The sequence below is a fragment of the Trichosurus vulpecula genome (genome assembly GCF_011100635.1).
Source record: "Trichosurus vulpecula isolate mTriVul1 chromosome X unlocalized genomic scaffold, mTriVul1.pri SUPER_X_unloc_7, whole genome shotgun sequence".
Taxonomy (NCBI): domain Eukaryota; kingdom Metazoa; phylum Chordata; class Mammalia; order Diprotodontia; family Phalangeridae; genus Trichosurus; species Trichosurus vulpecula.
In genome coordinates, this window is record NW_023494383.1 from 207,921 (window position 1) to 352,099 (window position 144,179).

A 144,179-nucleotide genomic window follows, 5' to 3' on the forward strand; every position below is an offset into this window, starting at 1 on the left:
CATTGTTCATATGATAACAACTGATCATCATGGGGGAAATATACACCTTCCAGGCCTAGCTCTAAACCCTGAGGAGAGATGAAACCTCAAAAAGTAGGTAGTGCATGTAACAGGAGTTGGGAGAGAAGCTCTAAGCCTATGTTAAATGCATATTATTTTATCTGATTCTCAAAGATCCCTTAAAGACGTTACTATTCCTAATTTACAGGTGAAGAAACTGAGGGTCAGAAAGATTAAGTTACTTAGCTGTGGCGGGATTGTAAATTCCTTTGAGGGCAAGGACTATTTTTTTCTTATTTGTATTCCCAGTGCTTAACACAGCACCCGGTACATAGTAGATGCTTAATAAATGTCTACTGAATTGAATCAAATAGTCACACATCTATTAAGTGTCAGAGGCAGGATTTGAACCCATGTTTCCTCAGACTTCAAGCCCATACTTACCCCTCTTTCCATTATATCCTACAGCTGGTTTTATTTTCTTTTTTAAAGGTTTTACATCAGTCATTTTCTGATATTCCATACCCCACTCAACTGTCCCTTGTAACAGCAGAAAAAGGTAACCAAACTGACCCACAATGTGACCACGTCTGAATATGTATAGAATATTCTGCACCTCTAGTCCCCCACCTCTAAAAAGAGGAAGGAAGATCATTCTTCCTGTTGAAGAAACATTAGCTACTGTTACTATTCCCATGGGTAACACTTCTAACTATGTAATACCATCAACATCTCACAGGTGCTTGTAGGCATTAATGTGGCCAAACAAATTCTACCCTTGTTGGGAACCATACTAGCTGCACTTGGCTAGGCTGGTCAGAGCATCCTGGCACTAGAACTAGAAAGAACCTCACAGGCAGTGAAGTACAAGCCCCTCATTTGACAGAGGAAACTAAGACCTAGAGAGGGAAAATGACTGTTCTAAGGTCACACAGGTACTATACATCAGAGAGAGGATTTGAAACCACATCTTCAGACATCACTACCACCAGTGTTTTTTTTAATAAACAACTGTGCCTTCCAGGGGAGATTTTGCTCAGTCCTACCGTTCCTCAGGGCACATCAGTATGTGGCTTCTGTCTAGGTCTACGCAAAGAAAAGCTAAAGAACAATAAAGCAAATAATGAAGAGCCTTTATTTCACCTGATGGAAAATACAAGCCAAAGAGGACAAGGGTTTGGCTGTAGTACCTGGCATATTGTAGCCACTTCATAAATTCTTGTAGGATTGATTAAGCCCATAAAGATTCAAGAAACTCATCTTCCCTCTGCAGTGGTCCCTAGCTCCCCAGACCACCTAAGCGGGGGTTGTTGTTTGTCCATTTTTGAAAAGGACCAGTGACATCATTGGTGATGACTTGCCAGTGAATTTGATTTAAATGAGGCAGGGCTGTGCAAAGTCATCAGCCTCACTCTCTTTTCTTAAGTCATCCAAGTCCAGTGGCAGGACAAAAGTGAAGATAACTGGCAATGGCCCAGGATTCAGTGGATGGCCTTGGCATCTTCTTTTTTTTTATTTATTTTTAGTTTACCACACATGGTTCTACATAGTTTTGAGTTCAAGATTTTCTCCCCTCCCTTCCCCCTCCCTCCCCAAGACGGCCTGGAATCTCATACAACTACCATGTATAACTTCGCATTGAATTAATTTATACACTAGTCAAGTTGTGGAGAAGAATTATGACTAATGGAATGAATCATGAGAAAGAAGAAACAGAACCAAAAAAAAAAACAAACAAACAAAACCCCAAAAACAAAAACAAAAGAGAAGCAAAAAAAAGCGAGCATGTAGTGCGCCTCAATCTGTATTCAAATTTCATAGTTCTTTCTCTGGATGAAGATAGAATTCTCCATCGTGAGTCCCCTGGAGTTGTCCTTGCACCTTAGGTTGCTGAGAAGAGTGAAGTATGTCAGGGTTGGTCCGCACGGAATCCATATATCTGTGGTTGTGTACAATGTTCTCCTGGCTCTGCTCCGCTCACTCAGCATTATGTCGTGTAGGTTTTTCCAGGTTGTTACGAAGTCTGCATCATCCCCATTTCTTATGGCACAATAGTATTCCATCACCTTCATATACCACAGCTTGTTCATCCATTCCCCAATTGATGGGCATCCCTTTGATTTCCAATTCTTGGCTACCACAAAGAGAGCCGCTATAAATATTTTTGTACATATGGGTCCCTTTCCCTCTTGTGTGATTTGTTTGGGATATAACCCTAAAAGTGGTATTGCTGGGTCAAAGGGTATGAACATTCCTATGGCCCTTTGGGCGTAGTTCCAAATTACTCTCCAAAATGGCTGGATCATCTCACAACTCCACCAGCAATGCAACAATGTTCCAATTTTCCAATATTTTATAGTGCCTACAGTAACTCTGAATGGAATTTCTCTTTCTATCTCTTGCTGTTGGGCTTTGTCAGTAATGTATAGGAATGCTGAGGATTTATGTGGGTTTATTTTATATCCTGCAACTTTGCTAAAGTTGTTTATTATTTCAACTAGTTTTTTACTTGATTCTCTAGGATTCTCTAAATAAATCATCATATCATCTGCAAAAAGTGAGAATTTAGTTTCTTCTTTTCCCATTCTAATTCCTTCAATTTCTTTTTCTTCTCTTATTGCTACAGCTAATGTTTCTAGTACCAAATTGAATAATAGGGGTGATAATGGACACCCTTGTTTCACCCCTGATCTTATTGGGAATGCATCTAGTTTACCCCCATTACAAATAATGCTTGTCAATGGTTTTAGGTAGATGCTATTTATAATTTTAAGGAAGGTTCCACTTATTCCTATGCTTTCTAGTGTTTTTAATAGGAATGGGTGTTGTACTTTGTCAAAGGCTTTTCCTGCATCTATTGAGATGATCATATGGTTTCTGCTAGTTTTGTTGTTGATATGGTCAATTATGCTAATAGTTTTCCTAATATTGAACCATCCTTGCATTCCTGGAATAAATCCTACCTGGTCATAGTGTATTATTGTCGTGATGAGTTGCTGCAATCTTTTTGCTAATATTTTATTTAAAATTTTTGCATCAATATTCATTAGAGAAATTGGTCTATAATTTTCTTTCTCTGTTTTGACTCTACCTGGTTTGGGTATTAGTACCATATTTGTGTCATAAAAAGAATTTGGTAGGACTCCTTCTTCACCTATTTTCCCAAATAGTCTACAAAGTATTGGAATTAGTTGTTCTTTAAATGTTTGATAGAATTCACATGTGAAACCATCTGGCCCTGGAGACTTTTTCCTAGGGAGTTCATTGATGGCATGCTCAATTTCTTTTTCTGGTATGGGGTTATTAAGAAATTTCACTTCCTTCTCTGTTAGCCTGGGCAGTTTATGTTTTTGTAGATATTCATCCATATCTCTAAGGTTGTCAAATTTATGGGCATACAGTTGGGCAAAATAATTCCTAATTATTGTTTTGATTTCCTCTTCATTAGAGGCGACCTCACCCTTTTCATTTTTGATACTGGTAATTTGATTTTCTTCTTTCTTTTTTTAAATCAAATTGGCCAAAGGTTTATCAATTTTATTGGTTTTTTCATAAAACCAGCTCTTTGTTTTATTTGTTAATTCAATAGTTTTCTTGGTTTCAATTTTATTAATCTCTCCTTTGATTTTCAGTATTTCTCATTTGGTATTTAATTGGGGGTTTTCAATTTGCTCTTTTTCTAGCTTTTTCAGCTGTATGCCCAGATCATTGATCTCCTTTTTCCCTATTTTATTCATGTAGGTATTTAAGGATATGAAACTTCCCCTAAGAACTGCTTTTGCTGCATCCCATAAGTTTTGGTATGATGTTTCATTATTGTCATTCTCTTGAATGAAGTTATTAATTGTTTCCCTGATTTGTTCTTTGGCCCACTCATTCTTTAGAATTAAATTATTTAGTTTCCAATTAGTTTTTAGCTTATTTTTCCATGGCACTTTATTAAAAGTGATTCTTATTGCATCATGATCTGAAAAGGATGCATTGACTACTTCTGCTTTTCTGCACTGGATTGTGAGGTTTTTATGCCCTAGTACATGGTCAATTTTTGAGTATGTGCCATGTACTTTTGAGAAGAAAGTATATTCCTTTTTATCCCCATTCAGTTTTCTCCAGAGGTCTATCATATGTACCTTTTCTAAAATTCTATTTACCTCCTTAACTTTTTTCTTATTTATTTTGAGGTTAGATTTATCAAGTTCAGAAAGGGGGAGGTTGAGGTCTCCCAATATTATAGTTTTGCTGTCTATTTCTTCCTGTAACTCCCTTAATCTCTCCTCTAAGAATTTGTAAGCCTTACCAATTGGCGCATATATGTTAAGCAATGATATTGCTTCATTGTTTATGGTGCCTTTTAGCAGGATATAATGTCCTTCCTTATCTCTTTTAATTAAATCTATCTTTACTTTTGCTTTGTCTGAGATTAGGATTGCTACACCTGCTTTTTTTACTTTAGCTGAGGCACAATATATTTTACTCCAGCCTTTTACCTTTACCCTATGTGTATCCCCCTGTTTCAAATGCGTTTCTTGTAAACAGCATATTGTAGGATTTTATGGTTTTTAATCCATTCTGCTATCTGCTTCTGTTTTGTGAGAATGTTCATCCTCTGCATGTTCAGGGTTATGATTTCTATCTGTGTCTTTTTCTCCATCCTAATTCCCCCTGTTTATGCTTTTATTTCTCCCTTACCCCTTCTCCTCCTCAACAAAGTTTTGCTTTTGACATGGTTGGTGGCTTGTGAGTCTTGATTGCCTGGCCCCCAAATCTTCAGGGCTAAAACCCTGAAGGGAAATGCAACAAAAGCCCTCTGGGAACTTGAGCTGCCAGTGTGAGCATGTTTTAAGAGAGCAGCTCCAAGCCAACACATGCAGGATACCTCCCTGAGCAGTATTGCATGTAAGGTGGATTTTAGTGTGTGTAAGGCAGATTTTTGTTATTCTTTCTTAGAGTTTAGTTTTCCAGGATCCATGGCCATAACGATTTCTATTTCCCAGGCTCATGACTTATAAACATCTATACCACACTTGCGCAGCATTATATAATGACAACTAATATAAATATTTGAGCTCAAATTCTAAATATCCACTGCAACTGTGCAGTGAGACATAACAGTGAGCTGATGTAAACTTGTGAAGCTCTTGCTGGCAAGATGTCTTCTTTGTCCATTGCCCTATAAAGCAAGTGGGCACTGGTCAGTGAGTGGGGAACCCTTAGGGTTGAATGCACAAGCTGGAATGCTGTGTGTGCCTTGATTGTCCTCCATCAAGGCTTGTGGGGAATCTGTGTTTGCCTCAACTGGCCCCCATTGAGGCTTGATGGGATTTAGGGGAGTGCACAAGCTCTGCCTGTCTTGATTGACCCCATTGAGACATAGGGGTGGTTGTCCCCACTTCTCACCACCCCTGCGAGAAGGGTGATCAGGGAATGCCATAGGAGTTGGTGCTCCCATTATCAGCAACCCTCTTGAAAAGACTAAACTAGAATAAAGTAAGATTATTAATCCCTCCAAAGATGTCTTCCCTGTCCTTCCTATCTGACCAGATCAAGAGTGAAGCTGTGGTAGCAGCCCTCCTGTGTGCTAGTGTTATCCATCTTACAAGTATTATTATCCCTATTTTATATATGAAGAAGCAGGTTCAGAGAGGTTATTAGACTTAACAAGGTCACACAGCTAGTAAGTTTCAGAGTTATGATTAGAATTCATTACATTCAGTACCCCTGTGCTAGTAATGGATGCAGGACCAGATGCTGTTTGGCAACTCCATTAGCTATACCTACTTCTGGGTTACAATTGAAATGCAGAGAGGAGCACTTTCATTCAAGATGGAATAAAAACCCTGAGAGACAATATCACTAGTGGCTCCAAGGGATCAGAGACCTTGAAGAACAACATCTGTTCTGGTCCTAAGGGACGAGGGGTCAGGAGGAGCAGTACCAGTTGCAGTTCCAAGGGATCGGGGGCCCTTCCTGGGTAACGTCCAGAGTCCAGACCAAGAGATCAATGACCACACTTCTTCCCAGATCATGTCACCTTAGAAGCACCAAAAACTTCCAAATGCCCAGACTAGTTCTGAAAATAGAAAATCAGAAAAGCCTGCAGCTTGAGATGGTCCCCTTCCCCCACCCTAAGTAAGGAACAGAGCCAAACATTAACAAAAAGTTGCAGATCAAGAAATAGGGTGGAAAATAAGTAAACAACCAAAAAGAACCTCATCATAAAAAGGTATTATGGGAACAGGGAAGATCAAGACCCAAATTGAGAAGACAATGAAGTCAAAACATCAACAAGCAAAACCTCAAAGTAAAAAATGTGAAGTGGACACAAGCCCAATAATAATTCCTAGAAGAGCTAAAAAGTATTTTCAAAATCAAATAAGAATAGTAGAGGAAAAATTAGGTTAAGAAATGAAAACAAACTATGAAAATTCAATTAAGAGGCACAAAAAATCTTGAACAAAATAACACCTTAAAAAACAGAATTGACCAAATGAAAAAAAGGTACAAATGTTCATTGAAGAAAATAATTCCTTAAAAATTGGAATTTGGCAACTGGAAGCTAATTACTCCACGAGACATGGAGAAACAATAAAACAAAGTAAAAAATGAAAACGAAAATAGAAGAAAATGTGAAATATCTCATTGGAAAAACAAATGACCTGGAATATAGATTGAAGAGAGATACTTTAAGAATTATTGAACTACCTGAAAGCCATGATCAAAAAAGAGGCAAGATATCATCTTTCAAGAAATTATCAAGGAAAACTGCCCTGATATCCTAAAACCAGAGGGGAAAATAGAAATTTTAAAAATACACTCATCACTTCCTGAGCTTCCAAAATGAAAAATCCCTGCCATATTATAGCCAAATTTCAGAGCTCCCAAGTCAAAGAGAAAATAGCAGCCAGAAAAAAACAACACTCAAATACTGTGGAGCAACACTTAGGATCACACGTGAATTAGGAGCTGTCACATTAAAGGAGTTTGGAATATGATATTCTGGAAAGGAAAAATGCTGAAATTACAACAAAAAATAACCTACCCAGCAAAACTGAGTATAATCCTTCAAAGGAAAGCATGGGAATTTAGTGAAATAGAGGACTTTCAAGCATTCCTGATGAAAAGACCAAAGCTGAATAGAAAATCTGACTCTCAAATATAACACTCAAGAGAACTATAAAAAGTAAACATGAAAGAGAAATCATAAAAACACAATAAAGTTAAACTGACTACATCCCTATATGAGAAGATTATACATGTAATTCCTAAGAACTTTATCATTATTAGGGCACTTAGAAGCAGTTTACATAGACAGAGGGCACTGTTGTGAATAAATTATGTTGAGATGATCTCAAAAAATAATGAACGGGTGAGAAAGAGGGATGCACTGAGAGAAGGAGAAAGGGAGAGGAACAATAAGGAAAATTATCTCATGTAAAAAAAGGTATTCAAGAAAGACCTTTTACAGTGGAGGGGGAAATGAAAGGGGGGAGGTAAGTGGGCAATGCTTGAACCTTACTCAAACCTAAACTGGTTCAAAGAGGAATATTGAAAATAGAATGGAGGGAAATGCACACTTAGTAATCATAACTGTGAATGTGAAAAAGAAGTAGATAACAGAATGGATTAACCACCAGAATCCAACAATATGTTATTTACAAGAAACACATCTGAAACAGAGAGATACACACAGAGATAAACTGAGAGGCTGGAGTAGAATCTATTATGCTTCGGCTGAAGAAAAAAAGGAAGTCATAATAATCATGATCTCAAACAAAGCAAAAGCAAAACTAGATGTAATTAAAAGTGGTAAGCCGGAAAACTAAATCTTGATAAAAGAAACCATAGACAATGAAGTAATATCAATACTAAACATATATGCACCAAATGGAATAGCGTCCAATTTCTTAAAGGAAAAGTTAAATGAACTACAGGAGGAAATAGACAGTAAAACTATAGTAATGGGGGACCTTAATTTTCCCCTGTTAGGATTTAATAAATCTAACCACAAAATAAATCAGAGAGAAGTCAAAGAGATGAGTTAGATATAATAGATCTCTGGATAAGACTGAATGGCAATAGAAATGAGAATATCTTTTTATCAGCTGTACATGGTACCTTCACAAAAAGTGACCATATATTAGGACTTAAAACTTCACAAACAAAGGCAGAAAATCAGAAGTATTAAGTGCATCCTTTTCAAACCACAATGCAATAAAAATTACATTTAATAAAGGGCCGTGGAAGCATAGATTAAAATTTATTTGGAAACTAAAACTTAATTGGAAACTAAGTAATCTAATCCTAAAGGATGAGTGTGTCAAAGAATAAATGATAGAAACAATCAGTAATTTCACTGAAGAGAATAACAACAATAAGTCAACATTCCAAAATTTGTTAGATGCAGCCAAAAGAGGACTCAGAGTAAAATTTATATCTCTAAATGTATATACCAATATTGCAAAGACAATGAAATTAAAACAATTACTAGGAGCTATTTTGCGCAATTATATGCCAGTAAAACTAACAATCTAAGTGAAATAGATGAATATTTACAAAACTATAAACTGCCCAGATGAACAGAAGAGGAAATAAAATACTTAAATAACCAAATCTTAGAAAAACAAATTGAATAAGCAATCGATGCTCTTCCTAAGAAAAAAATCCTGCATTTATAAGTGAATTTTATAAAATATTTGAGGTACAATTAATCCCAATACTCTAAAAACTATTTGAAAAAAATAGGTAAAGGATTCCTACCAAATTAATGGTTTTAATACTTAAACTAGGAAAAGGAAAACAGAGAGAGAAAAGGATAGATCAATTTCCTTAATGAGTATTGATGCAAAAAATTTAAAATTATATCTACTGATAAGCCCCCCACCAAATGCTGTTAGGGGAGGGGAGATAATTTTTAGGTTGAAGCCTAGTTCCTGATCACTATACCTTAATGGAAGAGGAATGCCCCAAATGGCATATCGAAGGCTTGACTCCACACAAAATGCTAGTTTCAAAATCAACAGATATAGCAAATAAACCCATTTATCCAACCCAGAAGCAAACAGAGATCAGAGAAGGTATGCAGACGAGAATATACCATTCAATTTACAGTGAATGAGCTCTCCCACTGGAAGTGAGAAAATTGATCTCAATTAGGAGAGAGTGTTTCAGATCTAATGCATGGGGAAATTCCCCAAAGTTTCTAGTTTAGCAAGCTGAATATTTGTTCAGTCATTTTCAGTCATGTCCATGGCAGAAGTACTGAAGGAGTTTGCCATTTCATTCTCCAGCTCATTTTACAGATGAGAAAACTGAGGCAAGTAGGGCTAAGTGACTTGCCCAGGGTCACACAGCATGTAAGGGTCTGAAGGGGGAATCAAAATGAGGTCTTCCTCATTCCAGGCTGAGTGCTCTACCCACTGTGCCACCTAGCTGCCCCCGAGCTGCTTGTTAGTAGAAGTCAAATCTTTGAGAAGGAATTGCTTGGAGAGGAGGGGAGCTAGAGTAGATCTCAGTCTCCTTCCTCTCTGCCTCATGACTGAAGGAAGACCTTTTGAACTTTGGAAGACAAGAGGAGTTGGAGTTTTCATCGACATCCTAGCAGTGTCCTTATTTGAAAGCAGTGTTTGCATCAGGTGTCCAGGACAGATTGGAAACAAGGTGGAAAGGCAAATTCATGGCTCTCCAGGAAGCTCAGCAGAAAAGGCACCCCATAACTAAGGAGATCTTGAGGACTCCAGCAAAGGGCTTTCTAGGAACTGTTACCTCTCTGCCACATGTGCTATCAAAACTTAAGCCGACTTTGCCCTGGATTCTGTATGTGCTGGTCAGAGACTTGAGGAGGGGGAGGACTCTGCACCAACACTAATACCACACTAGACACCCATTTCTAAAAGTTAAGTTAGGGGAGCTAACTGAAATCAACTGATAATCCTGGGCAAAAGCATACTTGAGGGGGCTCACCCAGTCCCTCAAGGCTGCCTCTAGAACCTTTAAGGAAGATTACCTGACTTTCCAGGGTGAGTGAGAGAGAGGAGCTCCAGAGTCTGTGCTACAAGAATATCTCCTTTGATTTTCACAACTTCCTTGGGAAGTTATCTTTATTCTATACATGAGGAAATTGATGCTTAGGATGTTAGGTGACTTTCCTATGATTACACAGCCGGTGTCAGAGGTAGGAACTGAATCCATGCTTTGTCAGACTCCAAGTCCACATGCATTCATCTCTGCACTACCATACTGACTCTTTCCTTTTCCTTTGAGGTGAGAAATATTTTTTCCATTAGTCATTTACTGACACTCACCTTCCCAAAAGAATGGTCACTTTTAAAGAAGAATAAGAATAAAGAAAACTGACCCACAATGTGACTATATCTGCATGTGTACATAATACTCTGCACATGTATGAATGGGATGGATAATTGTGAAGACTTCACAGGGTATGTCTAATGGAGAGGTTTGGGATTTGGCCTTGTAATTTTGGGAAGGCATGCCCTTCCCCCTCTCTCTCTCAGATGTTAGAAGATAATGAACTTCCTGTGAGCTATTTGTTCTCTGCTCCAGGAAGGGTCTCTCCTTCCCCCACCCCATTTCTTCTCCTAGACTTTCAGACGCCACCCTGGCAGTTGAGTTCTGATAGGGAAAAACCTGAATGGACCGGATCAATCTTGGTCCTCTGTGTAGTTTTCGCGCCTAGACTGTAAGTGCACCTGCCAGCCAATGGTGAGAAGGGATAGAGGTGGGTGGGAATCTTTTTCATTAAGACTATAAATTAAGGCAGGTTCCCTTTTACCTCACCTCCTCCATTATGGAGGTGTGCCCAAATCTTGCAAGATTTGTAGAATAAATTTACTTTGTTTCTCCTAAGGATGTCTCTCCTATTATTTAAAAATTCTGTCCCATACTTGTAGTATCCTACTTTGATACAAAGAGCTATAAAGACCATACTGGCTCTGCAAGAAGTGTTAGGTAATGTTTTAATTCAAGAATCCACTGTGGCACCACCTGTAAACACTCAACTCCATTATACCTTATTGATGGGTTTAGGAGTTGATGTGATTAAAGAGATTCATCCCCAATTGGGCAATCTTCTAGCTGCACTCACCTACTTGTTTAGAGTATCATTGTTCTAGAGAAGAAAAGGATGTCTGAGGCTATTTAGTATAATTCTTTATTCTGCAAATAAGGAAACTGAGGGCCAGAAGGGTTAAGTGACTTTCCCAAGGTCACATAGATACTATCAAGAGGCAGGATTTGAACCTGATTCCAGAGCAGTAAGTGTTCTTTCCACTGTACAGTTATGACTCCCAGAGGGGCTTTTTCCCCCACCCCCAAACACAGTTTCCTCATTTCCCTATAGTACATTAGAATCTTGGCTTCTGTATAGGTTTCCATAAAGAAAGGATAATGGACCTTTAGTTCCTATGTAAGCAATCAGACTAACAATATGGCAAATGTAGGACAGATTTATTTTGACCTGATGGAAAATGCAAAGCAGAAAGGACTTGTGCTCAAACACACTACCTGGTATATAGTAGGCATTTAATATATGCTTGTTTGACTACTCATAAACAGTCAAGATAATGTTTTCCCTTCTCCAGAGGTTTCTTCCTCCCCAGGACTCCCACCTTGGGGTTGAGGTCCCTCATTCATCTAGGGGAAAAGCACTTGAGATAAACAGAATCTACCCCATCCCCTCTGGCGGATCTTCCCAGGGACCTACCTCCAACTGTTACTTTACCCCCACCTTCAAGACCCTTGCACTACCTTCTCCACAGGACTTTGAAAGCCTGAAAACCTAGAGAAATAAGAGCTATAACTAGGCTTATTATGCTCAAGGATCTGAATCAACTTGGTTGTTCTTGAAAGTGTATAACTGATGGAACTCGAGCCCCAGATTTTTTATTACAACTATTATTTTTTTTCTTTTCTATTTTCTCTTCTTTTTCATTTAGAGGAGTAAGATATGAAGAGGAAGAGGGAAGAGTTATAAACAGTACCATCAGAAGCAGAAGAAAACAAAGAAAAGAGGCTCATTGAAGGATTTTTTAAAAAAAAATTCAGAAAATAGAAGCGAAACAAGAGGGCAGCTTGAAAAATAATGTGGTATTCATTATGTAATTTTTTAAAGAGTAAGCTGTGGATAGCAGAGATTCTGGTTTCATGTTAAAAAATGCTGAAAGAGATTAATCCAGGAGAGAGAGAAAAAAGAACCGTTAGTCTTTATATGTCATGGGTGCCCTTAAAAGACAAAGTTTATTAAGGGTTTGCCATAATGGGTTGTCTTAAGAAATCCCACCCTTTGTGACGCCTGTTTCCACAAGTGGGCCAGATTCAACCTACTGAATTAGATTGAATCTGAGCACCTTCATGGAGGCAATATGGAGATTATATAGACAAAGATTGTGGGAGGGATTGAGAGGTGGTCTGGGGTGACTAGAGGAGGGCCTTGAGGAGGAACTTGAGGAGGAACTTGATGGAACTGCGATGAGGTCAGACTCCAGGGTGGGAAATAGCTGAAGGCTACATGGAGACATACAGACAATAGAGGAGATATTTTGATCAGGATTAAGTGTGGGGAAACAGCTGGACAATAGAAGGCTAGGTTAGGCAGAGACTTGGACCCAAAGATAATGCAAGGCCCATGGCCTTAGGGGAAGGCCAGATCTAGTTGGAAGACTCAAGGAGAGTTCAAGGGGGCTCCCAGAGACTGTACTCCAGGTTCAAGGAGGTTACTGGAGACTGTGCCCTCATCATTTCCCCCTCAAACAAATAGGACCCAAATTCTTTCGGGTCTGTGAGAGAAACATGGTTTTGGGGATCACTGGACTTCCCCAAATTTTGAGAAAATGCAGTTTTGGGGATCACTGGACTTCCTAGGCAGGGCCAAAGTCCTGAGGAAGAACCCTGTGATAATCCCTAGGGAAGGCTATACAGACCACAGGACTTCCAGAGGAAGACCAAGTGGTAGCCCCGCCCTCAATCTGTGGGGATCACAGGGCCCCCTAGGGGTCAGACCCTAAGGAGGACCCAAGTGATGGCCCTTTAGGACAGTTGTGGGGAAATCATAGGACCTCCTAGGGTTGGACCCCAGGAAAGAGCCACATTGTTGTACCAGAAGCAAGTGAGACACGCCACAGAGTATAAGTTTTAAATGGAGAATTTATTAGCCGGCGGCCATTAGGGATATGCTACCCAGATCAAATGGCCCCATATTGGGGTGAAGGTATGGCTTATATAGGAAATACGGGGTACAGCAGTGAATCGTCTCTTGGAGTTTTACAGTTTTACAGGCCAGGTCACAGGGTGGTGGGTGGTCCAGGGAACAGGAACAAAGGTCTTGGCAGATCAAAAGATTCTGACAGGTTATCGTTAAGTGGGATAATCTTATTGACATTCCTTTGTGGAGTCACGGAGCCCCAGGGATATCTACTAGACAGAAAGGGTCTGCCAGGTTATCCTTCAGTGGGATGGTCCTATCCATTGACATTCCTTGGAGGAGTCACAGGGCCCCAGGGATATCTGCTAAATGCTGAAGAGATCTGAGTCCATTCTTTCTGGGGGTGCTTGTCAGTAGCTAGGGGTTTCTCAGGGGTTCTTAACCCAAGTGATGGCACCTTAGAACGGCAGTAAGATCACAAGGCTCCCAAGATAGGGCCGGAAGTCCCAAGTGATGTCACCTTAAGAAGGCTGTGCAGATCACAGGGCTCCCCATGGAAATTCTGAGTGGTTGCCCTCTTAACATCACAGTGGGGATCACAGGACCCCCCAAGGCAGGAACAGGAAGTAAGCCCCAGACTAGCTTCCGCTGCTCATTGCTTTCCTCTCCTTAACCTTAGGAAAATCCATGTGATTTGCCCATTCTCACCCAAAGAACTCAGGACTAGAGTGGACAGAGGAAGGCATTTTATTACGCTCCTCAAGAGAGCAGGTGTAGTGCTCACTGGAACACTCACACCGATACAGCTGCAGGAGCAGGGGTAACCATTCCCTCCACTCCTGCTGGAGTTACGGTTAGTTTACAGTCTTTGTTTTTGACACAGTTTGCCTAGGTTATACAGTTTATATAGGTAGGATAATAAGGATACAGAAGCAAAAGTGAAGTTAATTAGATTTTCCTTGTCTTAGTTTAGGATTAAACTACATTCTTTTACTTCTCCTACTTTCCCTCTTTAACATATGCAAATTATGCAAATCAGTAGGCCTGGATTCTTGACCAAGACCAGACCCTAGATAAACTTGAACTGGTTCAAGCTGTTTGGCCTCTCTAATTCCCCTGACTGCCTTCTCAAAAAGTATGCGCATGCATACAAGCCTCTTACCTCTCACCTGACCGACCTTGAGGCCTGGTTTCTGCTAAAGCAGGGGTTTGGGGGGGGAGGGGAAGTACACCTTTAGTTCTGTGGAAACAAAACTCCTCCTCCCATTTCTTACAGGGTCCAAGGGGATTCCCACAGTCTAAACCCCATCACTCTGATCTTCAGTCCCACATCACCAATTGCCTATTGGATATTTCAAACTGGCTGTCCCCAAGACATCTCACACTTATCAGATCCAAAAGATGGAAAAATAGATTTTTATTCCCCCGCCAACCTTCCCCTCTTCGAACTTCACTGCTTATGCTAGTGGCATGAGACAAAAAATAATAGGAACTTACTTTGTTTTTTATGGTTGTGTTTCTGATTCTCTTCCTATCTATCTGACTGTTCCTTCTCAATTTCCTTTGCTAGGTCTTCATCCAAGTTATACTCACTAACTGTGGATGTCTCACAGGGCCCTCTTCTCCCTCTATATCTTTTCACTGGGATGATCTCATCAGCTCCCATAGATTCCATTATCATCTCTACCCAGAAACTTCCATTTAAGGAAGTAGTCCAGGCCAGACATCTCTTCATTTGCTTGTCCACTATATTTTTGTAGCAGGTACTCTCCCCACCCCACCCCCTTTCAGCTTAATTTTATGTGTTGTCTTCTCCCATTAGATTGTAACCTCCTTAAGGGCAAGGATTGTCTTTCTTTTTTCTGTTTCTGTACCGTGTTTAATACAACGCCTGGCACACAGTAGGTACTTAATGAAGATTTATGGACTGTCTATGCTTATGATTCTCATATCTACTTATACAACCCTAATCTCTCTGCTGACCTCCATCTCGAATCTCTTAACTGCTGATCTGACATCTCAAACTGTATGTCTTGTAGATGTATTAAACTCATCCTGTCCAAAAACTCATTATCTTTCCCCACAAACCCTTTCTAACTTCCTTCTTATTGTCCAGGGTACAACCATCCTCCCAGTCACCCAGATTCACAACCTAGAGTCTTCTGCAACTCCTCACTCTGTCTCACCCTTCTCCCCCCATATCAAGTCTGTTGCCTAGACCTGTCATTTACCTTTGTGATATCTTATATGCCTCCTTCTCTCCTCTGACAATGCCACCAGCTTATCACCTCACACCTGAACTACTGAAATAGCCTGCTGGTGGATGTCCCTGTCAGAATTCTCTCCCCACTCCAGTGCAGCTACTCAGCTGTGGAAATGATCTCCCTAAAATGCAGGTCTGGTCAGGTAACCTTCCACCCCTACTCAGTAGACTCAAGTGGTTCCCTGTCACCTCCAGGATCAAATATAACATCCTCTTTGACATTCAAGTCTTTCATGGCCTACCCTTTGCCTTCATTTCTAACCTTCTCACACACTTACTTACACACACTCCCCTCCCCATGTATTCTGGGATACAGGGAGACAGGGCTCCTTGAATAAGCCACTCCTATAGCAACTCTGGGCATTTTCACTTGTTGTCCCCCATAACTGGAATACACTCCCTCCCTGTCTCTGCCTCCTAGCTTCCTTCCAATCCCACCTAAAATCTGACTTTCTACAGGAAGCTTTTCCTGACCATATCCCTTTAATCCTAGTGCCTTCCCTCTGTTGATTATTTCCAACTTCTCCAGTACATATCTTGTTTATGGATGGTTGTCTTTCCTACTAGACTGGGAGCTCATTGAGAGCAGGGACTGTCTTTTACCTTTCTTTGTATCCCCAGCACTCAGCACAGTACTTGGCACATAGTAGACATTTAATAAATATTTATTGACTAATTTCCAGTCAAAATTCTAAAAGTTAAAGAGGAAAAGAAAGGCAAAATCACAGTCTCTGCCCTCAAGTAGCTCACATTCCAATGTGAGGGGAAGGGAGAAGTGACGGTATGCAAACAACTATGTACCTACAAGACATACATGGTGTAAATTGGAGGTAATTTCAGAGAGAGTGGCAAGTGGAAGTAGTTAAAGGAACTAAGAAGAAAAACTCTAAAACTAGGGGAAAGGTACCAAACTAGAGTTGAAAGGGAGCTAGTTGAGGAGCAGAGGAAGAAAGCCAGTGGGAATAGGTTTGCCTTTAAAAAGATTAAGCTAAAATGACTAAAGAAACATACTTCTGTGTTTATAGAGAGGAGGGGATATAATCCTAATTTGGACAGGTGGAAAAATATTAGTATAAAATGGAGGAAAATATAAACATAACCCTCATAACTTTGAATGTAAATGGCTTAAAACTGCAATAAAACAAAACAAGAGTGACAGATTGGATAGAAAACAAAAACCTACAATTTATTGTTTAAAAGAAATGTTTAAAAACCAAAACGTATGCAATAAAAATGAGAGGCTGGAAAAACAATTTTACTAGGCATCAAATAAATCCCAAAAAGCAGGAATGGCAATCATTCTACCAGATAAAGCAAAATAAGCATCCAAAATATAAAAAGCAATTATTTTGTGCTGAGAGAAATCATGGACAACAGAAAAATATCTAGAATAAACTTATGTGCTCCAAATGCCTTGTATCTAAACCATAATGGAAATATTAATGAACTATAAGAAGACATAGATAGTAATAAATCATGGCAAGAGATTTCAATATGCCCCTCTCAGCTTTGGATAAGTAGGACTGAAAGATAAACAAAAGAGAAAATATAAAACTGAACAAATTGCTAGAGAAACGAGACCTAAAATATTTATGGTGTCTTCTAAATAGGACTTCTGAAAATAAGCATATGTCTCAGCAAAACATAGATTATTTTTTACAAAAATTGGCAATGTATTAGGGCACAAAGATATTGCAAACAAATGTAAAAAAGGCAAAAATAGTAAATACATCTTGTAAATACAGTTTATAACTGTAATTCAATAAAAAAAATAGTTATTGGTTCTGGGGCCACAAATAAAAGTCACAGACCTAAATGGAGACTTAATAGTGAAGTCCAAAATACTAAATGGGTCAAAGAACAAATCATAGAATCTATTAATAATTAATGGGAATACATTAGTATCTTTCCTAATAAATAAAGGCATAAAGCAAGAATTCCCACTCTCCCCAATACTGTTTTATATAGTTTTGCAAATGTTAGCAATAACAGAAAAACCAAAGGCTAAAGAAGAAAGAAAATGATCCCTATTTGCTGATGACATGATAATTTACTTGGAAAATCCTAGGGAATGAGCAAAGATACTAATGAGACAAAAAATTCAGCAAAGTTGCAGGCTACAAAATAAACATATATCAACTATATTTCTATAGAATGACAATTAAATCCAAAAGGCAATAATAGAAAGTGAAATATCATTCCACATGACTACAAAATGCATAAAGTGTCTGGGAACCAAACTACCAAAGCACACAAAAGACTTGTATACATACAATTACAAAATGTTCCTTACATAAATAAAGAATAAGTTTAAATAGCTGGAGGAACATTTAATGCTCATGGTTGGGCCATGCCAATATAATAAAATTGACAATACAGCTTATATCCCAATTAGTGCAAAGAATCAATTCCATGAAGTGGTTACATTATTTGAATTTACACTGGATATTTTCATAGGAATGAAACCAGTTATGACATTTTACACAATTATACCTTCAAGTAACATGAATTCAAATACATCCATTCGCTTCAGGTGCTATTTGTTACTTGTACTGTTAGGGACCTAACTGTACTAACAAAGTTAATTGAAACTTTTAGTGTTACACCAATCAAATTACCAAAGGGACACTTTATGAAATTTGAGAAAATAATAATAAAATTTGTTTGGAAAAACAGAAGTTAATAAATTTCAAGGGAAATGATGAAAAGAGGTGGGATAAAGGAAAGTAGCAGTTTTAGACCTCAAACTCTATTATAAAGCAGCAGTCATCAAAAACCATCTGGTTTGGGTTAAAAAAAATCGAAAGGTAGAACAGACTAGACAAGGGAAGTAAGTAAATGGAACAGACTTGACAGGGGAGAATCAGAAACAATGGTACTCAATAAACTAGTGTTCAATAAACCAGGAAAAAGAAGGGTGATGTAGGAAAGAACTCCCCTTTCAATAAAAACGGCTGGGATAACTAGAAAGCATTCTGGAAGAAATGAGGCTTAGACCGACATCTTACACATATTCCTCTATACATTCTAGACAGAAATGTGGCCTTAATATTTAATATCATACTATCAAAAATTTAGAAGAGAAACAGATCATATGCCTCTCACAACAATGGACAAGAGATTGATTCTTAACTAAACAAGAGATGGAAGGAATTAGAAAAGATAAAATACATGACTCTGATTACATGAAACTGACAAGTTTCTACACAGACAAAATTAATGCGCCTTGGATGAGAACGGAAGCAGTTAAATAGGAAAAAAAATCTTTGCATCCACTTTCTCCAATTTTAGCTCTTTCTGGTTTTTAAGAATTTATGCATACCCAGGGGTGTGTTATTAGCACAACTCTCCCACATGCGGGACTTCCACATTAGAATAGCATCTGCTGGGAGGGCAGAGCCAAGATGGCGGCTGGAAAGCGGGGACTGGCGTGAGCTCCCCGCCAAGTCCCTCCAAAAACCTATAAAAATGGCTCTGAACCAATTCAGAAGCCACAAAACAGCAGAGGGAAGTAGGGCTCTAGCCCAGGACAGCCTAGATAGTCTCTGGGTAAGGTGTATCCCGAACGGAGTTGGGAGTGGAGGGGAGCAGAGCAGAGCCCAGAGTGGGTGGTGTGGACGAACCAGACCAGGAGCCTGACGGAGCATGCCCTAGTGCCCTGAATCAGTGACCTGCAGCAGTTACCAGACTTCTCAACCCACAAACACCAAAGACAACAGAGGTTAGTGGGAAAAGCTGCTGGGGACAGAGTGAAAAAAGGAGGTTGTGGTTCAGCCACTGCCCCGGGGGCAACGGAGGTGGGGCAGGTACAGAACTACAGCTGCAGTTGCTTCTGGCCCCAGGCCCACCTGGTGGGAGGAATTAAGTGGTGGATCAGAGCAGGAGTGAAGAGCCTGCTGAAGGTCTAAGTCCAGTCCAGGTTGGGGGTTCTTGGGGAAGGAGGAGTGCTGCTGTGGCAGAGCAGGCACATTCCCCCAAACTTGGAACATAGTTCTCTTAACTCTACAAGCAGTCATACCCCACTGAAAAACTGAAAGGTCAAGTAAGTTGGCTGGGAACATGGCCAGGCAGCGAAAACACACCCAGATTCAGTCTCAGACTTTGGAATCTTTCTTTGGTGACAAAGAAGACCAAAACATATAGCAGGAAGAAGTCAACAAAGTCAAAGAGCCTACAACAAAAGCCTCCAAAAAAACATGAACTGGTCTCAGGCCATGGAAGAGCTCAACAAGGAGTTGGAAAAGCAAGTTAGAGAAGTAGAGGAAAAATTGGGAAGAAAAATGAGAAGGATGTGAGAAAACCATGAAAAACAAGTCAATGACTTGCTAAAGGAGACCCAAAAAAATACTGAAAAATACACTGAAGAAAACAACACCTTAAAAAATAGACTAACTCAAATGGCAAAAGAGCTCCAAAAAGCTAATGAGGAGAAGAATGCCTTGAAAGGCAGAATTAGCCAAATGGAAAAGGAGGTCCAAAAGACCACTGAAGAAAATACTACCTTAAAAATTAGATTGGAGCAAGTGGAAGCTGGTGACTTTATGAGAAATCAAGATTTTATAAAACAGAACCAAAGGAATGAAAAAATGGAAGAAAAAGTAAAATATCTCATTGGAAAAACCACTGACCTGGAAAATAGACCCAGGAGAGATAATTTAAAAATTATTGGACTACCTGAAAGCCATGATCAAAAAAAGAGTCTAGATATCATCTTTCAAGAAACTATCAAGGAGAACTTCCCTGATATTCTAGAGCCACAGGGCAAAATAGAAATTTAAAAAATCCACCGATAGCCTCCTCAAATAGATCTCAAAAAGAAATCTCCTAGGAATATTGTCGCCAAATTCCAGAGCTTCCAGGTCAAGGAGAAAATTCTGCAAGCAGCCAAAAAGAAACAATGAGTATTGTGGAAACACAATCAGAATAATCCAAGATCTAACAGCTTCCACATTAAGAGATTGAAGGGCTTGGAATACGATATTCCAGAGGTCAATGGAGCTAGGATTAAAACCAAGAATCACCTGCCCAGCAAAACTGAGTATCATGCTCCAAGGCAAAATATGGATTTTCAATAAAATAGAGGACTTTCAAGCTTTCTCAGTGAAAAGACCAGAGCTGAATAGAAAATTTGACTTTCAAACACAAGAATCAAGAGAAGCATGAAAAGGTAATCAAGAAAAAGAACAAGAAAAAGAAATTGCAAGGGACTTACTAAAGTTGAACTGTTTTGTTTACAGTCGTACATGGAAAGATGATTTGTATGATTCATGAGACCTCAGTATTAGGGTAGCTGAAGGGAATATTCATATAGATATATATATATATTTATGTATATGTATGTGTAAGTGAATGTGTATGTATGTATATATGTATGTGTGTGTGTGTGTATATATATATATATATATATATATATATATATATATATACATACAGAGAGAGACAGAGAGAGAGAGAGAGAGAGAGAGAGAGAGAGAGAGCGAGCACAGGGTGAGTTGAAGATGAAGGGAAGATATCTAAAAGAAATAAAATCAAATTAAGGGATGAGAGAGGAATATATTGAGAGAGGGAGAAAGGGAGAGATAGAATGGGGTAAATTATCTCGCATAAAAGTGTCAAGAAAAAGCAGTTCTGTGGGAAGAGAAGAGAAGGCAGGTGAGGGGGAATGAGTGAATCATGCTCTCATCAGATTTGACCTGAGGAGGGAATACCATACATACTCAATTGGGTATCTTACCCCACAGGAAAGAAGGAGGAAGAAGATAAAAAAGGGGGGATGATAGAAGGGAGGGCAGATAGGGGTGGAGGTAATCAAAAACAAACACTTTCAAAAAGGGATAGGGTCAAGGGAGAAAATTCAATAAAGGGGGATAGGTTAGGAAGGAGCAAAATATAGTTAGTCTTTCACAACATGAGTATTGTGGAAGGGTTATACATAATGATACGAATGTGGGCTATGTTGAATTGCTTGACTTCTTAGGGAGGGTGGGTGGGAAGGGTAGAGGGGAGAGAATTTGGAACTCAAAGTTTTAGAAACAGATGTTCAAAAACAACAAAAAAAAAGTTTTTGCATGCAACTAGAAAATAAGATACACAGGCAATGGGGCGTAGAAATTTATCTTGCCCTACAAGAAAGGAAGGGAAAAGGGGATGGGAGGGGAGTGGGGTGACAGAAGGGAGGGCTGATTGGGGAACAGGGCAACCAGAATATATGCCATCTTGGAGTGGGGGGGAAGGTAGAAATGGGGAGAAAATTTGTAATTCAAACTCATGTGAAAATCAATGCTGAAAACTAAACATATTAAATAAAAAAACTGTGAAAATAAAAAAAGAATAGCATCTGCTCTCCTCCAATCTCTCTTTTGCTCTTTAGCACTTGCTGAAACAGAGTTGTGCCTCCTGCTGTTCTAAAAGGATGAAAGATTTCTACAAAATATCTATGGGCACAAGGGGCTCTCTCACTTTTTGCATTTAAAACAATCAAAGTCCAGAAGAGTTTATTAAGTGCTTACTCTGTGTCAGGTAAGAAAGGGAAAATAGTATAGAGAGCTGGCCTTAAGGCCAGAAGGACCTGGATTCAAGTCCTGTCTCTGATTCATAATAGCTTTGTGGCTCTGGACAAGACACTCAACCTTTCAATGCTTTAGGAACCTATAGAGGGTGTTCCAAAAGTCTTAGTAAAATTCAAAGATATTAAAGCTTAAAACTGCACAGCATCTTCCAGTATAAAAAGATAACCTACAGAGGTGTCAGCTTGCATTGGTAGAGAGAGTTCTGTCACGTGGGAGTACCCTATACAATGAAATCACAAGTACAGTCAATATCCATATTTCTAAGTGCTGAGGATACAAATACAATGAACACAACAATATCTTCTTGAAAGGTTATTATATTCGAAGGCATTTCTATCCCTAGCACCTCTCACAGTGCTTAGACTTCGCAGGTCATTAGTGAATGCCTGTGAACTGATTGACTGATTATCTAATAATATTAGCTGATATTTATATAGCATTTTATAGCACTTTACTATAAATCACTGTACACATCTGTAATCTTGGATGCACCCTCCCCACCCAAACCCCCAGTGCTTTGAAGTAAGGCATTTTACAGAAGAAGAATCTGAAGACTAGGGATGGAAAGTGACTTGGCCAAGGATACACATAGGATTGTAGCTCTAGAGCTGGAAAGGATCTCAGAGGCCACGTAGTTCAATGATCTCATTTTAAAGAAGAGGAAACCGATGCCCACGGAAGTTAAATGACCTCCTGGTCGCCACACAGACTGTGACAGAGGCAGTATTTGACCTCTGACTTCAAATCCAATTTGTGTTCCACAGTACCCACCCCATTGCCACATTCGCTTTGCCTTTTCTGAACCCCAGCAATCTACGTTCTTATATCGAGTATTATTTTTAAAAAGTTTTTTCTAATTTAGTGAAGTGGTCTACATGAACACAAAGGTGAGGGGAAATGGGAAGGAGAAGGAGAGAGCAAGTCTATCTAGTTCTAGGAGCTGAATTCAATTAACACTTGGCAGGGGAGTGGGCCTAGTGCTATTGTCCTAATCTCCACTTTTCCTCTGTCTCCTCGCTAACCCTCCACAGAGCCTAGACCTGTGCTGAACAGGTAGTAAATAGGTAATCAACAAATAATGTGATTGGTTTTTCCCCCCTAAAGTGAATCAACTTGAAATATAATAAATAAGAAACATCAAACTCAGGGTTTGTTCATCAGCTACTCAGCACTTTCTTAAATTTTTTGAGCCTAATAACATATATCCTTGTTGTCTCATCTCTTCCACATGTACCAATACATTTATGATTTTTCTTCTTATTGGATTCTCAAATGCATGAAAATGTTTGGGCCTTCAGTCCCTACAGCTACAGTGAAGATTTCATTGATCAGTGTCCCTCCATCAAGAAATCTTTGAACACAAAATTAACATTAGAGCTTAACACTTTTGGTGAAATTCACACCAGCTGTTTTCTAAATATAGCAGATTCACTGTCAATGGTTTTATGGGGTTTAGAGATAGGGAGACTGATAGCTAATGGCATTTTTTTTGTCGTTCTGTTCATGTAGCATAGCAGCAGTAAGAAAAATGAGGTTTGGTAGATTTTTTTCCCCTGGGAAATGATCACAATTTGGATTCAGGTTTTATAGACAATTTGTTCTTTTGCTCTTTTATTAAGCGACTTGGGACTCTGATGTCTATCTCTGTCTCTAGATTGGGGAGGGGGTAAGAAGGAAATGATATATTTATGTCAGACTCTAGCAGAAGGAATTTATTCCAAGAAGATCAGGGCAATATGCTACCATGTCACCTGAGTCTCCCTTTGAGACCTATATAAGTATTATTAAATCTAGATATTGTATCCATGAAAAGAAAGGAAACATCTGAAAGATGGTAACTGAATCAATGATAATCAAACTTTTGCTTGTTTAATATTCCATTCTATTCAGATTTTTTTAACTGGATACCATTGCTAACTGTCAAGAAGAATAAGCCCTCCCCCATTCTCAGTGTATTCCAAGATCATCTCCTAAGATAAGCTAGGACTTCTCATTCATAGGTTTGGCAGGGTATAAACACTGTTTATAACTTACTTATGTGACAACATACTAACAGAAGGTTTTGATAATCTTTTGTGAGGGATGTAGGGGATGATTTTATTTAACCTGTTGATATTGGTCATAGTCTAAGTCCTGTAAATACTTTCAAACCTCTCATTTTGGTAAAAGGCAAAGTTGGAGGTAAAGGAATTCACTCACTCAGGATAGACTATTATGTAATCAGCAGGAAGCCAAGGAGTTCAGATCAGGCTAACTAGCATCTACATGGAACTTTGTATTTAGGGAAATTATTTTTCTTTTAAAATTTGAAAAATAAATCGATTCTTTATACTTCTAATCTTAGAGCACCTAGAGAGATGAATATAACCAAATGAGATAAAGGATACGAGAGAGCATGATCTCATGTATAAACCCCTAACCTTTGAGTCGAGAAGACCTGGATTCAAATCCTACCTCAGACGTTTCCCAGGTTCATGATCTCAGGCAAGTCACTTCATCTCCCTTGGCCTCTGTCAAATGATGCAGTTGGACTAGATGGCCTCTAAAATACCTTCTAGAGCTAAGTCTGTGACTATGAGCTCATGGACCCATTTAGTCCCATGCAGGACCTTAAGGGATGACTGGTGGAGAGGAAAATGAGGCAGTAGGTATAGACTACACATGTGAGAAGCTTGGCAGTGAATGAAAGGAAATGGGGCCAGCTTTGTTCAGAATGGAGAGCCAATGACTATAGGAGTCCCCTCACTTACCTTTTGATACTGCAGGTTAATACACTGCAGGGATAATGTTTTTTATAATCCCTGGACACCTAGACAAATATTCATCCACATGCCTGATAAAACTTTTGATATTTGTTTTATAATTTTTCTTCAAAATTAAGAATTTTTATTAAAAAGTATCAGCTGTTTTCCTTGTATTTATTCTAAGATTTGATCTTACAGATGAGCAACAGATACATACATCATAGGCTGAAATCAGCTCAATGCTGTCTTCACTGCTATTGAATCTAATCCTGTGATCTGTGACTGTTTATCAGGTGAAGAATGTAATGGGCAATTTTAGTGGGGATGATTTAATATGAATTCGTGCTGACACTGAAGGAATTCCTAACTTACTTCACTTCATAAATCCATCATTTCTTTTGACTCCATTCTGCCTCCCTTCATACTGTTTTTATTTAAATATATATTTATTTAATATTCATTAACTGCTAATCACACTTATCCCATAATAGGCCATTAATATTACTTCCTTTTCCCTATGAAATTCTTGATACCGAGGCAATTAATGAACAAGCATTTATTAAGTACTTTCTATGTTCCAAGCTCTATGTTAAATTCTGCAAAGGTACAAAGAATAGCATACAGAGTACCTTTTCTTTTTTTAGAGGGTGGAGGGCCAGGAAATTGAGGTTAAGTGACTTGCCCAAATTCACACAGCTAGTACCTGTTAAGTGTCTGAGGAGGGATTTGAACTCAGGTCCTCCTGACTCCATGGCCTTTGCTCTATTCACTGTGCCACCTAGCTGCACCAACAGTCCTTTTTCTTATGGGACCTACATTCTAACTGAGGAGAAAATATGCAGATAAATATGGACATGGAAGAAATATATAGATTGCATAAAAGGTAACATTATAGGGGAATCTTTTAATGAGAATTCATAGAACCAAAGTAGTCCCTCTCATCAGGGATTGTAAATTCTAATGAAGTGATGCCATATACAGAAAAATGGACAGATAAATATTAGTTTTGTAGTAATAGGAACTAAACTTCAAGTATTCTTGTGATACTGTCTCTTTGACCTTTGGCAAGTCATATAACCTTTCCAGGTCCCACTTTTATCATCTGTGAAATGGGGAAGTTGAATTAGATTTTTAGAGTCCCTTCCAGTTTGAAATCTATGATGCTTCAGAAGAGTAGAGGGAATAACAGGGAAGATAGACTGTCCCTGATCTGAAATACCTTAAGATTTGGATCTATGATAGTTGGGTATATGTGTGTATATATCTCCAACAGTCAAAAATCCAAATGACTCTCTCTCTCTCTCTCTCTCAAAATTTTTATTTTGTTAATGCTTTCTTCTTCTTGTAGCTTAATGCAAGAATAAAAGAAAAGTGGTCTCACAATTTTTTTTAAATTTCTTTCTTTCTTTAGTTTTAGTTTTCAATATTCACTTTTATAAGATTTTGAGTTCTAAATTTTTCCCCCTCTCTGCACTCCCCCCACCCCAAGATGACATGCAATCTGATATAGGCTCTACTATATTATATGATCATATTAAACATATTTCCACATTAGTCATGTTGTGAAAGAAAAATCAGAACAAAAGGGAAAAAACAACAAAAAAGAGAAAATGTTATGCTTTGATCTGCTTTCAGACTCCATCATTCTTTCTCTGGATGCTTTTGCACTGGTTAAATGTGTGTTAGGTGAATCACATGGGTTAAAATTCAGGAAATCTAGGTTTTAAAATAAAGCAAAGTGTAATACCAATGTTTGGACACGCGATGGCAGACTGAAAGTGTAATATCTGACTTGGCCACAAGAAGATGCCATTATTATTAATCTTCCCTGTTGATCTGATCATGGACACAAGATGTCAACAAAAGACCGTGTTATATTTTTAAATGGCAATTAATTGTTGAAAAATTGTTTATTAAGCTCCTATTATTTGCCAGGCCCTATGTTGAGTGGTTGGGATACCAAGACAAACATGAAACAGCCCCTGCATTCAAGGAGCTCACATCCTCTTACTGAGATAATATTCACTTATACATCGATATATACAAAGACAATGAAAGTTAATTAAAAGAGGGGTGGGAAATACTCTGCCCCAAGGAGATAATGAAAGGCCTGATCTAGGAGGTTTCCTATGAGCTGAGCTTTGAAAGAAACTTGGAATTCTGATAAGCAGAAATGAGGATGGAATGCGTTCCAGGCGTTCCAGGCATCCCAGCAAAGGCCCAGAGGAACGGGGGAGCCAGCATCTAGAACTCAAAGGAGGCTCATCCTTGCTAGTGGCACTTCCCCCAGCATGGTGCAAAACGTAGAACAAACTCTTCTTTTCTGGTTTCCAATTCCCATTGTCCTCCAAAGTCAAATTCAGCAAACTGGTAGATTTTGTAGTAGTTTGGTCTGAGTCTCTCATCTCCATAGCAATGGTGTATGGAAGGGGGGTTATGCTTTTATTACGGCATCTCTTCCCAAATTCACGTTTAAGGGATGAACTAAATATTAAAAAAACCAGTAATTGCTTCAATTGTATTTTCTGATCCTCCACCTTTCAGACTAATTCTCTCTCCCAAATGAAAAAAAAATGAATGAACCCACAAACAGTCATTGTCCACAATCTAGAGACAAGTTAATAGTTATGTACAAAACCGACAAAGATTTGAAGGAAAGCAAACGTAGACAGGAACCTTTAAATGGATGGAGGAGTTTGGAGGGCGACCAGGAAAGGACTCCTGCAGAAGATGGCCTTTAAACTCGATCTCAAAAGAGGAAAGAGAAGCTAAGAGGAAGAGGTGAGGACGGAGAGAATTCGAGGAGGGAATATCCAGTAGAAGGCACTGAGCAGTGTCATGGGTAAGATACAACAAGTACTGTTGTCTGGTGTTACTGTATTATAGAATTTTCACAGAGAAGTAAAGTATGAGAAGACAGCAATGGGCCAGATTTTGAAGAACTTTAAATGCTAGATAGTGGATTTTATATGTAATCTTGGAGGCAATAGGGAACCACTGGAGTGTATTGGGTAGGGGGCTGATATAATCAGAGCCACCCTTCAGGAAAACCATTTTGGCAGCTGAGTAGAGAATGGATTTGGTGTAGGGAGAGATTAGAGATAGTATGACCATCTAGAAGGCATGAACTTGGTTTTCATGGTATTGAGATAGTAATTATGGTAGTACTATTGTTATATTGCTGATTGTTATGATACTAATATTCCATGTGGTATAGATGTGACAGTGCCGATGATGGCGAAGGTATGACAATGATAGCAGAGATGTGAAAGTGACAATGGTATGTATACGACAATTATATCATTTATTCTGTGACAATGATTATGGTGATGTGATCTCCATGTTGGGCATGAGCAAATCAAGGCATAGTGGATAGAGAGCTGCCCTTGAAATTAGGAAGACCTAGGTTCAAGTACCTCCACTGAGACCCACTGGGCAAATCCTTTAACCTTTCAAAGTTCTTGGTAATTCTTTAGGACTGAAAGTTGCAGAAGAGTTGCTGACCTTTATGGGTAGAGGGATTATCCTCCCTTGAGAGTTCCCTATACCAGCAAAGTCATAGGTCCCATCCCTATCCCTATTGCTATGTGTTAGTTACTAGGGATACAAATATATATATAATATATGCAATCTCTGTTTGCAAGTAGCTTAGATTCTTAAATATTTGTTTCCCACAGGTATGGGAAACCGGTGGCCTTGAGGCCCTCTTAGGTCCTTGGGTATGGCCTTTTGACTGAGTCTAAGTTTTACAGAACAAATCCAAATTGAGGGGATTTGTTCTGTGAAGTTTGGTTTCAGTCAAAGGGCTATACTTGAGGACCAAGAGCCTGAAGGCTCTCCATCCCTGCTAGCACCTACTATGGTACCTGGCATGCAGTTGGTACATATTAAATATTTGTTGATTATTTGTCTATTAATTAATGTTTATATAGTACATTATACCAATTTAACATCAATTATTTTATATCCATAATCTCATTTTATCTCCCTCCTGTGACATAAGCATTTTACAAATGAGGAAACTGATGCTAAATGGTTTGCTCTACTTTGGGGGGAGGGGACGCTCCACAGAAAGGTCCCCACATGAAAGGACTTTGGCTCCATGTAAAGAAGGAAGCTTGCAGCCATTGGGGCTATCCAAAAGCAGAAAGACTCACCCTCTGGAGAGAGTGGGGCTCCTTCACTGGGGAGTTTCAAGGAGAGGCTATAAGGCCATTTTCCCTGGCCACTGAAGAGGGTACTCTTGTTGAGTGACAGGTTGGACAACTTGTCCTTTGGGATTCTGGAACCTGGAGATTCTGGGAACCCAAGGTAATCAGTAGGCAGCAGGGCCCATGTCTTTGCAGTGATGGGGAGAACAGAGAGCCAGGGAAGCAGTGTGTTGGGTAGCTGAGAATATGTATATAGGTCTAGTCAAGAAGTGTGTGTTGTGTGTGATTACGGGAAATAACAGACATGTGGAACAGATGTCTATGTAAGACTATAGTGGGAAGAGAAATAAAGTACAGGTGTGTATTGGGGGGGCTGAAGGCAAGTACAGCAGTGCAGGGCAGATGGGCTCACAGCACAGATTCCTTTAAGGACAATATTTTTTGTGGCTGTTGTTCAGTCATTTCAGTCGTGTCCTATTCTTCATGACCCCATTTGGAGTTTTCTTGGCAAAGATAATGGATGGGTTAGCCATTTCCTCCTCTTGCTCATTTTACATATGAGGACACTGAGGCAAACAGGGTGAAGTGACTTGTCCAGGGTCACACAGCCAGTAAGTGTCTGATGATTTGCACTCAGGTCTTCCCGAGTCCAGGCCCCTGTGCCACCTAGCTGCCTCAAAGGGACAGTATTTGGTGAACATTAAAATATAAAAACATGAATTTTTGTTATTACAAATAGTAATCACAGCCGCTATCTCTAGGGGCAGCCCTGCCACTTTTCTAGGAAGCAGTTCTGGCCTGAGGGCTGGGCAAAGAGCAATGACTCAGTGTACAAGGAAGAACAACTTTGTAATAGGACAGTGGGTCCCACCATCAGCTCATATCTAGGTTCCTGAAACAGTGAGTCCCTGGCCTTGCTGCTGGTGACCACATCAATGGTCCCACTTTGCACCTGAGTAGGAGTTGCTGGAGCCCCATCTTCTCTTTCTCCTCTCCCTCAACCTGCCCCATGCCCAAGCTCCCTTGCCTAGTACAACCTCATCCCTCCACAAGGTTAGATACTGCTGGCTTACCTCCCTCTGTTTCCAGATAGGGTCCTGATAAATGGTCTAACAAGCCCCAACACTCAAGCCTCATGTTCCTTTGCACTCTATTCTGGCCACAGCTTGTGTTCTAATAATATTGAGGCCACAGCAGCAACTTCTCTCTCCTCAAGCCTTGTGAGGCTCCCTTCTGCTATGACACCCTTCCAGGATCTACAGATAGCTGATGGAGACAGTCTGTGAATGGACAGGGAGCCAGCAGACTAATTCTGGACCTCACAAAGCTTCCAGGGACCTCAGGAGAATCTGGAGGCTAGAGAAGGGCTCTGTGGACTTGGGCATAGCAGGTAAGATCCAAGGCTAAGGGGGATGAGGGAATGGGTCAAGAACAGAGGTACCAAATATAAGTCATTAGGGGGAAATGAGCTAGGAAAGAGGTCCATATCAGCCAGAAGAGAGAATGAACACGTTGGATGACAAGCGTCACAGCACAAAAACCTCTTAAACAATACTTTCCTGAATGAAATGAAGTTGAATAAGGCTAATGCTAGTCAGGTTTTGATTTGGGCTCTGAACCTCCTGCTGAGAAAGAACAGGGGATAAGGAAGCTGTGGCTAGCAGCAATTCATGTCCAGAATATCTGATTGTTTCAGTGGATGGCAAACCTGATAAGCATTGACAATGGAATGAGACAACCAAAACAGCTAATGGAGTCATCAGTGTAACAAAAAGAAGGAAAAGTGATCGGGGCTAGAGAGGGGGGAGTCCTACTTTTCTCTGTCTTGGGCAACATTTACAATGCTATGGTCCAGTGTGGGCACCATATTCTGGGAGGGACAATGGAGATCTAGAGGCCAGAGGAGGGCAACTAGGATTATGAAGGGATGCTAGACTATGTCAAATGAGGATCTTCTGTGGGAATTTTAGGTGGTTAGGCTGGAGAAGAGAAGGCTTAGAAGATAACTGAAACAGCTGACTTGGAAAATCTGAAGGCCTGCCATGTGGGAGCAGAGTGAGATTTGTCCTTCTTGGCACCCTGAGGGCAGATCTTGGAGCAAGGAGGGAAAGTTGCAAAGGGATAGACTTTGGCTTCATGCAAAGAAACTAGGCAGCCATTAGGGCTGTCTCCAAGTGGAATGTCTTCCCCACCCCAATACAAGGTTTCAAGGCAAGGCCACTTTCCAGGAACCTTGGACAAGGGACTCTTGGCCAGTGACTTCTTGGACTAGATTTCCTTTTTTCCTTGCCAGCTATGGGATTCTAAAGCTTCAGGGTGCTTCAGCGCTGCAGGGAAGATGTGTTTACAGATGCCGGAGAAGGCAGAGGCCAGAGCCACAGTGTATTGGGTAGCTAAGGCTAAGTACAAAGATGTGGTTAAGGTGTGGGGGGATAACTGACGTGTGGGTCAGATGTGTATTTGGGACGACAGTGGGGAGAGAACTGAGGCACAGGTATGTATTGGGGTACTGATGCTAAGTGTAGAGCTACAGGGCAGATATGGCTCACAACATTCATGCCTGTGTGGAAAGTCTTTAGTGAAGCTTAAAATCTAGAACTATGATTGTTACTGCTAATAGTAATCATAGCCACTACCTCTAGGGGGGCCCTGCTACTGTGCTAGGAAACAGTTCTGGCCTGAGGCCTGGGCAAAGAGTGAGAACTCAGTGTATGAGGAAGAACAAGTTTGAATCAGTCCAGTGGGTTCCACTGGGTTCCTGGGACAAGTTGTCCCTGGCATTTCTACTGGTGACCACCAAAATGGTCCCACCTCTTTGGTTCTCCCCCAACCTCCACTTTGTGCCTGTATTAGAATTGCTGGAGCTCTGTGTTCTTTCTCTCCTCCCTCTGCCCAGCCCCATGCCCAAGCTCCATTACCTGGTGAAGCCTTATCCATCCCCAAAGTTAAGGTCCTGCTGGCTTCCCTCCCTCTATTTCTTGATATTGTCTGACAACCCCTAACACTCAAGCCCCACATCCCTTTGGAAACTGTGACCCATGACCTGAGCTCTGATAAGAATGACTCCATTGTGCTAACTTCTCCTCCCTCCTCCAGCCTACTGTCTGCCTCACCATTTCCCATAAACACACACACACACACACACACACACACACACACACACACACACACACACACATACCTTGACTAGATCTTTGTCAACTACCTAAACACACTGCTGCCGCACCTGTGCTATGAAATCTTTCCAGGAGGTACAGACAGCTGATGAAGACAAAGGACCAGTTCCTGAACAGCCATGGTAGACAGTGGACTAATTCTGAACCTGACAGACCTTCTAGGGTCCTCAGATGAGTGTAGACATTGGAGAGGCATTATGGGTACTTGGGGCATAGCAGGTCAGCATGGATACCCAGGGTAGATGGAGCTGAGGGATTAGGACAAGAACAGAGTTACCAAAGAGATGTCTTTGGGGGACAGTGGACAAAGAAAGTGGTACAGAGCATCTATGTATTGAGATAGTGCAGAAGTTCCTTAAGTATAATTATCAGGATTGAGGGGCAGAATGGATGTGTAGGAGCGTATAGGGTTAATTATAAGGGTTCTGCCGGGTATGTTGGGGGGGGAACAGGTTAGCACAAGTTGCACAGTAGATGTATTTCAGGGGGAAGAGTAATTGCAAAAGTTCAAGGCTAATGGGTATTAGGTTGGGAAGTAAGTCTAGGGGTACAGGGCTTATGTGAATGGGGATTCAAAGCCAGAAGAGAGAGCTAACATAATGAATGACAGAGTTACAGTACAAACAACTTGGACAGAGCTTGCTTGAATGAAACTCAATTGAATTGGGTAATATTAGGTCAGATTCTAACTTGGGCACTGAACCTCCTGCTTAGAAGAGAAGGAGCAGCTATGGGTAGCAGGACTTCATCTCCAGAATGTCTGAGGGATTCAGTGGTTGGCAAGCCTGAGAAGTGTTAGCAATGTCATAAGGCAGTCAAAACAACTAATGGATCTTCAGTGCAATTGAAAGATGGAGGAGTAGCCAAGACTAGAGTGGGGAGGTTCCTGCGATGCTCTCTAAGGCTTGGGCAGCTTCTGCTTTGCTGTGGTCCATTCTGGGTAGCACATTCTGGGAAGGACAGTGAAGAGTGAGAGGTCACAGGAAGCCAACCAGGATGGGGAAGGGACTTCAGTTTATGCCACAGAAGGATCATCAGTGGGAATTAGGGGTATTTAGGCTGGAGAAAAGAAGACTTAGACTTGGGCTAAGATAGTTGGCTTTGAGAACCTGAAGGCCTGCCATGTCAAAGCCGGATCAGACATGTCCTCTTTGGCTCCCAAAGAGAGAACTAAGAGCAATCAGGGAAACTTAAAAAAATGGATGGACTTTGGCTTCATGTAAGGAAGAAATCATGGAGTTTTTTGGGGTAAAAAGCAGAAGTTGCTACATCAGGAGGAGGTAGCTGTTCCCACCCAATAGAGGGCTTCATAGAAAAGCTAGGAGGACCCTTTATCCAGCCATTTAAGAAGGGACTTTTGTTCAGTGACTCATGGGACTAGATGTCCTCTGTTATCTCCTCCCAACCTTGGAATTGTATAGCCTCTGGGTCTTAGAGAGCTACAAGGGAATGTGTTTGCAGGTGAGGTTGGAAAGAACAGAGGGCTATAGCACTGGGTGTGTCTATTGGGCCTCTGAGGTTAAGTACAAAGATATTGTCAAGATAGGTATGGTTGTGACGGTGTGATGGGGAAGAGAATCTACCTGGAATAGACATGTGGGAAGGATGTTTATTTGGGATGGTAATAATTAGAAACCTGAAGTGTAGACATGTGTTGGAAGGCTGAGAGAAATTACAGAATTGTAGGACAGAGCAGAATCCCAAAACAGGGTTCCTATTTTGAAAATGCTTTTATAATCCTAAAATGTTGCATATGCATGTGATTTGGGGCTGATGCTTATGGTAATAATTACCTCTCCTTCTAAGAGGTCTAGCTTGGTCACTGTTCTGTGGGCCCATCGTGGCCTGAGACTTGGAGGAAGATCCACTGAAAAGCAGCTTAGCATCAGGTCAGCTGGGCCCATAATATGCTCATATCCAGGTTCTAGGAACAAGTCAGCTTCTCCCACCTGCCACCTCTTCTTGTACCTAGATCTCTGTCGTGTTCACTCGTCTCCTGTCCCCAGACCACTCCTTGTTCATTACCCTCATTCCTCCCTGAGGATGAACCCATTTTCTTTGCACGTTGCCTTTTTCCTGGCACCAGATTCAAATTCCAAGGCTATCCCATTCTTGCCCCATCATGTCCTTAACCTGTGGAGACATCTATCTGTTGCTTCATTTCTGTCCAATCCCTGGGGGCTGTCACCCCCATTCAGAACCAACCTCAGGCTTGCCTGTAATTAATGCATTAAACCAATTTTTCCCTTCCAGGACTCCATAAGTCACCTACATCACATTTCCAGAACATCCAAGGAGCACAGCAAGAGAAGGAGAGTTTGGCAGAATTGATACCATGTTTAATTTGTGGGGGACAATTATTATCATTATTATTATTAGGATGATGATGGGGGTTGGTGGATTGTGCCACAGAAACAGAGTGTATGGAGAGACTTTCTGGACAAATGTCATCTCGCGATGAAGGTAAGACTAGAGGAACCCAATCGATGTGTATCGGGGCTGAGGTAAGTAAGGGGAAAGGAAGCAGAGAAGACTGATAGGACCATAAAGTGCATAGAGGCATGCCTGATGTACTAGGGACTGTAGCCAGTCCTGCAGGGCTAATCTAGATGGAAAGTAAGGGTAAAACCAGAAGTTTATGCGTAATGTTTTTAAGGAGATTGCGGGATTTGGGAGGCGGGCATGCAGTGCAGGGAGAGGTCATTAAAAAGACACAGAAGATACAAGGGTAAAGAGAGCTATGCAGGCAGATGTAGTTAGCGCTTAGGGTTAGCATAGAGGTAAAGCTCAGATATTGATTAGGACCAAGGGGGCAGATAACAAGGTGCAGGGCAGTTGGATAGAAAGTCCCAAGGTAAGTACGAGATTGAAAGCAGATGTTTATGTGGGGAAAGGGGCAAAGTCAGAGGAAGTACAGAATTGTAGGACAGATGTGTATTAGGTACCAGGATGAGTACAGAGTGGCAGGACAGATGCATATTATGGCCAAAAGTAAGGATGAAGCTGCAGAGACAATGAGAAAAAACCAAGATTACTTGCTCTAAAGTCAGGAGACTTGGGTTCGAGTCCTCATGCTGATGCTTCCTATCTGGGTGATTTTAGGGAAGTCATTTCCACTCCCTGGGCTTCAGTTTCCCCCTCTGTAAAATGAGGAAGGTTAGAGTTGCCAATGTGCCATGTGTGAGGTGCAGCCTCAAAGCTGCTTTTATTTGCATTTCTTTTATTTTTGGTGATTTAAAGTAATCTTTCAAATGGCTGTTATTCTTTTGAGAACCCATCCTTCATTTCCTTTGACAATTTACCCATTTTGGCTCTTTTTTATTAATGTATTTTCATTAGTGCTTTATACACCGAGGATATGAGACACATATACAATACAATATAATACAATATAATTGTCATATAATACAATATAATGCAATATAATATAATACTATACGATACGATACAATACAATGTAATATAATACAATGTAATATAATATAATGTAATATAATATAATATAATATAATATAATATAATATAATATAATATAATATAATATAATATAATATAATATAATATAATATAATATAATATATCATACAATATAATAAAATACTATATCATATCATATAATATAACATAATGTAATGTAATATAATATATGATATGATACAGTGTGATACAATAAGATACAGTATGATACAGCATGATACAGTATGATACAATACGATACGATACAATATAATACACTATAAAATAATATAATAACATAATGTAATATAATATAATGTATATAATTGTCATATAATATAGCATAATTGTCATATAATATATCATACAATACAATAAAACAATATACATACATAATATAATGTAATGTAGTGTAATATAATATAATATATATGATATGATATAACATATATGATACAATACAATGTGATGCAGTGTGATACAATATGATACAGTATGATACAATATGATACAATAACATGATATAATATAATACAATGTAATGTAATATAATGTAATGTAATGCAATATAATACAATAAAATACATTACAGTACAATATAATATAATACAATGTACAATTATAATATAATATACAATAATATATTAATAATATATAAAATACAATTATAATATAATATAATTGTCATATAATATAATATTGTACTATACTATATTATATTATATTATATATATAATATTATATATACTATATACTATTATACTATACTATATTAAATTATACATATAATATATCATACAATATAAAAATCATATCATATATAATATAACATAATGTAATATAATATAATACAATATGATACAATATAAAACAATACAATACAACACAACACAATACAATACAATATAATATGTAATAAAATATCATATCATATCGTATACAATACAATGTAATATAATGTAATGTAATATGCTATGATGTGATGTAATGTAATATAATATTAAATAATATAATCTAATGTAATATGATATAATATGGTATGATATGATATAATTCAATATAATATGGTATAGTATAATATAATATAATACAATGTAATGCAACATAATAGAATATAATACGATATAATATAATACAATATAATTGTCATATAATATAATACAATACAATTCAATACAATACAATATAACGTAACGTAACGTAATGTGACAAGATGTGATATGATGTGATACGATGTGATACAGTATGATACGATCTAATAAAACATAATACAATATAATGGTCATATACTACCATATAATACAATATAATTGTCATATAACACAACATAATACAATATGATATGATATGATATGATACGATATATAACATAATTCTAATAAAATAGTATATCATATAAAATGTAATGTAATGTAATGTAATATAATATGATATATATGAGACGATATGATACAATGTGATACAGTATGATACAGTATGATACAATATGATACAGTATGATATGATATGATATAATATAATATGATATGATATGATATGATGTGAATGTGATGTGATGTGATGTAATATAATATAATATAGTATAATATAATTGTCATATAATATAACATTATTGTCATATAATATAATATATCACACAACATAAAAAATATCATATCATATTATATATAACATAACATAATGTAATATAATATAATACAATGTGATACAGTATGATAAAATATGATAATATAATATAATACTATATAATACAATACAATATAATAAAATGTAATGTTATATTATAATGTTATAATATAACATAACTGTCATATAATACCATACAATACAATCTAATGTAATGTAATGTAGTGCAATATAATGTAATGTAATATAATATAATGTAATGTAATGCAATGTAATACATTATAATATCATATATAATATAACATAATGTAATGTAATGTAATATAATGTGATACAATGTGATACAGTGTGATACAATATCATACAATACGATACAATACAATGCAATGCAATACAATGCGATATGATATAATATAATGCAATATTTATGTATTTAATATAATATAATGTATTGTAATATAATGTAATACAATCTAATGTAATGTAATGCAATACAATATAATGTAATATAATATAATATAATATAATGTAATATAACATAACATAACACAACATAACATATAATATAATATGTCATACAATATAATAAAATATCATATATATAATATAACATAACGTGTACAATGTGATACAATATAAACAATATGATATGATATGATATGATATAATGTGATAAAATAAAATGTCATCATATCATATATAATATAACATAATATGATATATATGATATGATATATATGATACAATACAATATGATGCAGTGTGATAAGTATGATACTATATGATACAATATGATATAATATAATGTAATATACATAATATAAGATAATATTATGCAATATAATTGTCAAATAATTCAATATAGTACAGTATAACACAACATATATAATATAATATAATATAATATAATATAATATAATATAATATAATATAATATAATATAATATAATATAACATAACATAACATAATATAATATAATATAATATAATATAATACAATGTAATATCATATAATGTAATATGTTATAATATAATATAATTGTCGTATAATATAACATAATTGTCATATAATACATTATAATATGTCATACAATATATCATACCATATATAATGTAATGCAATGTCATGTAATATGATATAATATACTATAATATACTATACTATAATATAATATAATGCAATGTGATACAATGTGATACAATATGATATAATATAAACAATACAATATAATATGATATGATATGATATAATACAATATAATATAATGCAACATAATACAATGTTATTGTCATATACTTGTCATATAATACAATACAATATAATACAATATGATACAATATGATAAAATATGATATATATAATATATAATATAATATGATATAATATAATGTCATATAATACAATACAATATAATATTATAATATAATATAACATAACATAGAATAATATAATATAATGTAATATAATATAATTCATCAGGAACAGAGTTTTCTTTCTTTTGTTGTTCCTATAAAGCTCTATTTCAATTTTGTGTCTTTACATTAGATCAAGACTTTGATTTCGTGTCCAATTAATTTTCCTTTTCTATATTTTGGTAGATAAACCTCCATTTCTTTTAAATTATCAGCTGTGCTAGCACGTAATTGTGTTATGACAGTTCCTATTTCTCCTCTGCTATGATTTTTCCTTATTATTTTTATTTTAACAATCTGATTTCCCTTCCTCCTTTTTTTTAGTCAGATTATAGAAAACCTTATTTTTCCAATTACCTCCAACTTTTCAAATTTGGTTTTGTATTTTTTCTATTGCTCTTCTAATTTTCAAGATTTCCACTCATGCTTATTTTGAGTTCGTTTCTTTTTTATTTTCTTTTTGAAAATTGCCTTATCTGTTTGTTCATTAATCCTCTCCTTTTAATTGTATTAATGTATATTTTGAAAATATATATATATATAAAAATATATATATATAAATATATATATATAAATATATATATATATAAAGTGTTATTTTTTTTCCTCTGAGGACTGCTTTAGTAGTGTGGTAAAACTGAATCTTGTTCTTGTTCCCTGACCACTGCCGACCCCCCCATCCCCCACACTCCATTCACCACCCACCCCCACCAACCCCCACCTTCTAGTTTGTATAGTAACCAAGTTTATAAGTAGGCAGTTTAAACGTGCAATAGCAAGAAATAAGATTGTAAAGGAGAACCTAGAAATCACATACACATGGTCCCAAAGGTCAAAGGCGCATAATTTACAAACTGGATCATATATTAACTAAAGTTCACATCCTGGTAACATGTGCTAAATCTGTGTTCTTGTCCTTGTTGTTGTTGAGTCATTTTTTCAGTCATGTCTGACTCTTCATGACTCCATTCGCGGTTTTCTTGGCAAAGATGCTGAAATGGTTTGCCATTTTCTTCTCCAGCTCATTTTACAGATGAGGAAACTGAGATAAGCAAGATTAAATGACTTGTCCAGGGTCACATAGCTAGTAAGTATCTGTGGCTAGATTTGAGCTCAGGTCTTCCTGACTTTAGGCCGGGTGATCTGACCACTGAGTAGCTTGTCCTGTGGTATGTAAATTCCACACAAATTCCAGAACTCCTAGACCAGCAGAACATCATAAGGGTGTTGATAACTTTGGGATGGTGATTTTAAAATTTTCCCAATAACTTCGAGATGATTTGGATATTTTAATGACCTAACCCCAAAGTGGCACAGATAGGACTTGGTCTGTTTCCCCCCAAAACCCTGTAAAACTGAGACCTCAAACTCCTGCCCTCCCAGAACATTTCTCCTTCTCCATTTGGTCCATGCAGTGGAGGACTCCCAAATCTAATTCATGGTGACAAGAGTGATATTCTCTGCCTCTCCCCCTCCCCATTGTCTTCCCCACCTCCCTGCTTTCCTTCACCATCTCATTCCCTATCCCCACACCACTGTCTGTCTCTGCAGCTTTTTCACCACTTGTCTCTGTATTTTACTAAAATGTGATTGCTGCTCCATTTCCCACTGCCAATTATGGTCTTTCCCAGTGAGGAGCCAAAGAACCAGGTGTGCCTTCCCCCATTTCATAATTTCATAAATTAAACTATCAGTTCAAGTTGCCTCCCAGAAATCTGGGATTGTTTGCTCATTACAACCATCCTCTTTCAGATAATTTTTTTTCTCTTTGGTAAGTTTTGGAACCCACTCATTATGCATAATATTACTAATTCCACATTGAGTATGGATTATTTTACTTGCCTCCCTGTTGTAAAAGAACTTTTGGTTATGCTTGTCAATTCTATAGTCTATAGTTTGTTTTAGATTTTAGCTACTTGACTTCTGGTTTTCACAATTTCCTCTTAGGTTTATTTTAGGTTTATATCTTTATTGATTTTCTTGTTATTGAATTTGTTGGTTCAGTTCATTATTCTTCTATTTTATTAATGTATGTTTTCGGAGAAAGGATTTTTCTTCTGACCACTGCTTTAGCTTCATTCCAGAGATTTTGCCATGTCTTTTCACCATCACTCTCTTTCACATAATTAGCAATTTATTTGTGTTATTTGTACTTTGACCAACTCAATTTTCAGGCTGACATGAATCCTCCATTTGGGCCTATATCTTTTGCTCCTTATAACTCTTACACTTATGACCATTCTTTTCTTATGCTTTCAAGTGCAATATATGTATTTATTCTACTTTGTAGCATTCCTTTATAATTTCTCTGTGCCCTGGCAAATCTTCTATTTTTATAAATGTATAATCAGTTACTAAAAAAATGCATAATCTTTAATGCTGCTATTTGTAGAATACCAGAAACATTTCAGTTCTACTAACATCAAGTTTTTTTCAGTTCTATACTTTCTTTCCTGTTTATCTTTCTTTTAGTTTTATCTATCTTTGAGAGATGAACATTAAAGTGTCCTGCAGTTACTGAGTTTCTATCTGTTTTCTTATTAACTTATTAACTTTCCCCTTTCAAATTTAGACATTATGCTACTTTATTTATATTTACTACTGATATTCATTCATTGACTTTGGTTCCTTTACGTGGAAAGTAGTTTCTGTGTTTCTCTCTGGATACTATAAATCTTTTATTTTGTTTGATACCATGGTTGCAATTCCTGCATTTTCTTTTACTTTTTATCACCTATTTTTGTAGCCAGTTTTGATCTTGCCCATCCTCATTTTCATTCTGTATGAATATTTTAGATTTATTTGTATACATGTTGTTGTTAAGTTTCTGTTCTTGTCTGTTCTCTCATTTTGCTGTAGTATTCAATCCATTCATATTTAAATTTTTGATCATTAGACTTGGATTTTCCTCCACTGATTTTTTGTGGAGTTTTAACTACTTCTGCTAATAAGTCAGTACTTTGTACTTGAATATAGCTTTACCTGTAATGATTGGTTAGTCTACCTCAAGGGCTCTCATCTGATTTTGTGCTCTGATTTTTCCACCATATCTTAAGTTTTCTGAATTTACTTATATTTTTACACTATTTCTCCTCCATTTTTCTCCATTCTCTGTCTATGTCTGTAAAGTAAATAGTTCAGAGACTTTCCTGTCCTTTTTCTCAAATTCTCAAATTTTCATCATATTCTTTTACTATTCTCAGTTCAATTCAGTTCATTAAACATTTATTAAGCATCTACTATCTGCCAAGCACTGTGCTAAGCACTGGGGATACAAAGAGATGAAAGACAGTCCCTGCCCTCAAGGATCAGCTTTTACAATCTAAAAAAGGGAGGGAAGAACATGCAAATAATCATATACAAATCAAGCTATATGAAGGATAAATAGGAAATGATTAATGGAGGGAAAGCACTGGAATAAGAATGGTTGGTGAAGGCTTCCTGTAGGAAGTGGGATTTTAGCTGTGTGTGAGGCAAATAAAATGTGAAGACAGGTATAAAATGTGAAGATAGGTATAAATATATATCTGTATCTGTACTAAGAAATGTTTAAAAATCAAGAAATAGGGAAATAGGGAAGTAGAAAATTCCGAGGCCATGAGAGTCTGATGGCTCAGCCTCTGGGAAAGTTTAGCCTGAAACATTTTGTTCTTTCTTCTGGTTCTAGTTTAAAGATTTGCTCAGTAAGAATAGGGTCACCGTGACCTGCTTTCCTTTACTGTAAAAGTACTATAGAAGAATGGAGAGGGTCTCCCCCTCCCCTTATTCTATTCTCCTTCTTTACATTTATAGATGTCACCTCAGTTGTAAACATTAAATAAAGGAATGGGAACTGGAGTTTCTGTGCCTCAATTTCCTGGTTCTTTGTCTAGCTTTCATGCTCAGATTGTAAGCCCGCCTCCCAGCCAATGGTGAGAAGGGTCAGAGGTGGGCGGGAATTCTCTTGTGTTAGGTATAATTATTGGTGCTTTGCCCCTTGCACTTTGCCTCCTTTGCTGGTTCTGCTCTGTGCTAGCAGAGGAAGCCCTGTTCTCGAGAATGGAATAAAATTTATTTCTGTTCCCACCCTGAGATGGCTCCTTATTATAAATTAACTTTTAATTGGTGAGAGTCTTTGATCCCACAAAGCTGGGACTAAAAGGAAACTAGGGAGGTCCATAATGGGAGTGCAGTGTACTCTTAGTTTTCCTTCAGTTTTCCCCTTCATCACTGAACTTTTTCCAGTCCATTTTGAATTCTAAATTAATGATCACATTGACACCAAATTGGTGTAAGTTTTTCTCCTCCTTGCATATGTTTAGGTCTTTAATTTCTTTTGTCTCATTGCTAGCACTAGCATTTCCAGAACCATGTTAAAGAAGACTGGGAAATTGGGGTTGGGCAATGGAGAATGTATCTTTGCTTTATTCCTGTATGTATTAAGAATATTTCAACTCTTTTACTTTTTGATAGAATGCTACCTTTTGTGTATGTGTATGTGTGTATGTGTATATATATATATACGTATATATGTATACATCTATATATGTAATATATATATACACACACATACACACATACATATCATATTTCCCCATGTATAAGATGCACGTTAATTTGGGGGTCCAAAATTTGAAAAAAAAAATGTATTACATAAAGTCGTTGAACTCAAGTTTTATTCATCATAAAATTCATACAATAATATGATGAAATTCAAGGACCTTCTGCTCATAGGCTTTCAGGCATCTTTTGGGCACGTCTCGTGTGTGTACGCATGCTTAGTCCATTCCGTTTCATGAACCTGAAGCACCAATTGCCTGCTCCTTTGAAATCAGTAACTTCTTTTTCATCAGCAATTCTTCTTGCTTCATGCTGAACCATCTTTGTAGACACAAGAATCCCAATTGCCCTTTGCTCTTCAATCCCTATCTCCAATTCCATTTCTAAATCGGGCCATTTTGCTGATTTGCCTCTCATGGCCTTCTTCTGCCATGGTGTTTTCAGTAGGGTTTCTTCTTCCCATAGGCAGTCTCAGATCATTTTCTTAGTTGGAGGAGGACCAAGCACAATTTCCATTCACTTTCGCAAACTGGATCACTTTTAACTTGAATTCAACACTGTATGAAAATCTTTTCTGAGCCATTTCTGGGCAGAACGCAGCAAATGTAACCTAATATGCCAGTAACAAATGTGAAACAATGAGCGCAAAGACAACAAGTGCTAAAAAGCAGGAAATGCAAGTAAAGAAATCTGTAACAACAAGTGCAAAACAACCGTGAAAAAGTGGGAAATGCAGGTAAAAAAATCTACAACCACTGTATGTGATGCACCCAGTTTTTAGAGCCCAAATTTTTCAAAAAGAGGTGCATCTTATACATGGGGAAATATGGTATATATGTATATATTGTCTTTATCTTATTCAAAAAAATGAGCCTTCTATTCCAATGTTTTGTAGGGTTTTAAAGATAAATGAGTAGTATACTTTTTCAAAGACTTTTTTCTGTGTCTTGTCAAATAATCATGTGATTTAGAGTATTATTATTTTTATAATTAATTGTGTTAAATTATTTTTCTAATGTTCAGTCATCCTTACATCCAACTTATAAATCCAGTTTGGTCATAGTGAATAATTTATTGGGTGTATGATTGCACCTTTTTTCTCTGATATTATTTAAATTTTTATATCAACATTCTTTAGATATACAGTCTGTCATCTATAAATAGTCTGTCATAATATATTATCTAACAAGCTAGTAATATGATTACTCTTTTTTGTTTCTCCTTCTGCATATTTTAAATGCTATATTGATACTCTGTTCTTTTCAACATCTCTATCACTGCACACAATCTCCCTTCCCCTTACTTCCCAAACACTAGCCCATTTTTGTAAAACGTCTACTCAGACCAAACAAATCAACACCTTTTCAGAGTCTAAAAATTATAGCTCACCCTGCATGCCTAGTCCAACATGTCTTTTTTTATGTGCTCTGATAATACCCTGAAGAGAAAATATGCCCTCTTCCCATTGTTCCTTCCATCCCTTCTCCCCTCTATTATGGTTTCCTAACAGGATTGGGGAATAATAAATTCTCAAATATTGCCAAAAAGGAGGAAAAAAAGAAAAAAAAAATTCCAAGGACTCTAGGTTATAAGAACTACATTGAAGTCAGGTCCTTTCATAGACCTCTACTCTAAAGCAGGTAATGTTGGAGGATGGGAATCCAACAACAAAAAGTAGATGTAAACAAAAAGCTACTGAATACCTTCCACCAGAAATATTCCCAACTCAGGTATGCCTTTCTCAGCAGCTTATCTCAGTTCACTACCCTCTGCCTTAATCCCACCATTTTTAAACTTCCCTTAGTTTTTTTTTTATTTTTAGGGTTCTGTCTTATGAAAGGATTTTATAGACTTTTTTTGGTCACCTTTTTAGAATAATTTGTGTTATATATTTACTTGTTCTTTCAGTGACTGCTGGTATTTACCCATAATTCCATCTATAACAAGATTTTTTTGGTGATTCTTTTAAAGTTCATTTGGTTTCATTTTTGTACATAAGGTGGCCTAAGATCTTGTTTTGATGTTCCATTGATGCTATTTTCTATTTTTGTAGCTAAGCCTCTGTTTCTTTTGAATTCTTAGTTGTGCTTTCAGTTACTGCATTTCACCACATAATCATCACAGATTTTACGACATTTTTTGCAAAAAAAGTGGGGTACAACCATTATTTGAAGCTTTTAAAAAAACTGTGCCAGTATTACTTAAAAATCATTTATTACTAAACTGTCTTTGGTGCAAGATTAGGATGCATGGAATACTTGTGAATATATGTCAAAATTGGGAGGATACATGTCATACCATATCATGTGACTTACTCATAGCAGCTTCGCCTGCCTGCCTACTCCCCTTATGCCTATATCTCTTCATTTGGTTGAGTGACAGTACTGTTAGTACTGCAGTGCTCCAAACAAACCATGAAAGTGGGTGGGAATATACTGACAGTGCAGGAGGGCTGAGAATTCTAGGTTCACTCATAATGCATAAGAGATAAATGTGTATCCATATGCCACTGGTGAATACTTTGCTGTTCTGTTTTTCTCATCATAATGAAAAGAATTATACCATGCAACGATTTTACATGATGAAAGTTTATAAATCAATTTTTTGGACTGCAAAAACATACCAGGGCGTGACAATTATGCAGCAAAATATGGAAATTTTGTACGCTTTGTTATAACAATACTCTCTCACTGTTGTGCTTTTGCCTTTTTCACATTTCATTTTGACCATTTGATTTCCCTCCTTTGTCTTTAGGAGTAACTAAAAGAGTTTCAATTATTCACAATTTTCCAAAGATCCTTTTGCTTTGTTTGGGAATCCTACCATCTTTTTTCTTTTATAAATATAAGTATATCTAGAGTTATCCCTTCTATGTGGGGGACCAGGTAGGGGCACAGTGCCTACCCTGCACCCTGCCATCTGGAAAATCCATGTAAACTTTTTTGGCCCTCCCTTGATACCAGAGAAATCTGAATTATTATGATATTAAAAGATAAAATATGTTTGTATTATATAATACTCTACATATATTTTATGCATTTCTGAATTTTTCAAACTTTTTCTGTGTCTTCAGTTGGCCTTTGTGTGTCATTTGCAGCTTCCACAAAACTACCAAAAAGTCCTAATTTCATTTCTTATGTTGACCCATGATATATCAAACCGTGATGGCAAACTTTGCAATGTAGAAAGGATAACTATTTCTCTTCTGATATTCAAGATCTCCTTTTTGTCCTTATATAAGTTTGTTAATTTTCTTCTTAATGAATATCTTGTTCAGGTCATAATTACTCTATTTTTATTTTTATTAACACATATATATATATATTTCAGAGATGATTTTTTTCCCTGAGGATTGAATTAGCTATATCCTCAAATTTTTGAATTGTTTTCTCATTGTTCTCTTTCATACAATTATTTTTCTATGACTGTTCTTTAATGCATTTAATATTCATTGTCAATAATTTATCACTTAGGCCTGTTTAATTTTTATATATTTTGTCATATAATCATGCATTTTATTATTTTTAATAATATTTAATTTTTTCCCAATTGCGTGAAAACAGTTTTTAACATTCATTTTTTTTAAATTTTGAGTTCTAGATTCTTTCCCTCCCTTCATTCCCTCACTCCTTCTTGAGATGGTAAGTAATTTGATATAGGTTATACATGTGCAATCATGCAAAGCATATTTCCATATTAGTCATGTTGTAAAAGAAAGTACAGACCAAAAACAAGGGAAAAATAAACTAAAAATAGTATGTTTTGATCTGCATTCAGATTCCATCAGTTCTTTCAAGGTTGATAGCTTTTTCATTCAATCATGTATTTTAGAGATGAAGTTTTTTTATATGATGAATTATGCTAAATATTTTTTCTAATTTTAAAACGTCCTTGTATCTCTCATATAAATCCAACTTTGTTATAGTAAATAATTTTGTGAATCATTTTTGTATATAATTTATAATTATTATATACAATATAAGTTCTATAATTTCTTGGCGTAGACCAGACTTATCAAACAAATGTTTGATGTGTGCTCCACTATGCACTTTGAGCCAGATTAAATGTAATTGGAAATAGTTAACAAAATAAAAATACAACAGAACATAGTTGATGTGAATATGTGATTTTCCTAGTCAATTGGTGGACTACTGGGATCCTTATGTATGCTTTAGAGGCCCTGGTTCTATTTGAGTTTGACATTACTGGCATAAACTTGGGGGGGGGGGGCGCGGGAGTGTCTTATTAAAATTTTTTCCTCAATATTCATTAATCGTTAATCATATAGTGTATAGTTCTGTGCTTTGTGATTCCCTTTTTATCAGTAATATTTATCATGCAAAAGAGTTTTGGTAGGCTGTCTTCTATGTCACTTTAAAATAATGTGACTTTTAAAAATAATTTCTGCATTATGGTAAATTATTCTTTATGCATTTCATAGAATTCTCTCATAAATCCATCTGAAGCAGAGTTTTCTTTCTTTGGTAGTCCCTTTAAAGCTCAGTTTCATTTTCTGAAACTAGATTGTTTAAGATCATGATTCATGTCCTATTAATTTTATTGTTTTATATTTTGGTAGATAAGCTTCCATTTATTTTGAATTCTCAGTTGAGCTAGCCTTTAATTGTGTATACTAAGTCATGATAATTCTTTCTATCCCTCCTCTGCTATGATTTTGCCTTGGTATTTTTTATTTTAGCAGTTTGATTTTCTTACATCCTTTTTCTGCTCAGATTAAAGATTTTAATTATAACCACTTTTTTCAAACTACTGGTTATGTTTGTGAATTCTCCCATCTTTTTTTGGTATTTTATCTATTTCTTGTCTACTTTTGAAGATTTCCTCTCATGCTTATTTTGTTTGTTTCTTTGTTGATTATTTTATGTTTTTAAAATGGTATTAATATACATTTTCAGTGTGAAAATATTTCTAGGAGCCCTTTCTATGGTGGCAAAATATTGAAATTGAGGTGATGCCCATCAATTTGGGAATGGCTGAACAAGTTGTGGTATATAAATGTAATGGAATACTACTGTACAATAAGAAATAATGAGCAGACAGATTTCAGAAAAACCTGGAAAGACTTATATGAACTTATGCAAAATGAAATGAGCAGAAGCAGGAAAACATTGTACACTATATCAGCAACACTGTATGATGACCAACTATGAATGACTTAGCTCTTCTCAGTAACACAGCGATCGAAGTACAAAGGACTCATGAGGGAAAATGCTAATCCACATCCAGATGAAGAACTGATGGACTCTGAATGCATATCAAAGCATACTTTTTTCACTTATATTATTTTTTGTGTATTTTTCCCTTTTGAGCTGTTTCTTCTTTCAAAACTGTGACCAATATGGAAATATGTTTTACATGATAGCACTTATAAAAGCTATATCAAATTGCCTATCATCTTAGGAATAGTGGAAGGAGGGAGGAAATTTTGGAACCCAAAATCATGTAAAAATGAATGCTAAAACTTTTCTTGATGTATAATTGGGAAAAAATAAAATACTATTTAAAAAACAAAAAAGTACATTTCCAAAAAGATGATTTTTCCTCTGAATACTAATTTAGTTCCTCCCAGGAATTTGGGTTGTTTTTTAAATTATAATTATCCCCTTTCACATTAATCTACTCTCTTCAGTAAGTTTTTAAACCCACTCATACATTATGTCCTGATTAATTCTTCACTAAGTCTGGATCTTTTACTTGCCTTCTCTATATTAATGACCCTTTTCGTTGTATTTTCACCTGTGATGTATATGTTTACAATTTCTGCTTCATAACTTTTATTTATAACTTCTCTGTGGTTTAGCATGTCTCCTACTTCTGTAAACATTCCACCTGGTCCTGAAAAATATTTATAATCCTGTTGTTACCATTCAGAAGATGCCAGACATCTTTCAGCTGCAATATCAATGTTTTGTGGCATTCTATATTTTCTTTCTCTTTTATCTTTCTTTTGCATTTGTCCATCTTTGAGAGGCATCCTAACTCTGTAGAATTACTATTCTTTTTTTAAGCTTGTTAACATTTCCATTTCAATTTAATTATGAGTATTGATATTGGTCCACTGACTCTGTTTCCCTTAAGCATAAAGTAGTTTCTGTGTTTCTCTCTCTTGATATTTTCATCTTAATTTTTGCTTTTCCTGATTCCATGCTCGAAACTCCTGCTTTTCTCATATCACAGGTTGCATAGTCAGTTTTCACCCAGCCTGTCATTTTCATTCTGTACCAGTATTTTAGATGGGTTTCTTGGATATAGCAGCTTGTTTGGTTTGGGTTTCTGATCCATTCCTTTTCATTTTGTTGTGTAATTTAATCCACTAATAGCTGAATTTCCCTTCATTATATTTGTTTTCTCCATTTTTTTGTTTCTCCCCCTTCCTCTATCAAGTCACTCCTTTAAACCTGCAAATACTTTTGTTAATAATACCCTAATACTAGTCAACTCCACAGGCTGACTCCTGGTCACCTGCTCTGAGTTGTTCAGCCTATCCCAGTTTCTCTGAATTTGCATTATTTTCCATCTGTCTTTCCCCCATTTCTGTCCATTCTCTTTCCTAGTCCAGTGAAGTGAGTAGTTATAAATTCTCCCTGTTCCTGTCACCTCCAGCCTCTTAATTTTTCTCCCTTTGTCTCACTGCTCTCCAAATAATTTTCTGTGACTTTTTCTCCATTATTTATTTTTACTTCCACATTATTTTGAATCCTAAGCAAATTACTATTTTGTCAACACAAGGTATAGTTTTGTCTCTCCTTTACCCATGTTTGTGCCTTGAATTTCTTTATTTTGGATTATTGCTAGCACTAGCATTTCTAGAACTACTATGCCAAATAACACTGGGAAAAGGCAGCACCCTTGCTTGTTCTATATTTCTTAGGAATCCTTAGTGTTTTGCCATTGGAAATAATGCTACAATTTGATTTAAGATGTGTGTTTTTATCATATTAAAACCTAGCCCTTTTCTCCTTCCTCTGTTTTATAGGGGTTTCAGCATAAATGATTGTTGTACTTTATCAAAGCCTTTTTAATGTGTCTTGTCATACAATCATCTGAATTAGGGAGAGTATTTTTGTTTTCTAATCTAATTAATTATATTCAATGTTATGCCTAATGTTCAATTATTCTTGTATCCTTCCTATCAATTCATATTTGTCACAGTCATTTATTGGATATATATTGCTGTAGTCTTTTGTTAAGATCTTATTTAATTATTTTGCATTGGTATTCATTAGCAATATGTTCTATAGATCTCCTTTTTTTGTTTTAGTCTTCCAATTCTTTTTAATTGGGACTCTCATCATATAAGAGGATTTTGATACTTTTTCACAAGTTTTTTATAATCATTTCTAATGTATTTTTCTTCAAAAGTGTGGTAGCATTCACCAACAAATACAACTAAACCACGAGTTTCTTTTTTCTTTCTTTCGTAATTTCTTTAAAAGTTTAATTTCGTTTTCTGACACTAGGTTATTTAAGATTTTGATTTTATGTTCTGTTAATTTTGCTAATAGTTTGTAGATAAGCCCCATTTCTTTTAAATTTTCAGTTGTGCTACTATATACTAGGTTTTTAAAAATCTTTCTAGTTCTATTTTGTGATTTTGCTCTGTTCAGTTTTTTATTTGGGTAATTTGGTGTTTCTTCATTCCCTTTGAAGTCATTAACATTTTGAACAGAATACCTAAATGTTTATGAATTACATCCATCTTTTCAAAGAGCTTTTTTGCTATTATCTGTTAATTCCACATTCTTTTCTATTCATAATTTTTCATTTTCCCTCTCATTTTCCAGATTTCCTCTCGTGCTTATTTTGCATTTTTTCTTTAATAACTTGTGTGGTTTTTTTCATTTAATATATTGTTTCTCCCTTTTTCTATTTTGTCAAAGTATAGTTTCAGAGACATGATTTTTCTTCTCAAAATGAATGTGGCTTTACCCACATCCCAGAAAGTTTCATTTGGTTGCCCATCATTATCGTGCTCTTTCACATAATTAATGGTAAAGTCATTTGTTCTTTCAACCAACTCACAATTCAGGATATCATCATTAATTTTTAATTTGGACCTGTATCTTTTGTTGTGCTCCCTACATTAGTGACTATTTGTATGGGTTGTGTTCACTTTTCTACTTTGTAGTAGCCACCTGCTTTCAGAAATAAAGTTTGAACTGCTTGGCCTCATCAGGCTGGAGAGTAAGCCTCCAATCTCCAAAAATATATAAGTTATGAGTATAAAGCTATAACATTTCTTTTTAATCACAGACACCTAAATGACTCTCTCCATGTAAGTCTTGTCCTTCAAAGGAACCTGAGAAAACCATGCTCTTGACTTACATCCACACCTCTTATTTTGATATAAACAAGGATCCTAGAGTTTGACTGCTGACCATACTTGGCTGCAGATGACTGTTTGTGTGTTGGTTGGTTTGTTGAACTGACTTGTGATGGTTGTTTCTTAAAAAAATCATTCACACGGGATGAATGTTGACAAAGAATAAGATTTAATGAGAGGTGGTATTGCCTAGTAGGAAGAGAGCTAACCTAAAAGCCAGGAAGATGGATTCTAATTATGACTCTGAGAGTTCAACTCTGAGACCTTGGACCAGGAACTGAACCTCTCTGTGTCTCAGGCAGCTCTCTGACACTCTAAGTGGCAGAGAAGGTACTGACCAGTATGTGCAGTGACTCCCTTTTGCATCTAATGAGACATCATAAATGTCAACTCATAAATATCAGAGTTGGAAGGATGTAGAGCTCCATTAATTATCCTAACAACTTACATCAATTACATTTGTTAGGAAGAACACTTAGTGATGGAATAAATAAATCATAACCAATTATGAACAGGTATTATATGCTTCTTATTTTTTGCAATTAAATTTTGTTTTCAGATGTATTTTCTACCTCCCCTCTGCCCTCCCTTAGACAGACACCTCCCCCTTCACTGAGAAATCAAGAAAAATAAAATCCTTAGAATCATGTATTGTCAAACAAAGCAAGTTTCTGCCTTAGGCATGTCCAAAAACATATATGCCTCAATCTGCATTCTGAATTCACCACCTCTATATCTGGAGGTGGATAGCACACTTCATCATGAATGCTCTGAAGTTGTGACTGATTATAATCTTGATCGTATGGTCCAAGTCTTTCAAAGTTTATTGTTATTATTATATTGTTGTATAAATTGTGATCCTACTTCTGGTCCCTTCATCTTTTAGAGATTCATATTAGTCTTCCTGGGTTTCTATGAAACTATTTGCCTAATCAATTCTTACAGCATGAAAGTATTCCAATACTTTTATATCTCCTAACTAGTTCAGCCATTTTCCAGTTGATGAATACCCTCTCAGTTTCCAGTTTATTGCTAACATAAAAAGGGCTATATTTTTGTACATAAAGGAGCTTTTCCTCTTTCTTTGATCTCTTTGGATTATAGACCTGGATGTTTCACAGTCATTCTCTTCCCCAGTAGCGGATTTAGATAGGCTTTCATCAGGGTGATTGGGTAGTCTCTGCTAGATGAGGCCACCTGACCTTCTAGACAATACAAGGCTGTTCATCCTTAGGATATGTGATGCTAGCAACCAGAGAATTGCATTGCAATTCAACCCAAGCCAAGCCAATGAATCAGCAAGCAGTTTTTAATCATTTTGCATTTCTCAGGCTTTCCAATTTTATCAGAGGATAAAAATATAATGAAGATAACAATCCTTAACCACAAAATCTATATATTAACTTAAATACAATATATTACTATAGAAGAAGAACTATATATTACTTAAGTACCTTAGGGAGCTGGTATGTCTGTCCTCCAGCCCAGAGAAGTGATTACATATAGCAAGGAATGCCATTGGTAGGAAGCAGCAGCTAGGATGGCAAATGGGGATGGCTCAGTGAAGACCATCCCTGCAAGTTTCTATAAGGTACTCCTTCTACACTGGAAGAATACTATATATTCTCTGGCCTGGTGTGTTCATTGCCATCCAGGATGGGGGCAGAGTCAATTGATGAACTAATAATTTCCTGAGAAACTCAGTACTTTGACACTAGAGGGATCTTGACACAGGCAACTATAAAACTTGTATGTAAGCCTTATAGTTGACATGGGCAGAACAAATGGCATTTTTAAAAGGGGGATTTGATGGACACAGGAAATGTCCATCCATCCCAGAATCTCTCTACCACTGATGTGTAAACTCCACTTATTCACAGTTGTGTAGTAGGGAAAGATCTCTGGTTTTGGATTTGAAGGCAGTAGCCATGGCTCTCTGACCAGCTCCTCCCTTGGCTTTCCTTTTCTTCTGTGTTTGAGTTGAATTAGCATTTACATTTTGCTGTGGGGGGGAGGATGTGGACCTGGACACAGTTTCTACAAATTTGGTAGAGAGAAGGCTGGGGAGGGATTCCTAAGATAGGGCTGAACCCAAGCAGAAGGCAGCACACTTTCAGTACCCCTTTCCCCTTCCACCTTTCCTCTAACATAATTTGACATGATCTGTGTCTACTGCTTTCTGAAGGGAGGTGGAGGAGGGGGAGAGGAGAAGGGACACTAGCAAAGTTTCTGCAGCAGGAAACAATCCCAATATGTGCCCCAGGAAGAAACCCAGAAGTCATTTTGGGCATCCCCCCAGGAATATTGAGGCTAGTGGGGGAGTAGTGCTGAGGGAGTGCATTAAGGATTACTGTGCTGCTCCTAAAACAGATCACACGGATCCTGCCTTTCTTGGATTCTTTTGTCTTTGTCCTGGGGCTAGGTGAGGAAGGTGGTTCTATTAAAGTGCCTGCAGAAGGAGAGGATGCTAAAATGTTTTCTGTGCAGGAGCCCTGCCCTTCAGACTATGAGTCTCTGCTGAGAAGGTACTGAATGTCCATGAAGGCAGTATCAGCTAATCCCAGTCACCAGTTGCCATGGTGACTGGTCTATTTCCAAAGGAACTTCGAATGCTGAGTTTCTGGGCCTCATACTAAATAGCTTCTTATCAGGACCTTGTCTGACCCCTCAGCCAAGAGGAGAGGAGGATGTCTTCACTATTTTGTTCTGAACAGTCAGGTGGGCACAGAATTGAATCCCTAGGTGCTGCAAAACAGCAGGAGATATGCACACATATACATGTACACACATACCTATACAGAAATAGAGAGATTGGCAGAGCCACGGGGACATTAATAGAGAAGGCAACAGCAGCACAGGATGGATAAGCGATGTAGGAGGAAGAACAATCATGCCATTCATCATGCCATTAAAAACACAGTGATCACCCCCTAGTCAGCTGCCAATAAGTATGTCTTTTGCCCAAGTACATGGTTGATCTCTTAAATTTCCTAATTTCCCAAAGTTGTGGCATCCTATGCAGAATACTGAAAGTGCTATAAGGATTATAAAGCACCTTTCACAGGCCTCTTTTGAAACTCAAATGACCTATGTGAGGTAAGGAGTGCAAGCCTTATGATCCCCATTGTCCAGATGAAAGAGCTGAGCCCCTAGGGAGAGAAAATGATCTGCCTAAAAAGGGAGGGGGGTAGGTGGGATGGGGATGGAAGTCTCATGGCTGCCCTTACTCGGTTCACCTCCAGAGACCATTCTGGGACACTTCCTCCACTCAGGGAATTCCCTCTACCCTCCCACACCTGGGGCTGGGAGATCCTCACTGGTGAGTAAACACAAATTCAAATCGCCCATTACATCTAGCCAGCCCCAGATCAGCTGATATTCAGGCACCCAACTAGGCCACTGACCTTCTATCAGCTCTGAAAGACAATGACATACTTCTCTGCTTAAGTACTTGAGCTATATGAAATCATCTCAAAGAAAGCCTGAGCTCCCTTTCCCTAGGCCTCTGTATGCAGTGGTAAGGAAGGGTGTCACAGAATTTGGGTGGGCGGTTTTGTCTTTTTTTATACCAACTCTATCACTGAAGTAAATATCCTTTTCTGAAAGGTGCTTAAGTCAGGTGGATTAGATGATATGGAATGATCATCATGGTGAAAACATCATGTTGGGGATCCATCAGCCACAGGATACTGTGAGATTTACCAAAATAAATGAGCAGAGGGCTTAGAATGTGGTATCCCAGAAGGCAAAGGAACTAGGAATACAAAACAGACATTTTAGGAGGAAGAGAGCAAAAAGAGAGAAAGAGAAGGATAAACAGAACAAAATAAGACAAAGGAAAATACACAGTTGGGGATCATAACCGTGAATGTTGATGGGATGAACTCAACCATAAAACAGAAGCAGGTAGTAGAATGGATTAGAAACCAGAATCCAACAAGATGCTGTTTACAAGAGACACACCTGAAACAGAAAAACACACATATTTAGAATAAGGGCCTGGAGTAGAATCTATTATGCTTCATTTGGGAAAAAAACAGAGGTAGTGATCATGGTCTTGGACAAAACAAAAACAAAAATAGACAATCAAGGAAATTGCATTTTGCTAAAAGCTACCATAGACAATGAAGTAATGTAAATACTGAATATATATGCACAAAATGGCAGAGCATCCAAAATCTTAGAGGAAAAAAATGAATCATAGGAGGAAATATACAGTAAAACAATACTAGTGGAGGGACTTCAACATTTCCCTCTCTGAACTAGATGAATTTAACCATAAAGTGGCAGTAGAAGGCCCAGTGGACAAAGTACCAACCCTGAAGTCAGGAAGATTCATCTTCCTGAATTCAAATCTGGCCTTAGACACTTACTAGCTCTGTGACCCTGGACAAGTAACTTAGTCCTGTTTGCCTTATTTCCTCATCTGTAAAAGGAGCTGGAGAAGGACATGGCAAACCACTCTAGTATCTTTACCAAGAAAACCCCAATGCAGTCACGAAAAGTTGGACATGACTGAAATGACTGAACAACAACAAAACCATGAAATAAACAAGAAAGAAGTTAAGGAGATGAATAGAATGCTAGAAAAGTTATATGTGACAGACCTCTGGAGAAAACTGAATGGGAATAGAAAGGAGTATACCTTTTTTTTCAGCTGTACATGGCACTTTCACACACAAAGAAGAATGGCTATTTATTAGGGCATAAAAACTTCACAAAAATGCAAAAAAAGAATAAATATTAAATGCACCTTTTTCAGACCAAGATGCAATAAAAATTACAATGAAGGGCCTTGGAAACATAGATTAAAAATTAATTGGAAACTAAATAATGAACTCCTAAAGAATAGATGGTTCAAAGAACAAATACAAGAAACAATAAATAATAACATAAAGAAAATGACAACAGGGGGCAGAGCCAAGATGGCGGCTGAAAAGCAGGGACTAGAGTGAGCTCCCCACCAAGTCCCTCCAAAAAACCTATAAAAATGGCTCTGAACCAATTCTAGAACTGCAGAACCCACAAAAGAGCAGAGGGAAGCAGGGCTCCAGCCCAGGACAGCCTGGATGGTATCTGGGTGAGGTCTATCCCTCATGGAGCTGGGAGCGAAGCGGAGCAAAGCAGAGCCCAGCATGGATAGCATGGACCAACCAGACCAGGAGCCAGGTGGAGCGTGCCCTAGCACCCTGAATCAGTGAGCTGCAGCACTTACCAGACTTCTCAACCCACAAACACCAAAGACAACAGAGAAGGTTAGTGGGAAAAGGTGCCGGAGTGGAAGGAGTTCCCAGTTTGGCTATAGCCCCAGGGGCAGCGGAGGTGGGACAGCTACAGAAGTACAGCTGCAGTTGCTCCCTGCCCCAGTCCACCTGGTGGGAGGAATTAAGTGGCAGATCAGAGCAGGAGTGCAGAGCCTGCTGAAGATCTAAGTCCAGTCTGGGTTGGGGGTTCTTGGGGAAGGTGGAGTGCTGGTGTGGCAGAGCTGGTGCCTCCCCCCAGGCTTGGAACATAGAACTCTTTAGTCTATAAGCAGTCATACCCTGCTGAAAAACTCAAGGGTCAAATTAGGCTGGGAATATGGCCAGCAGCGAAAACACACCCAGATTCAGTCTCAGACTCTGGAATCCTTCTTTGGTGACAAAGAACACCAAAACATACAGCCAGAAGAAGTCAACAAAGTCATAAAGCCTACAACAAAAGCATCCAAGAAAAACATGAACTGGTCTCAGGCCATGGAAGAGCTCAAAAAGGATTTGGAAAAGCAAGTTAGAGAAGTAGAGGAAAAATTGGGAAGAGAAATGAGAAGGATGCGAGAAAACCATGAAAAACAAGTCAATGACTTGCTAAAGGAGACCCAAAAAAATGCTGAAAAATGCACTGAAGAAAACAACACCTTAAAAAATAGGCTAACTCAAATGGCAAAAGAGCTCCAAAAAGCCAATGAGGAGAAGAATGCCTTGAAAGGCAGAATTAGCCAAATGGAGAAGGAGGTCCAAAAAACCACTGAAGAAAATACTACCTTAAAAATTAGATTGGAGCAAGTGAAAGCTAGTGACTTGATGAGAAATCAAGATATTATAAAACAGAACCAAAGAAATGAAAAAAAATGGAAGACAATGTAAAATATCTCATTGGAAAAACCACTGACCTGGGAAATAGATCCAGGAGAGAGAATTTAAAAATTATTGGACTACCTGAAAGCCATGATCAAAAAAAGAGCCTAGATATCATCTTTCAAGAAATTATCAAGGAGAACTGCCCTGAGATTCTAGAGCCACAGGACAAAATAGAAATTGAAAGAATCCATCGATCGCCTCCTCAAATAGATCCCAAAAAGAAATGTCCTAGGAATATTGTTGGCAAATTCCAGAGCTCCCAGATCAAGGAGAAAATACTGCAAGCAGCCAGAAAAAAAAACAATTTGAGTATTGTGGAAACATAATCAGAATAACCTAAGATCTAGCAGCTTCTACATTAAGAGATTGAAGGGCTTGGAATATGATATTCTGGAGATCAATGGAGCTAGGATTAAAACCAAGAATCACCTACCCAGCAAAACTCAGTATCATGCTCTAAGGCAAAATGTGGATTTTCAGTAAAATAGAGGACTTTCAAGCTTTCTCAGTGAAAAGACCAGAGCTGAATAGAAAATTTGGCTTTCCAACACAAGAATCAAGAGAAGCATGAAAAGGTAATCAAGAAAAAGAAATTGCAAGGGACTAACTAAAGTTGAACTGTTTTGTTTACATTCCTACATGGAAAGATGATGTGTATGATTCATGAGACCTCAGTATTAGGGTAGCTGAAAGGAGTATTCACATATATGTATATATGTATATATATATGTATATGTGAGTGTGTATAAATGTATATGTGTATGTGTGTGTGTGTATATATATATATATATACAGAGAGAGAGAGAGAGAGAGAGAGAGCGAGCACAGGGTGAGGTGAAGATGAAGGGAAGATATCTAAAAGAAATAAAATCAAATTAAGGGATGAGAGAGGAATATATTGAGAGAGGGAGAAAGGGAGAGATAGAATGGGGTAAATTATCTCACATAAAAGTGGCAAGAAAAAGCAGTTCTGTAGGAAGAGAAGAGAAGTCAGGTGAGGGGGAATGAGTGAATCATGCTCTCATCAGATTTGACCTGAGGAGGGAATACCATACATATTCAATTGGATAAATTACCCCACAGGAAAAAAGGAGGAAAAAGAAGAAAAAAAAGGGGGGATGATAGAAGGGAGGGCAGATGGGGGTGGAGGTAATCAAAAGCAAACACTTTTGAAAGGGGACAGGGTCAAGGGAGAAAATTCAATAAAGGGGGATAGGTTAGGAAGGAGCAAAATATAGTGAGTCTTTCACAACATGAGTATTGTGGAAGGGTTATACATAATGATACGCATGTGGCCTATGTTGAATTGCTTGCCTTCTTAGGGAGGGTGGGTGGGAAGGGTAGAGGGGAGAGAATTTGGAACTCAGAGTTTTAAAAACAGATGTTCAAAAACAAAAAAAAAGTTTTTGCATGCAACTAGAAAATAAGATACACAAGCAATGGGGTGTAGAAATTTATCTTGCCCTACAACAAAGGAAGGGAAAAGGGAATGGGAGGGGAGTGGGGTGACAGAAGGGAGGGCTGACTGGGGAACAGGGCAACCAGAATATACACCATCTTGGAGTGGGGGTAGGGTAGAAATGGGGAGAAAATTTGTAATTCAAACTCTTGTGAAAATCAATGCTGAAAACTAAATATATTAAATAAAAAAAAGAAAATGACAACAATAAGGCATCATACCAAAATTTGTGGGATACAGCCAAAACAGTACTTAAGGAAAAAAAATCTCTGAATGCTTGCATCAATAAAACAAAAAAAGAGCAGATCAATGAATTGAGTATGTAAATTAAAAATAAAAAACTAGATAAATACATTTTGAATACCCAACTAAATACCAAAATAGAAATGATGAAAATCAAAGGAGAGATTGATAAAATTGAAAGTAAAAACAAAAACAGAAACCTTGAGCTAATAAATAAAACTACAGTCTGTTTTTGTGAAAAAAATAGATAAAGCACTAGTAAATTTTATTTTTTAAAAGAAAGAACATGAAATTACTAGGTTCATACATGAAAAGGGCAAATATACTACCACTGAAAATGCAATAGCGAAATTATTAGGAGATATTTTGCACAATTATATGTCAATATAACTGACAATCTAAGTGAAATGGACGAATATTTACAAAAGTATAAATAGCCCATATTGACACAAGAGGAAATTTCATATTTAAATACTCCTATCTAAGAAAAAGGAATTGAAGGAGCCATAAATGAGCTCCCTAAGAATAAACCCCTAGGACCATATGAGTTTACAAGTGAATTCTACCAAACATTTAAAGAAGAATTAATTCCAATATTATATAAATTATTTTTTAAAAGGTAATTCCTTTTATATTCAAATTCCTGTCTACGGCAAAATATGCTTTTGATACCTAAACAAGGGAAAGCAAAAACAGAGATAGAAAATTATAGATGCATTTCCCTAATGGATATTGATGTAAAAATTTAAATAAACTACTAGCAAAAAGATTATAGTAAGATATCATAAAGATCACACAGTATGACCAGGTGAGATTTATACCAGGAATTTAATATTAGGAAAACTAATTTGCCATATCAATAACAAAAACAATGAAAATTAAATAATTGTATCAATAGATACAGAAAAATTTCTGACAAAATACACCACACATTCCTGTTAAAAAAAACACTAGAAAACACAGAAATGAATGCAGCTTTTCTTGAAATGACAAGTAGTTTCTATCTAAAACCAACAACAAGCATTTTCTATAAGGGGGATAAACTAGATGCCCTCCCATTAAGATCATGGGCGAGGCAAGGATGTCCACCATTACTCAACATTGTACTATAAATGCTAACTGTAGCAGTAAGACAAGAAAAAGAAATTGAAGGAAAAAGAATATGCAATGAGGAAACAAAACTATCACTCCTTGCAGATGATATGATGCTATACTTAGAGAACCTAGAGATTCAACTAAAAACCTACTAATTTATTCTTGGCTATAGCCAAGCCTTTACCTTCTAGAATAATGTATTCCAAGTTCTCTTTGTCATAGTAGTGACTGATACACGTGTGTGATCTTTACTGGAGCTCCTCAGTACTTGAATTCTTTTTTTCTGGCTGCTTATAGTATGTCTTCTTTGACCAGAAAGGTTTGGATTTTGGCTATAACATTCCTGAGCATTGTCACTGGGGTGGGGGGTTGTGTTTCAAGAAATGAAGAGAAGAAATTGGTTCATTTCTGCTTTGCCATCTGGTTCTAAAAGATCTGACCAATTTTCTTATAAGGTTACTTGGTAATAATTTTCAATCACTCCTCTCTATACTTTCCAAGTCAATTTTTTTGCTATCAGATACCTTATATTTTCTTCTATCTTTTTAGTCTTTAGACTTTGTATTAATATTTATTATCTCACACTGGGGTGGTGATTAGCTTCGATTAGGTCCATTTTAATTTTCAGGGAGTGTGTTGCTTGGGCAAGGTTGAGTACATCTTGTACTGTTAATTAATTCTCTTTCCAATTCATTCTTCCTGAACTCATACTGTTTCAAAAATTTTTCCTCTTGTGCTCTGATTTTATTTATTAAAAACATTTTATGCTCTAAATCACTATTGATTAGAGAAATGCAAATGAAAACAACTCTGAGGTACCAACTCACACCTATCAGATCGGCTAATATGACAGAAAAGGAAAATGATAAATGCTGGAGAAGATTTAAAAAGAGGAGTCAGAAAGTTGGAACACTAATGCATTGTTTGTAGAGTTGTGAACTGCTCTCACCCTTCTAGAGAGCAATTTGGAACTATGTCCAAAGGGCAACAAACAGTGCATATCTTTCTGAGAAATGAAATACTTTGATACTTGAGGGATCCTTAACTGTGAAACTTGTCCACAATGCTTATCATTGATGTGAGCTGAACAAGTAGAGTGATTTGAGAGGCACAGAAAATGTTTACTTTCCCATCTCAGAATCTCTCTACCACTAACCTGCCAAACTCCACTTATTCACAGCATAAGGGAGAGGTCTTTGGTTTTGGATTTGTAGGTAGAAAGCATGGTTTCCTGCCCAGTTCCCCCCTTGACTTTCCTATCTTTCTTTATCCAAGCTGAATCAGCATCTACTATATTTTGCAGTGTGGGGAGAGGCTGTGTCTGATAGCCTGGGCAGAGTCTGCATGAATCTGTGGACTCCAGGCAGAAGGCATCACTTTTTGGATACTCCTTGCCCCACCACCTTCTTTCTATAATAACTGGATGGAATCTTCCTCTTCTGTTTATTGTTGGGAAGTGGGAGGGGGGATGAGAGAAGGCAGGCTAGCAAAGTCTCTTCAGGAGGCAAGGATCTCAATATGGGCTCCAGGATGGAACCCCCCGATCAGTTTGTACACTCCTCCTGGGAATGTGCAAGCTGTAAGCAGCTGTAATTTTGAGGAAATGCATTAAGAATCACTGTGCTCCTCCTCAGTCAATTTATTTGGATTCTGCCTTGCCTGGATTCTCTGTTTTTTGTCCTATGGAGAGAGGAGGAGGGCAGTACAGTACTGGCAAAGTTTCTGCAGAAGAAGATCCTAAAAAGTTCCCTAGGCAGGAGCCCCACCCTTCAGACTGTGAGTCTCTGTTGAGACACTGAGATTCAGTGTCCATAAAGGCAGCATTAGGTGAACCCAATCACCAGCTGTCATGGTGACTGGTCTGTTTCCAAGAAAACTCCAAATCCTGAGTTGCTGGGCCTCATACTAAATAATCCTCATCAGGAACCTGTTTGACCGCTCTGCCAGGAGGAGAAGTGGGTGTCTTCATTACTTTGTTCTGAACACTCAGGTGGGCACAGAATTAAATCCCTACATACTGAAAAAGAATAGGAAATAGGCACACACATATATGTGGAGGGAGTGAGGGAGGGAAAGAGAGAGAGAGAGAGAGAGAGAGATGCACGCGTATGTCTATACAGAGCAAGATAGTGGCTGAGCCAAAGGGAGATTAATAGAGCAGCCAACAGCAGCATAGGGTGGATAAGAAACTCTGTAAACCTGCTCTGGCTACAAGACTTGAAACAGGAGAAAGAAGATACATGTCATTCATTATGTCCTTAAAAACACAATGATCACCCCCCATTCTGCTGCCTTTGTCCAAGTACATGGTTGAACTTTGACATTTCTCTGAAGGCTGAGACATGCTATGCAGAACACCAAAAGTGCTATAAGGATTACAAAGTACATTTTGCAGGCATTATTTGATCCTCACAAGACTCTTGTGAGGTAGGGAGGGCAGGTATTATGATTCCCATTGTTCAGATGAAGGCATTGAGTCCCAGAGAGCAGAAATGACCTCCCTGGAATAGGAACTGGGTTGGAGTAGGGCTGAAGGGCGCACTGCTCCTAAATATTTCCCTCCAGGTCTGTCTCCATACTCTCCTGACCTCCACTGACAATTCTGGGAGACGTCATCCACTCAGTTTGGGAATTTCACCTCCACTTCCTCTCCACTCCTCAATCCTTTGCTGCGAGGTCCTCATTGGTGAGTAAGCACATATGCACACAGCCCATCACATCTAGCTAGTCCTACATCAGCCCATGCTTGTCCTTATAACCAGGTACCCAACTAGGCCACTGTTCTGCCATCAGCCCTGCAAAGATATAAGACAAAGTAAAGGACTATTTACTCAGGACATTGACATACTTCTCTGCCTCTTAAGTATTATCCATATGACATCATCTCAAAGAAAGCGTGAGCCCGCTTTCCCCAGGACTCTGCATGCACTGGTGGGAAAGTGAGACTTTGGTGGGAGAGTTTTTGTTTTTTATACCAACTCTACCACTGCAATAAATAGCCTTTAGTCAAAGGTAATTCAGATAGACTAAATTATACCTATTTATCATCATGAGGGAAAAACCCTATTGGGGGGTTATGAGCTATGTACCCTGGGGGATCTATAGCAGCTGCCCTTTGGGGACCTGATCTGTCAGTGTGAGTGGGTATTGGGAGAGTAGATACCAGCCTATGTTTTACATGTACTATCTCATTTGATTCTCGAAAGTTCCCTGGAGATGTTATTATCTCTATTTGACAGATGAGGAAACTGAGGCTCAGACTGGTTTGGGGACTTACTATGGTCACAGATCTATTAAGCGTCAGAGAAGGTATTGGAACCCATGTTTCTTCTGACTCCCAAGTCCATACCCACTGTCTTTCCACTCTACCAAACAGCTAGGTTTTTTCCCTTTTTTATACTTTTGACTTCAGTCATTTTCTGTTATTCCTCTCCCCAATAAACTATCAATTGTAACAGGAGAAAGGTAAGCAAATCTGACCCACATTGTGATTACATCTGAATGTGCAAATGGTATTCTGCCCCTCTAGTGCCCACCTCTGTACAAAGAGGAAGGAAGATCATACTGCCTCTGGAAGAAACATTAGATATTATTACAATTCTAGGATACCTTGTGGATACTGCCTCTATCTCTAAATCCAGAAAAATCTCATAGATTCTTTAAAAGTTAATGTGGCCAAAGAAATTCTGCCCTTGACAATCACCCTTCTGTCTTTACTTGGCAAGTCTGGTCAGAGGATCCTGACTCTGCACCCAGAAAGGACCTGACAGGCCATCTAGTACAAGTCCTCCATTATACAGATGAGGAAACTGAGGCCTGGATACGGAAAGTGACTATTCCACAATCACAGAAAAGAATACTGTCTACAGTGTTGCCTGAAGACTTCTTATTCTTAGTGCCTGTGTGATTATGGAATAGTCCCTTTCCCTCCAAGACATCTAAAAGCCTTGACAATCTCTGTTGTAGACAAGAGCCTCACCTTATTCTGACATTCTAGGTTTTTGTTTCTTTTAAGGTTTTTTTTTTAATTCACCACATTTGTAGCTTAACAATATCATTATTTAAAAGCACAAAGGTGATTCCTTTCAAATCGTGTCAATTTAAAACCCTACTTATAAAAAATGCTCTGCGTTCATTACCAAACAGTAACACCAATACCTGTTTTACCTTAACCATGGTAGTGCACAAAATTACTCTTTTCCCTCATTTTTGTTTAAGCCTTATAAGGCAAGGTATTTTCATGTAATCTCCTGGGCATTGTGTTGCAGAGCCTAAGTTTTAATTTAGAACAACTGATATAAAATTTTTACAAGGTAAAAGTTGTTGAACATAAGTGTTTTTGTCTAGACTTTTTGGCCCAATGAACAGAGAAAATATAAGTTCTCTTTTTTAAACTGCTTTCTCTCTATGGTTTTATGTCTTTGAAGAACCTTCAGAGCTCTCAAGATAGGCAGCGAGGTGACCCAGGGCTTAAGGCCCTGGAACTAGAGTGATAAAGATCTGACTTCAAATAAGGCTTCAGAGACTTACTAGGTGTGTGGCCCTGGCCAAGTTACTTAATCTCTCCTTGTCTCAGTTTCCTCATGTATAAAATTGCAGATGACAATAGCACCTACCTCACTGAGTTACTTAGAAAAGATAAAATGGAATCATATTTGTCAAGTACTTTACCAACTTTAAAGCATCTTATAAAGCACTTCATAAATGCTTCCTGTTACCTATACTCTGATGGTTTTTCCATCTGTGACATTTTGTGGTCTTAAGGCCACTCCCAGTTCTTACCTTCTGTTTTGTAAAGACTCTCCAGTATCTATTATGATATCCCTTCTTCTCAGCTTTCATATTCTCTATGGATACTCCCACGCCTGATATTTGGCATTCTAAAATCCCATGGGAAATGATAATGAGTGTTCTCAGACTGGGACCACCTTCCACTTTCTGTAGTATAACATCCCTCCCACCTCATGTTCTAGGGCCCCACCAGATTAAAATTCTTTGTTACCGGCTTTCTGCCTGAATTATGTCAACTTAAATGGCACTAACAGTAGCCCGAATCTCACAGGTTACTGTGGGGATTCTATGTGTTTGGTAAACTTTAAGAGCTAGATAAATGTTGATGATGATCGTGATGATGTAAAAAGGGAACTACACATTTTAGATCTTATTTGAAGTCACCAGTTAAAATAGAGCCATGAGACCAAACCCAAGAAAGACCTTTGCCAATTTACATACGCATAAAGGAATCTAAAGAATAATCCTTCGCAACTATGAGCTCAATTAAATTTTATAAGAATTGAATCTGAGAACTTGGTTTTCTCCTTTCCTTCTTTCTCCTCGCCCTTTTTCCTCTTCTCAACTTTATTCTTCATGTTTTCCTTCTCTTTAATCTACTTCCCTTGGCTGGGAAACATGCACTTTCCCCATATAGTCCTCTGCCTTCTGTACCAACAGAAGAAGATGTTTGCCATATTAATATCATCAATTTTGGAAACTTTTTTCTTTGGTATTTCTTTTTTAATTTTTTGTTTAGTATTCAATTTTTCCCCAATTATGTGTAAAAACAATTTTCAACACTTGTTTTTAAATTTTTGAGTTCCAAATTCTCTTCCTCCCTCCCCATCCCACTCATTGAGAAGGCAAGCAATTTGATATAGGTTATACATGTATAGTCATGTAAAACATATTTCCATGTTAGTCATGTTGTAAAAGGAAACATAGAACAAAAAAAACCAATAAAAATTTAAAGTATGATTCAATCTGTATTCAGACTCCCTCAATTCTTTCTGGAGGTGAAGAGCATTTTTCATCATAAGTCCTTCAGAGTTGTTTTGAATCATTGTATTGCTGAGAATAGCCAAGTCATTCACAGTTGATCCTCTTAAAATATTGCTCTTACTGTGTACAACATGCTCTTGGTTGTACGCATTTCATTTTGCATCAGTTCATGTAAGTCTTTCTAGGTTTTTCCGAGTGCATCTAGCTCATCATTTCTTATAGCACAGTAGTTTTCCGTCACATTCATATACCACAACTTGTTCAGACATTCCCCAATTGATGAGAATCCCCTCAATTTCTAATTCTTTGCCACCAGAAAAGAGCTGCTATAAATATTTTTGTGCATATGGGTCCTTTTCCTTCTTTTTTATCTCTTTGGGATACAGACATAGTAGTGGTATTGCTTGGTCAAAGGGTATGCATGGTTTCATAGCCCTTTGGGTAGAGTTTCAAATTGTTCTACATAATGGTTTAATCAGTTCACAACTCCACCAACAAAGCATTAGTGTCTCAATTTTCCCACATCCCTTCTAACATTTGTTATTTTCCTTTTCCACTAGCTTTTTCTATTAGCCAACCTAATAGGTGTGAGGTAGTACATCAGAATTGTTTTAATTTGCATTTCTCCAATCAATAGTGATTCAGAGAATTTTTCTTTTCCCCCCTTATTTATATAGTATTTTATTTTCCCCAATTACACTGAAAAACAATTTTCCATACTCATTTTAAAAATTGACTTCCAAATTCTCTCTCCTCCTCCCCACACCTCTTAATGGGAAGGCAAGCAGTTCAATATAGGGTTATACATGTGTAGTCATGCAAAACATATTTTCATATTTGTCATGTTGTAAAAGAAAATATAGAACAAAAAAAAACAACCCAAGAAAAATTTTAAATGTATGCTTCAATCTGCATTCAAACTCCATAGTTCTTTCTCTGGGGATAGATAGCATTTTTCACCATAAGTCCTTCAGAGTTGTCTTGGATCATTGTATTTCTGAAAATAGCTAAGTAATTCACAGTTAGTTGGTCTTCTTACAATATTGCTGTTACTGGGCACAATTTTCTTCTCGTTCTATTCATTTCATTTTCTATCAGCTCATGTAACTCTGTCCAAGTTTTTCTGAGAGTATCTAGCTCATCATTTCTTATAGCACAATAGTATTCCATCACAATCATAAACCACAACTTCTTCAGCCATTCCTCAATTGGCAAGCATCCCCTCAACTTCCAATTCTTTGCCACCACTAAAAGAGCTGCTATAAATATTTTTGTGCATATAAGTCCTTTTTTCCCTTTTTTAATATCTTTTGGGTATAGACCTAGTAGTGATATTGCTAGGTGAAAGGGCATGCATGGTTTTATAGCCCTTTGGGCATTGTTCCAAATTGGTCTCCAGAATGGTTGAATCAGTTCACAACTCCACCAATAGTGCATTAGTGTCCTTATTTTCCCACATACCTTCCAACATTTGTCATTTTCCTTTTCTATCCTAGTAGCCAATCTAATAGGTATGAGGAAGTACTTTAGAATTGTTTTAATTTGCATTTCTCTAATCAATAGTGATATAGAACATTTTTTTGTATGGCTATAAATAGCTTTGATTACTTTGTCTGAAAACTGTTCATATTTTTGATTAATTATCAATTTATCAAATATGGGAATGGCTCTTATTTTTATAAATTTGACTCATTTCTCTACATATTTGAGAAATGAGGCCTTTATCAGAGACAACTGCTTCAAAAAATATTTTCACAGCTATGATTACTAACTGTATTTCCCTCCATCCTATTTCCCTTGTTTATTCTATTCTCTGTCCCTCCTCAAAGTTGTTTTGCATCTGAACTTTACTTCCCCCAATGCACACTCCCTTCTATCAACACCCCCCCTTCTCTTATGCCCTTCCCCTCCTGCTTTCCTATTAGGCAAGATAGATTTCTATACCCAATTAAGTGTATATGTTATTCCCTCTTTGAGGCAATTCTGATTGAGAGTAAGTTTCAAGTGTTGTCTCCACCTTTCCATCTTCCCCTCCTCTGTTAAAGCTCTTTCATACCTCTTATATCAGATAATTTCCTCCATTCTACATCTCTTTTTTTCTTTCTTCCAGTGCATTCCTTTTTTCCCCAGACTATAATGCAGTAAGAAGAGAAACTGGCTCAGTACCACAAACAAAATATACAGACCCAAATGGAGACTTAATAATGAAATCTTAAATAATGAGTGGGCTAAGGAACAAATCACAAAAAAACAATAATAATGTAAAAGAAAATAATGGATGAAATAGCATTAAAATTTCTGGGATGCAATGAAAGCAGCACTCAGGAGGGAAATTCTTGTCATTACAATCATACATTAACAAAATAAAAAAGAGAAAATTAACTGAATATCCATTTGAGAAATTAGAGATCAAACTTAAAATAATCACAAAAGAGAAGATATTAAAAATTATAGGGAAATAGATAATTGGAAACAAAAAATCATAGAAACGATTGAAAATTAAAAGCTAGTTTGTTTGGGAAAAGCTAAAAAATGATAAACACTTAGCTAACCTGATTTTTAAAACACAGCAGAAAATCAAATCAACAAATTGTCAGATGAACAAGGTGAAATCAAAGAAAAACCAGAAGAATAAAAAGAATGTCAGAATGTATTGTGTACAATTATATGCTAACAAAACTGAGAACACAAAAGAAATAGAGGAATACTGTCAAAATATAAAAAATACCCCGACTATCAGAAGATGAGACAGATATCTTAAATAGCCCAATCTCAAAAAAGGAAATAGGTCTAGTTATAAAGTATCTAACAAAAAAAAATCCCTGTACTGGACAGATTCATGGGAGAATCCTATCAAACTTTTTAAGAACCCACACTTCACATATTATTTTTGGAAACTGAAAAAGAAAGAACTCTACTAGAATCTATTTTATGAGACAAATATGGTCCTAATATCTAAATCAGAGGAAGATAAAACTCAGAAAGAAAACTATAGGCCAATACCATTAATAAATACTGACTCAATTTTTTTAAATAAAATCCTATCAGAAGATTACAGCAATTTATGCAAGAAATCATTCATTATGATCAAGTGTGACTTATACAAGGGATACAAAGATGGTTCAATATTAGGAAAACAATCAATATAATTAATCCTCATCAAGAATGTCCTTGATTGATATATACATAACTCATATAGATTTTGTATACTTTGGAAAGTAGGTATATAGGTCAGTAGTTATTTATATTACATCAGTTGATTTTCTTTTGTTATTAATGATTACCTGTTGGCTTTAATAAAGTTAATATTGATTTAAAATTAAAAAATTTTTCTACATCTCCTCACTTTTAAATACTTTGTTCCTCAATGCTTTCACAGTTATGTTGCTTCCAGCACTAATTTCATTATACACTTGGTCTACTTTGGCTGTTTTTCCTGTTTTTATTCTCTTTAAATGCCGTTTCTGCCTCTCCCATGAACACATTTGGGACTGTGATGTGTGAGTGTGGTGGTTCCAAACTTGATGGAAAAAAACACACTGTTATAATAATATTAAAATCTTTTTTTCATATTTCTTTTAACAACTAGGTTTCTTACAAACTGTGTGCTGAGTGTTGCAAGAGGGATAGTTGAAATAATGACTTGCTGTTATCATCCTGGGAAAAAATTCAGAATACAAGGCATAGGTAGAGTTTTACAGTATTATATTTTCTTCATTTGTGGATAACCCATTTTTATTACAATATAAATTTGTGTTATACATTTTTACCCTTACGAAGTTTTCTTCATTCTTCCCCCCACCCCCATCCTTGATTTCTTATGTGTTCATGTCATTGAGCTGTTCAATTTCTCTAATGAAAAAATTTTCCCGGTCTTAGTGAATATAACAAAGACAGGAAGGAAGCTGCTTCCTTGAAGGTTGCATTCCCTATTTTTTCATACCTCTATGATCCAATTTCTATTTTAAACTACTTACCTTTATCAGATGTGGAAACCAGATCTCAAGTGGTTCAAATACAAATAAGATAACTTGAAAATCAGAGCAGTAGATTGAAGCAGGGAAGCAGGCTAGTATTTCTTGTCCAGCCTAACATTAACATTTTCCTGTTAATTCATTTTATAAATATGTTTCTTAATGAATATTTTGGCTTCTTACACATTATGTAAATTCATTTTCTTAGTCTTCTTAAATGTCACAAAAACCGAGGGTAAAATTTAAAATTTATATTCTTCTTTACTGTATTTCTGCCATGGAAACCTAGTCCTTTGTTTCTCAAGGCAATTCAAATTTTTCTCTTATTTGTGCTCAGGAGAATACTATATTTTTACTTGACTTTGATTTATCAGAAACCTTTAGGGAAATTCGAGGAGCAAAAGGAGAAGGAGAAGCAATTTATTTTCTTTTCACTTTTAAAGTGTTTTAAAGATTAAGCAAAATATGTGAAAGGCTAAAAGACATATTAAATATTAATATATTTCCTGTTATTATATCAGAGGTTTTTATTTTCCACAGCAGTGTTTCCTTCCCTTTAGACTTACAGTGATTTTCTAATCTGGTCAGTGGCCATGCAAATTTTTATATTTTTTAAAAAATTAACTTATCATTTAATCCTTAAATTAATAAAGAAGTTGGGCTTTGAGGAAATAACCCGCTTGAACTTTAAAATGGATAAATTAAGAAGGTACAAACACGTTGTTGAGGGATGTATGAATCAGTATAACTGTTCTGGAAAGCAATTTGGAATTATGCAAATAAAAGTGGCTAAAATATCTACACCCTTTGCCCAAAAGATTTCACTGCTAGTCATCTACTCAAAAGAGATTATTGACAAATAGAGCTCTATATACACCAGTATTATTATAGCCACATTTTTTGGTAGCAAATATCTGGAAGCAAAGTAGATGTCTTGATGAAGGAATGACTAAACAAAATGTAGTGTGGGAATGTTTTGAAATATTACTGTGTTGTAAGAAATGACAATTATGATGAATGTAGAAAACAGAAAGACCTACATGAACTCTAGTGCAAAGTGAAGCAAGCAGAGCCAGGAGAACAATATAAACAGTGAGTACAACAATGTAAATAGAACACTAATGACAAAGCAGTAGAAAATGAATGTAAAATTAGAAAGAAAAGTATGACTCCAAAGAGCAATTTGCTAAAAAACAAAGTTTCTTTTTCTCTTTAAAGTAAAATAAAATTGTTAGAAGGGATGGCTTTTTGAGAGGAGAAGGGAGAAGAATATAAGGGAAAATCTAGATGATATAAAAACAAAATATCAATAAAGCTTTACTAAAAAAAATAAATTTACATAATCTCCCTTTATGCTGGTTTCTCCATCCTGCCTATAAACATACTTAGGTCTATTCTTTCCTGCAAAAGCAGGATTAATCTATAATCTTTCCTCTTTTTCATGACCAAGATACTTGAAAGTCATTTATACCTATTATCTCTCTCTACATTTTTAAAAATCTGTTTTCTAAACATTTTTTCTTTCTTAGCTATTAAAGATATCTAGGTGGCTTAGTGGATAGGGCACCAGGTCTGGAATCAGGAAGACCTGAATTCAAATGTGGCCTCAGACACTTACTAGCTGGATGACCCTCAGAAAGTCATTTAGTCCTGTTGGCCTCAATTTCCTCATCCATAAAATGAGATGGAGAAGGAAATGGCAAACCACTCCAGTATCTTTGCCAAGAAAACCCCAAATGGGATCACAAAGACTTGGACATGACTGAACAACAATAATCATTTTTTTCTTAGGGGTCCTATTACATCTAGTATACTTTGCCAATCATCTTTCCTGTTTCAGAATTAAATCCAAAATAGCAATTACCTGTAGCTACTTTTAACTTTTGAGAGTTTTTCGTCAATACAATTCAACAATTTATTCAGTGTCCTGCTTTTATCAGAATAAGATTTTGAGTAGGTATGTAATTACTTGGAAGGCTATCCTTTTATTTCCTGCTGGGTTTTCTTAGCAGTATATGGAAATGCTGATCAGGATTATTTTATATTCTGTCACTTCACTGAAATTAGTTTAAATTTATGTTTTTTGTTGAATCACCAGAGTTCTTTAAGTCTAAATCATATCATATGCAGATAGTAATATTTTTGTTATCTCTTTGCTTATGATTATTCCTCAGTTTATTTTTCTTATCATTTCTGTAGCTAGCATTTCTAGAACTACATAAAGTAATAGTTGTAACAAAGGTCATCTTGCTTTACCCTTGATCTTATCTGAAGGGTCTCTAGTGTTTCTCCTTTACAAAAAAATTCTAGTTGTTGGTTTTTGATAGCTACTCTTTAAGAAAAAGTTGTTTTATAACTTGCTTTCTAGTGTTGGTTTTTTTTAAAAATGTAAATAAGCATTATATTTTGTCAAAACCTTTTTCGGCTTCTATTGATAGAATTGTAACAAATTATGTATTTATTTTTATAGTTTTCCTAATGTTTTTGATGACAAGATGACAATAAAAAATAAAGTTTATTTTTTAAAAGAGAGTAGTAGATTTAGTTAAAAGAGCTAGGTTTGAGTTAGCTTATTTTTTGTGTGACTTTGGGCAAATCACGTACTCCTTGAGCCTCAATTTCTTCATCTGTTAAATGAATACAATATTTATTTCTGCCTGCCTCACAGGGTCATTGTTAGGATTCAGTTCAACAAACATTTATTAAACACCTACTGTGTGCCAGAGAGTGGGGATACAAAGACAAAAGTAAAATCATTTCTACCCTCAACACTCTTGTGTTTCACTTTGTGTTGGGGGTGATAACATATGGAGATGAGTAGATATAAAAGGAGAGAAAGAGGACTAGCCACCAAGCTTTAACATTTAACATGGCATTGAGGTACAAGTACTCAACAAACAACTGGAAATACAAGTCGAGAGTTTATGAAAGAGATCAGGGCAACGAATACTGAATTAGGGGTCATTAATGTAGAAATGAAGAGTGAGTCCTTGGGAGTAAATAAAATTGCTAAGGATTAGCGTATATAAAAATGATTCAAAAATAAAATCCTGGGGAGTGCTGATTACTGTGTATCTCACCTTTTGTAGATGGTTTTTTGGTTGTCTTTTTTGTTGATTTATTTTCTTGATCTCTATTCACTTTTATTAGAAATTCAGGATACTTAATTTCCAGGTCTAACATTTAATTCTGTGATCTTGGGCAAGTTACTTTATTTCTTGTTTGTTTCTTTTTTAAAAAATTATTTATTTCTAGTTTTCAACATTTACTTTCATAAGACTTTGAGTTCCAAATTTTTCCCCTTCCTACTCCCTAAGACAGCATGCAATCTGATATAAACTATACATGTACAATCATATTAAACATGTTTTCACATTAGTCATGTTATGACAGAAGAATCAGAATAAAACCAAGAGAAAGAAAAAAAAGAAAAAGAGTGCATTTAAATCTGCAGTCAAACTCCACAGTTCTTTCTCTGAGTGTGGATAGCATTTTCCATTATGGGTCTTTTGGAATTGTCTTAGATCATTGCCTTGCTCTCAAAGTTGGTCATTGCACAACGTTGCTGTTACTGTGTACCATATTCTCCTGGTTCTGCTCATTTCACTCAGCATTAGTTCGTGTAAATCTTTCCAGGTTTTTTTGAAATCTGCCTGTTCATCATTTCTTATGTAACAATAGTATTCCATTACATTCATATACCACAGCTTGAGCAATTCCTTAATTGATGGGCATCCCCTCGATTCCCAATTTCTGGGCAAGTTACTTTACTTCTGGACCCCATTTACCTCATTTGCAAAATAAGGGGGTCATTCTAGGTAGTCTTTGAGGTCTTGTCTATGATTTTGAGGATAATGAATTAAATAAACTAACCTTTATTGAAAATATAGGCAGTAAAAGCCAGATAGAGATTACCTATGTGGTATTTTTAAATGTTTATATGAACAGAGGCTGTGAAAGAAGTTATGCAGAAGAAACTTCTGCAGACTTGGTTACATTTTAGTGAAGGAGATATCTTACAAGTTCTTCATGGACTAGATGTAGAAAACTGCCCTGAAGTGGCAGACTCAATCTTGAAGGCCTTGTTTGCCCCAATTTCTCTTAGTGAACTGATGGAAGTCTGCAAAAACAGTGATGGCAGGTAAATAGAGTATCATTCTATTTATTCTCTCTCTTTCCTTCCCTCCCCCTCAGAGAAGGAGTTGTGAGCTTGTAGATAGGGAAAGATGGGGGGAGGGCTCAGTTTCTGACATGGCTAGATGTCCATGATTGGCAGATTACTACGTTGAGTTTTATTTTCCATCCGTTTTTGAGATGGTGTGACACTTCTGGGTTTGCTTTTCTCTGTCTCTCTGTGGCTGTGTGGCTGCCCTTTTTATCTTCCTTGTTCTTTCCTACATAAAACTTCTGTTAGATGTGTGTCACAATCTATTCACTTTCTTTTTTGTTACATTGGTTTTATACTAGCCAACAGCATGCTCCAGGACCATGTTGATCATTCTGCTTTTTTGGGAGTGGAGATGGGAGAGGATAAATAAAATGAACTTGTAGTTAAAAAATTATAGCAGCCTTAAAATTTTGTCACTTCCTGTTTAGAGAATGTAATTTTTAGGTTTTTACTTTTCAATGAAAAATTAATTGCCTTTTTTAATCAAGGAAATTGATCCCTATGGAAACACTAACCCTTGAAATTGCTTTGTATTGGAGAGGTCTTTGTAAATATCTGAAATCTAAAGGAGATGAAGGGGAAGCTTTCTTAGAGCAGATTTTGCCAGAAACTGCTATCTAGGCAGAATATCTGCTGAGGTAAAAATTTCCTTTCTTGTTTCTTTTATCATCAAAATATTGATTCTAGGAATAAAATTAAAGCTCTTAGTCACTGATATGAAGAAAGAAGAGAATATTCATAGTAACACTACTTGAGATACATTGCATTTGAGCATTTATATCTGGAGAAATTTGTAGTGAGAAAGCATCGTGGCTGCTTGGGGATGCAGTGATGGAGTTCTGTACTTGGAATAAAGAATGCCCCAGTCTAGTAACTGATATGAATAAAAACTTCAGCAAACTTTAAAATGAAAACAGCTGAGGTTTACATAAAATGTCAAGGTGGGAAAAGTACTAGTGTCTTCTTTGGAATCAGCCCTGGTACACCACCAGTATTATCATCATCTCCATGTTAGTGCTGAGGAAGCTGAGGCTCAAGAAGGTGGCCTTGCCCATCCATTATCACACCACTGGCAGTGCAGGAGATAGTTTTTAAACGTGGAGCTTACTGGTTGCGGGTTCAGCACCCTCAGTTAGACTAGATGGCCTCTGTGGCTATGATTCCGGGTCTGCTGCACCTCCAGCATTGCCTTACTGCAATTGAGTCAAGTTATATCATAAGCATCAAGCACACTTGCAAATATTGTAAATGGGTAATTATGATGATACAGTTGATTTAATGCTTTGTGGTTATAAAGCACTTTACGTACTTAGCTTCATTTAGTATTCTCCACAATGTTGTGAGTTGGGCAGGATTGTTCTATTTATTTGACAGATATGTAAACTTAGATTCAGATAGGCTAAATGAATTGCTTAAGGTCATACAGCTAATAATAAATATGTGTACTGGTCCCAAACCCAGGTTTTCTAACTCCTGAGTGTCTTGCTCTTTCCATTTATGCCATCCTGTGTCCCTTGTAGGAAATATTTATTTTTACTGGAATGACAGAATTATGAAAACTAAAGTTTATTAGATTAGAAAACTTGTTAGAGACATTCCAAGATCCTAGGGGTCTTAAAAGATGATTGAAAATGATTGATTTAATTGTCACTGAATTTTACCATGTCTATCAATCAATATGTTTATGTAACTTTGGGCCTTTATGCCACATTCAATAAAATCATGTTGACTTTGTTCTGTTCTTTAATGAAAGTAGATGCATGTTTTCTTAGTATGTCAAAAAACTGTAGCACCATAGGCTGCATTTATGAATCATCTATTTTCTTCTCTTGGTCTTGAACTTTAGAGGGGTCAGGTGGCATGAAGTTGTAAGTGTCTCTCTAAGGGGAGGAATGACCTTTACCACTCCATAGAAATATTTCTTGATGGGAAGAGTGTCACCTGAAAAAGCCTCCAGAAATAGGCAATGATTAGTAGTGTTGTAGCAATTTCTAATGTACATGTATATAGTAGATGGTATTTGAAGTAGGTTGTCTTAGGAAAACAGTAATTTGGAAAATCTTGCTCCCAACTAATTACTAATTGACAGCTTGTAAATTTAAGTTTCTATTAACTTATTCAATAGAGCTTCCCAAGTTTCAAAAATTAATTTTAAAGCCACCCATTCCTTTCATCTCCAAAAAATAAACAGTTGGGGTATTGGGTAGTCTTTAATTGTCACTAGTACTCCTTTAAGAAATTATATTCATGTTCCTTACATTTCCAAATTATATGTATGTTTTATCTCCCCAGATGACTGTAAGTTGATTTTGGGACTTAAAAAAAATCTTTAGTCCCTCCTATAGCGCCATGTGTGTAGTAGGTGCTTGATAAACATCTGCTGATTTGACTTGAGTAAAGGTGGTGTTGCTTTAGGAAAATAGGTCTGAGCCTGGATGTGTACAGAATGGGCTGAAAAAGTTGGAAGCAGGGGGCCCAGGTAGGCGATAGCAAGAATTCAGCTCTGGAATAAGGGCCTGGATGACAGTGGTGGCAGAGGGAATGGAAAGAAGCAGCTGGAAGTAAGAGATTTTATGAAGGAAGAATTGATGGGGCTTGACAAGCAGTGCAATGTAGGGGACAAAGGAGTGAATGAATTGAAGATAATTTAGTTATTTCAAATTGAATACCTGAGAAAATGAGACCACTCATGAAGTCATAGAGAGATTTTGTGATAATGATGTTGATGATGATAATACCTAGCATTTATACTGTGCTTTAAGGTTTTGCAAGCACTTCTTAGTGTAATCTCATTTGATTTTCACAGCAACCCTATGAAGTAGGTGCTGTTACCCTCATTTTTCAGATGAGGAAACTGAGGCTGAGGGAAGTTAAGTGACTTGATCAAGGTCACACACCTGGTAAGCAGCTAAAGTGAGATTTAAACTTAGGTTGTCCTGATTACAAGTCCAACATTCTATCCATGACACCAGAATGTATTTTGTGCTGATATTTCCCCATTTTAAAATTGAAAACTGAATCTCAAATTAATTTTATACATTCCTGAATCATTTATTATTTTGTAAAAGCTCATGATAATGATAGTTTTTTCCAATAAATGGCTTCATTATAAACTTATCTGTATAAGTTCTCTAATACTAAATTTAAAAAGGAGGCTGGCCTTTTTCATGATCTGTTAGTGGTTTAAAAAAGTTACTGTCTCTTGATTTATTTTAAAAGATATTCTGCTTTTATTCAATTATTTTTAATTTAGCTATATTCAGAACATTCCAGTTGTTACTGAAGAAAAAGGAGGAGATTTTGCCTTTATGGAAAATTCTGACAAAAGAGTTTATAGGTCAACAATTGATTCTAATTATCAAGTCCTTGGATACCAATGAAGAGGGAGGACGGTAAGTGTAAATATATATCGTTCATATTTGTTTTGATTCCCTCTCCAAATGGAAATATATTTTCCCGTTTTCTTAATGAATTAACTTTATTTCATTTAGTTTGCTTTGACACAGACTTTTCCAAGAAACAACCAGACTCTGTAAACAAAATACATTTTCTGAAAATAGTTAAATGAAACCACCTCAGAGGGATAGTATATTCATTTCAAATTTAAGTTCATATATGTAAAAATTATAATCTGTCTAGTTAAAACACTACTGTAAATAGTTGTTCTTATTAATGACATTCTTATTCACCAATAGTGTGGCTTTTTATTTAAAAATTTGTGCCTTTTAAAAATTATTCCAGCAACTTCTAGTGCTATTTTATAAACAATAATTTAACTATAGGATTTTGTTATTCTGTCCTAATGACAATGTAAACAAGTAGAGCTCCTTTAAAAATTATTTTGCATAGGACAGAAGTTTAATTTTTTAACTCACTCTGTCTACATAGATTTTTGAGTCTGTAGTAGTGTGCTCTGGCAGAGAATACAGATGAATGTAATTAAGAAAAGAGATGACACTTTACAAATTAAGTCATATGTTGTCCCAATCAAGTTAACGATGTGCTCTTTTTTCAATGCAGAAAGCAATTATTGGCTGTCCTGAAGGAAATTCTCACCCTACCAATTCTCTCGATTTCCTTTGTGTCTTCCCTGGTTGAGAGACTGCTTCATCTTTTTAATGATGATATTAAGAAGACACAGATTGTAAGCAATTTTCCTTTCTGTAAGAGTATTTATAAATATGAGAGGCAGTATAGTATAAAGGATAAAGTATTGAGCTCAGGGTGAGCAGGACCTGCCTTTGACACTAGCTTAGTAACCCTGGACAAGTCACAACCCTCTGTATGTTGCTTGGGCAGCTCCCTAGAACTTATCCACTAAATCATGGGCAGTTTGCCCATTGCCATTTGACTAAATCATTGATCCCTGTGAGTGGTCCCATGTTCCTTGGAGCTATGGACAGAGTTGTCTCTATCCCTATTTATTATGAACTTTATTATGATGTCTTGTGGTCTAATAGCTGCATGTGAATCAGTTTTGTCTCTTCAGCCAGATTATAAGTATCTTTTTTTTTGGAGGGAACAAGGCAGGACAATTGGGGTTAAGTGACTTGCCCAAGGTCACACAGCTAATGAGTGTGTCAAGTGTCTGAGTCCGCATTTGAACTCAGGTCCTCCTGACTCCAGGGCAGGTGCTCTACTCACTGCGCCACCTAGCTGCCAGGTTGTAAGTATCTTGGTGACAATGTCTATCTTAATTTTTTCTTTTTGTTTTTTTTTTGTATTGCTCCATAGTTCCTAGTGAAGCCCCAGCTCCATAATCACTTTTAGTCTATATTTGTCAAAACATTTTGAACTGGTGCTGTTTTGGTAGCAAGTGGCAAGTGGTCTCTCTAATCTATGGGCTCTTCTAGGTGAGGCTGCTCAGCTGTTTCTTTTTTAGCTCCTGGCAATTTCTCTGGCTCTCTCCCATGCTCTCCCTTCCCTGCTCCAGCTACTGACCTCTCCGGCTTCCATTAAATCCCAACTAAAATCCCACCTTCTACAGGAAGCCTTCCCCAACCCCTCTTAATTCCAATGCCCTACCTCTTTTATTATTTCCTATTTATCCTGTACATCTCTTGCCTTATATATAGGTTGCTCCCTAATTCAGTTTTAGGCTCCTTGAGGGAAGAGACTCTCTTTTGCCTCTGGTATCCCCAGTGCCTGAAACGTTAAATGCCTAATAAATATTTACTGGTTGATTGAATGAGTGACAGAAAAAGAGAGAATAGAGTCACTGCTTTTACTTCTTGTGCTTACATCCTGTTTTGTAAGAGAATATGAAAAGACATTCCTTCTCCATTTTTCATGGAATTAACAGGAGATAAGTTTGGATAACATAAAGGACAAGAAGATTATGTAGAAAAGAAGCAAAATTTAGCTTTACACTGTTTAATCTATAGCACTATTGACTTACTAAACCCTTTTCAAATTCTTTCTACATATGTGTGTGTGTGTGTGTATAGTCTTTTCTTTAAAGAATTTTTGAGACATTCTATTGGATTAACTTTTTCTCTATCTTTTTCCCCTAGGCTAGTGATCTAAAAATATTTAGTATAGTTTTCAATAGCAATGTTTTTTCAGATGTTTTCATTATTTTTCTGTGGAGTCTGGATAGGACTTTTTGTGCAGTAATTTTCTATTCTTGAATGAAACAAATCTTTATTGAGCAACTAGTGTATACATTGTAATGTGATAGGCACTAGGACAACAAGAATAAATACAATCCAAAGTGAGAAGATGTCGCAGGTGATACTTTGATGAAAGTAAAAGTGAGATTTAGGCAAAGCACCATAAGAAATGTGAGGATGGAGAGAATGCTTTCATCAGGTGGGGGACTTAAGCAGAAAGAAATTGCATGTATCAGTGTATCATAGACTTAGGTTACCTGGTCCTATCCCATTAGATAAACTGGTAATAAATGGTAGAACAGGGATTCAAACCTAGGATCTCTGGGGGGGAAAAATAATCCTGAAGGTGTTAGAAGTGCTATAAACAAGTAGATAAAATCTTGCTATCTCAGATGAAAAAAATCCAAATATACCAATAAGCCATCCATTTAAAAACAGGTATATGGATGCTTCAAAGATCTATTTTAAAAAATAATTTTTAAAAAATTTTAGAGTGTCCCCAAAGAACTCTCAAATGTCTTCATAGTATTGTTGCTTGGGAAGCAAACATTTCTCTTCCTGCCTTTTCATACACTTTACACGAATTACAGAAAATTTTGATTTGAAAGGTTTATATAATGTGTTATCTCTAAAAAACCAACTACAGAGAATTAAATAAGACCACTGAAATTGGAAATTAATTATAATACTATGCATACCATTTCCTACAGGACAATCTTCCTTGGCATCCTGAAGTCTTAGCAAGAGCCAGGATTGCATAGATTTTTACATTTTGAATTTTATCTTTCAGTTTAATAAGCATGGCCCCATTAATTTTTATTGAACAGATCTGGGCATTTTCAACCATACTTTCCAAATGACCATTCATAATATGATAGCTCTAAATCTAACTACATTGTTTTTGCTTCATGGAAACATATTTAGGATTAGTAATGAAGCATTATAGAGAATAATAGAAATTATTTTTACATAGAAAATAATGTCATTTGATTTTTCTTCACAGTATGAAAACAAATACGCTTTCTCAGTTCAAAAGACTTTTTTCTTACTTTCTGAAATATGTTCAGACCATTTTGTAAAATACAACAGGGTAATACTATTTTCACATCTTTTGACTTTTAACAAATACCTTCTCTTTTCCCTTGTATCTTTAAACTTCTTTCCATAGCCACTATAGGCATTAGAGAAAGCATGACAAAGGCCTGGAAGCAGGAGCAAGCAGGGTAAAAATGGGGCAGAGTAAGTAGTACAGTTTAGCTGGAATATAGCCCAGGCAAAGCAAGTAGTCTGAGGTAAAGTGGTAAAGGGAAGTTGGATCAAGCTGGTGGAAAGTTCTGGATGCCAGGCAGAAGTTTGTATTTTATTTTTTAGGCAAGGAGGATCTAGTGAACAGAAGGCCTAGCAATGGTGAGTATTTACTAAATAGTTATTTTTTTAATATAGGGAAGTAATGTGGACGCAGTAATGTTTTAGGGAAACTACTCTGGCAACATGTAGGATGTTTTAAAGGAGGAGTTAGATGAGAAACTGGAAGGCTAGTTTGAATATAATACAACAATCTAGATGAAATAGAATATGGACTAAACTAGACTGTTTGTGATAAAAGTGGAAAGGATGGGAGATTCACTGCTACTAAACCATCAGTAGAACTTGACTAGTAAGTGGATGTACAGAATGGGGAAGAATCAAAAATGACTCTCAGCTTACTAGCCCAGGTGACTTGGAGAATGGTGGTATCATCAAGAAAAATAAATCAAGGGGAGGGATAGGTGTTGAATATACAGTACTGACTTGTAGGCGCTCATGATACCTCCAAGTGTGATACTCAGTAGGTAGTTCAAAGTTCAGGGCTAGAGCTCTGGGGAAAAGTTGGGAGTGGTATTATAAATTTTGAAGTAATTTGCATAGAGGTGATCATTGAAGCTATTGAGAGTCAGTGACAACATCAAGGGAGAGGGAGGAGGGAAGGGACTCAAGGAGAGAATATTGGGGAAAAAAATAGAAAATTTGGAGAAAATAGGAGATACTTGGAAGAAAATAACCACCACGATTTCTTTGTTCTTATCAGGTTACAGAAATTATTTCAGAGATCCGGGAGCCCATAGTCACTGCTGATCCTACTGAAGATTCTGCTGAAGCAAGAAAAAAAGAACTCCAGAGTAAGTCCCTTCCTAACTGAATATCATGGTCAAGGCTAGTGTGTGCTTTAACTTTTGACTTTTGTTCTAACCATGGTCAGAGAACTGTGCCTCGAGGGAATATCGAGAAAATTATAGCATACTTTAAAAATTCACGTTTATTGATTAAATAACTATACTCTAAGAACATCAAAATCTTGGTCAAATTGTGTCTTTAAAAATGGATCCATACATTTTTTTTCCAAAAATTGATGTCTTTCTGCTTGATGTCATTGTTCTAGATTTTTGTCATTGAATTGTTTGATATGTTAAACCTACAAATGTCACTTTACTACAAGTTTTAATAACAAATTTAATAAAGATATTTTTCGAATCTTTATTTAGCTGGCTGGAGTAAAAGTAAAGCTTACTGAAGCCAAGGGAGCTCTGGAGGAATGCCTTACTCTCCAGGATTTTAACCATGCCTCCCTGTTAAAAGAGGAAATAAAAGAACTAGAAGATACCAAAATGGACCTAATAAAAGAAACAGAACAACTTGAGATGAAGGAGGTTCACATGGAAAAGGTACAGACTGGAAGTATTTCTCATATTAAACGTCAACTACTGTTAATCACCAGACTAAACCTTCATTTTCCTTTATCAAAGCCAGAAACCTTGCAGATTGTGCTTTGGTTTTAGCAGCACTGTGGCTTGACCATAAGACCTGCCATTCTGGCTTGCTTCCCTGGTCCAGAGTTGGGAAGCCTTTATTCAGCTGCTCATCCTCATTAGCTAGTATGTTATGCATTTATGTATCCTGCTAATCATAATGACCTGAAGTCTTTGTACTTCCTTTACCTTCTCATTAACGTCTTCCCTTTTTTCCATAATAGAAAGGGGGCCCTGATTGGGGGGGGGCACTCTAATTTCCTGCACTCTCCTGCCTTTGCAAAAAAGATCTGGTCATTCTTTTTCAGCTCAGGTGTGGGTCATCATGGCAGTGAAGCTTCTAATATCATTCCCTCTAGCTAATGAAGTCTTCACATCAGCTCGTCTTTAGTGCAAAAGTAATCTTGCATAAAATAGCTAGATTATCCTTTCACAATCTTAGTTGTCTGTTAATATTTTTAAAAACTATTTCTTAAAGGATCTGTCTTCTTGCCTTCTGAAAGTGTTAAGCATCTTTGAACAAAGGACTTTACAGAAGATTCTATACTGGTTTCTTCATGCCATTTAACACTAAAAACTAATTAATAAAATTTATTCTCTCTGATTCCAGAGGTGCCCAAGGATCTCTTAGTACCTTAGTACCATTGTTTTGAAAGTCTGTTATTGTACCAAACACTTGGAAATGCTTAAGAATATTTTTGTAAATTCTAGGCGAAGTTATTATCCTTGAATTGTTTAAATGATGTTTGTTTTAAGATTAAATTTTAAATGAATACTTCATCATTTAATGAATGGTCTGGAATTTGATTTTCACAGAATTTCATTGATCTTAATTTTCTTCAGATTCAAAAAGTCTCAAGATGTGTGTGTATGACACACTTAAAACATGATTTTCAGAGTTCTTGCTGACAAAGGTGTAATTTTAAAATGCCATCAACTGCCAGTTATAATTGAGAAAAGGCTGGCATCTGCCCTCTCACGAGCAGAATCTCTTTTTCTGTTTAACTGTAGTTTAGCTATGACAGTCATATTCATGACAGTTCATGTCCATTTTGCCAATTCAATACAAATGGTGTTCATAGGATAACACTGCTCTAAGTATCTTTTGGGGTTTTATGTTTGTTTGTTTATGAAGTGCTTTAACTAGCTGTTCAGTGCATACTCCACTTATTTATCATATTGTTAAAAGAGGGGCAATTATTTTTTCTAATTTCAGCTTTGATTTTGGGGTTCAACTACTTTTATTTTTTATTTAATTTTTATTTAAGTGTTTCCCAATTACATTTAAAAATGTTAACAATCAATTAAAAAAAATTTGAGTTCCAAATTCTCTTCCTCTCTGCTATCCCTTCCCCTTCCTTAAGAAGGCAAGCAATTCAATATTGATTATACATGTGAAGTAACACAAAACATATGTCCACATTAGACATGTTGCAAAAAAGCACAAAATAAAGCAATAAAAATAAAGAAAGTTTAAAAAGTATGCTTCAATCTATAGTCAGAGTTCCTTTGATTCTCAATTTGGAGGTGGATAGCATTTTTCACCATGCATCCTTCGGAACATTGTCTTGATCATATTAGCTAAGTCTTTCGCAATAGATCATCCTTAAAATATTGCTGTTACTGTGTACATTTCCTGGTTCTGTTCACTTCACTTTGTATCACTTCATATGTCTTCCCAGGTTTTTCTGAAACCATCCTGCTTGTCATTATAGCATAGTGGTATTCTATCTCAATCATATATCACAACTTGTCCAGCCATTTCCTAATTGATGGACAATCTCTTGATTTCCAATTCTTTGCCACCATAAAGAGAACTGCTATAAATATCTTTGTATAAATAGGTTCTTTTCCCCTTTCCATGATCTTTTGGGATACAGACCTAGTAGTGGTATTGATAGGTGAAAGGGTATGCACAATTTTATAGCCATTTGGGTGTACTTACACATTATTCTCTGGAATGGTTGGACTAATTCACAGATCTTACCAACAGTACTTTAGTGTCCTAAATTTTTCTGCATCTCTTCTCGCATTTGTCATTTTCCTTTTCTGTCATGTTAGCCAATCTGATAGGTGTAAGATGGTATCTCAGGGTTATTTTAATTTGCATTTCCTAATTTGTAGTGATTTAGAACATTTTTTTCATGTGACTATTGATAGCTTTGATTTTTTCTTAAAACTTCGTGTTCAGATCCTTTAACCATTTATCAGCTGGGGAATGAATATAAATTTGACTGAGTTCCTTAATAATTGAGAAATGAGGCCTTTGTCAGAGAAACTTATTGTAAACATTTTTCTCAGTTTCCTGTTTTCCTTCTAATTTTGTTGTATTAGTTTTGTTTGTGGAAACCCCTTTAATTAAATATAATCAAAATTATCTCTTTTACTTTCCATAATCCTCTTTGTCTCTTGTTTGGTCGTAAGCTCTTCTTTTATCTATAAATCTGACTGGTATGTATTTCCATGCTTTTCTAATTTACTTATATCATCTTCTATGTATAAATTATTTATTCATTTTGATGCTATCTTGGTTTACAGTATGAGATGTTGATCTGTGCCTAGTTTCTGCCTAACAGCTTTCTTGTTTTTCCTGGCAATTTTTTGTCAGACATTGAGCTCTTACCCCATGTTTGGGTTTATCAAGTACTAAATTTCTATAGTCATTTACTGCTATGTATTGTATACCTACTCTATTCCACTGATCCACAACTCTATTTCTTAGGCAGTACCAGATTGTTGTGATGATTACTGCTTTGTAATATAGTTTGAAATCTGGAACTGCTGGACTGTCTTCCTTCATGGTTTTTTTCATCGATTCTCTTGATATTCTTGATTTTTTTTCTTCCAGATGAATTTTATTTTTTTTCTAACTCTATAAAATAAACCTTTGGTAGTTTGATATGGCACTGAATGAGTAAGTTAACTTAGGTAGAATTGTCATTTTTATTATGTTGGCACTGCCTCCCCATGATCAATTAATATTTCTCCAATTGTTTAGATCTGTCTTTATTTGTGGCAAAGTGTTTTGTAATTGTATAAGTGTAGTCTCTGGGTTTGTCTTGGCAGATAGACTCCCAAGTATTTTATATTTTCTGTTGTTATTTTAAGTGGAATTTCTTTCTCTTTTCCTGCTGGATTTTCTTGGTAACATATTGAAATGCTAATGATTTACGTTGTTTTGTTTTATATCCTGCAGCTTTGCTGAAGTTGCTTATTGTTTCAGCTGGGGTTTTTTGATAGTTTTGTTTCCCCACTAGCTATTTTTATTCCTTCAATTTCTTTTCTTCTCTTATTGCTATAGCTAGCATTTCTAATACAATATTGAATAATAGTGGTGATAAGGGCCATCCTTGCTTCACTCCGGATCCTACTGGAAATGTTTCAAGCTTATCCCCATTAAAGATAATTCTTGCTTTTTGGTTTAGATTGATATTACTTTTCATTTTAGGACAGGATCCACTGATTCCTATGCTTTCTCATGTTTTTAATAGGATTGGGAGTTGTATTTTGTTAGACGATTTTTATGCATCTATTGATATAAATGTGATTTTTGTTGTCATTAATAGTCATTAATACTGATAGTTTTCCTAACATTGAACCAGCCCTTCATTCCTATTATAAGACCCATCTATTCATAATGTATGATCTTTTTGATATATTGCTATAATCTCCTTGCTAGCATTTTATTTAAAATTTTTGCATTGATATTCAGTAAAGAAATTGGTCTATAGTTTTCTTCCTCTGTTTCTGCTTCCCTTGGTTTAGGTTTCATATTTGTGTCATAAAAGGAATTTGGTAGTTATTTTTTTTCAAATAATTTGTATAGTACTGGGATTAATCGTTCCTTAAATGTTTGGTAAAATTCACTAGTAAATTCATTTGGTCCTAGGGATTTTTTTCTTTTTCTAAGATAAGGTTATTTAAGCATCTGTTTTCTCTTCTGTTAATCTGGAACATTTATATTTTTGTAAATATTCACTCATTTGATGTAGATTGTCATTTTTACTGGTATGTAATTGATCAAAATAACTCCTAATAGTTGCTTTAATTTAATCTTCATTGTTGGGGCATTCACCGTTTTCATTTTTGATAATAGTAATTTGGTTTTCTTTTTTTATATCAAATTAACCAATGGTTTATCTGTTTTATTGTTTTTTCCCATAATATTAGCTCCTAGGTTTATTTATTAGTTCAGTGAGTTTTTTTCATTTTGAATTTTATTAATCGTTTGATTTTCAGGATTTCTATTTTGGTGTTTAATTGTGGGTTTTTAATTCGTTCTTGTTATAGCTTTTTTTTAGTTGCATACCCAATTAATTCACTGATCTTCTCTTTCTCTCTTTTACTGATGTACACACTAAGAGATATACATTTTCCCCTAAGGACTGTTTTGGCTGTATCTCACAAATTTTGGAATGTTGTCTCATTGTTGTCATTCTCGGTTAATTAAATTATTGATTGTTTGCTCTTTGACCCACTCATTCTTTAGGATTAGATTGTTTAGTTTCCAATTACCTTTTAATCTATGCTTCCATGGCCCTTTATTAAATGTAATTTTTATTGCATTCTGGTTTGAAAGGTGTGCATTTAACATTTTTGTATGGTTGTAAGGTTTTTATGCCATACTACATGGTTAGTTTTTGTGAAGGGGCCATGTGCCACTGAGGAACTCCTTTGTATTCCCATTCAGTTTTCTGCAGAAGTCTATCATATCTAACTTTTCTAAGATTCTATTCATCTCCTTGCCTTCTTTCTTATTTATTTTATCTAGGTCTGATAGAGAAGGTTGAGCTTCCCCACCAGTATAGTTTTATTCTCTATTTCTTCCTGTTATTGATTTAACTTTTCTTTTGGGAATTTTAATGTTATACTATTGGGTGCATATATGTTTACTATTGATATTATTTCATTTTTCTATGGTTCATTTTAGCAAGATGTAATCTCCCTGCTTTATCGCTTTTAACTAGATCTATTTTTGCTTTTGTTTTGCCTGAGATCATGATTGCTACCCTGCCTTTTTTTTAACATTAGCTGAAGTGTAATAGATTCTGCTCTAGAATCTTATTTTATCTCTGCTTATGTCTCTCTATTTCAAGTGTGTTTCTTGTAGACAGCATATTGTTGGATTCTGGTTTCTAATCCATTCTACAATCCACTTTTATTTTATGGGTAAATTTATCCTGTTCACGTTCAGTTATGATTACTAACTATGCATTTCCCTCCACTGTTTTCTTCTTTTTATTCTCTTTCTCTTTTTATCCTGTTCCTCTTCTAAAGTCTCTTTTGCTTTTGACCACTGCCATTTATCTTTTAATATCCTACCTTTCTTTTGTCCCCTTCCCCTCCTAATTCCTTGAGTAAGACAGATTTCTACTACCAATTTAGTGTCTACATATATTTTCCCTCTTTGAATCAATTTGGATGTGAGTGAGGTTCAAGTGTTACATCCCCTGCCCCCACCCCCACCCAACCTCCACTACCTGGGGTACAGAGCCAAGATGGCAGAGAAAAGGCAGAGACTTGCTCGAGCTATCTCCCAAACTCCTCCAAAAACATTACAATAGTCACTCAAAATGAGTTTTGGAGCAGCAGAACCCACAAAAGGACAAAGTGAAACAATTTCTGGCTCAAGACAACTTAGAAGGTCTACAGGAAAGGTCTGGTGTGCAGAGGTAGGAGTGTTGTCCGGGTGCAGGTATATGGTGTGAGATACTGGTCTATACCTCGTTTCTGCTACACTCTTTTCTAATTTTCCCAGCAATTTTTTTCAAATAGCTTGAACCTTATCTCATCAGAATTAGCTTAAAGAGGAAGTAACATAAACACTCAGTTGGATATAGAAATCTCTCTTCCAGTAAGGAAATAAAAAGTGTGTGGGATGGGGGTGTGGGGGTGGGGGTGGGGACTGATAGAAGAGAGTGCGAATTTGAGGAGGTGGTTGTTAGAAGAAAGAACACTTGTGAGGAGGGACAAGGTAAAAGGAGGGAAAGAGGGAGGAAAAGCAGGGGAAAATAGGATAACAATTAGTTATTGTAACTATTAATGTGAGTGGGATTTGCTTACACATAAAATGGAAGTGGATAGCATGGTGGATCAAAAACTAGAATCCTACAATATGCTGTTTACAAGAAACACATTTGAAGCACAAAGATATACACAGAGTAAAGGTAAGGGGCTGGAGCAGAATCTCTTATGCTTGTAGCAATCATAAGCAAAAATAGAGCTAATTAAAAGAGATAAGGAAGGAAACTATAGCTCATTAAAAGATACCATAGACAATAAAGCAATAACAATACTAAAAATATATGCACCCAAATAGTATAGCATCTAAATTTTTGAAGGAGAAGTTGATTGAGTTACAGAAGGAAATTGACAGTAAAACTATGCCAGTGGGGGACCTCAGTTTTTTCCTCTTAGGTAACCAAAAAATAAACAAAAAATAAGTTAAGAAGTTAAATAGAATTTTAGAAAAGTTAGATATGATAGACCTCTGGAGAAAATTGAATGGGAATAGAAAGAAATGAACATTTTTACACTGGTACATGGCACTTACACAAAAATTGACCATGTATTTGGGCGTAAAAATCTCACAACCAAGTGTAGAAAAGCAGAAATATTAACTGGATCCTTTTCAGATCATAATACAATAAAAATTATTTTCAATCAAGGGCTGTGGAAAGATAGATTCAAATTGTTTCAACTACTTTTAAAAACATATTAGAAAATTGATGGTTAGTAGGGCAAAAATAGATTTTGAAATCTAGAGTTTTGCAGTTTCTAAAGTGTAGTTGCCACTTTGAAAATGTTCATTGGAAATTCATTGGTTATTAGCATAGACTTTAGTACTTCAGTTTGAGCTCTATGGCTAGAGCTTTGTAACCTTGTATACATAATGAAACATTCTCTCCCACTTATTCTGAATAGTTTTATTTTCTTTGATTTCAGAATGATCCTGAAACATTACAGAAATGTCTAATTTTATTCTATGAACTTCTGAAACAGATCTCTATTTCCACAGGCATAAGTGCAACCTTGAATGTTATTATTGACTCTTTGGTAAGTTAGCAGTGGCTCCTAAAGCTTTATTTTAGTGTTCTCCCTTCCTCTTCACCCCTTTTCAAGCAGTATACTATTTAGTATTGAAAAGTATGTGAGTTGTTAATATTTTTATGTGTGTAAAATGTGTCCTTTGCAAAATGTTAGCTATGAAAACCAGTGATTTGGGGGAGGGGAGTGTCTTTTAAGTTAGAAATTAATGTAAAATATATTTAGTCTTGCACAGCAAGAGCTGAAGATGTTAAAACAGATCAGGGATGACAGTGCAAAAGAACTTTATCACAGATTAGATTATATTAATTGGTTTAATCTTAAGTCCCATTCAAAGGGGGTTTATTACCTATTTATGAAACGATCACACCTATAAAACAGGGGTCTTAACATTTCTTGTATCGTGGACCCTTTTGGCAATCTGGTGAAGCCTATAGACTGCTCAGTATAATAGTGCCTATTTTATAAAGGAGCCAATTTAGGCCAGTTTGATTATTGTTTTAATGTGTTAATGAATTTATATTGAATTATAATCTTATACATGTTTTCAAGTGATTGTTATATACTGAAGATTCATTATATTCATCTCAGTTGTTTTAATTTCTAATGCTTTGTTTTAGATTCTTCCTGGAATAACAAGTATTTATCTTGAAGTGAGAAATATGACTGTTTTATGCTTAGGTTGTTGTGGTCTGCAGAACCAAGATTTTGCCAGTGAACATTTTGCACTGTTATTGCAGGTAAAATTTAATTTTTGACAGAATTTTGCTTCTGCTCTTTTGGGATGGAAATGTGTATCTATCATAATCATACTAAGTAGATATTCTTTAATTTGGTTTCTGTTCATGTGAAGCTCTTGCCTTCCCCGTGTGCCCCCCGCCCCCGATAGTTTCAGGGCTTTCATTAGAATGAGGAAATTTGTGCTTCCTTTAGGTTTTAAAACCAGACCCACTGCCTTTCTCAGATTGCGGTAACCAGAATTGATTTCACAAATTTATATCTACTTTTGTTAGATGATTACTGTTTCACTTTGATGCTATTTCCATTATCTAGAACAGTTGCTGGCCAAGTAGGAATGAGGGGAGTTAAAGAAGTCCAGGTATTAAAGTTGCACTGTTTTTGGAATTTAGAGCTAGATATATTATCACAATTATATGCACTAGGATATGGTTGATCTTTTACAATTCTTGCCTTCAGAAAGTTACACTCAGTATGTATGTTCTTAAAGATCTGCACAAATCAGATTCATGTAAAGTGAGCTGTGGTGTCCTATTTTGTTTTTTGGACATTTTATAAATGCTTTTTCTTAGTTTTTATTGTCAGTGGCTCTTAACAGGTAGCTTTAATTTTTCTGTTAATACTTCCTGTGTTACTGATAGATAGTTATCTGTAATACTTCAATAATCCACTGGATCCGTGATGTCATTGATATGGGTATTCCTGACTTTTCTCATCTTGTGCATTTCAATGCACTTATGTCCTGCTTCTCTAAGTCTATTAATATTCTCTGGGTAGTAGTATGGTACTTGGCTGTTGTCCTCTGATCCTTTGCTTTCAGTACGTGACAGACTTACCCCTTTTTTCTTCTCATACTATTACAAAGAGCACCAGAAGAAATTTCAAATGTTCATCCTGGAAGAGGAGATATAAGTGGACGTGTAACATTTGCCATCTTTAAATATTTGGAGGACTATCATATAGAGGAAGGACCAGACTTTTTCTGCTTGGCCTCAGAGGGCCAGCCCTCAAGTAGTGAGTAGAAGATATAGAGACTGATTTAGATTTGTTGTAATGAAAATTTCCCAGTAATTAGAAATATGAAGATGTTGAATGGATTGCCTTAAGAGATAGAAGGCTTCCTTCCCTTGCATTTTTCAAGCTGGGTAACCACTTGTTCAGGATATCATAGAGAATATTGTGGTGAAGTGCTCATAGACAGTAGCTGAGAAGTCCCTTTTTTCTCTGATTCTGTCCTGATTATTGGATATCTCTGCCTCTGTGTCCTACCAGCTCCTCAAACTCAGCATGTTCAGAAGGGAATTGGGCTTCTTTTCCCTTAAGTTTACATCTCTTCTAGCTTCTTGAAATATATCAATCATATTGCTATCCTATCGATCATCTAATGCTCTGATTCTTGATATCATGACCTTTCATTCTTCCTCATTCCTCAGTACCCTACCCAGTCATTTGCCAGGTACTGTTGATTCTACTTCCAAAATAACTTTTGCCTCTTATTTCTCTGCTCCAGCTGCTTGCACCCTGGATCATATAATCATCACTTTTTAACTGTCATAGTTTCCCGACTACTATTGTTATACTAGATAGCGAGTGAGACGCCACAGAGTATAAGTTTTGAATGGAGAAGTTTATTAGCCGGCAGTCATTCGGGGAAAATTCCCAAAGCAAATGACCACGTTTAAACCGAGAGGGTGGTTTATATAGACAATACAGGATTCAGTGCTTAATTATCTCTTAAAGTTTACATATGTTACTTTGCAGACTCAGCAAGCCTGTGTTATTTCACTTTTTATGACCATGATACATTAGAGGAACCTCCTGAATAGATTGTAAATACAACATATCAGATAGTTGACAAAGTGTCTATAGGAATTACAACCCAGGATCTCTGTCTCCAACTTTTGCCATAACTCTTGAAGCTAGGAAGGCTCAAGATAAGGCAAAAGTCATATAATTCAAGATAATGTCTAGGGCCAAGGCTTCCATCCTGGTAATTAGCTTACATTCCTTGGAAATGTCTTAGGGGCCCAGGACACTCGCCAAACAGCAGGAACTAAGTCTGATTTTCTTACACAAACTGGGGTTTGCAGTTAGGGGCTGGGGGCAGGGTTTTTCTAGCAATAGCTGGCTAGTCAAGTATCACACTATCTCTCTTCTCTTCAATCTATCCTTTACACAACTGCCACAGTTCTTTTGTGATTATCTTTAATGCTCAGGGCTGACCATATTAATTTCCTACTCAGAAACTTTCAGTACATATTATTTAATGCAAACTCCTTAGCTTGGTATATTTGAGACTTTCTGTAATTTGGTTCCACCTTACACTTTTCAGCTTGATTTCGTATTCATTGTCTTCAGGTACTCTATACTCAAGCCTAACTGAAGTTGTAGCTATTCCCTGATGTTCTCCTGTTTATTAATTCCATTATTTAGTACAGTCCTTTTCCTTTTCCTGGAATGTCTGCTAATCTGTATTTCTTCAAAGCCTCTTGGATGCCACCTGCTCTGTGAAGACTTCACTAATTCTCCTCTTTCTCTGTGTCTCCCTTCCCGCCAGCTATCTCTCTCTCCTCAAGTTTTCCTAGAGCGCATTATTTTCATCTTGTCTTTGCCCCAATTGCACCCTCTGTTGTATCATAATTACTTGTATGCTTGTGTGCTCCATTACTACTAGCCCCAACCTGGCCAACCCTCCTTCCAGGTTTCTCCTCACCTTGAGTTCTCTATATGGATGAAACTGCAGATGTGGTTTTAAAAAAATCTCATCACCTGGTATATTGTATGCACACAATTGCTTAATCAGTGTTGGTTTGAATTGAATTTTCAGGATGCATCCATTCTCTATTTTGAGATACCTCAATAGACTTCTTCTGTTGAAGTGCAAATTAAAACATCATCAGAGTTGTTTGACAGAAGTACATTCCTCTTCCTTTTCTTCGACTTAGGTTTTGCAAATGGATGATGTCACAATAAAAATAACTGCTCTCAAGGCAGTTTTTGACCAGCTGTTGTTGTTTGGGACTGAGCCATTTAAATCCAAAAAAGTCAAGGACCTTGAGAGTGGAGAAGCAGAGATAACTGAAGGTGGTGATCCTGACCATGAGCTAAAACTAAAAGCTGTGGAAGAAGAGACTGCCTCCCCTAAGAACATCCTGAAGCTTCTGGCTGGTTTTTTAGACAGTGAGGTAAGGAACAATTGTCAGCCTGTTATGAAACATCCTTAGAAAGTATTGTTATTTTTTTTACATTTATATGTGGACTCTGAGTTTCATGTATATTTCCTGCATCGTAGAGTGTCTTTTAAACCAAATATTGATATTTCCCCCTAATATTTTTGTGCTCTTATTTTCAGAGGAATGAAGGCTACTTAGGGATTTCTTTATTTCCCTTTCTCTTGCTTTCCATTAATGTAACTTGACAATTTGGGGACACAGCCAGTGTTTCTTCCATATTCTTAGGTATTGAAATTGCTTTGCAAACATTTCTGATCACCTCATTGTTCATAAATTGTTTTGGGCATGTGTGCATTGGTGTCATCTCCCCCAGAAGAATTATAAGCTTTTGAAGGACAGCAATTATGTCAGATCGTCTTAGATCTCCCTCAAACCTAGTAAAGAGTTGAACACATTGCAAGCACTTAAGAAGTACTTGTTGATTGCATGGCTTATTCAGATTAATGACTTCATACTAATAAGTACAGAAGGTGAAATATTTTGTTCTTCTTTTCTTCCAAGAGGAATTTCAACAAAATTCAGATTGATTTGGTAATATCTCTTCCAAAGGATTATATTGTATGGTCATTTATTAATTTAGCAAGCATTTATTTAAAACCTCCTACATGCAAGATATTGTGTTAGGTACTGGAGAATTAAAAAATAAAAATGAAACTGTTTCTAAACTCAAGGTGCTTGTTGACTGGGCAAAAATCACATGAACATAGGTATATAGAGAGTAAATATGTACAGAATAAACACAAAATAATTTCCATAGCTAATATAACAGTGAACACTATAGACTGAAAAAATTAAATTTTTTGGAACTAAGGGGGGAAAATGGTTTTTGAATACTTTCTACTGTAAGCTCTTTAGGGATAGGGACCCTTGTCACTTACACAGTTTTCCTGAGTACTCGGCATAGCCCTGGTGAAGTCAAGCCAGGCTAGAGCCTCAGTTAACTTTAGCTACATTTTCCAACCCTCTTTTCAGGGAAGCAATAAAGGCTGTAGAACTGATTACTGGAGACTGTTTGATCTTGCCCAAAGGATATTATAAGAAAACAACATGGTGTAGTAGAAAGGCCTGGATTCAAGTGTCACCTCTGACACCGTGACCAGCCAGGACTCAGGACAGGTCATTGACCCCATTCTGCAAAATGCAGCGACTGAACTTGACCATCATTCATTTCCTCTAGCTCTTTCATTCAACTCCTCTTTAAAGACTTATACCTTTGGTAGCTAGGTGGCGCAGTGAGTAGAGCACCGGCCCTGGAGTCAGGAGGACCTGAGTTGAAATCCGTCAGACACTTGACACACTTACTAGCTGTGTGACCTTGGGCAAGTCACTTACCCCAATTTCCCTGCCTTCCCCCCTCAAAAAAAGACTTATACCTCAAGCCCCACCCTCTACATGAAGCCTTTCCTAATCCCCTGTACTTCTAACCTATTCCCTAAACTAACTTGTATTTATCTCGTATATGTTCTCATATTCTTCTGTAAGTCCATATCTCCCTCAAGAATGTTAGATTTTTGAGATAGAGACTGTTTGACTTTTTTTATTTGAATCCTCCATCATGTAGCACAGTGCCTGGCATGTGGTGAACACTTAATAAATGCTTTTTGATTTGGTTGATTGACAAGGAGGATTGTTAAGACAAGCTGAAGAGTCATTCACAGGATCACAGATTTAGAGGTTGAAGGTAACACAAGTCACCTAGTCCAACCCCTTCATTTTATAGGTGAGGAAAGGAAGGCCCAAAGAAGTTGCCCAAAGTCACAAAGTAAGTAGCAAAATCAATAATCACCGTCCTTTTTATGCAAATCCAGCACTCTTTGCCCTATAACCATATGCTGCCTAGACCCCTTGCTGTCCAACCTTGCTAGAAGGCCTGCTAGTTTAGTGGTTTTATCTCTTCTATGCTAAGACTAAAAAAACAGCTTCTCCAGTGAAAAAGCAGCTTCATGACATTGAAAAGAAAAACTCATTAGTGCACAAGTTAGATTACAGAGATTTACAAAATCTAAAGACTAAAGCACCAAAGACTTCCTACACTAAAAATGGTTTGAGCTATACTAGGTGGTTTCTGACATCAGTTTCAACTCAAAAGAATCTAGGATCTAGAATTCAGTTGTATTCTAAAGTAGGAAACTGAAAATTCTTAGGAGATATATATATAGTCATTCCACAATTTTTCATAATTTATACACCTATAAGTATTGTCTTTGTCAGTATAGCTTGGATAGATATCCATGTATGAATTCATTTTCCAAATGACTTTGACCTATTTGAGCTGCCAAAAAGCTATTGCAAAGTTTGGAAACAATTTCTTCATTTTAAAAATAGGAATACTGATGTTCTTCATAGTAGTGGTATGAAGAAAACACTTTGTAAACTCTGACTCTGGAAATCCCAGTTTATGCACAGCTGATCCAAGGTTAAATTATGAAATGAGCAAAATTTATCTTTGTGCCCTTTTTTACACTTCATTTCCCATAGCACGTTCTTTTAAAGAACTGTGTAGGTAGGTGGATATTGAGCATTATCTTTAGACAGTAACAATGTCAGAGATGACTCCTTGTCTATTTTAGAAGTAAGAAATAATTTCAAAAATATCATTTCTGTTATTATCCAAATTTGTTTCAGATTTCTGAGCTCCACACAGCTGCTGCAGAAGGACTTGCCAAACTGATGTTCTCTGGATGATTAGGTAGTAGCAGGCTTCTTTCTCCTCTTGTCTTGTTGTGGTACAATCCTGTGACTGAAGAGGATGTTCCACTGCGACATTGTCTAGAGGTGTTCTTCCCTATATTTGCTTATGCAAACAGGTATTTAAATCAAATTAATATATTAAAATGTAATTGAAAAAGTGATTTAATTCATCATTTGAATTGTGAGCAAGATGAGGGAAAAGAAAGAGGATACTACAAGCACTTAATTATTACTAACTTTATAGCATAAGTACATTTCAGCAGAGGCTCCTTTAGTCAATTTCTGTGAAATAAGTCTTCATTTCCCTTATAAAATTAAGTATATGCTCCCAATAAAAATTATCACTAAACGAAATAAGTTAGGAATTTTAAGTCTGAAGTCTTAAAATAGCTCAATAAGAATTTGAATTTTTCCTAGATATTAATTTTTCCTGTTTAACAAAACATTTTGCTAAAACCCATTTAAGGAAAGCTTGGCAAGAATAGTCAAAGTTATCCCAAGGCATTTGAGGACAAAAAAAGATGGAAGGTAGAAAACATACTAAAAAAAGAAAAATATTTATAAAAAGTATTATATCAAATCATATTCTCCATCATGGAACCAGCATACTTAAACCCCAACATCATGGTCAAAGATGTTTTTATAAGGGAGGTAGATATGGCATTAAAGAGAACAAAGATGGGAAAAGTAGCTAGATTAGACCAAGGAGAAGAGATCTTTGTTGGAGCAACAATTTTGAGGGCATCAAAGGATCAGTGTGAAAAGTATCTGAAAGAGGGGATGGTAGCAAAGATATGGGGGAAAAATTCAGGGAGAACATCAATCAAAATTTTTTAGTCATCTGTACATGAATTAAGGGTATTCTCGGTGAGACTTAGCAGGGACCAAGGAGGTTTTCCCAAGCTATTTACAGCACTAGAAGACATCTTTGCCATCTCAGTCTCCTGAAGGAAGTAGGAAATATAAGATCCCATTTTGCTTATTATTTTTTGGGGGGGAGTAAGGCAGGGCAATTGGGGTTAAGTGACTTGCCCAAGGTGACACACCTAGCAAGTGTGTCAAGTGTCTGAGGGCAGATTTGACCTCAGGTCCTCCTGATTCCAGGGCCGGTGCTCTACTCACTGCACCACCTAGCTGCCTCATTTTGTTTATTTGTTTGTTGATTATTAATAAGCACTTATTTTGGCAGAGCAGAAAGGTGACTTATAGGCTCTTTTAAAAACAAAACACCTCCTCTCTATATACCAAAATTATTAGATACATTATTTAAATAATAACAGCTAATATATATAGGATTTTAAAATTGGCAGAGCAATTTGCATATATGACCATGTTTTACTCTGACAACCACTTAGGAGTTAAGTGCTATTATTCCTAAAGAGGGGCAAATTGGCCTAGTTTGGAAATGGATTAGGTCAGAAACTCCTAGGGTAATTAGCAGTGGATCCATTAGCACCTTCTGCACTTCCTGCTTGTCTAGGAGAGGGAGACCTGGTCAAAAAAACACACTGCAATAACCATGTTTATGAGAGAAGGAATTCAAAAAATATTTCAGTGACTGTTATTTTGTATAAGTAGTTGCCATCTACATTAATGACAAACATGATCATAATTGTTTTTCCTTTTTTTAAAATTCCTTTCACTAGTCTGATAGAAAAATATTTTTGTAAACCTTTGGGAGCAATTTCTCATTTAGTTTTTCTCCCTTCATTGAAGATAGTTAAATTCAGACCACACATATAAGATTTATGAGTAATAAGATTTGGATTTGAAAAATGACATTGTAATTATAAAAAGAAAAAAAAAAGAAATTACTTTCAGATACTGTTGTACCATAGGAAATGAAGAGCAGCATGCTCTCAAAGAAACCTGGAAAGACTTATATGAGCTGATGCAAAGTGAAATGGACTGTGTATAAAGTAACAGCAATATTGTAGGGTAATCAGCTGTGAATGACTTAGCTATTCTCAGCATTACAACGATCCAAGACAACGCTGAAGGGCTTATGATGAAAAATGCTGTCTACCCCAAAAGAAAAAACAGATGGTGTCTGAATGCAGATTGGAGCATACTTTTTTTTACTTTATTTTTCTTGTTTCTTTATGTTTCTTTCACAACATGACTATTATGGAACTGTTTGGCATAACTATGCATGTATAACTATATTGAATTGTTTGCCTTCTCAATGAGGGGGGTGGAGAGGGAGGAAGGGAGAAAATTTGGAATTCAAAGTTTTAAAAATGAACGTTAAAAAGTGTTTTTATATGTAACTGGGGAAAAATAAAATACTAAATAATTTTCTAAAAAAGAAAAAAAATGACATTGGAGATTAATCCAAAATGTTCACTTTACAGATGAGAAAATAGTCTCAGAGAGGTTAAGAGCTTACCTAAAGTTACTCAGGCAGTAAATTATAGAGCTGAGATCCAACTAAAGGTTCCAAACTTTGTACTACTCATTGTACTGCACCGTTCCATTTTGTGTGGTCCATAACACCCTACCAATTTCAACGAAGCTAAGCTGTTCATTTTTATTGAGGGGTGGTAGGCTCAGATAAAATGACCCTACCCAAGATGTTTAGATAATGTTGGACTAATCTATACATTATTTGAGTGAAATTTATAGGTAATATTTGTTCATTTCATTTGGTTTTCTGTTATTAAAAACTTGAATTTCATAATATTTTAATAATGCCTCATAACTTTTATAACAGGACTAATCAGGAGTGCTTTGAAGGCACTTTTTTCCCAACTCTGAAAACACTGCTTAATGTGCCTGCATCTCCTCCTTTAGCTGAAATAGATATTGCTAATGTAGCTGAACTACTTGTAGACTTGACAAGACCAAGTGGACTGAACCCTCAAGCCAGAAATTCCCAGGACTACCAGGTAAACATATTAACACAGAGGGAGAAAGTTGGTAACTGATACACTAATCAAGGTATACCTGTTCTGGTTATGATGCACTTTAGAGGCTCAGCCCTTATGGTCAAGACACAGAATTGAAAAAGGCCTGGAGGAACCCAGTTTGCCTCTGGCTCCATGTGAACTCCCTGAAGAAATTACATTCAGATGTTTGCTAGCAGTCACTTTGGTTTGTTACTTTGAGTCCTTTGAGGGGATAACAAGTAAAGAAGGTCATAGATCTTGCCCTTCAGGAACGTAGAACTAGTATCACAAAATATAGGCCCTTTGAAGACTCTTGCTGGTGGCTGTTCTGTTTGAGGATTACAGGTGACATTACCAAGCACCTGCACAGCAACCCTATGAGCAAGATAAATTTTTTAGCCATTTTAAAGATGAGAAAACTGAGGCATCTAGTGATAAAATGACTTTTCCCCAAGGTCACAGAGCCAAGAATTAAATCTAGTGCTTCTGACTTTAAGTCCAATGATCTTTTCACTTTGCCACACTGATTTGTAAATTCAGCTTAAGAGTTCCAAAGTTGGACAAAATCAGTTAGATCCTTTTATACTTACCATGAAACATAGAAATTCAGATGTGAATTGTCAAGTGATTAAGGTGAAATAAAGAATTCACACAGCTCAGTTAAGTAATCAAAGATCTATTGAGTGCCTACTGCGTGTGAGGCATTATGCCAGTTGTCACTGGGTACTAAATTTATGAGGAGGTAATAATGATAGATGCTCAGAATTGAAAAGACCTGAAAGGTCACTCTATAAAACCTTTACCTTGCCCCTTTACAAATGGAAGACCTACTTCCTAAAGGAGTCAGTTCAGTCTTAGATAGCTGTAGTTGTTAGGAATTTTTCATTAAATTGAACTGAAATCTGCCCCCCTTCAACTTCCACTTATTGCTCCTAGTTTAGTCCCAAGACCAAGCAAAACAAGTATCTCTCCCTTTTCCATAGAACAGCTTTTCAGATAACTGAAAGTAGCAGTCGAGTCCTCCCTACATTTTCTCTTTTGCTACCTAAACATCCCTAGTTCTAAAACTCATCCTTTTATGGGATGCTTTCTGATTCCTTCCTCATCCTGGTTGCCGTCCTCTGGGCCTACCTTCACTGCTCTTCCTAGAATGGTATATCAGTAAGGCCATATTCATGACTTCAAAGATAACCATGAATATGCCTGAATGGTCCAGAATTGCCGGATATAAGGAATTCTCTAAGTAGAAGGCAGAGGAGTTAAAGCACTTATTGAAACTCAAAAGTAGCAGACCCACGGACCAGTGTCCCCAATTCGACATCCTGGCAAGAGTCTTACAAAACCAGTATGCTCATCTTACAACAGTGACCAGGAGGCCACAGAAAAACATTATGGCAGCAAGTCAAGCCATACTGGTGCTTCCCCCACCAATGCCAGGGCCCTTCAGCAAGAAGACAACCCACTGGCCTCAAGCCCCTGCTCAGCACTCTCCAGTCTCCATGAGGGTCAGTCCTGCCTTTTTGTAGTGCCTGCCGCAGTCACTGCTGCAATCTCCAAGCTGTGTTCCAGCTAGCTGACTGCTTCCTCTCTCCTTCAGCTCTAAACTGTTCTCACCAACTGCCTCCCCAACTGCCTCTTAGCTCTCCTGCAACTGTTCAGCAAGCCCCTCCCACCACAGGCTTCCATTGGCTGTAGTCCTAGCAACTCCCCCCAGGACCCTGAGAGCCCCGCCCCTGAAGCCCACTCAAATGGGTGGGGAAGACCTTCCCATTCACTGATTGCCTTTACAAATGGAATGGCCAAAACAGAGTACATTCTTCCAGGTGTGACTAGTGCAGAGTAGTAGCTTGTCACTTCTCTTGTTTTGGATATTGTGCCTATATTAATGTAGCTTATGACATTTATACCTGAAACTGCTATAAAAGGTGTGGTATAGGATTTGTGAGACACAAGTGATGCTGTTAAGTCCTGTAGGAATTCAGGCAGTGAGAGAGAGAGATCATTGCAGCTGAGATGGGTAATGCAAATTTTTGGGAGGAAGGCATAGGACTCAGTCTGATATTTGAAGGATGGTTATTCCTCAGATAAATGAACAGAAGAAGAATGTTGTTCTAAAAGGAAATATGCAAAGGAATAGAGGCAAGAATGTGCAAGTTTTTTTGAAACCCTGGCTGGGATTAATTGGGGGAATAATGTGAGATATTCGAAAATGAAGTGAGATAGATTGTAGAGGGTATTGAAATGCCTACTCAAGGAATTTAGACTTGATCTTGTGTGCAGGAAAAAAGTTGATGAGGAGAGTGTGATGGTAAAAAAACATATTTTAGGGAAATTAATCTTCCTACACAGTGTAAAATAATTTTGAATTAGGAAGGCATTAGAAGAATCCAAAAGAGATATGAGAATCTGAACTAGATAATATGAACAGGAATAACCAGTGAAGGAATGGATAAAGGTATCATAAAGAAAGACTTGGTTACTAAACTATATACAAGGGGTCAGGGAAGCAAAGAAGTGTGGAAAATGACTCGAAAGTTTCCAGTTTGTGGTTGGTAGAACAAGATGGCTGTTGACGTGGTAAATTAGGATATGTTGACTTTAGAGCAGCCTGCCTGTGGGTTTTAATTTTCACGAGTGAAAAAATGAAATAATAACTTGCGTGGAATGCGTATTAGACTTTTTAATTCCATCACTAATAAATAATCTCATTGATGTTAATTTTCTTTGGTATTTTTCAGCAGTATTATGGACAGAACATATCGCGCAGAATTTTCAATCCCTCTGTGGGATGCGTTCCATCTGTATGATACAGACTAGTCAGTATGCACCTACCTTTATACTGTCATGTTGTCGCTTTGTTGTTTTGTGTTTGCTTTCGCGCTTCGTGCCTTTGCCTGTCGCATTGATGATGTGCGTTCCCCCACTTTCTATTAGTGTACTCTATTTTTTATTCTGGGTGCGTCCCTCGAATAATTATTTTATTTTAATGCAGCCCGAAGATAACCTAAGGTTAGACAGCCCTGGTTTAGAGTAATAGCAGAACAAACGAGTCAATATTCAGCAGGCAGTTAAAGATTTGGATTAGATCTTGGGAGAGTCAAGTCAATCATACATGCACCTGATTTTCACATATACTTTTCTTTTGCTTTTCTAGGCTTCAACAGTACATGATAATTTAGCCATAAAAATTTACAATGAAATCTTAATAAGTCCATGTGCACCAGAAATTTGCATTTATGTAAAAGCCTTGAATTCTTTAGAACTCAGTGACAGTTCTACAAAAGAACTTACTATGTTATTGGATGAGATTCCTGAGGTACATAAGTAAATTAAATGTCCCTTGTTGCAGCAATGTAAACATATATGTGAAAAATAAAATGTTTATCTTAAGGAATTTATATATGCTGCTCCCTTTTAACCAATAGAATTCTTAACTGAGTACTATAGAATTAGATTTTGCTTTTGAGAAACAATTATTTCTCTGCTAAGGCATTTGGTTAAATTGAATATCATTTGGAAATATGATCACATAATTTGATGTCAATCCAATGTTATTTTTTGAAGGAAGATTAAAAAATTTCAGTTAAGTTGTATTAATGATAATCTTCTGAATTACAGGAAGTAAAAGATAGGACATGTTTGAGAGTCTTAGAGACAATCAAGATACAGTTGAGCAAAGGAAGTAATGAACATGGTGACCAGCACAGGACACTGATAGCGCTACCATGGCCACTAATCAGAATGAGGAAGGTGATAATGAAATAAAAAACTAGAGTAATTTCTGTCCTCTAAAATATGGTTTTGCTTAGGAAGTGAATGGAATATTTTTCTAATCAGCTTATGTAAGTACAGTTAAGAATGTCACAATCATAGAACTGGGAAGAACTTGTCGATGAACTAGTCCAACTGTCTCATTTTATAAAAGAAGGAACTAAGATACAGAGAAGGTGAGTAATGACTTGCCTCAGGTTATATCTATCTGGAATGTACACCCTGGCCTTCATCCTTTCCCCTATTAGACTGAGCTCCTGGAGGACAGGGACTACCTATGTTTTGTCTTTCCTTACATTCTCAGTGCTTAGAATAGTGCCTAGCACACAGCAGGTGCTTAATAAATACTTGTTGACTGATAACAGAATAAATGTAAAGTAAATAAATGCCAGTGGATTCAGTCAAAGAGCCGCCCTTCAGGACCTAGAGGGTCACATGTGGCCTCGAGGCCGCAGGTTCCCCACCTAACCTAACTTCACTTCTTGCTAGCATTCCATCTCCATGCCATTTCCCTGGCTACCCCCGATGCCTAGAATGTGCTTCTTCCTCACCTCTACCTCTCTGGATCCCTAGTTACTTCCATTCTTCAAGCATCACCTTCTGTACATGGCCTTTTCCTGTCTTTCCCGTTCTCTCCCCCCAGATATTATTGCCTTCCCCTTCTTCCCCCAAAAGTTACATTATATTCATTTTTACATAATTTTATGCATGTGTGGCTCCCACAGTTGAATGTAAGTTCCTTGAGGGTAGAGAATGGTTCATTTTTTTTGTTGTTGTATACTATAGGGTAATAGCATGGTGTGTGGCCCATAGCGGACACTTAAGAAATATTAGTTGATTTTGTATGAGATATTGTTGAACAACATTTAGGATTATTTGCTGTTATACTGAAGAGTGTATTTTTATATGTTAGTGAATACTCCATCAATTTTTAGATGCACCGGCAGGGTCTAGAATTTTGAAATCATAGGAATACGAAAACCCCAGTGCTTAGAATTTGATAACTTCTCAGTATCAATTATGGTTTGTATGTCATTTCTAGTTTAACAAAGATGATACTAATACTAAGGCCAAGTAAAGTAAGTATTTTAGAAGAATTTGATTTATCTTTTGCATTTTTTTAACAGGAAAGAATAAAGAAATGATTCCTTTTATAACCAAAAGTAAAGCTACTGTACAGATTGGTTATTCTCACTGTGTATTTTGCAATAAAACATTAGTTGTTTTCAGTTACAGACTATATATATAACAAATATAATGTCATTTAATTTAATATTTATTTTCAAATGTTGCAAAACATTTCATTTCTATTTAGGAATAAGAATTATAAAACATCTCTGAGAAAACTCCATTTTTTCCCCTCAGTCCCATAAGTCAATATCAGTTTTTCTTAGTCCTAAAGTCACATAAGGGTAAAAATACCATTCATGTTATGCTTTGCCTCCTTACCAGAAATAAGTGAAAAATTATACATTGCCAGAAAGTTTGTGGATGTTTCAGCACTTTATTTAATTTTTGAGATTTGTCAGCAAGCAGAATTCTTCATTTTGATTTTAAAAAGAACTCTAATTTGTAGGTGGCCATGAAGTAAGGTTTTGCTTTATTGCATTGAAATAATTTTCTTTCCCTCATGCATAATCTGGCTCCTTACATGCTGGTGAGCTTGTGCCATAAGAACCTCAAAAGCTTTTAAAGAATTGTGAATTCAGAACTTAATTTTTGAAGCAATAATATGTTTAGGTAGCACATGACAATTGCAACTACCTGGAAGTACCTCTTATCATGACACTTAGGCCTACTCAGCTGTTTTCATATAGTGGCAGCTTAAATACTACTAACACTTTTCACTGTGATTTCTGTGGTATCGCATTGCTTGCCTTCACAATGTGTGGGAGAGGGACTGGAGAAAGGGAGAGTATTTGGAACTGAAAATTTTTTAAAAACTCCACTTTTCACAAGGAGATGGATTTGCATGTACCTCAGTGCTGGGGAGAATTCTGAGTACCTGTCTTGTTCCTTCTGACCATTACTGATCCATGCTCATCGACTGTTTAGGTATATCATCTTCTGCTAGATGTCTCATTCTTTTCTACTAACATTAACAGAATCTTGAGATTTGTGAGGGCCCTTGTACTTTAGGGTACTTAGTCCTTCATTCCTTCTCTCTTCCTCAGACATTGTTCTTTCTGTGTGTAGGGCACTGTGCCAGGTGCCTGCAGAAATGAAAGGTTTATGGAGGACAGGATCTTGCTACATAAAATTTGGGGGCTGGGGATAAGATGTAAATATAGCTATAATACAGATATTATTGAGTGCATCCTTAAGGTGCTAAGTAATATGCTATGTGAGGTCTGAGCAGGTGGGGCTTGTTACTGGGACAAAGAGATCCAGGAAGGCTTTATGGAGGAGGCCTTATTTGAGTTTTGTTTTATAGAAATTGGTAGGAATTTAATAGGGGAGGAAGGCTACTCCATGTATAGGGAACAGTATGAACAAAAAACAAGAGTCTGGAAAGCAAAGGGCATGCTCAAAGTGAGAAAGCCCAGTTTAGCAGGAGGGAGGGACATCATATTGAGCATGAAATGTAGGGTCTCAGTGGTACACAGTACTAGTAAGGCGTAGTTTACTGTTAATAAACTATTCTTGATTTTTCTTAAAGGATGGAGAAAAGCCACAGTTACTTCAAGATCTGTGTACAGAAGACATCAGAATGCTGAGACTCATTCTGGGCTTATTTAGGTAGTTTGGGGGACTTATTCTTATTGCTGGTGTTAAAAGCGTCGGCAGGCAAATCTTTCCTTTGGTATGGTGAGGGAAGGACAATGAAGTGAGAACTAGCTTAAGGTTAAAATGATTTTACTAATTTTGGAAAAGTGAATAGAAGTAAATGGGAGAAAGAGAATGACTAAGAATATATTCAGTGTACGAGAGGAAGAATTGGGAGCTTGGTGGCCCTTGTGGTTTGTGTCTGGTGTGGATATTAAAAAAGGGCCAATGAATCTATGAATGATAGGAGGGTTGCCCTGAATTATCTGGAAAATTGCCTCAAAGTTCAACTTCACTTACACATTTAGACATCTACAAAATACACATCCATAAAAAGAATGGAATCATGGACACAAATATACTGCAAAACATAGTCATTTTGTCAATTGGGTTTTGTTAATTTTTTTCTTGATGTAAGAGAAGCTTCCTTGGTAAAGTGGGGTATATTGGGAAATCATTCTGATATTTTAAACGTCAAAAAATAAAAGTAAAATTTATTAATTGACAGGGCAACCAGAATATATGCCATCTTGGAGTGGGGGGGAGGGTAGAAATGGGGAGAAAATTTATAATTCAAACTCTTGTGAAAATCAATGCTGAAAACTAAATATGTTAAATAAATAAATTTTAAAAATAAATAAATAATTAAAAAATTATTAATTGAAAACTACAAATAAAAATAAAATATTTGATTTTTCCTTGAATGATATTTACATAAAAAAGAGTCATATTCATGATTTCATCTTAGAAGAACAATTTAAAAAATATGTAAAAGTCACAATTTTGGTGAAGAAAATTTAATCAAATGATTTAGGAAATCAAAGAAGCAATTTATTCTTCACCTTTCAAAATGCGAAATGAACTGATGTTTTTTTGTTTTATATTCGGAAAGGAACTTCCTGAGAAGTCTAATTGTCCAGGGCACCTGTGATGATTTTGCCTGAGACTATGGCTGTAACCAAAACAAAACAAAGTAAGATTTTAAACTCGCTCACTGTCATTTTTAAAAAAAATGTCTTATATGCCATGTAGTCCAGCATATATCTGAGTAGGAATCTTTCTCCAACATCCCTGACAAGCAATCACCCAACCTCTTTCTGAAGATCTCTAGTGTTAGGTGTCTGCACATCTGCTGCTGTTCAGACTCATCCCATTACAATTCAGCATAATTCTACGAAGATGGAGGTGGTTTCCTCAAACACAGTTGTTCATTGTTCTGACCTTGGAAACTAAACAGAACATCTCTCTTCCCCATGATATCCCTTCAAAACCTGCCCCTCCCCCCAAATTCTTCTTTTCTCATTGCTGAGGTCTTTCTGTTTCTTCATCTGGCTGTCATATGATGGTTCTGGGTAACTTCAGTATCCTGATTGCCCTCCTCGTCAGGCCTCCAGATCCTTTCTAAAATGTCCTACCCATAAGTAAATACATTATTCCATACTGGTCTGATGAGAAGAGAATAGAGTGGTAGTATTAGCGCCCTCCAGTTAAAGAGATGTAATTAACGTAGCCAAAAACCACTTAACAGAAAGATAATAACCTAAAGGACAGATAGAAAATTTTGTTACTCTTGTTGTTTCTCTGTCATTTGCTTGTAGTGATTGAGACATTGGAAATTCTCTATAATTTATCAAGGTTAATCTATATGACTGGGTTGGCTATTGGAAAATCTTGACTAGACCTCATGAAAGATAACATCCACAGAGCCCAACACATTTTGACTTTGTTTTTCTCACAGAAAAAAATCTTAGAAAAGCACTACTCAATGCTTGGGCCATTGTTCAAATGGCATTTATGTGTTAAGCAAGGTAGCAGTCATGGGATACACATTGTTACTCTGAAAGAGTCACACTTAAAATGGGGGATTTATTCTCTAGTTGCAATTTGTTGTCATTTCTTCCAGAGTTATTTTCCCTGGAGATGTAAAAGGATGTTGTTTCAGCAACTGCAATTTTATTCTTCATAATTAATAACAGGATTGCTGCATTTTCTCATATTTTGATGGGGTAAGATAGTCTGACAATAGGAAGAGTTTATGAAATGTGTTATTTTTTAAAATATCTTATTAGGGAAACTGACTTGCCTCCAAGGCAGTTCAGTTTCCTACACCATAGCCAGACAAAGTTATGTTGACAAAGAAACAGGAATAGGAAGCCTACACTTAGAAATAAAAACAAGAAACCAGTTGAAAATTCAAAGAGAATTTAAAACCATTCTGTAACCTAATTTGTTTTTGAAAGAGAATACTGATCAGGGCAAGCATGAGACTCAGATTTTTTTTCCCTTTGATATCTCTTTGGACGCTACCAGGACTTTGATAGTCTTTGTTGCTTGGTATTAGAACCTATGCTGTTGCCTTTTATTGTGTATGAATATGATTTATTTTGAACTTAATCATTTGCATAACCTTAAAAATGAATTTCCTGTAGGATTCTCCTTAACTTAAATATGGTAAAGAATCTACCAAATTTTGTTTTAATATGAAGGAATAATGAAATAAGAATATTTCATGGTTATATGTGATAATCCTATTTTAAAATACTTAGAAAATTGACTGTAACATTACTTTCAACTTTAGCAGTCATAGTCAGAAAATATAAGAAACAACAGGAAAGGGAAAGGGTACTACTCAAGACAAAGATTTGTTATTAAATTAAATCATAGAGAATTAAGTGGGGGATTTCCAGAAAATAGGAAATGTAATGTTTCACTTTCTTGATCAATTGTTGCCATACTAGAGGTAATCATCTCTAGTTGTTGAGTGATTTCAAGCTAAGTCTCTAGAATTCCTTTGTTCACTCCCACAAAAAGAAAAAAGAAGAGAGAGTGTAGGAGAGAAAGAGAAGATATGAGAAAGATAACATAAGCTGGGAATGTCTCTACAATGTAATTGATCTCTGTAATGAGCTGAAAGCAATAAATTTCTCTCCCCCTCCCATTTGTAACTACTTCATTCAACTTTTGTGGCCAGCTGACAGATGGCAAAGATTTCAAGTCACCCCAGGAGCAAACAAAAGTCCACAGAAATCATAAAGGGGGCTGACAGATGATTCACCCTCCCCTCTGTAATGGCCTTGGCATCTCACTGTATGTCAAATAACATGACCCCAGTGGAAGTTGTGATGACGTTGGTCCTAATAAGAGATATGCCCTACTGGGCCGATCTGTTTAGGGAACTGGCATTCTGCCCAAGGCACTCAACTCCAAGGAGTTTGGGTAGCTTTGCAAAATTTGTGCCTGGCCACCTAGAGTTTCTTATGCTCACCAGTGGCATATAAATACCCTACACTGTAACACAAGGCATCACTCTTTACTTAAAGAAAAAGAAATAATGCCTTCTAATGGCCATGTTTCACTGATCATTCAAGGTTCCATGGAAATGACTATCAAGTTGCCAAGCAACAGCAGGAATGTTCCTTTGTTCACATACCTGTACATCATGCAGCTTTGTTAAATGGCAACTGACAAAATTTAAAGCCTCAAGGCTTGGACCAGTATTTGAGAAAATGCATTATCAATAACTACAATACTTTCTTTAATTTGGCTGCAAATTCATCATAATGAGGTAATAGTCATAAGCCTTTCTTCCGAGTTACTTTTAGAGGACAACTTTTTCACACACTCACACACACACACACACACACACACACACACACACACACACCTTCTATTACTATAGGACTTCATAGTTTACAAAACATGCCCCTGGTAATAACTCTGGGATGTAGGTATTGCTGGTATTATCCTTTCCCCCTTTCCCCCAATTCACAGATGGGAAAAATGAGGACCAGAGGAGTTGCTTCACCCATGGTTAAAGGGTTAGTCATTAGTAGAGCTGAGACCCAAACATACATCTCCTGACTCTAAGATCATTGCTCTTTTCTCTAAAAAGTGCTGGCTTCCCTGAATAAAAAAGACAGATTTTGAATTCAGTTCCCCATTTTCTTTTGCCTGTTTCCTCTTAATGTAGGCAAAACCTCCCCTCAATAATTGTTGTTTCTTCCCTCCGTAGAATTTTGCAGAATTACAAAATCTCAGTATTGAAAGAAACCTCATAAATCATCTACTCCAACTTAAATAAGAATCCATTCTCCAATACCCCTGTCATGATTATACGTATGTAGCCTATATCAAATTGCATGCCATCTTGGGGATGGGGGAAGGGAGGGAGGGAGGAAAAAATGGAACTCAAAATCTTATAAAAGTGAACGTTGAAAACTAAAAAATTTTTTAATTAAAATTAAAAAAAAAAGAATCAGCACCAGGTGCTTTGCCACACAAAAGATCAATGGCATTAAAAACTTCTTCTTCAGTTGGAAATTTGGCTAGAGAGGGATTGACTTCATCCCGAGGTATATATGGTCAACGGCTTCAGTATTAGTTGGTAATAGTCTGTAGAGAATGCTATGGAAGTATATAGCCCATCTTTCCAGGATCATGTTATCACTAATCAATATGGTTCCATCAGCCCTGAGTAGTTGCAGTGCACCATGGGTCTTTGGCCTATAAATAGCTTAACTATGAAACACTTTTCACACAAATAAAGTCAGATCTAAATAAATGGAAAAACATCAGTTGCTCATGGTTAGGCCTACCTAATATAATATAAATGACAATTTTACCTAAATTAATTTACTTATTCAGTGCCATACCAATCCAACTACCAAAAATTATTTTACAGAGCTGGATAAAATAATGACAAAAATTCATCTGGACAAGCAAGAGGTCCAGAATATTTAGGGAATTAATGAAAAGAAATGCTAGGGAAGGTGGCCTGGCCATACCACATATTAAATTGTACTGTAAAGCAGCAGTCACCAAAACTACTTGGTATTGGCTAAGAAAGAGTAGTCAATGACTACAGCAATCTACTCTTTGATAAACCCAAAGAATCCAGCTTCTGGGCTAAGAATTCACTATTTCATAAAAACTGCTGGGAAAATTGGAAAATGGTAGGGCAGAAATCGGGCATAGACCCATATCTTACACCGTATACCAAAATAAAGTCAAAATGGGTTTATGATTTAGGAATAAAGGCTGATACTATAAGCAATTTGGGAGAGCAAGGAATAGTTTACCTGTCATATTTATGGGAAATGGAAGAATTCATCACCCAACAAGAGATAAAGAGCATTACAAAATGCAAAATGGATAATTTTGATTATGTTAAATTGAAAAAATTTGTATAAACAAAGCCAATGCAACAAAGAATAGAAGGGAAGCTGCAAATTGGGAGAAAATCTTTACAACTAGTGTCTCTGATAAAGGTCTCATCTCTAAAATATACAGGGAACTGAGCCAAGTGTATAGGAATAAAAGGCATTCCCCAGTTGAGAAATGGTTAAAGGATATGAACAGGCAGTTTTCAGAGGAAGAAATTAAAGCTATCTATAGGCGTATGAAAAAATGCTCTAAATCACTATTGATCAGAGAAATGCAAATCAGAACAACTCTTAGGTACCACATCTCTCCTGTCAGATTGGCCAAAATGACAAAACAGGAAAATGATAAATGCTGGAGAGGATGTGGGGAAATTGGAACATTGTTGCATTGCTGGTGGAGTTGTGAGCTGATCCAGCCATTTTGGAGAGCAGTATGGAACTATGCCCAAAGGGCTATAGAAATGTTCATACCCTTTGACCCAGCAATACCACTTCTATGGTTGTATCCCAAAGAAATCACACAAGAGGGAAAGGGACCCATATGTACAAGAATATTTATAGCGGCTCTCTTTGTGGTAGCCAAGAATTGGAAATCAAAGGGATGCCCATCAATTGGGGAATGGCTGAAAAAGCTGTGGTATATGAAGGTAATGGAATACTATTGTGTTATAAGAAATGGGGAAGATACAAACTGCATAATAACCTAGAAAAACCTCCATGATATAATGCTCAGTGAGCGGAGCAGAACCAGGAGAACATTGTACATAACCACAGACATTGATTCTGTGATGACTAACCTTGATAGATAACTCACTATTTGACAAAAATTGCTGGGAAAACTGAAAAACAGTTTGGCCGAAATTAGGTGAAGACCAGCGTCCTGCAAAATGTTGTTGTTTGTCCTTTTTTTTTGAAGAGGACCATGACATCAGGGAGGTGATGCTGTTGTTGATGTTTAGGGGTCCTGCGACCCCAAAATAGGGACACAGCCATCCTACCCCAATGTATCCAACTCAAGCCTTCTTTAAGCCAAAGAAAAACAAGGTCTATTAAAAGTCCGCCATATTGGCCAGACCCTTAAGGAACCTGAACACTCCTAACGCTGACGCAAGTGGGCCAGATTGAATCCCAGCACCTCCATGAGGACTGAGAGGGATCTTATACACAGAAAGGATGTGGGAGGGATCGAGGGCTGGCCAGTAGGCTGGGGGGACTGGAGGTCGGAACCAAGAGAATGGGGTCTGATGTAAGATCCAGGGAGCCTTGCCGGCTCAAATGATCGTTGGCTGACAGCCCCGGTGGCCAATAGGTGCTCGGCTGCTGGGGATGGGGGGGGGCACGCGATTGCATCCCTGACGATCTGTCACGCCTTTGGTTCTCCCCCCTGCCCCCCCCCCCCCCCCCCCCCCGCAGCGGCAGCGTACACGCAGCTGCTCTTCTCCTGGCAGCTTCTCCAGAGGCAGCAGGTGGCGGGGCGGAGGAGCGGCGGGTGAGGGGGGGCGGAGGAGCGGGGGGCGGAGGAGAGGCGGGTGGGGGCAGCTTCTCCAGAGGCAGCAGGTGGGGGGGGGGCGGAGGGGCGGCGGGCGAACGGGGCCGGAGGAGCGGTGGGTGGGGTCGGCTTCTCCAGAGCCAGCAGCTGGCTGGGGGCGGAGGAGCGGCGGGTGAGGGGGGGGCGGAGGAGCGGGGGGCGGAGGAGAGGCGGGTGGGGGCAGCTTCTCAAGAGGCAGCAGGAGGGGGGCGGGGCGGAGCGGCCGTGGTGGGGAGCCAGAGGACAGGCAGGTGCGGGGGCAGAGGCCCCATCCTCTTGGGCCCTGCCTGGTACCATCCCCCGCCTCGAGGCACCTCCCCCTCCTCTGCCTGCACGGCCTCCTCACTGCCTGACTGCCTGACTATGCCCGAGAGGAGCTGGGAAATTGAGGCAGGCCCTAGCATCCTCAGTTTCCCAGCCTGTCAAACGAGGCATCCTTTTGATCCTGAGTGGAGGATCTCGGCCCAGCCTCTCCCCCAGTGCGGCTGCGCCCATTTCACAGGCCAGAAGCTGAGGGCAGGGAGGGGCGGCTGCAGCTGCTGATGCTGAAGCCCCCAGAAGGAGACCCCCCCCCCCATCGAATGGAATGAATGAATGAATGAATGACCTCTTCCCCTGGGGCCCATTTTGATTTGCATTTCTCCAATCAATAGTGAGCTGGAGTGTTTTTTCATATAGCTATAGATAGCTTTGCTTGTTTCATCTGAAAACTGATCATATGTTTTGATCACTTAGTTGGAGAATGGCTCTTATTTTCATAAATTGGACTTAGTTCTCTATATGTTTGAGAAATGAAGCCTTTATCAGAAAAACTTGCTTCATTTTTTTTTCACAGTTACTACTACTCCTATCCCCTGTGTTTATTCTATTCTCTCTCCATTCACCCTGTCCCTCTTTAAAAGTGTTTTGCTTCTGACTACCCCCTCCCTCAATATGCCCTCCCTTCTATCACCCCCCCATCCCCTTCCCTTCTTATTTTCCTGTAGGATAAGATAGATTTCTACACCCAATTGAGTGTGTATGTTATTCCCTCTTTGAGCCAGTTTTGATGAGAGTAAAGTTCATTCACGGCCCCCCTCTTCTCCTCTACTGTAAAAGCTTTTTTTTGCCTCATTTATGTGAGATAATTTACCCCATTCAACATCTCCCTTTCTTTCTCCTAGTATATTCCTCTTTCACACCGTAATTTTAGTTTTTTAGACATCATCCCTGCATATCTGTCACATCTCTACCCTTTGTCTATATATACGCCTTCTAACTACCCTAGTAATTAGAAAGGTCTTATGAGTTACAAATATCTCCCCATGTAGGAATGTAAACAGTTTAACCTTATTAAGTCCTTTACCATTTTCATTTCCTGTTTACCTTTTTATGCTTTTCTAGATCCTTGTCTTTGAAAGTCAAATTTTCTATTCAGCTCTGGCCTTTTCATTAAAAAATGCTTGAAAGTCCTCTATCTCATTGAATGTCTATTTTTTCCCCTGAAGATTACACTCAGTTTTGCTGGGTGGGTGATTCTTGGTTGTAATAGTAGCTCTTTTGCCCTCCAGAATATCATATTCCAAGCCCTCTGATCCTTTAATGTAGAAGCTGCTAAATCTCGTGTTCGCTCTATTGTGTTTCCACCATAGTTGAATTCTTTTTTCTGGCTGCCTGCAATATTTTCTCCTTGACCTGGGAACTCTGGAATTTGGCTACCATATTCCTGGGACTTTTCATTTTGGGATCTCTTTCAAGAGGTGATTGGTAGATTCTTTCGGTTTCTGCTTTATTCTCTGGTTCTAGAATATCAATGCAGTTTTCCTTGATAATTTCTTGAAAGATGATTTCTAGGCTCTTTTTTGGATCATGGCTGTCAGGCAGTCCAATAATTTTTAGATTATCTCTCCTGGATCTATGTTCCAGGTTAGTTGTTTTTACAATAATATATTTCACATTGTGTTCTTCTTTTTTTCATTCTTCTGGCTTTATTTTATTGTTTCTTGATTCCTCATAAAGTCATTAGCTTTCATTTGATCATTGTAATTTTTGAGGAACTATTTTCTTCAGTGAGCTTTTGTACCTCCTTTCAATGTGGCCAGTTCTACATTTTAAGGAGTGTTTTTTTTTCTTCAGTTAATTTTTGTGCCTCTTTTTCCATTTGGCCTATTTTGTTTTTTGAGGTATTATTTTCCTTAGGAATTTTTTGTGTCTCCTTTAGCAAGCTGTTGACTTGTTTTTCATGATTTCCTTGCATTACTCCTTTTTCTTCCCACTTTTTCCTCCGCTTCTCTAATTTGATTTTCCAACTCCTTTTTGAGCTCTTCCATGGCCTGAGAATAATTCATCTTTTTCTCGGAGGCTTTGGATGTAGGAACTTTGAGTGTGTGTTTCAATCTTCTTTGTCACCAAAATAAGTTTCTATAGTCTTGAGTTTTTTTCTGTTGTTCTCAGCCTGTTACTTGACTTTAACTCAAAGTAGGGCTCTGCTTCCAGGGTGGAGGGTGTCTTGTCCTGGGCTTCAGGGGTTTTGTGCAGCTGTAGTCATAGACTCTTCTAGGCACCTGTAAGTTTTCAGTTCTTCAGGAGTGATATGATCTCAGGAGAGGTGTTTACCCCTCTCTTGGCCTGTGCTCTGGTCTGTGAGTGACCTCAAGCACTCTTTCCTGCCCATTGGGAGGGAAGGAAGGGGAATAGGAGCTGAGCTCCCCGGGCACGTCACGTCACTTGTCAAGGGGGCTTTCTCACTGGAGAAATGGGAAGAAAATGCCCCCTGGCAGCAGCAGCCACCCCCTTGTATGCTTTTTCCTTGCCCCATTCTTGGAACCCTGGGGCCCTTGGGGACTTGGCAGTGATGTCCTTGTGGAAAACCTTGGGTTCCCCTGCCACTGTGGGGGGAGTAATCGCTTGCTGGTGTCTCTGGGGTGAGCGGACTGCAGGAGACTCCTCAGAGCCGGAGGGGTTGCCAGCCCTAAGTTCTATCAGAGGGAGGCATTCCCTCTGTAGCATCCTGACAGGTGGTTGTCTGTCTGGCCTTTACTGGAACACTTCAGAGCATGGGGAGCTCACTACTTCAGAAGACAGTTTGTTACATTTTTTTAATAGCTTTAACTGTTTGTAAAAGTGAGGGTGGCTCTGATCATTGGCATGATGCTCATCCATGGTAGACCCCAAGTAAATGTGCATTGAGTTAAATCAGAAAGCTCCATTTTGTTCTCCTGTTGTCCTCCTCCTAATTTCCACCCCTTCTGGTCCTGCTGTCTGAGGCCGAGCAGAGCGCAGCTAACTTGCGGGGCTACCTCCCTCTCAGGCTGGCAGGCTCAGTTATTCTCGGGTCCCTGGGACTGACCATTTGGCTATAGCACCAGATGAGACTCTGCCCATAGCTTTTAAGGGGTCTGAACACTGGCTTGCTGCATCCTGCACGTGTGGTCCTGGCTAAGCCCCTTCCCCCCTCTGGATCGTGGTGCCCTGATGTCACCTGGGAATGCCTCCACCATGTCCATCAAGAGAAGCGGAGGCAGACCCCAAGCCTGGACTCTGGGCGTTCCAGGATGGCTTCTGTACAACCATCGTGGGAGGGATGTAGGTGAAGGACAATGAACCCATTTTACAGATGATGGGTCATGGATCTCAGAGAGGGGGAGCAGGGGTCTAAGCCCCCTGGCCAGTTACTTAGTGGCCGTGCTAGTCTTGGGAGGCCACACTGACAAGAGGCAGGGTGCCCACTGTGCCTGCAGCACTGGCCATGGGCAGCGACCCCCTCTTCCTTTGGCCCTGTTCACATCAATAACATTTGTTACAGCATGCGGAGAGAAGGCTAACCTCACACCCGGGTTCAAGTCCTGCCTGGGACACAGCCCCCCCTTGGGCTCCAGGCAGTTGGGGTGGGGTGAAGGTAGGCCTCCTACGGAAAGGGGGAGGGAAGAAGGGAGGCTGGGGGACCCAGGCCTCTGCTGGTGTCTGCCTGTCCCTTGCTCCCTCTCAGCCGGGAGGCCCTTCCCTCCTCAGGAGAAAGAGCGGCACCTGAAGGAGGAGGAGGAGGCGCCTCTGCTGAGAAAGCAGAAGGTGCAGGAGGATCAGGAGGAGGACCAGGAGGAGGACAAGTGCTGTCACCCCGAGGAGGTGAAGATGTGAGTGTCTGCCCCCTGTCCCGGCCCCTCCTGCTCCTTGGCCCTGTGGAGGGGGGACTGAGGGTGGATGGAGGGGGTTCTCCAAGCCCAGGAGGTGTCCTGTCCATTCCTCCTTGTCCCCCAGGGAGCAGGAAGAGCATCTTGAGAAGGTCCTAAAAGCCTGTGAGGTGGTGGATCAGCTGGAGGTGGAGAAGCAGCAGCAGCAGCAGGCTCAGCTGGAGGAGGAGCCGGAGGTCAGGGTGGCTCTGGGTCTTGGGCTGGGACATTCCAGGAAGCCCTGGGCTGGGGGAGAGAGTGTATGGAGGCCCAGGGAGGCAGGAACAGAGCTGTCCATCCTCAGTCCCCATAGGATAAGGGCTAAGACAGGCCCCTTGTGCTGGGCCTCAAGTCTGGAGGACCCGAATTCAGATCCACCTCAACACTTAGTGGCCATGCAACCCTGGGCTAGTCACTTAATGGCTGCCTGCCTCTGTTTCCTCTTCTGTAATATTCCACTTGGGTCCTAGAATTGTTGGTAAGGAGCCAATGAGGTGACCCAAGCCAAGCACTGTAGAAATGCAGTTGTCAACATCATTCTGCCTTGGCATGGGTCGAAGGGGGAGGGCACGGATAGAGAAAGACTCCTGGCAGCCCTCTGCCCTTCCCCCGTGGGTAACAGGAAGAGGTGGCTTCTGTCTGGGATGAGTGCTCCCCCACTGGCCTGTTCCTTTCTGGAGGCCAAGACCAGTTGTTCTTTACCCAGAATACTCATTCCACACTCAGACATGGGGCAGTTTGGGAATTTGGATTCCACAAGGAAGGCTCATGTACCGTCAGTGACTTAGAGCTGGAAGGGCTGGGGTTGGCTCTGCTCTGCCCGCTTCACCCACAGCCTGGCCTGTGCCCCCCTCCCCGGCCTGCCCGACCAGGTACCCTCTGTGTCCCACCTCCAGGAGGAGAAAGAGGGAAGGAACCAGGAGCAGGTGCAAAAGGAGGAGGAGGAGGAAGAAGAAGGAAAGAAGGAGGAGGAGGAAGAAGAGGAGCTTCTGTAGAAAGGGGCCAAGGCCCAAGGGACCGGGGAGCAGCAGGAGCAGCAGCCGGCCCTTGAGGGGGAGCAGGAGAGGCAGCAGGCCAAGTGGTGAGGTCCCTCCTTCCCTGCCTCTGTGTGTGTGTGTGTGTGTGTGTGCAAGAGAGAGAGGCTGTGAGTGTGAGTTTGTATGTGTATAAGAGAAACCAAGTGTATGTGAGCGTGTGTGTGTGTGTGTATGTGTGTGTGTGTGTGTGTGTGTGTGTGTGTGTGTGTGTGTGACTGTGAGTGTGTGTGAGAGAGGCAGGCTGTGAGATTGTGCATGTGTGTGAAAGGGACTGGTTGTGTATGTGACTGAGAGAGACTGAATGTGGATGAGATCCCAGCAGACCCCCAGGGGCTTTGCCAAACTCTGCCTGGGCAGGGAGCGTGTGGGGGATGTTCTGGACTGCATTGAGTTCTAGGCCTGTGTCTTGGCTCCATCATTTACTCTCAGTATGGCCTGGAGCCCATCTCTTCCCTCCTCCAAGACTCAGTTTCTTTTCCTGAAAAGTGGGGGTGATAATTGGGCTCTGTCGTGAAGCTCATGGTGTCATGCTGGGCCCTGTTCTGTACTTGCCCACCACTTTGGGGGAGCCCGAGGCTGTGCTTTGCTGGCAGAGTGGGGCCATGGAGACGATGGATTTTCAGCTCAGGGAGCAGTTGGGGTCATGGAGGATCCATATGATGCCCCAGACAGACCCTGTTCTGCTTCATTCTTCGTTCACTGTTCTGGGCCCATCTCTCCTTAGTTCTTAGAACTCGAGGGAGTACCTTGATCCCTCGCACTCAGTGCAGATCAGATGCAAAGTCAAGGGCTTTTTCCTTCATTTGTGTATGTACCCACTGGGGTGACTATCCACCTGTATGGGATCTTTGGGGCAGGATGGATTCTTCTTCTACTTTGTTTTCCAGTGTAGGCAGCTAGGCCCATCTCCTTTGCTTTTTTAAGGTCTCACAACAATTCTGAGAGTGTACATTTGCAAGTACTATCCCCACCTTACGGATAAAGAAACAGGCTTGGACAAGTTAAAAGACTTGATTATAACATACGTAGTAATTGTGGCAGAAGGATTCAAGTTCAAGGAAGTGTTTATTTTTATTTATGTAATTTAAAAGTAAGTTTTATTAATGTCTGACAGACATGCTCCCCTTCCTCCACCCATTGCATTCTTCATTGTGTAAAGGAAGGATAAGCTGCTCCGACCCCATGTGGACGGCATCGTGCCCTCCACCTCCCTGGGAACAAGAGGGATCATCAGTGTGGCGGTTTAGTCCATTGTCCTTTCCTTAGGCTTTCCAGCTGACACTGCTCTGTCCTTCGTGCCCCATCTTCTCCTGGCTCTCCTTCTCTCGGTACCAGGTCATCAGAGCTTTCCCACGTCTTCCTGAATGTCTCATTGGTCATTTCCTGCTGCGTGATCATATTCTGTTACACTCATAGATCACAATTGGATCAGCCCTTCCCCAGTCGGCTTGTTCCCTGTTTTGGTAGATGCTCCCACCATGTCAGTGTGGCTCCAACCTCTCCCCTTGTACCTGTGGCCTCTCATTGTGGCTGAGAGCCCTCTCTATCTCCTCAGGTAGCACAGCAGGGCAAAGGAAGGTAAAGAATTAAAAAGAAACTTGCTAGACAAATTGGTAAATCTTTTCCATTTTTTCCATCTGTTTGATGTCCTAGTTCCAGCCTTAGTTGCTTTCAGGATGATCCACTTACTTGGGGTCTCCAGCCACATCCGGTATAAGCTTATTTTCCTGCTGCTTTCTGAGGTAGCCCTGCTCCTAATTAACCTTCCATCCTGGTCTTCCATGAGGCTTTATAGATCACTTTGTATTTTTAGCTGGCGTCTCTCACTTGGAGAGGAGATCAAGTGTGGACTCGGGTTCCTTTTACAGGAAAATGTCTGTAGGAAAGTTCTGGTCTTTTCCACTTTGCACTTTTTTCTGAGTTACTAGCTTATTGAAGAGAGAATTGCTACAATTTTGTGCCATGTCTTCAACAAGTGAGTCTGACTGTACCCAGGTGGCAGAGGCACCTCCAGGCCTGTCACACACGTTAATGAATAATCCCTTGTTTTCTTGCCTTTCTAGGTTTCTCTCGACTCCTGTGTTTGCATTTCAAAGTTGGTACTCAGCTCTGGGCTTTTCATCAAGGACATTTGAAAGTCCTCCATTCTATTCCAGGTCCATACTTTCCCTCTGTACGATTATTATTTTTTGACTTTCAACTGTTTATTTTATTTTATTTTTGGATTTTTAAAATTTTTATTTAATATTTTTAGTTTTCAGCATTGATTTTCACAAGAGTTTGAATTACAAATTTTCTCCTCATTTCTACCCTCCCCCCCACTCCAAGATGGCATATATTCTGATTACCCCATTCCCTAGTCAGCCCTCCCTTCTGTCACCCCACTCCCCCCCATCCATTTCTCCTTTTCTTGTAGGGCAAGACAGATTTCTATGCCACATTGCCTGTATATCTTATTTCCTAGTTGTATGCAAAAACTTTTTTTTTGAACACCTGCTTTTAAAACTTTGAGTTCCAAATTCTCTCCCCTCTTCCCTCCCCACCCACCCTCCCTAAGAAGGCAAGCAATTCAACATCAGCCACATATTTATCATTATGTAAAACCCTTCCACAATACTCATGTTGTGAAAGACTAACTATATTTTGCTCCTTCCTATCCTATCCCCCTTTATTCAATTTTCTCCCTTCACTCTGTCCCTTTTCAAAAGTGTTTGCTTTTGATTACCTCCTCCCCCTATCTGCCCTTCCTTCTATCATCCCCCCTTTTTGTTTCCTCCCTCCTTATTTCCTGTGGGGTAAGATACCCAATTGAGTGTGTATGTTATTCCCTCCTCAGGTCAAATCCAATGAGAGCAAGATTCACTCATTCCCCCGCACCTGCCCCCTCTTCCTTTCCAACAAACTACTTTTTCTTGCCACTTTTATGTCAGATAATTTACCCCATTCTATCTCTCCCTTTCTCACTCTCTTAATATATTCCTCTCTCATCCTTTAATTTGATTTTATCTTTTAGATATCATCCCTTCATATTCAACTCATTCTATGCCCTGTGTCCATATATGTATGTATATTCCCTTCAGCTACCCTAATGCTGAGGTCTCATGAATTATACACATCATCTTTCCATGTAGGAATGTAAACAAAACAGTTCAACTTTAGTAAGTCCCTTATGATTTCTCTTTCTTGTTTACCTTTTCATGCTTCTCTTGATTCTTGTGTTTGAAAGTCAAATTTTCTATTCAGCTCTGGTCTTTTCATTGAGAAAGCTTGAAAGTCCTCTATTTTATTGAAAGTCCATATTTTGCCTTGGAGCATGATACTCAGTTTTGCTGGGTAGGTGATTCTTGGTTTTAATCCTAGCTCCACTGACCTCCAGAATACCATATTCCAAGACCTTTGATCCCTTAATGTAGAAGCTGCTAGATCTTGTGTTATCCTGATTGTTTTTCTACAGTACTCAAATTGTTTCTTTCTGTCTGCCTGCAGTATTTTCTCCCTGATCTGGGAGCTCTGGAATTTGGCAACGATATTCCTAGGAGTTTTCTTTTTGGGATGTTTTTCAGGAGGCGATCGGTGGATTCTTTCAATTTCTATTTTACCCTCTGGCTCTAGAATATCAGGGCAGTTCTCCTTGATAATTTCTTGAAAGATGATATCTAGGCTCCTTTTTTGATCATGGCTTTCAGGTAGTCCAATAATTTTTAAATTATCTCTCCTGGATCTGTTTTCCAGTTCAGTGTTTTTTCCAATGAGATATTTCACATTGCCTTCCATTTTTTAATTCCTTTAGTTCTGTTTTATAATATCTTGATTTCTCATAAAGTCACTAGGTGCCACTTGCTCCAATCTAATTTTTAAGGGGGTATTTTCTTCAGTGGTCTTTTGGACCTCCTTTTCCATTTGGCTAATTCTGCGTTTCAAGGCATTCTTCTCCTCATTGACTTTTTGGAGCTCTTTTGCCACTTGAGTTAGTCTATTTTTAAGGTGTTATTTTCTTTGGTATTTTTTTGGGAATCCTTTATCAAGTCATTGACTTGTTTTTCATGGTTTCCCCATATCACTCTCATTTCTGTTCCAGATTTTTCCTCTACTTCTCTAACTTGCTTTTCCAACTCCTTTTTGAGCTCTTCCATGGCCTTAGTTCATGTTTTTCTTGGAGGCTTTTGATGTAGACTCTTTGACTTTGTTGACTTCTTCTGGCTGTATGTTTTGCTCTTTGTCACCAAAGAAAGATTCCAAAGTCTGCATCTGGATCTGAGTCCGTTTTCGTTGCCTGGCCATGTTCCCAGCCAACTACTTGACCCTAGAGTTTTTTGTCAGGATATGACTGCTTGAACAGTAGAGAGTACTTTTTCCCAAGCTTGAGGTGCTGTGCTGTTGTTTTCAGAGCTTTTTCTACACAGCAAGCTCTGCCACACCAGCACTCCTCCTCCCACAAGAACTGCCAACCCAGACCGGGACTCAGGTCTGAAAAGGCTCTGCACTCCTCGCATCTGCCACTTAACTCCTCCCACCAGGTGGGTCTGGGGCTGGAAGCAACTGCAGCTATAGCTTTGTAGCTGCACCACCTCCACTGCCCCTGGGGCAGTGGCCAAACTGCGAAATCCTTTCACTGTGTCCCCGCAGTTTTTTTTCCCACTAACCTTCTCTGTTGTCTTTGGTGTCTGTGGGTTGAGAAGTCTGGTAACTGCCACAGCTCGCTGATTGAGGGTGCTAGGGCCTGTTCCGCCCAGCTCCTGGTCTGGTTGGTCTGGGCATACCCCATACTGGGTTCTGCTGTGCTCCACTCCATTCCCAGCTCCGTGTGATAGGCCTTACCCTGTGACTATCCAGGCTGTCCTGAGCTGGAGCCCTGCTTCCCTCTGCTATTTTATGGGTTCTGCAATTCCAGATTTTTTTCAGAGCTATTTTTATATGTGTTTGGAGGGTCCTGGGGGAGAGCTTTAGGCCAGTCCCTGCTTTCCAGCCGCATCTTCACTCCGCCCCCTCAGTAGGATTATTATACTCAGTTTTTAAGCCTATCTCTCGACTGCTTCTTTGGCTCTTTGAGGAGACCCTCTTGCATTCTGGGAGGTGATGGCAGCTATAAACCTTTTAACATTTTGGACCACCAGAAGTCAGAGGGTGAGGTGGGAAGGTACAGAGAAGGAGGAGAGAGATGAGGTAAAGACAGGTTACGTTCGTTACGTATCACTTCATACACACTCATTTAACACGCATCATTTGTAACGTGGCCCCATGTAAATTGAGTGGGGTACATTTTACACCAAGTTCCCTGCTCTGATGAAATTACTGGTCCAGATATGAAATTGCATCCATGTACTTACATGTATATTTATGAGTCTCTTACATTCGTCATTTTGTTTGGTTTTAAAATACTTGAAGCAGCGTCTCATTTGATCTCTGAACCATTTCTGTGAGGTCTTCCAAGTGCCTCAGTTAGGAGCCTGAGCCCTGGGGCCTATTCAGAGGCTCATAGAGGGAGGGATGCTCTGGCAGGTGGCGGTGCCTGCTCCCAGCTCTGTCACCAGATGTCCCAGCTTAGAATAACAGATGAAATGTATGTGGTGCTGGAGAGAGACACAAGGGCTTAGACACTTACATTCCACTCTTCTTCTGGCAGAAGAGTGTTTGCGAATGTTCTTGGAAAAGACAGAACAGAAAAAAAAAACAGTTCAATTCATTGAGCATTGATTAAGTGCCTACTACATACAAAACACTGTTTCTGGGTACTAGGGTGCAGAGATAGGAACAAAGCAGGCCCTGCCATCTGGGAGCTTATGTTCTACTGTCTTCCTTCCTAATGCTGTTTCTCCTCTTTAAAATCCTGAGTCCTATTTCCAACAGCAGGTGGAGAGTGAAGTGTTGAGTCCCTGGGGATAGTGGCAGGTGGTGCTGTGGGGTGGGCTTCAGGTCAGGATCAGCCCTCTGGACCCCCTTCCTGCTGGTGACTGACGAGCTTGGGCTCTTGGTTTTCAGGGTGCGGCAAGAGAAGGAGAGATTACTGAGTTAACCAGAGGATAAGAGGAGGAAGGTGAGGCACTGGGGGGACCTGGGGTGGGCCTTGGTCTCCTCATCTGTGCACTGACACGACCTTGGTTGTGGCTGCAGCCATGCCCCTTCTCCCCATGGCCCATTCTAAGGCTACTGCCCCTGGTCTCTTGGGCTTTTTCTGGGAACAGGGAAGGAGGTGGAGGGCAGTGCCTTGGGGCGTTTTCCAGGGCTCACACGTGCTGTATTGGCCACAGGATGATTGTAAGCACCAGGAGCAGAAGGAGCTCACAGAGGAGCAGGAGATGGCCAAGGACATTGCAGCTGCTGCCGGGATCAGTAACAAATTTGTGTGTGTGTGTGTGTGTGTGTGTGTGTGTGTGTGTTTATTTACAAATTAGTTTATTTTTAGTTTTCAACATTCACTTCCATAAGATTTTGAATTCCATGTTTTCTCTCCATCTCTCCCCTCCCCCCACCCCAAGATGGCATGTATTTGGATGTAGGCTCTACGTATACATTCATATTGAACCTGTTTTCACATTAGTCATGTTGTAAAGAAATAGAACCTATGGGAGAAACTATGAGAAAGAAGAAACAAAACAAAACAACCAAAGAAAAGGCGAGCAAATAGTTTGCTTCCATCTGCATTCAGACTCCCAAGTTCTTTCTCTGGATGTGGATAGCATTTCATAATGTTCTCTATCTCTTGTTTGGTCATAAATTCCTCCATTCTCCATAGATCTGACAGGTTAACTATTCTTTGCTCTCTTAATTTGCCTATAATATCAGCCTCTACATCTAAATCATGTACCCATTTTGACTTTATTTTGGTGTATGGTATAAGACGTTGGTCTATGCCCAGTTTCTGCCATACTGTTTTCCAGTTTTCCCAGCAGTTGTTGTCAAATAGTGAGTTCTTATCCCAGAAGCTGAAGTTATTGGGTTTATCAAACAGTAGATTACTATAATCATTGACTTCTGTGTCTTGCATACCTAAACTATTCCACTGATCTACCCCTCTGTTTCTTAGCCAGTACCAAGTAATCTTGATGACTGCTGCTTTATAATACACTTTAAGATCTAGGTCACCTTCCCTTGCATTTCGTTTCATTAATTGGCTTGAGATTCTGCATCTTTTGTTCTTCCAGATGAATTTTGTTATTTTTTCTAGCTCTATAAAATAATTTTATTGGTAGTTTGATTGTATGGTACTGAATAAGTAAATTGATTTAGGTAGTATAGTCATTTTTATTATATTGGCTCAGCCTACCCACGAGAAACTGATGTTTCTCCACTTATTTAGCTCTGACTTTATTAATGTGAAAAGTGTTTTGTAATTATGTTCATAGAGGCCCTGGGTTTGGCTTGGCAGATAGAATCCCAAATATTTTATGATGTCTACAGTAACTTTAAATGGCATTTCTCTTTCTATCTCTTGCTGTTGGGCTTTGTTAGTATTATATAGATATACTGATGATTTATGTGGGTTTATTTTATAACCTGAAACTTTGCTAAAGTTGTTTATTATTTCAAATAGTTTATTTTTCATCTTTTTATTAATTAATCAATTTATTTTTAGTTTTCAACATTCACTTCCACAAGATTTTGCATTCCAAATTTTCTCCCCATCTCTCCCCTCCCCCCACCCCAAGGTGGCATGCATTCTGATTACAACTTTTCCCAATCTGCCATCCCTTCTATCACCACCCCTCCCCCTCATCCCCCTCCCTTCTATTTTCCTGTAAGGCAAGATAGGTTTCTATATACCATTGCCTGTATATCTTATTTCCCAGTTGCATGTAAAAACAATTTTTAACATTCGTTTTTAAAACTCCGAGTTCCCCATTCCCACCCTTCCTCCCTCCCCACCCACCCTCATTGAGAAAGCAAGCAATTTGAAATAGGTTATACATGTGTAGTCATGCAAAACACTTCCATAACAGTCATGTTGTTAAAGGCTAACTATATTTCCCTCCATTCTATCCTAGTCCCCATTTATTCTGTTTTCTCCTTTGACCTTCTCCCTCCTCAAAACTGTTTGCTTCTGATTATGCCTCCTCCCATTTGTCCTCCCTTCTATCATGCCAACCTCTCTTATCCCCTTCCCCCCTACTTTCTTGTAGGGTAAGATAGATTTCCATACCCAATTGAGTGTGTGTGTTATTCCCTCCTTAAGCGTAATCCAATGACAGTAAGGTTCACTCATTCCCTCTCACCTCCCCCCGTTCTCCTCCATTGTAAGAGCATTTTCTTCTGATTTTCCCACATCTTCTCCAGCATTTATCATTTTCCTGTTTTGTCATGTTAGCCAATCTGATAGGTATGATGTGGTAACTAGGAGTTGTTTTGATTTGCACTTCTCTAATCAATAGTGATTTAGAGTATTTTTTCATATTAATATAGATATCTTTAATTTCTTCCTCAGAAAAATGCCTGTTCAAATCCTTTAACCATTTATCAATTGGGGAAATATCTAACTTTTCTTAAATTCTATTCACCTTCTTAACTTCTTTCTTCCTAATTTTGTGGTTAGATTTTTCTAGTTAAGAAAAGGGGGGGTTGAAATCCCCCACTAGTATGGTTTTGTTGTCGGTTTCTTCCTGTTATGCCCTTCACTTCTCTTCTAAGAATTTGGATGGTATACTCCTTGATGCATATATGTTTATTAATGATATTGCTTCATTTTCTATGGTGCCTTTTAGTACGATATAGTTTCTTTCCTTATCTCTTTTAATTAGATCTATTTTTGCTTTTGCTTTGTCTGAGATCAGGATTGCTACTCCTGCTTTTTCTTACTTCAGCTGAAGTATAATATATTCTACTCCAGCCTTTTACTTTTACCCTGTGTGTATCCCGATTTGTTTCTAATGTGTTTCTTGTAAACAACTTATTGTAAGATTATGATTTTTAATCCACTCTGATATCTGCTTCTGTTTTATGGGAGAGTTCCTCCCATTCACATTCAGTTATGATTACTATGTGTTTCTTTCTCCGACCTGTTCCCCGCCCCATTCATGCTTTTCTTTCCCCTTTCTGCCATCCCCTCTATCAGCCCTCTCCCTTTTCTTTCCCTTTTCCTTTACTACTTCTTTCCTCTATTCTATACCCTCCTTTTCTTCCTCCTTTCCTCTCCTACTGCCTGTAAGACAAGTTAGATTTCTATATCTCAATAAGTATGTTGTTCCCTCCTTGTGCTAATTCCAATAAGAGTAAGGTTAAACAGTGCTTGTCACCCTCCCTTTTTTACCTCTACTGTAATAGGTCTTTGTGCTTCATCATATGATGTAATTTACCCTTTTCTGTATCCTCCTTTCCTCTTCTTCCATTACAATCCCTTTTCATAACTTCATTAAGTTTTTTTTAATCATCACATCAAAGTCAACTTAAACCCACCCCTCTGTCTATGTATTTCCCTTCTAGACATCATAATAAAGGTACAGTTCTCAAGACTTGATACATAGGTATCATCTTTCCATTTAGGTCCCTAAACAGTTTGCCCTTATTGAATAACATGTTTTTTTTTTCTTTTTCTTTCTTGGAAGATGCTCTCTAGGCTCTTTTTTCCATCACGGCTTTCCAATGACCAATAATTCTTAAATTGTCTCTCCTGGATCTATTTTCCAGGTCAGTTGTTTTTCCAGTGAGATATTTTATTTTTTTTTCTATTTTTTCATTCTTTCAATTTTATTTGACTGATTCTTGATGTCTATAATTATAGAATCATTAGCTTCCAGTTACCCAATTCTAATTTTTAACAAATTGTTTTCTTCAGTTAGCTTTTGTACCTCCTTTTCCATTTGGCCATTTTTTCTTTTTAAGGAGTTGTTTTCTTCAGTGTACTTTTTTTCATTTTGCCAATTGTATTTTTAAAGGAATTGTTCAATTTTTCTTCTACCTCTCTTATTTGACTTTAAACTCCTTGAGCTCTTTTTGGGCTTGAGAACAGTTCATATTCCTATTTGAGGTTTCTCATGTAGGTATATTCACCATGTTGTCCTGTCTTTAATTTGTGTTTTGATCTTCCCTGTCACCAAGATACTTCTCTATGATCATTTTTTTCTTTCTTGCTTTTTGCTCATGTTCTTTGCCTTTTTCTGGCTTTTAAAGTTCATCTATGCTTCTGGGGCACAGGGTACACTGTCCCAGGCTGTATACTAGGGGCCTGGTTACTGGCTTTGTGTGCTGGGGCCTCAGGTGCTGGCAGCTGGAGGCTGTAGGGGTCTGCTAGCTTACCTGGTGCTGAGCTGGAGCTGGTGGTGGTGGCTGGTGTGTGCCTGGTGTTGGCGCTTGCCTTCTCCTCCACCCTGGGGCTCAGATCTCCCATTCATCCTGAGGTGGGGGTTCCTGCTGGCTTGCCGGGACACCTCCCATCCTATACTCACCCCCTTTGGCTACAGCAAGAGGGACCTTTTCCGTTAATCCCCCTAGCCTCCCAAGCTAAATGACTGCTTCACCCCATCTTTGTATTGGATCCACTATTCTAGGATTTTTTCTGAGGTGATAATCTATGGGTTTTTCAAAATCAATAATGGAGGGTGAGAGCAACTTCCTGCTTACTCTGCCATCTTGGCTCCTGGAAGTCCTCAGTAACAAATTCTTGAATGTAACAGTGGGTGTACAGATGAGGCCCCACCTGCAGCTTCCTTGCCCCCTCCCCCTTTCTTACCTGGCAAGTCCATACAGGTGTTAGGAACTGTGACCTGCCCAGAGCTATAGAAAGGCAGCAGGCACCTGGGAGGCTCTTAGGCCACTAGCCAAGCCCACCCTGAGTCCTTTTCCAGTGCTTGGGACAAATGGTCATCTGCTTGAGTAGCTCCCAGGATCAGGGAAACCCTTTACTTGCTAAGCCAGCCCATTGTGTTTTTGGACAGCTCTGGGTGTCAGGAGGTGCCCAGATTCCCCTGACACTGCCCTCAGTGGCCTCATCTGAGTGCTCACCCTGCACGGACATGAAGAGACAGGCCCGGTGTGTTGCCTCTCAGTCTTCTCTCCTCCTAGCTCAGTGGTCCCGAGTCCTTTGCCATTGGATTACCCTTGTCTGGGGACTGTCCAGCTTATCAATGTCAAGCTTGTGGGTGTAGCCTGAGCCTGGGAGGGCGGCAGAGGCCAGAGGCACCAGTGCCTCCTTCTTATTTTTGGAAGCCCTGCCCACCGGCCTCTCTTGGCACATTGTTGGCTCTCTCCCTGGCTTTCTGGGGTACTGTGTCATTCAGCCAACCCACCCTGAGCCTTCTGTCCCCTACAAGCCCTGGGTCCTTTTCATGTGAACTACTGTCTAGCCACACCTCCCACCTTTCAAAGTTGGATTGTTTGATGGGGTGGCATGGTCAGCACCATGTTCAGCTACAGCCCAAGGCTGTGTCAGAGACCAATGGGGGCCAGTGACAAAACAGTGAGAGAACACTGGATTTGGGTTCAGCCATCAGTATAGAGCATCTACCATGTGATCTCTTAGCTTCTCTGGGCCCCAGGGGTCTCTTCTGCAAAATGGGGTGGGGGGGATGGACCTAACGACCTCCAAAGTCTTTTCCAGCTCTAAAACTCTGAACCTCCCCAACCTTCTGTGACCCAGGAGGAGGAGCAGTGAAAGAAGGCCTTGGGAGGACTCTCCAAGAGGAGCTCAGGGAGGAGGGAAAGCCTCCATTCTGGACCAGCCTGGGCAGCCACTGGTTCCCCACCAGCTGCCACATTCCCCAAGCTCTACAGGCTTGCCTCAGCCTGGGCCATGCCTCAGCTCCCACTGCACATGGCAGCCAGGACCAGACTCCAGTTTCCATGCCCTGTACTGACAGTCAGCTTTTTCCAGTCAGCAGCCAGTCAAGGCCATGGGCTCCCTGCCCCTCAGAAATGTTATCTGGGGTTTGGCTACTCACATCGAGGTGAGCCTGTCTCCCTCTCCCTCCCCCATTGTCCTCAGTGATAGGGTATTTGGTCCATGAGGAGATGATGATGCCCCACTCACCCAGGGCCAGCTTATGGAGGAGAGATCCACACATTTGCAGAAAACCAGCCTTCAGGCTCTGCCAGGCACAAGACAGACTCCTCACAAACAGTAACTTCTGCTGCCATAACTGTCTCTGTAAACATCCTCTCCTCTGAGACTCCCGGAAACCTTGTGCGAGAGGCAGTGTGTGGATTGTCCATATATTACGAGTTAAGAAACTGAGCCTCAGAGAGGGGGAGACATATCCCGAGTCTTAGTCCTGGCCTGTGGCCACTCTGGACCTCAGTCTCCCTCATCAGTCTGGTGGAGTGGGAGGAGGTTTGGATGGGATCATCTCAAAGGCTCCTTTCAGCTCTGGCAGCCCAAGGTGCCCTCCAGTGTGCCAGGAAGTGCTAGAGGTCTCCTTTCTTCTTTGGAGTCTAGTTTGTAATTCTTGTGAAATGACCCCACAGGACTCCAAGAGGGGCCCCAAGATCAATCCAGACAACTACGGAATGGATTTGAATAGTGAGAACTCCACAAATGATAAGACCTGGGTCCAAAAGTGTGTTCCTGTTTGGTTCCAAGGTAAGTGTGTACCCCAACCTCTTTACAAATGACTTACCCATTAGATTGGACCAGAGAGTACTGAAGGAGACCAACATCTAACAAGTCTAGAAAGGTATGCTGGGGGCAAGTTGTGAAGCTTGGGCGTTACATGCCAACAGAAGCTTATATTTGTTCTATAAGCCAAGGAGGGGAGGGATGTTGTCAGCCCTGCTGGGCTTTAGAAAAATCCCTTTGTAGTCGTGTGGAGGATGGGTGGCAGTGGGGAGAGGCTCAAGGCAGGAGACAATTTGGGAGGGTGCTGCGCTAGTGCAAGTGAGAGGCAGCCATGGTAGGACCAATGTCAGATAAGGTGGAAATGGAAAGTATAAAGTGTGGCTATTGATGGGCCATGTGGGATGAGAGGGAGGGAGGAGCTGGGTAACACTGAGCTTGTGAGCAAGGTGGCAATGCCCTCATCAGTAAGAGGGAAGTGTAGACGAGGGGAGAGAGAGATTTCTGGACGTTGGATATTCTGAGTATGAGGTGTCTATGGGACATCCAGTTTGAAATATCCAGTGTGCAGTTGGTGATTTGGGACTGGCACTCAGGAGAGAGGTGAAGGCTGGACACATAGCTTTAGGAGTGACCCACACAGAGGTGGTAGTTGAACTCCTGAAAGCTGAGGAGGTCACCCAAGGAGACTGTATAGAGGAAAGGAGAAGGGGGCCCAGGACAGAGCCCTGGGGATACCCATGATTAGTGGACATGATCTGGACATAGACTCAACAGAGAAGGCTGAGAAGGAGAAGCAGGACAGGAGAAGGTGCCTAGTAGTACTTTCAGTGGCGGAGAGGTCAGGAGGGATGCAGGTCAGGGAAGGATTGTTTGGTTTGGTGGTTAGGACATTCCTGGGGGCAGCTGTGGTTGAATGATGAGTTGGAAGCCAGATTGCAAGAGCTGAGGAGAGGAAGGGGGCAGTGAGAGTCTGGCTTTTTAAAGGAGTTGGGCAGAGGGAGGGGAAGAGAGACATAGCAGGGCAGGCTCTTCTGAGGCTCCTTCAGGGATAAGGGAGACCAGGGAAGCAGCCCCACTGGAGAGGGGAAAAGACTAGAGAAAAGGGGCTGAGATCAGGGCCCCTGGAGAGAGCTTGGCTTTACTGAGTGGGAGGACCACCTCCTCATGGGAAATGGGAGGACAGGAGAGCCTGGGGCCTGAGGTCAGGGGCCTTAGAAGGGAAGAAGGGTAACTTGGAAAGGAGAAGGAAGAAGGTTCTCAGCTGTGAAGTCTGGAGTTATGGGGGTGATGTGGGAGGCTTGAGGAGGGAAGGGAAGGTTTGGAATAGCCTTGAAGGGGGAGTCATCAGGACTTGGGTGGCATCTCCCTGTGAGCCCCCTTCTCTGGCATAACCCCTGACTCTCTCCTGCCCAGTGCCCCAGCTCAGCCCGGAGCTCATCAGGCAGTTGTGCCAGCCTCTTCCCCCGAACCCGTACTTCGAGAGCTTCCGCAGTCAAAGGGTCCAGGACATATTCAACAAGAGTAAACTGCAGGATCAAACACCTAAAACAACTCTGAAAGACTCATGAATGAAGCAGACTGTTGACAGTTTTGTTTAGTTTTGGTTTGTTTTTTCTTTCTCATGTTTCCTCCCATTCGTTCTAATTCTTCTGTGCACTGTGATTAATGTGAACATCTGTTTAATAAGAATGTATATGAGAGCCTACACAGGATTGCATGCCATGGTGGGGAGGAGCTAGGGGAGGGAGGTGGAGAAAAATTAAACCTTATTGAAGTTGTCAACTTGAAAGTTTGGTTAAAGTAGGCAGACAAGCTAGGTTATATGTAAATTCATGATGTTTATTCCTTTAAAGCTAGAGAAGCTAGCTTACTTGTACATACAAGGAGCCAGAGCTTATATTCTGACTGTCTGAACAAAGGAATGAGAAGGTTTAAATACAGTTTTAGTCCCTACTCAGCATGCCTGTGTTACTCAATTTTATGATCCCCATGTTTAACCACAATACAAGAAAAGGATTTTCCTTAATGGAGTAGGTTGTAAATACCGTAAGTCAATATAGTTAACAAAGTGTCAATTGAAATTACAACCCAGGATCTCTGTGTTTAATTTACCATTAATATGCCATAACATAGTATATGCACATAATATATTAAGATGAGAAAAAGTCACATTATTCAAGATAGTTTCTTGGGTTAAAGGTCTCATCCTTAATGACTAATAGACAGAGGAAAGAATGCTCTTAAGTTAGCCAGATCTGGCTTTGTTGACATAGAAAGAGGTATTCTCTGAGTTTACTCAGAGAACAAAGAAGCTTAGGTTCAGACTCTTCTTCTGGTTAATCAGTTCAGTTTCTTCCTCTGGTTAATCAGTTCAGGCTCTGACCCTTATTGAAGTGACTAATTTGATATTAAATGATTACCAAAGTGAATGTTGAAAACTAAAAGTTAATATAAATATAATTTATAAAATTATATATTAATATACAATATATAAAAATAAATACTTTATTTAAAAAAGAAGAGTAAACTCCATTACCCCAAGCATACCAGCTCTGCTGACTGGCATTCCCCACCACTTCCAGGGGCCCAGCCCCTTCTGGGCCTGTCCTAAGGCCTGAAGAAGCCCTGAGGACGGAGTGGGGAGGCCCCTCTTGGCTGTCCTGTGGATTCCAGGTAACTGTATACGTGTTTAAAAATTAAGGTTTTTTTTTTTAGTGTAGACAAACAAAAGTTCAGCTTGGACCTTTTTAGAGCTGGGGCTGCCTGGCTGCAGTGGGACCCAGGCCTGGGGGCAGCAAAGACCAAGACCTTGAGAAGCTGTGGGAGACTCCAGCTCCCCACCTGTAAATAAGTGCTAGGTAGCTAGCTCAAGTTGGGCTCCAGAGTTTTAAGGGTAGATTAATAAAATGTTTTTCTTGGGGGAATGATGTGGAGTTCTTGCTGATGGGGAGGTTCTTGGTTCTTGATCAAGGAGCTCTGAAGCCTGGCCTGGGCCAGCAGCAGTTCCAAGGTAGGCTGGTAGAAGACATGGAGTTAGGAGAGGATTCTGGGAAGATGGTGGAGTAGGTCAGAAAATTCCAAGCTCTCAAGATTTTGCCCCACAAAAGAGTTAGAATAGCACCTTAAGGCAAACAAAGTGGGGTAGAGACAAAGAAGAATAGAGGCACAACCAGGATCTTCCAGGGACAGTCTGAGATCTGAAGAAGAACCTCATGACTGGGTTTGGTCCTGGCGAGTAGTGAGCACCTCCAGGCTAGGTTCCCTTTTAACAAGTGGCAAGCCCTGGGGTTGGTTTGAGAGGCTGCCTCAGCCTCAGCCACTGGAACTTTTTACCCCAGGATAGTGAGGGGAGTCATGCGTTTGACCCAGGAAGACTGTGGGAACCTCTCCCTATGAGGAACACCAGACCCAGCTATGCTGGGAAGAGCAGTGGGGGCAAGAAGGAACCAACACACTCCAGGTGAGTGCAGAAGCAGTGGGGCAGAAAGCCCCTGGCGGTGGGCACTTACAGGAGGTTGGAGGTTTAGGCTTTGGTTCCAGGCTAGAGGGAACTGAAGATCTGGGGCAAGAGGCACCATTTCTCATACACCAGTGCGCCCGCGGTGGCGTGAATATATAATGAAGTAATTGACGCAAAAAGACAAAGACATGGGGCTAGACAAGTCGTGTAGTCAAGGTATAGACTGATTTTAATGGAGTTACTGACAGTATTTTAAACAGGTTAATTACTGAGACATCCTAACTTCAAAGAAAAGTACAATAAAGCATTGATTAAGTTTTTTATCTCCTTGTTCCTAGGAGTGAGACACTATTTTTACTCAAGGCTAACCAAATTGAAACATTTATGTTCTCTAGCATATAGATAACCAGACTGAAACATTTCTGTCATCTCCTATGTGGGTAAACAGCTACAAAGGCAGGTTTTCTCTGCCAAGTCTTCTTATCCTAAAACTGGCCTTGCCATGCATAGGCCCATTTTCAATTGACCCTGCCTTGCAGAGGTCTAAGAGGCCTAAACAGGATATAGCTGGCTCCCCACATCTCCCCCCTTTTTATTCTGTAATTTTAAGTGGCTTAAACATAGTGTTCATTATCCTAAGGACACAAGGTAGACAAAAAATTACCATGACCAAACAAAGAATATAAGGTAGTGAATGGACAATAGTCAAAAATATATTATAAAATGGGTTAAATTTTTTGAAAATATCAATAATTGTTTTTGCTACCCCTCTGGAGCAATACCAGGAAAGGGGCGTTTCACTACTTCAGCATTCCAATCTATCCCCCCCTTTCTCTTTTGTAGACACTTCACCATTATAGATACATGTGAATTCTTCCCCTTAACCATCAACCATTTAAGTAAATATGGGAAGGTGTTATACCAAGAGCAAGTGAGACACCCCACAGAGTATAAGTTTTAAATGGAGAATTTATTAGCCGGCGTCCATTTTAGGGGCAATTAGCCCAAATCAAAAATGGCCTCGTATTGGAGTGAAAGTGTAGTTTATATAGAGAATACAGGGTACAGTGGTTAATTATCTCTTGAAATGTCATTTTGCAGACTCGGCACGCCTGTACCTTTTATGACCATGATAAAAGGAACCTCATTAATAGATTGTAGATACAACTATCAGATAGCTGACAAAGTGTCAACTGAAATTACAACCCAGGATCCCTGTGTCCATCTTGCCATAACTCCCACAACAAGGAAGGCTCAAGATAAGGCAGAAGTCATATAATTCAAGATAATGTCTAGGGCCGAGGCTTTCATCCTTAATGGCCATGGACAGACCAAGGGATATTCCAGCTCAGTCTGTTGACATTAGATAGAGACATCTCTGAGCCCACTCAGTTAGACAAAGGAAGATCGTTAGGCATTAGGCTTTTCCTGGTAACTCAGTCTGTTTTTTTTTCTTATGCAGACTGGGGTTTGCAGTTAGGGGCTGGGGGCAGGGTTTTTCTAGCAATAACTGGCTACTCAGGTATCACATTTCCCTCTTTTTTATGGAGCTATTTGAATCTTTGAAAAGGATCGACTTGATCCAGAGGTTTGGGCCACTAAGACAGGGACAGAATTAACATGAGAACGAATAAGGTTGGGGATATGAGAAAGTAATCGGGAACCTATAGTTACAGACAGGATCAATAAAATGAGGGGGGGCCAGCCAAAGTGCTAGCAGGGTGGTGAGCCAGGGGGGACATTGGTCCCCTGAATATCACTCAATATCAGCTTAGGCTAGTGCCAGGTGAAAAACTTGCAGTAAAAATTCCCTAAAAGCATCTTGTAAGGCAGGGGTTTGGGAAGTAACTGAAGGTATGCATATAGTAACAATAGAGGGCAAGGCTCAGGTAGAAATTCAGAAGCTTCTTCAATTAGAGTGGCTGTAGCAGCCAGGGAGTCTAATTGTTTTTTAAACAGGCAACTGGCTTAGGCAACTAAGGACTGCGTTAGGACTCCCAAAGCCTGTACTCTCCCTTCATCAACATACCAAGCGAAAAGTCTGTAAAGACAAGAGTGTTGACAAGGGTCAGTTAAAGTATATACCTGTAAAATATTAAGCAAGGTGCTCCTCTCAGGATTGGGGTCTCATCCCTTAATGGCTAACGGGAAAAATATCCTTAAGTAAGTCTGATCTGGCCTTGTCGACAGAGGTAGGGGTATTTCCTGAGCAAAGTTTAGAGAACAAAGAAGCCCAAGTCCTGGATCTTCTTCCAGTTACTCATTAATTCAGGCTCTGGGTCTGGTTGAAATTAAAAATGATACAAAATGGTATAAAACGTTCCACATTTCACCCTTTTGGTCAAAGGCAAACTGAAAGTTTCGCCTTAAGACCAATTAAGATATGGAAAAACCTCTATCTTCCTCAGGGGTGAAGTTCTAAAATCCCTATCTAGTTGGAGTCAGGTTTTTTTCCTTTTCTGTGTTTGGACATCCCCAGGGATGGGCAGAAATTGTAAACTAATTGTAAACAAGCAGAGGGAGCATAATAGCTAAAAATACTAAAAATACAGAAAAACAGTCTTGGGAACACAAGGACTCAGAAAGGGAGCTATCCTTCATGCAGGTACTGTTCCAGAGTCTCCGGAGGGGCTTCCTTTGTCTGATGCTGTCCTCTTCAGGCTCTTTGAAACCGCAGGGCAAGGTCTCCTATAGGCTCAGATGTCCACTCCTCAGACGTGACAAAAGGAGCAAGGAGTCGATATCCACCTACCAGGGGCTCCCAGAACACATGTGATTTGATGATTGAGAGAAAAAAAACCACAACATAGGTCCCAGCCACACAGGGCTAATTTCAAACAAATACAATAAGTAGTTCAGTATCCCAGGCACACAGGGCTGAGTTCAAACAATTACAATAAAGTTTTTCCCATAATTCACAAAACTGCACAATTACATTGAGTCAGCTACAGACCAAACTACTTAGATGATTCACAATAGAGGGGGAGATTTGCATGTCACATGTTTTACATTTACACATTAGATAACCAAGAAAACTTAAACATGAAACATACAAAGTAATGCAATCATTATTAACAAAGCTAACATTAAATTCCTAGTAGTACAGTACATATAACATCATAAACCTTTTAGCCATGCCATGTCTTTTTGATGACATTTACAAAATAATCCACAAACTATTCTTAACAAAGCTACAAATGTTTCTGATTCAATTCCAGCAATTAATTGCACATTTTGTATACAAAGTAACTTTAAATTACAGTTACATATTCACAATGTCCATTCAAAGCAGTATTTTTAAATCCCAGATGCCTGATTGTAGTTATCTGGTCCCTTGACAGTAAAAGAGAATTCTGCTTCTCTGGTTCAGATCTAGAAATTTTCAGACAATTTTTACTTAATATAACTTAGTACAATCACGTAAATTTGGTTCTTTTTAAACTTCAGAGTATTTCAGTTTATATATCATCTACTGTTTCTAAACTTACCTAAATGTTGTACCTGGTATAAGAATCCTTTAAAATATGAAGGTCTAACCATAAATTGAACTCATCTTCCTTTAAAATTATCAGACACTTTAATAAAGGAGATACAATTTCACCTGTACCACTATCTTATACAATTTTCTTGTACAAAAATCCACATTTAAGATCTTATTACCAAAACACACTTATTAGCTTGAATTTCCATGATTGATAAATTTTGGAGCCAATCACACACATCTGTATATAATTCTTAGGGGAATCAATTTGGTCCTGTTATTTTCCTCAAAAATTTGCTATCCTATTTAATTAGACATTGATCACCACATTACATCTTTGCCTTATTTGCTTTGTCTAATCATTTCCCCCTTTTGGAGGATGTTATCCCTATATTATTTTAATGTTTTATTTGGCCATAAACATAGGTTAAAATTGTAAGCTATTCATACCTGTATCCAATTATAATAACTCAGAGATATTTCAATATTCATCTATTACCTAACAGATTTAGCATAGTGCTTACAAAACTTCTTGATAATGTAAATTTGCTATGAAAGAAATGAGGGACAATGTCATATATCTTAACAGAAGGAAAGAACTTCCTCAGCTCTGTTTGATTCCAGGCACGAGGCATATCTGATAGCCAATCATATAGTCACCAGGTGCTGGAAGCATGGCTTAAGAGTAACCAGGTGGGGATTTTCCTTTTCATAAAGGAAATAGCAGAATTGGGAAATAGAGTCAGGAAGATCCTACCTAGGTTGTGTCCAAGGTTGTCTTCAAGACTTTCTCCCAGGCATAGACATCCACCTTTAAGAATTCTCAGTCTGTAATGCCTGCCATTCTACTACTGGCTTCACGTGACCTAAACCTGTAATCAGAGCTTAAAACAATATTAAATTGTAGTCCCATAAAATCTTAAATAGCAAATAAATATCCTTCAGATGAGACTGCCCAAATTTCATTGAGCTAATAGTTATCAAATCAAGCTACATAACTTTTCCATCTTCTAAATACTTCCTCACGCTTTCCCAATTTGCTTAAACCATCTGAAACTATCATTCTCAGGACAGGGGAGGCTTAGCTAACTCCCGTTTGTCCCCAAACTTTCTTATCTGCTTTTCGTATTCCCTTAAGCTTTTATTTACCTTTCCAAATCTTTCAAACCTATTACTCAGTCTCCCTTTACATTTCAACCATAAGACAAAACAACTCATAAGTTAATACTTTGACATAACTGTATATACTGGAATCCCATTCCAGCTTCTTAAACAAACAAAAGAGGTTAATGACTGACCTCACAAGTTGATGGATTTGTCCCTGTTAAAAAAGGAACACTTCAGGGATTAAGTCTTATACACATTTATAAGCTCTAACTCTCACTTAAAATCACAAAAACATTTTCCAAAACACTTCTAGAATTGTTTCCCTAAACTGAAGATGTCTCTGATTTAGTCATAGTAATTAATTACACTATTTGTATTAATACCTAATTGCTCTCATATCACGTTAAAACATCTAAGAACTCTATCTCACATAGATACAATATAACCTTATAATCCCAGCCTTAGTCTATGGGATAATGATTCAACCTTACATTTGTAAACAATATTATCTCATAAAACTTCTTTTCCCTTTTTCCCAAATTATTCCCATTAACACTTTATAAACCATATTATCTTTCATTTGGCTATACAAGAGTACCAATATAACCAGTCATTTGATTAAAACAACAATATTTCACATATTTGCATTTATCCAATTTCCAAATTTTTAAAAAAACAACTTCTTTCACAATGGTAACAGATTCTGGCAGATAACTTCCCTTTTGTCACTACCTGCTTATTTCTGATTAAAGAGATCTGCCATCTCATCTCCCCCTGAGGGTGGGTTCTTTTCCATCAGATGGCAAGCTTCACTAATAAGAACTGTATCCTTAAGACCCACATCCTCAAAACCTAATCTTATCCTACAACTAATTAGCTTACAGGTGGAAATTCAGCAGGCCTTCTGAAAATCATACAAAAAGATTTTACAGAGCATTTTAAAAGTATTTTTCCCTTCTTTAAAACAGTTTAAAATTTATCCTGATATAAACAGGGATACTCACAAAACTTTTCTGAAGAAAATTATTTAGAAGGTTTTAAAATGATAGACATCTCTTTCTTTCTCCTTAAAGCAAATTAACCCTTAAACACTGGAATTCATTAACTAAGTTGGTGCCAAATATCCTCATTCTTAAATATTGCACAGATTTCCTAGATTTTACAAAGGTCCTTAGCCAAAAAGTGTTGTAATGTGGAGGACACTTAGTTTTATAATTACATACCCAATTAAATTAGTTTTATCGCAATAACAAAGTCTACCAGGACTTTAAAAGCTTTGTTCATAGGAATCCCTCTACCTTGAAAACTTTTACACAAGATTGAATACCCAAATGTCCTTGGTTCAGTTAACAACCTCAATTTCTTAATTAAGTACAATTCTTAATCTAACAACATCTAGATTACAAGAGAAAATATTTTAATCACTAGTGGTAACATTTTAATTTCTAAGGCCCAACACTCTTAGCATTGTAAAAGAAAACATTACTGTTTATATAAATACTTGATTTATAGCAAAAACAATTTCAACTGAACTTTCAGACAAAACTTGGAAGTTATAATTTCTTAGGTTACAGCAATTGTCCAACTTCTTAACCTAGTGCAACTCTAACAAAATGTAATTGTGCCCTAAACATTATTATGTATGTAAAATTTGAACTACCCATTTCAGTCTAGGTAAATACATTTCTAAACCAAATATGACAGTTTAGAATTATCAAATTTTCATCACATCCTTTAAAAATACCCAATTCACATATATCAAACTCAGATTAAAATCACATAATGGTCTTCTCAAATTACACAAACTAAGAATTTTAGAAATATAATTTTAGAAATACAGAAACAATAAATTTCAGATGACACCAATTGCAATTCCAGATTATCACATATAGGAATTGTTGATCCTATTACTTCTGGTATTTCTATATTAATACATTAATATAGAAATACATGCATAACATATATCAATACATTAATATCTTTAACACACTTTATTTATTTAGCTGTATATTCTCAATCAGGTAACAAGTTTCTTTAGATTCAGCTCCCCACAGTCTTTCAATGTGGAGGGTGGGGGGAGGGGTTTGGCCAGGAGCACATGGCAGCTAAGAGCAACATCCCCCCACCTAAATTCCTTTATACAAGTTTCTCTTTTTCTCTCCCAATCTTTACTGAAACCTTTTTTTTTACCCTCTTGTAGTAGGAGGGCAGAGTTTATAATTTCAAAGAGGATCATATATATGTCTGAAATATGATCCTCTTTGAAATTATAAACTCTGCCCTCCTAATACGTTTGGCGATGAGGATGGGATCGCTAGGTATAAGATCTCTATTTAGAAGCGGAAGAACTTCAGAGGAAGAGATGAATATCCCAGGGTGGGAGGATCCATTTTATTCCTCCCTAGCAAAAGAATTGGCTAAAAAAGCTGGACCCTGTGAAAATTGGGAACCAAGGCTACAGAGAGGAGATCCTAGGGATTTGGAAAGGTGTACAAGAGGTTGGGATTCAGTCAGGGGCATCACTATCTAGGCAAAGCTGGATAGTGTTATCAGCCTACCGGCTAGTATATGAAAGATTGAGATTAAGTGAAAGAGATGGGGGCACTCCTACCCCACAGCAAGAAGGGGAATCTCAGATAGCAGGAGAACAAACTGATTCAAATGAGAACTTTTCTATTAATGTGGCTAGGAGCAACAGGAGACCAAATAAGCCAAGAGTGCATTCCAACCCAGCCCAGACCGAGCCTGACTGCCTGCTTTGTCCTTGCCATGGTGGCAGGGGAAGCGAGTGGGGGGAAAATGAGACAACGTTAGGGGCTGAGGCACAAAACACTACTAGGGTTCAGGATGTCCCTCGCATAGAGAATGGGAGATGGTTAAATAATCAAACAAGGGCTGGACCCATACAAAGGAGGAAGACAGAAACCCGAGGTGACAATTCAGTTACAAGGGAAATTCAGGAAGATTTCTCACCACAAGAGGTCACAGATATTTTGAGTAGATTCAGCCAAAGAATAGGAGAACCATTAATATCTTGGATGGTAAGACTCAGTGATCAAGGGGCCAGTGGAATATCAGTAGATAGGACAGACTGTATGAGATTCATAGGTATTAGCCACGATCCTCTAGTTCAACAAGCTTTTAGAGAACATCGTCAGCCAGCAGATGGTGATGGCAGGACTACTTTGTTGGCATTAGCCACTGTGGGATGCAATAAGAGACATGCTACTGATTCTATGTGGCCCACTGAGCACAGACCCTGGTGTTCACTTAGAGATTGTATCATGAGACTAAAGGAGGAGTTAATGAAGACTGCTATCATGACAGAAACTGCAGACAAATATTACAATGATCCAATGCTACTCCCTCATAGGAATTTAATAATTAGGATAGCTCCCCCTGCTTATAAACAACTAATTTTGAATTTATTACTTGGGGAAGTAGGGAGCCATCTTACAACGGAGATAAATAAGATTTTACAGTTACATGACTTAGGAGACTGGGGAAGGGATAGATCTCTTCAAGAGAGAAGGGTGAATAACCAGCAAACTTGGCGCCAAAATAGAGCGACAAGAAAAGAAATGTTTACTGCTCTATTGAGAGCAGGGGTAGGTTTTGAAATGATAGATGGCATTCCAACCAATGAATTGTACAGAATGTACCGAGATAAAGGATTTAATAACAGAAGAAATAGGGAAATAAGAACTGCTCCTGCAAACCCACAAGCCACTCAGAGGGAAGGTGATCTTGTGTGATTAACGGATGAAAACTTGTACATCTGGGGAAAGGCTGGGAGGACAATCCTAGTCTCTACCTAGGATGGGATCCTCTTAGTTTAGTTTTCCCATTGTGTTTCCTTGTACATCTGGGGAAAGGCTGAGAGGACAATCTTAGTCTCTATCTAGGGTGGGATCCTTTTGGCTTCCTCATTATGTTCCTTTTGAAAAGAAACATTTCCCACCTGAGTTTGGCTCTGATATTGGATCTTTGCATAACTGAAATCTCAACCAAACTGGAGATGATTTTATTTGAAGGATAATAGCCCATACTTGCCTACTCTTTTTGTTCTTTGTTTTGGCTAACCTTATTGCTAGTTCTGTTTCCTTTAGGCTTAAGCACCCTGCACTTTCCAGTGACTGCCTAAGCACGTAGCATTCTTGGAATTCCTGCCAGCTCGTTAAAGAACTGACCTCTGGAATGGGACTTTTTTGGAGCAGGGACACCTCTACATCCAATTTCAGCAAGAAGAAGCTATGGAAAATGAGACCTTCACCCCTTACCCCAAGATTTTGAGCCCCAGTAGTTCGAGGCGGTGAATGATGATAGTGTTCTGTGTACTTATTTTGTGTTATCCTTGCTATGTTGTTTTATTGTTATGATATTATTGATCCCATGTAATGGATACAAAGATCTAGGGGTGGACATTTGAATTATTAACAATTATTTTGGGGATGATTGATTGAAGAGATTATCTTGCTGGGACCTAGGGGTCGGTCACATTTGAATCGTAAACCAATATTTGGGAATGTCACTGAATGATATGTTTTGCTTTATTATGAATGATATGTTTTAGTTTCCTTCGTAATTGGATCACAATGTATGTTCTAGGATACATGGCTGATTAGATTATGTATCGGAGAACAAGGGGTGGAGTGTGTTGGTAACCAAAAATGGGTTCCTTAGCACTTAGTCAACAAGTGCCCTTGAATAGTTTGGCTTTTTCCCCTGAAATGAATGCTGTTTGTATGTTGGATTGAAGTAAGCTTGTTGGCCCCTTCACCTTGCTTCCCTTGCTTAAGCTGATCGAAAGAACCTGTGCTTTCCCGGTCAACCCCTTCACCTTGCTTAAGCAAATCGAAAGAACCTGTGCTTTCCCCGGCGTACCTTACACCCCCGCAGAAGCCGGATGGTTAAAAACAGCTTCTGTTGGAGCCAGAGGCTGCTACGGCTACAGCCACAGCCAAAGCTGAAGCAGGAGCTGCCGGTAGCAGAGCTGACCTATGGGAGGAAGCTGAACAAGGACTTGAGGCCAGTGGGTAATCTTTTTACCATAGAGGGGAAAGCATGTATATGATTTTGCTTTACACCATCATGCTTCTCTGTGGCCTCCTGGTTACTCTTGTGAGGCGGACTTTTTGGGCCTGGAAGCTTTTGATCAATATGTCAAAATGGGGATGCTGGTTCATGGGTTGGTTACTGTGGAGCCTAAATATATGCTTTGATTCTTCTGCCTCCTACTTTGAGAGTTTCTTATATCCAGCGGTTCCAAACCTTTCAGATATATCCTCTTTGAGATTATAAACGCTGCCCTCCTAATACACCTCTGTATCTCCAATTTCAATCTTTCTTTCCTAATCTTGACCCAAACTACCTCAAACATTTCAAGTGAATAATCAATTACATACTCTCCCAGCTTTTATTTATTCTTTAGAATCTAACAATCCCTTAATTCAGAGCCCATTTTATCAATTTAGGTGAGTGAATTTCTAAACCTCCATGCACAGAGAATCTTCCATCTCGTCTTTTAAACCACCAGATCTATTCTCATAATAAAAACTTTCTCACATGGAAAGTCTGTTATCATGATTAAATATCAGTATTATTAATTATTCACTTGTTACAACCACATATAACAGTTCCAAATTTTATCACATATAGAAATTATTCAACTTATTATTTTTGTATTCAAAAACTACTTCAAAGTTTAACAATTACATTAAATCAGAGAGAGAGAATAATGTTGTGTCTAAAATACAAACAACCATCATTATTATTTCCCTTTACAAATCAGGAAACAGGTCAAACAGAGATTAAAATACAGTTTTGCAATTGGAACATAAATGTTAAGTTACCTAGAGCAGAAACTGGTATCCTAGTGGTGACAATTCTGGGAGGCAGAAAGTCCAAATCCATCTACCTCGCCCTTCCATCACGACTGCAGAAGTTACTGAGCCTAGGGCAGTTTGCAGCTGC

At 38.2% G+C, this 144,179-nt stretch overlaps 1 protein-coding gene across 1 annotated transcript; it reads left to right on the forward strand.

Annotated features, from left to right (window-relative positions):
- Positions 1 to 30,152: 30,152 nt before the first annotated feature.
- On the forward strand, positions 30,153 to 113,035 carry LOC118833260 (condensin complex subunit 3-like). Its single transcript, XM_036740617.1, is given in 17 exon segments — positions 30,153 to 30,273; positions 74,051 to 74,243; positions 74,759 to 74,908; positions 77,524 to 77,586; positions 77,588 to 77,662; positions 78,291 to 78,414; positions 81,951 to 82,041; positions 82,415 to 82,584; positions 89,614 to 89,724; positions 90,336 to 90,455; positions 93,399 to 93,638; positions 96,312 to 96,493; positions 99,091 to 99,265; positions 102,420 to 102,581; positions 102,884 to 103,015; positions 105,696 to 105,775; positions 112,378 to 113,035. Coding segments are annotated over 17 exon segments (2,847 nt in total).
- The last annotated feature ends 31,144 nt before the right edge of the window (positions 113,036 to 144,179 follow it).